Source organism: Chiroxiphia lanceolata, chromosome 3 (genome assembly GCF_009829145.1).
Source record: "Chiroxiphia lanceolata isolate bChiLan1 chromosome 3, bChiLan1.pri, whole genome shotgun sequence".
In the NCBI taxonomy this organism is placed as follows: Eukaryota; Metazoa; Chordata; class Aves; order Passeriformes; family Pipridae; genus Chiroxiphia; species Chiroxiphia lanceolata.
In genome coordinates, this window is record NC_045639.1 from 55,852,959 (window position 1) to 55,972,409 (window position 119,451).

The 119,451-nt window shown below is 37.8% G+C and overlaps 3 protein-coding genes across 6 annotated transcripts; 1 reads left to right on the forward strand and 2 right to left on the reverse strand.

The window, feature by feature from the left end:
* Positions 1-673: 673 nt before the first annotated feature.
* Positions 674-35,755, reverse strand: VTA1 (vesicle trafficking 1). Of its 4 annotated transcripts, none has more exons than XM_032682789.1 (8): positions 35,579-35,755; positions 24,736-24,830; positions 21,242-21,369; positions 20,506-20,581; positions 16,550-16,661; positions 9,865-10,038; positions 8,045-8,125; positions 674-1,977 (listed from the first exon to the last, which is right to left on the reverse strand). In XM_032682789.1, exons 1-8 carry the CDS (start codon positions 35,685-35,687, stop codon positions 1,832-1,834), a joined length of 921 nt encoding a protein of 306 aa, XP_032538680.1. In that variant the 5' UTR covers positions 35,688-35,755; the 3' UTR covers positions 674-1,831. The 4 variants fall into 4 exon arrangements, with proteins under 4 accessions (XP_032538680.1, XP_032538679.1, XP_032538682.1 ...); XM_032682788.1 differs by having other exon boundaries at positions 9,865-10,041; positions 35,579-35,749; XM_032682791.1 differs by lacking the exon at positions 35,579-35,755 and adding an exon at positions 35,111-35,296 and having other exon boundaries at positions 9,865-10,041.
* Positions 35,756-37,843: 2,088 nt separating this feature from the next.
* GJE1 (gap junction protein epsilon 1) lies at positions 37,844-41,492 on the reverse strand. Its single transcript, XM_032684428.1, has 3 exons — positions 41,373-41,492; positions 40,604-40,786; positions 37,844-40,194 (listed from the first exon to the last, which is right to left on the reverse strand). The coding sequence occupies exons 1-3, from the start codon at positions 41,409-41,411 to the stop codon at positions 39,799-39,801; spliced, it is 618 nt and encodes a 205-aa protein (XP_032540319.1). The 5' UTR covers positions 41,412-41,492; the 3' UTR covers positions 37,844-39,798.
* A 7,391-nt stretch (positions 41,493-48,883) lies between these two features.
* Positions 48,884-70,906, forward strand: NMBR (neuromedin B receptor). Its single transcript, XM_032684473.1, has 3 exons — positions 48,884-49,522; positions 63,907-64,255; positions 66,627-70,906. Exons 1-3 carry the CDS (start codon positions 49,107-49,109, stop codon positions 67,026-67,028), a joined length of 1,167 nt encoding a protein of 388 aa, XP_032540364.1. The 5' UTR covers positions 48,884-49,106; the 3' UTR covers positions 67,029-70,906.
* The last annotated feature ends 48,545 nt before the right edge of the window (positions 70,907-119,451 follow it).

The following is a 119,451-nucleotide window of genomic DNA, read 5'->3' on the forward strand; positions in this document are numbered from 1 at the left end:
GGGACTTTTGTATTATTTTATAAATAGAAACAGGAAAACTGAATTTCCCCCTACAAATGCTGGGGACTGATGCTGGTATTAGAAAATAGTAGTATGATCCTCAAGTGGAAGCAACTTCTGATTTTTTTTATAGCAATGCTGAATGGATTTCATAGCAATGCTACAGTGTAAAAGAATAATTATATACATAGAATAATTTGCAGTAATTCAGTTTACTACTGACATGAGGGATCTATCTTGCATGAAGCACTGTACAAAACACAGAGTTATTGCTCAGATCTGTAGAATTACTATCAAAAAAGTTTCAGATGGTTTTATTCTAAGTTTCCCAAAACAATTAAAATCTAACCCAATGCGCTGTTCAGATTAGCATGCTATACCAGATCAGAAAGCAGCACAAAAAATACCATGTTTTATCTGTTAAATCTCAGTCAACTGAAGTGCTTAAGCATACATTTACAAGTTTCATATTACCCCTTTCAAATCTGTTGACAAAGATTCTACACTCTTAAAAGGATACAACCAGCTAAACTTTAATGAGTACTTATGTTTGATTTTCTTTTCCTCATCTTTTTGCTTTGAATATAAGACTTATTTTAGTCACTGCAAAGCAGTACAGCTATAAAAATGTAAATTTGATCCAGTAGCTTGGAAAGAAAGAGATAAAATGTCATTTAAATTATAACATAAATCAGACATGCTTTATGTTGTACTCAATTATTATGTCATGCCAGTTAAAAGACTACTTATTCTTTCTTTTAAACAGCATGGAGGGATTTTTAACAATCAAGAGCTCTATAATTGCAAGGGCAGATTTCATAAAGACTCAAAATCCAGTTTCCAAGATATTTTAATTAAATCCCAAGTCCAAAAAATCTCCACAACAAAGCAGACAGGAAAAATATTAGTTGAAAATACGAAACTCTATGACACTAAGACCAGAGACAAACCTATACTGCTTTATTGGCTGAAGAACAAGCTTTTTTTTCAGCCTCTTAAAAAGATGGAACAGTTATGAAGTAAATCTCCCTAAAAGTTCATGTTTAGAATCTCTGCCTCCAGTTTCAGGATCATTGCTGATAAATATTAGTACTTTCCCTTAATTTCCCTTACATATACAAAATTGTAAAGTGTTCACACAGAAGGAGCAAGAACCAATAATGAAGAATACATGTTGCAATCCATGCAGCTATAGGGGATTAGGTTGGAACACCATCAAAATTACTCTTTCTGAAGTAACAAGAGATGTTTTTTCCAGTACATTTTAAAATGAGACGCAAAGGTCCTCAAGTCTCCCTCAGCCTTGACTTATGTCTCAGGTAATACAAATACCGAAATAATTCATATACAGAATAAAGTTCTTCCTACTGTGGATCTGTCAGCCTTCTCACATTCTCTCATTTTAGGAGGAAAGCACTAATCTTAGTTACCATTTTAAAGCTATTATACTTATTAAATAACTGTTTGGAATAATAAAATAAGAGTAAGAATTTTAACAGAACATCCTAATTCTCAAGTCTTTTACAGTCAGCATTTTCCCATTCTGATAATCTAAATACTGCAAGTATTCTAACTTTTGCACGGTGTTCGTAGTACTTTCTTCAGTATTTTGCTTACAACAAGCCACTGCATTCATGTTTCTAGCTCCACGGTCTGTAAGATGAAAACAGAGATTCCTACTGTACCATTAATTGCTAATCTGACAATGAAAAGGGGTTTCATTGTCCTGGGTGATGGAATTGAGAATTTCTGAGTAACTCCCCTACCCTAACAGGTACAGTAAAAAGATGTTAGTCTTTTAGGCAAAAGACGAATCTGTTGAATAAAGGCTTCATTCTCTGCCTGTAATTAGTAACTTGAGGGCCTTCTGTAGATTCTGCACAGCAGTGCTCACATCTTCATATTGCAAAGCACTGCCAGCATATTTGCAATACTTTTGAGCTCTGGCAAAGTCCTCTGGAGTCAAGCGGACTTCTCCTGCAAAAACATAAGTATTACAAAGTTACTATAAAGGAAATCTGACTTAGGCTTCCTTTCTTATGATTTTTATGTTAGACTTATACTTGTGGTAATATTATGAAAACCAGGCTAATATTTGTGGTAGTACTACAAAGCCCAAGCTATGGAATTTCTTCTGTTCTCTTCTCTTTCCATTTATACAATGCTGAACTTCTTTACTTCTGGCATTTGAAAAATATGAGCACCTTTCTAAGCACTGGTATTTGTATGACCTAGTGTCTTTCAAAAGTCAAGACCTTTGAGAAAGATGTGCTCTTCATCAAAGGCAGCAGCGGAGAGCTTTTAAACAACCTGTAAGAAACAAGGGCAGTGCTCTTTGTGTTTACAGTATAATTACTCTGCTCTCTTCTTCAGGAATAATACATTTGAGTTAGAAACTGTTCCTTCTTAACTGGATAACTTTTCAAAATGTAGAATTCCTCACCAGCATGTTTTCACACATTTTATATTTCTGTTTTTCCAAATAATTCTTATGTTTCTAATTTTATGTAAGATGACTGGAAACAAGATTGATGTCATTAAATGTGCCCATTTTTGTAATACTGGAGAACACTAGCAAAAAATATTCTCATAATATAGTATAAACCATCTGTTACTTATTAATCAGAATATATTCTTAACATAAGCTAAAATATTGGGAATTCTGCAACGCTCAAACACATGCGTTCAGTCTTCAAGAAAGCATAGTAGGGACTTATGCCCTAACTGGTAGAAGATTTTATATATGAATAGCATCACTGATGTGTGCATAAAATAAAGCACAGTTATGTTACTGTACCTCCTTCCACCCATAAATTCACTAGGAGTTTTAAGGCTAATCCCATGCCACTCCAATAACCAATGGACAAATTATAAAACCTTTACTAAGGTTCTTTCAGAACAATTGTAAATGATGGGGTTTTTTGGACACGGATAAATAATTATATGAAACACTAAAGATTATGTCTATATTTAATAATTTCGAACACAGCATTTCATTACCAGTGAACAGATTACACAGATTAAGAGAAAATGCATTTTTAAATGCACTATAGATTTTATATAAAAATTGATTAAACAAAGATTTAGCTCTCTGAGTACAACATTTTAAGTAATGACATGAATATAGTTAAACTCATTTTTATGGCACAGCTTCAGTTAACTGGATCCTTTCTTTCAAAAGAGAACTGCTGTTAGCAATACTGTGAGAACGTTTACTAAAGAATCTCAGTTCTTATCAAAAAGTGTCTATTGTATTTGCTTTTCCTTCCCCCAATCTTATTATTTAAGAACAGCTTTTGAACAAATAAAATGAAAAACCTGGGAATATTAAAAACTAGACTGGTCTGCTGGTTTTCAAAACAACCCTACTCCAATAAAAAGCAGAAAGGTAAGTGCTCTTAAGTTTAATTTATCAATTTTTAAAACATACTCTAAAACTCTACTTATCTTCCCTTCAATAAATAAATATAAGCATTGAGGGACATAAAAACTTGGTAGGCTCATTATAACTGCAACGTGTATTAGTTTACTGCTGAATAAATGAAGCCACATTACATCTCTTATTAAAATACCTATACATGTGAGTAAATACACGTGAGGGAGTGCATAAACACAGGCACACACTTCAGTTATTTTGTAGCATACATAAAGTTACAGAGTAGAAGCAGCTGGGGTCAATCTGTGACCACATTACTGAACATCTTTAAGGAATTATAAAAGACCAGTTCCCCTCAAAGTGGCTTTATGCTATGATGCCAAAAGAAACTACAAAATCATTCTTTAAAAACTGGCCAAGGCATCAGTCCAGTATTCAACTAATTTATTGGAAGCAAGCCTAAATTCACCCGTCTAATCTTATTTTTACAGTACGAGTTCTATTAATGTTTTGCTGGCATAAAGCCTTATTTATTATGAAATCTACTTCAGATGCTATTATGACATAACTTGAGGGAAAAAAGTTAACAGTTTTAAATTTATAAACCAAAGTTTACACAGTAAGAGTGTTGATCTTTTGATGTGCTTAGTAGCCTGAGCTGCTATTGAAATCAGCACCTCACAATGGACAAACAAAATAGACATAAACCAGTTCTGTGTTCTTAAGTTTTCAAAATAATGTGAAACTTAATTGTAACGACTGCCTTACATCAAAGGTATAAACACAGAAGTGAGTTACCAACTTCAATCTACATATTCTAAGGATTAAGCAGTTTCGCAGGAAAGGACCTGGGGGTCCTGGCGGACACCAATTTGTCCAAGAGTCAACAATCTGCCCTTGCAGTGAAGAGAGACAACAGCATCCTGCGCTGGATTATGAAGAGCGTTGCCAGCAGGTTGAGGGAGGTGATCCTGTCCCTTGCAGCCCTAGTGAGGCTGCATCTGGAGTGCTGTGTCCAGTTCTGGGCTCCTCAGTGCAAGAAAGAGTGACTGACATCCTGGTGATAAGCCCAGTGAAGGGCCACAAAGATGATTAAGGGAATGAAGCACCTCTCATATGGAAAGCGGCTGAGAGAGCTGGGACCATTCAGCCTAGAGAAGAGAGGGCTCAGGAGAATCTTACTGATGTATATAAATACCTGAAGGGGGAGCATACAGAGGACAGAACCAGGCTCTTTTCAGTGGTGCCTAGTGACAAGACCAGAGGTGATGGGCATAAACTGAAACACAGGAGGGTTGTGTCTGAACATCAGGAAACAGTTTTTCTTGTGAGGGTAACCAAGCTCTGGGACAGGTTGCCCAGAGGGGCCACAAAGTGTCTGTCCTTGGAGAAATTCAAAAGTTGCCTTTTGTATTAAGTGACATTTTTTCTCAAACTTCCTCCTTCAGTGCAGCAAATCGTACTACAGAGAGAGGGCAGGGGGAGACACAAAGGACATGGTCCTGAGTGACTAGTTTTACAGGACCCTTCCTTGAGCAGAGGGGTTGAACCACACCACCTCCTGAAGTCCCTTCCAACCTGAAGTATCCTATGATTCTGAGCTCTAAAACAACACCAAGATGGGAAAAGTTTACTGTATTTATCCTGAAACAAACTTGCTTCTGTGTCTGCAATTACTAGCACAGTAGTTATATTACTGAAACATGAAAGGCATATGGAAGCCAAAGCATGATTCTTATTTAAGAAGAACACAAAGTGAAAATGATTTGACTAAAACTGCTGAAAATCGTGTTGGGAAAAAAGCAGTTTTAGAATGAAAGCAGTGTGTATTTTACATGATATATCTGCTTCTCCCTAGTGTCCTTTGCTACCCATCAGATGTTTTTCCTTTTTATGATGCCCAAATATAAGGCACTTAATTTAAGAATACTTCAATCACACAAACTGGTGTATAAAAACAGTGATGGCAAAGGTAACAAATGGTTTTTGAAACAAGATGCTCTTTTTCTCCATTAAAGCACTTGAAATATTTGAAAGAATTTCTTTTTAAGATCATAAAAGCACACTCAATGTCAAATTATTATTTCTGCATTATTATACACACAACTAGAATGGACAAATGCTTTTTCTATACTATGCCACTTGTGGAAGGGAGCATATGGCAATGTAAGAAGATCTTATAAAAACTGTGTAGCACAACTATGAATGCATGTAGTGTTAGCAGAATCTAGGGGTAATAAATTTTTTAAGAAAACTACACCAGACAAGTGCACACACACACATGCACAAAGCTGCTGTGTAGCTCTACACTCTATAGTAAAATACATTAACCAGTAATTAAATGCAAAAGTTTTGACACTTCAGAAGTCATGTTAATCTCTGAAACCTGCTCCCACAGGACAGGACAACTATTCAAAGACTCATGCTGACTCAAAATCAAAGAATACTGTTCCTTTAACTTAATTTTCTTTTGATAAAATATTCAACTCCTCTCCACCAAAAATTTTTCTCCCATCATAGCATTAATCAAATTGCTTCTCCCATGTTATGAGAAGGAAAGAAAATACATCATCTATTCTAAAGTTATACATTTGATCTTAGTACCAGAAGGAGCCTTGCAGGAATATGTGGAATATCCTGTTTGGCTATGTCTATACTGGCACATTCAACAGTGCCAAAGAACGTGTCTCAGCACTCAAACCTGACTGTCTACAGTGTCAACCTGCTGGAACAGGCTCCAGTATGGTTTTGGCCCAAGCTAACTAGCACTTTCCCAAACAATTCCTGGACATGACTTGTGGTCAGAGCAGGCTACAGACCGTTCAATACGAGCAGTCTTCACAAGCTACCTTGTTTAGAAGGTTTAAAAATTTAACAGTATGGATGTGAGTGGTTCTGTGCCAGCAGTTCTCCATGCCAAATATTTATAGGCACGTATAATTTGTTAGTATAGACAGAGACACTGTGTCTAATCGTGAAGCAGGCATACTTTGCACTGTGCTAGCTCTATGGATCTATTGGAGGGCAACACTGACTTCTTCCCATGCAAAGGAAACTTCAGTTCCATGGGAATGGTACCTACCTCAATATGGAGCAAGGATCTAGCCCAAATACATATATTGCAACTAGGAGCTGGGGGGGGGGCTCCTGAGTCCCAGAGTTTAGTACATCCCTTGAGATACAGGCATTTCTCAATCTACTTATGGGTCAGAGAACAAGGCTACTGTGTAACAGAGTACTGTTGGCATCAAGGGGACTCCTCAGCAGCACGAGAAGAATGGTATCTGCTCTTACTCTTACATGTATAGCTGAGGGGAGGATGCTTTGGGTAATGACCAAGCACGCACAATAGGACAGAGATAGGCACAGACAAACGCTTTCCATTGATCTCAAGCTTTTTAATTCTACACATACAAACAAAACTGTCACTGCATCTCTGCTTACTGACACATGCTTATGCCCTCTTGAACTCCTACATAACTGAAAACGTATTTTCTAAACTTTTAGAACTGAGGATCTGTATGACCCGTATCACCTCTTCCAGTGCCCTTCTGCAAAACTCTCTCATAAGAATGTAACTTTGAGCTGTTCCAAGACCCAAACTTGTAGTGACACAACAGATGTGCACAGGAGGAATGCAGGCATACAAATACTCAGGTTAGGTCAAGTTAAAGATTTATCATGGTGCTTAGCAAGGGTCTTAATCTCTTAATTACACAATATTACTTACTACGCATTCTCACAAACACACTCAATTCCTTTTTATTTATGTATTTATAAAACCAGGTTATCACAGGTAAGTGGTTAGAGGTAGCAATGCACTGATACCATTCAGATATTGAATAATATAAATATCTATTTCACAGACAGAAAAATTCCCAGAAACCAGTTAATTTGTCCAAATGTACATGAGTGTTCAAATTAGAATTACAGGATGATTCCAGCTTTATTGTCAGTCACTACTCTTTCACTGGTTTCCCTAAGGTTAGCATTTATGTGCACACTTCAAAGCATGGTATATGCAAGCAGACATAAAAATACACATGATATTGGTTATTAGTGATTTTAACATCAAAGGCAGATGGCATCTTAGAAGATAAAAGCCTTGATTAAATGGTACATCAAAATGACATAATTAGCAATACCTTATAAATTATTTCATTTAACATGGGTACTACTTGTAGTCAACAAGCACACATAACAATTATGCTGCACCAAAACCACCACTGGAATGTTGCAATTATTTAATGAAGTGAACATATAACTTACATATTGACCCTGTAGAATAAATTTTAAGTAAAGGGAATGTGTATTAATGACCAAAAATATAATTTAGCAAGGCCATTGGGAATATAGGCTGTGCTAAGTATATCAGAACCTCATCTGAGAAGTAAAAACATAAATAATAAAAAGCCTTACACAGTGGTAGCTCATGGGTTCAAAACAGTCAGATAGACAGCACTAACCATACATTGCAACAAAGCTTTCAGAAACTATTAAACTCTTAGCAAAAAAATGCCTAGGTGATGTCAATTCTTTTTAAACTTTTGGAATTAGTAGCATTCAGATAGCAATCACAATATTTCTCAAACTTCTTCCTGCAATGCAGGGGAGACAAAAAGGACAAAGTATGCCCATGTACAAACAATACAAATGCCACCAGCTTACCTCCAGACTGAGCACTGTAAAGGGAAGGATCGACTAGAGGAATATTCTGAGGAGCAGGTTGAATGGTGTTACTTGTCACTCCTGCAAATCAATGCAAAAAAGATGGACTTGGGTTATTTTTACTCATAGGCTTTAAAGTAAACAAACAAAATGGAACAGGTACACTTAATGATTTTTAAATTCAGCAGCTGATAGCTTACTAATTCTGAAACTGTGTAACAAATAATTTTAAAGCCCTCACTTCATACTATGAAAGTTTTATAAAATTATACAGAAGAATATACAGGCTGTCATCCATTTTATCAGTACAGGATTTCACAGAAATTTAATTTCAAGCATCAAAAAGATAGGAAAACACTACTCCAAGACACTCCCTAGAGCATTGAGGAAAACCTGCTAAAGAAAAGTGTGAGTTAACTTTGATGTTTGAAACTTAAATTCTACATTTTAATATCAGATGACAGCCTCATGCCTGTCATCTAACACTTGCAAACTATCTCCTTCCTAATTACTTCAAAAACAATTGAGGAAAATAAAAAAGCTAGCTAGATTTAAAAGAGAAATGGTGATTCTAGAAGAAACAGCACTTCATGCTGTGAAACATTCTTGTATTTGTTCCCATTTTAGACACACTCATTTGCCTAGATCCAAAAGTGTGTTTTTGCAATATGTCCAGTTCACAGTAGACTAACATAAAGTTATTTCTACAACATCTGCTACGTAGGAAGATGGTATAATCAGTTTTCTAAATTATCTGTTACTGCATGGAATGATTGATGGGGTTAAAACTATGTAATGCAATGAAATTCATGTATTCCAACAAGGTACATACTCCATAATTTTCAGATATGGTAAAAACAATACACTCTCCCTCCCAGACCCAAAAAAACACCACCTATCTGAAGGATTTCCCTTTGATAAAACTGAAAAAAGAGCATCCTGAACTCCTCATAGGTTGAAGCATTTTTAAAATGGGAAAGTAAAAGGAGGGACTGTGTGACAAAAACATGTTTGATAATATAAAAATGTATCTAAACAATAAATGATCATCAGGATTGAAATCAAACTTTTAATCTTATTAATCAATCATTATATTTTATGGTTATTATAAAAAGGTCCCATGAGGTAAAAAAGTTGTATTCACCAATCCTTTAAGACAATTTATTTTAATACTGCAACTGGAAAGGAACGTTGGACTTTTACAAACTTGGTTTTGGTCCAAAAATGGCACATAATAATCAGGATGTAGGAGGCAATATGTTTAGCAGTAGGGATAAAATTCCCATTAATAATATTGTCTCAGGTCAATCACAGTAAAGTACTTGCACAGGAAAAGGAGCACAAACCAAAACGAAGAAAAGTATGAATGGTACATCAGGCAATTGTGTTGTAGCAATTTCAACATTATGTTGGATACGCTCCCGCATAAAGAACGACAACCCATCTGCACAGGGAAAGCCAAATATGAAATGAAATAACACAATTTCAGCTGTCAAGTGAAAGATACAAACCGCGCTTTATAGTACAGACGTTGCGATGCAACATCATTTTACTGGTTCTAGAGAAGACAAAAAATTCTGTCTGCAGGGATAGTAATTTTTTTAGTCCATATATCTCTTCTGGCAAAGTGCTCCAAAATATGAATTACACATTTTAAAAAACATAAAAAAGTATATCCTATGGCATTTTTACAATATTATCTTATGAAGATGCTTTTGCCACACAATACCTGTGTCAATCTACTTTATAGGTAATGGAAAGTGGCCTAGAGTTCATCTCTCAATAAAGGCATGGATTTTTTAGGTGTGATTTGGACATACCTGTGTTATGAGGTACTTCAGCTGGAGTGTTGGCTGGTGCATGGGCACCTGGTGGTATATGTATGCCAGTGTAATTACTAGTTGGTGTGTTGTTAGCTTCGTATGTAGATGATGATGCTGGTTGAGTTGTTCCAGTATGGACAGAAGACGACCCCGCTTCTTCCTTTTCAACATCTGCTAAGATGACACAAAACAGGAATTACTGTAGTTGTTCTGTACAAACACTTGAAAACTCTGGCTTTCTTTAAAACCTCCTTTTGAATTTTTATTAGTAAAAAAACTGCCACCACAGTGTGCCATAAAAAATCGACCCAAGCCACCTACAATTGATTTGACAAAATAAAAAAGTAACATACCATACAATAAAGATCTAGAAACTCACATACTTTCAAAGATATCTTCTGTTCAAATTGAAGGATCATTTCATTACTGATCTGAATATAAGAAATCTTTCTCATTAGAACAATCCCTTATACATTCATGTACTGCATCCACAGCAGTACAAACATGCAGATGTACAAACAAGATGTACAAACATGCAGCAATCTATATTTTAATATATACATGAATCAGAATATGGAAAACTGTATTTGCCCTACAAACTCTTTGTAAAAAACTAGATAATCTTTTTACCCCATATCAAACCACGGATAAATAGCAAAAAAGAGGAACTTCGGGAAAGTAATACCAAACAGGAAAACTAAATGCAGCTTAGCTAAGTCATAACTGTATCTAGAACAGTTACAGTACATAATGTTCTATAAAAACCATCTATCCCATAAAATGTACAAAGAACATACATATTATTTTTCAGTCTCGTCATGTTCTTAAGGTTCTGGTCTAGTTTATTCAATGTTGCTTTAAAGGCTAGTGATCAATTTATTATGCTAATGATCCAGTTAATTTAGAACATGGTTGATTTCTGCTCCTTCATTTGAATTCAGTTCAATTTAAAACAGCTAATTTTCTTTTGCTGTGTATGTATTCTCCTGTATCAATAATGTCAGATGGAACAAGTACAGTTTTGGGAATTGTTTATTTAACAGCCAGTTCTTGAAAGTGGAAAAAAAAAATATATAGGAGCACAAAACTTATATATGTGTAGAGCTAGAAAAAGATGTTCTTTATGAAATCCATACTGATCTTCAACTACACAAGATTATTATTATTATTATTATTATGTTATTCGAACACTTATACTGTTTAATAATTAAACCACCTACTGTTAAAAATGTTACTATTACAAATATAAGAATTTTTTCCCCTGTAAGACCCTCTTCCTCCCAGAAAAAACTTCAGGTGCTACCTTCACTAAACACCTTTTAAGTCACAACACTATTTACTAAAATAAAAGGCTATAAAGCAGAGTAAAATCAACAGTACTGTTGTTAGAACATTTTTACTAGACTTTAATAAATACACTGTAGTTTTATTAAACTGTTTCTGACATAGGCAAACAAACATTTGGCAGATCTCTGGAAGACAAAGGGTATCTTAAGGAGCCAGATTTCTCCTTTCCTGTATTTTTTGCTAGTAATTCATACTGCAATATATACGCATGGAAATAAAATTAATGCCTGACAACTGTCAAAAAAGGAGAAGAAAACTGTTTATTTTTGAGCTTCAAAAGTAAACAATGAATGTCTTTTAAATAATATTGCCATGATAAGAATAAGGTCAAATGCTGTATTTTTCAGTGGTTTTGGTGTTAACTTTAAAAAATCAGTTTCAGAAAAAAATAAATTTAACAAAAACACAGAGGCTTACTACACATAAGATGAATGAAATAGTTATGTACAACACTCATCATGCTGTCTGAAGGTAAGGCTGCCCAATATTGCTTGTAACACTGCTACCAATTATTTATAGCTTTGTCAAACTGTAGCTATAAAGTTGGCTTCTCCAAGCTGGGTGTCTGCATGAAGCTAGGATTTCGGGAAAGTTGTTATAAAAATTACTAAGCCACTTTTAAGAATGAGGCAGTAAGAGCAAACATGCTTCCACTGTACTCAGTATCTTAACTAGGAAAAATTACCTGTAAATTCATGCCCAGACTTAAACCATTAATGCATTTATTCCTTTATTCTGCCCCCTGAAGCTTCCTGTTGCCCTTATCTGCTTTGCCAGTCCCATTCTGATTTCTCTTTCTGTGCACTAGGACTTCATATCCCTGCAACCTCTTGCCCTATACTTTTGTCTCTCTTGCAGTAATTCCATCTTCTCTCCAAGACATTCTCAGTTTCAGCTTCAAGTTTCTCACTGCATAGCTCAGGGTCTCTTGTCACTCCTGTAACAGTGCAATACTGTAGGCAGCACTGGCCATGGAAAACATGAACTCAAAAAAGTCTGCCAATGTTAAAAACAACCAAAACAAGTGTTACCAGTGCTGACTATCCTTAATTACAGTGTCTGCAAAAGGTAAATTCAATAAAGGCAATCAATAAAGGTATATGTACCAAAAGATTAAGCTCAACTGTTTGATTTGCTCATTATGCAACTGGCCAGTGTTAAACTGTATTAAACGTAAAAGTAGTTTTGTTTAAATTAACTCTTCTTAGGTGTTTAAAGTGCCCAGATATCATCAAAGCATTGTAAGTATTCTTCCTGCAAAGCAAATATTTAAAAACTCTTTATCAAAGATTAAAGTATTAGAAACATTTTAAGATACGCACTTGCAGTATTTGTGAATAGTTTTAACAGTAGTGCCAAATGAAAGGATTTCACGCTGCTGAAAAAGAACATTTAAGTCAACAAACTGTTTTTAAATTCTGCAGTTAGAACATCCATAACGTTACTAAAAAAAAAAAAAATCTTTTCCAGGGAATGGGAATGAACACTAAAAAAAATTAGAAAATTATTTTCTCATAAAGCAGTCGTAACCTAGAACTCAAAGTTCCTTGCAATTTGCTTAAAGATGCTGAAATACTAGGCTGTGAAACAGTGACACAGTTGTTTTACATGTCATTTCAGCTCCAGCTGAGTTTCTTTTCTTGGAACCTCATCAACCTTTGTGCTTGAATCCCAGCATAATGAATCCATAAGCTCTTCATATTTTCAGCAAAGCTACAGTATACCCACACCATCTGTTTGCATTTTTAAAATTATTATTTATTTATCAAAGGTAAGACTTTGTGAAATAAGACTGATATCCCTGGCCCCATAACCAACTATCCAAAGATACTTTTGTACTAACAGAGGATTCTCAAGGCTTAATGGGACTTCCTTGTCTAGAGTAAGGAAGCACCAATTATGACTTAACTTCAGCAGCTTAGTGCACTAAATTTAAGACTAAAAAAATTTTTATTTTTAAGGAGTCTAGACTTCTCCAATTCTATGGACTCCTATTTTTAATGAATTCAGAGATTTAAAAGGTATCAATTTTAATTTTAAAACGTTTTCTTTTTCTCATTCTGCTGCATTGTTTCTCTTTTGTTTGAGATGTTGCCATAAGATTCATAAGGTAAGGTTCTATTGGAACACTGATTTTTTAAAAAAAATATATATACATCCAATTTTTTTCCACAACATTGGAAAATAAACTCCAAAGTGCATCAACTTGTCATATAATGTTCTTTCTACTAGCTGAAACTAATAACGTTTTCTCAAATTCTGTAATATAAATGTAGACTACATATTACATATTGCAGTGTAAGCAGTTACATTTAATTTATTTACTATGGCTATAGTATAACCATTTAGAACTTTTAAATATTTCCATTTTTTTTCCATTAGTATAAAATCTTGTGGGATGACCTAGGGCAAATGCTAAGTAACCTTTATATGTACTTCAGGACTCGTATTCCAACTGCATTAATAAATTAAGCATGTTATTTTAAGGTTTCCATGGTGGCATCCTGACAAAAGTATCCATGAATCCAACAGCAGAACTGCATAAAGCATGCCTATGTTGCTGTAAAAACATCTCCAAGAGTTACAGTATGGTTTTCAAAAATCACAAAAAAACCCCAACACTTTGGAAAAAAATGGTAATTCATCAAGCTTCAGAGACCTAGCTTCACTCTGTTTAAACAGACTTTTTCCACTTGCTAGGGAAGGAAGAAAATGAGCAAGCAGAAAGGAATGGGGAAGGTCCAGTCGTACATTCAAACAATGCTGCTTTTCTTCTTATGATGCACAAAGCAAGAACTGAAACTCTTTTTTACTGATTCTTCTCATAAAAATGAATTTGCATAAAGGTTTTGTCTTGGTTGTGTAAAACATTATGGACACCTACACTGCAGAGTTAACTGTCAAAATAAATGTCAGAAAAGGTATTTTTCATTTCATTTCTCAGAAAATAAAAGTGTGAGAAATTATCTTTCTACATGAAATACAATTCAACAACAATATAAAAAGATATTGCCAAATTACAGATCTTGCAGGTTCCCTAACAGTAAGGATGTTAAAATTTTGGCTCACTCAGCATTTGCGTCCCTTTTAAGTTGCATGTAGATATAACTTGGTAATGAGACCAAGAGTCTTCACCAATTCACCTGTACTGAACTGCAATGAGTACTAAGAATTTGAGTAAGGTCCTGAATTCTACTTTCACTTCTACAACAGTTTCTTTTGCGGCCTTGAGTAAGTCAGTTATCTTTGCATTCCACATTAATAAAATGAAGAGAGAACCCATTTGTTGCTGCTGAGGAATAATTAGCTTCTACACAAGTTGCACACACAGATTTTTAGCAAAAGCTTTGTAATATTTACTTAGAAATTCTATTTTTGCAGTTGTTTACAATTCACAATTTGTTTCAGATAATCAGGTGAGCTTTACCACACTATGAGCCAGACCCCTAAAGAGAACTCATTTAAAGCTAAAAATATTTAATTGAGCTATTCATTACATTCAATATACCAAAAGACTGTTCTCCCATATGTTCCATTTTTCATTAAATCATCAAATTGGTGTAATTTGACAAAGATGTGATGAAGTTTGCAGTGGGAGTTGCAACTTGCACTTTTAGAGGTGGCTACATAAGTTTTATGAACTTATGTACTAATATAGGTGATTGATATATTTATACTTGTGCGTGCATACGTACAAAATCTCATGTACTAGGTCAGAAGAAAACTTCAAATGTTTAATGTTCTTAGTTTTTTCATTAGGTAAGTGAAGAATGATACATAGAGGTTATTGTCATTGTGCAGAATTAGTCTATTTTAATCTGCATAGTGAAAATATCCATTCCAAAGACATCCTATTTCGTAAGAGATTAACCTCTAAAATTCATATTCAATGTGTTGACTGAGGAGGAAAACAAAGAGACCTCTTATTAATAAAACTGATCACTATCAAAAGCAATTGGTTAAATGCAAAAAGAACTAAACATCCATAAAACATTAAGCATAGAAAAACTGCAATAAAAGGAAAAGTAAATGGGTGGAAATATTTTCAAAGTTAGTTTAATAAATTACATACAATTTCTATTTTTATATATTCTAGAAATGAATAATTTTTGCATATCTTTTGCTTTTATCAATAACTGAAAAACATGATCAGTTTACACACATAATAGTAATACTTTTTTCTGGTTTAGCAGTTTAACCAAAAAAGTTTTGCATATGATTTCATCTGACTTCACAAAAACACGCACATATCTGTGAACTTTGCAGATCTCTACTTTAGAAGTAGGGTAACATCTATAAAGATTAGAAATAAAAATATGGCAACTCTGATTTGATTGTTTAGTTACTCTTAGTAAATATACACATAATAAAAAAAGAGGACAGAGCTGTCTTTCTCAGAAGAGATTAGGATGTGATCCTGTAAGAGAGGGTCTGCTTAGTATGTGTTCTGTTACTTTATAGAGAGGCTAGTTCATGTCTGCTCAAAGTGGTGTGTCTGTCTTTAAAAAGCTCTAAATGAGAAAGTTTTGAATGCCCCTAACATTTCATACTGAAGATCCAGGCCTTTTAAATTAGGAGCAATTTAGACAGGTCTGAGTGTATTCAATAGAAGACAGTAAAAGTTGTAACTTAGGAGGTTTAAAACAGTTGTTGTAATAAACATTCATTTTGGTTAAGTGGATGTGCTTGGAAATCCCCACTTTACCTAACAGCTACAGAGGATTCAAGGAATCCTGTACAGGAAGCTCAGGTAGCCAGAGGACCACAGAGAAAAACTGAAGACATGAGGAAAAGGTGGATGAGTGAGAAAGAGGCAGGAAATCCAACAGAAAAACAGCAGACCTGTTTTGAAACCCACAATACTGTACAGGGAGAAAGGGGTTGTCTCACAACCAGGTATTTGCTTTGAAGCTGAATTCACTTATGATCAGTTCATTTTCAAATCATATGTAACTTCTGAGAGACGATAAACTGGCAAAGGGATCATAACTTTACAGAACAGATTTAAAAGAAGGGGTGTGGGTATTAATAAAGAAATACACAGTTCTGGCCCAAAGCTGACAATGCCTTCTTAGAGAGTAGCTGTATTCAAAATAATAATCTCTACTACAAAGAAAAAAAATATTTTATTAAATAAGTCAATCAAACAGTAAAGTCCAATAAAATTAACAGTAGGAGAAGCAGAAAAGAAAAAGGAGAAGGTGGCCCACTGTGAATGGAACATTAAATGGGGAAGTTTTGCTTCCTGTGGGGTGCTCCCTGAAGAACTGTGCATACCATCCGTTTCGGTCTTGGCACAGCCCTCTGCTCTTTTGAAAATAAAAGAAACACATACCGAAACTCTCTCCTTCCATTCCAATGGGGCCAGGTTGAGGAGTCTCTCCATTCTTTAAGCAGTTATGAATGTATGCTGCCTTCCACCTGGCGTACTTCCTGTGCTGGGCGTTCTGGGGAAGGGAAAAGGCCAGACACTTTACCCACTCACTTCTGTGAATTTATGCATTCAAAACAGAAATATAAACATGTTTTCCACCTTGAGAGAAGATTAGAAAACTTGACTGCTTTCTCTTCTGTCATTTGACACCCCTTTAAAGACAGACAACATGTGTGAAATTAACAGGTGAATTAAAAAAAAAATAACAGCTCTAACAGGATCTCAGTACGAAAGGAAAATGTGGAGATCTTCGATTAATGCAGCATGTCAGAAAAAGGAAATTAATATACCAAGACCATCTGAAATGCAGAGCACTGTGTAGCAATTACCGATGTGACATGATGATGAAAGTTTCCTATCTCCATAAACTTAAAATGACTATTCACTTTAGATTTAAATACCTGAAACTTAAAATGCGACTGATGCTGATCAGTAATATAAAATCTTTTCTAATTATATTATTTTAAAATTTAAAAATTTATTTAAAAGCATGAATACAGAAAGGCTGATGTAGATGCAGATTAATGTGATTTGTTTGCGATATTCTAGGACATATAATATTTTGATTTCATATCTTCACAACATAGCTAAAATTCAGATGAAGGACCTTTTTTGCAAATTTAAACAAACTGCTAATGACAACTTTAACAGTACAGTTAATAGAAAAAATAACGTATCTTTAAAAATAATTATTATATTGACAGTCAATATATTTTTTTGCCAACTCTCCTTTTCTGAAATGGTGTCAGTATGAAGCAATAGCAGTGAGAAGCAAAGTGGCTGCCTGCCTTTCTGATTCCATTTCCATGGTAACAGTTTGAAACTGAAAAAAACCAACATGATTTTTCATTATTTTCAGTTTCTGGAAAAAAGAAATTGAGGAAAAGCATTTCACCTGGGTTTTCATAAATTCTTCTTTTCAGAAAACATGAGTGATTGAAATAAATGCCAGAATCTTAAAAATTTTAAGATTTTCCATTTAATTTTTTAAAATATACTTTACTGTTCCTGGGTACAACCTTCAACACGTCAAAACATGAAGTGAAGATTAGCCACTTTGTATTTCCTGGGACTGTTTCAACAGTTTCAACAGTTTATTTAATCCAGGAATTCTCAATTGTTGCAATAAATCTTAAACTGATTATGTAAATTAACTACTTTGTCATAAGTCATATGAGGAATTACCAGTTCTGACAGTTTTGATGTAATATATATCAAGGAACAAGGCTGAATATAAACAGAGATGAGAAATTTAGAAGGATGAGTGGAATAAATTGGCCAAATCAACAATACAGATTGTGATAGCATGCTTCACATCAACATCACCACCTGCAAGGTACTGGTGAACTCAAATTTCCACACTAACAATCACAGGTAAAGTGGTTTGGAAACTGAGGTAGACTGATGTCTTTTTAGAAGTCCTGGTTGAAATTAAATCCAAAGTTTTTGAGAATTAATAAACTGACATTCAATACTGTACTTCACAAAGCCTATTGCACTGTCATCTAGAACAGGGTAGAGAGACACAATACAAAAGGTATCTCCAGCAAGTTCCCTTGCTCATATTTAATACACTGTATCCACCAGGACCCTTATGAAGCCCAAGAGAAAGATACAGTCTTCATTTTTGCAAGTAAGATTTTCTTCAGAAAAAAAGCCTAGCCTTAAGACAGGTTTATTAAAACACATTCACTATACCTCAGAAGCAAAAAGTGCAATTGGAAAATCTGACTTTCCGCTAAATACTTTCTTTTAATAATCATTTCTGGTCAGTCAGTGTTACAGATTAAATTCCTTTATTATTAACAAACACACTAGGAGCCACAAAATGCATAAATACTCATCCAGAGTACAGTACTTTTAGAAAATATTATTATGCGATATTTAACAGTCTGTACATCTCCTCTCTGCTCCAATACAGCAATTATTTATTGATAAAATGTGAAGATGCTGTTGTATCAGGTGTCCGTGCCCAGGTGCTGGCAGCATGGGATGGCAGCAGTGGTGTCTGTGAGGAGAAGCCAGGGCTGCCCCACGTTGGATAGAACTAGCTCCAGCAGACCCATTGTGGGACACAGCTGAGACCTTCAGCCAGGCTGGTGGTGCCCCAAGGAGTGCATATTTAAGAATGGGCCAAGCACCCCCCACGCCCAAAATGCTGGATGGAGGAAGGAGAAGGGAACAAAGTGTCATGTCTGTCATGCATCTCAACTGCAAAAGTTATCATTCCAGAACTGAGAAGCAAAATTCTGTTGTGTTCAGTTTGTTTAATATGCACTGCTGTCCCTTTCTGGAAGACTACCCTACTGAATGAATGCTACTACTAAGGTTAATGAAAAGAACACTACTACCACACAGCTTCCTACTGACCTGATGAAAGCTGTGTCTTGTAAAACACATCTTCCAGAAAATCCTTTTGCCTACTTCTAATATCGAGATATAGAACATTCACTCTTAATTTTTGACACAATCCATTCATACTACCCAATAATCAACAACTGCCATTTAAAAACATACATATTAAGTACAATACCCATTTTCTGATTCTAGGTGTCAAATATCTGCTTTCTATGCCTTCTGTTGTTGATTTAAAAGCCTTTTAGTAGCAGATAATACATACATATGAAGGCAATTACATGTTGAAAAAACAGATGATCTGAATATAGGTGTCATACTATAAAACCAGGTGTCAGGTTGAGCTTACTTCTGGCTAGCAAAAGCTTCTGCAAAAGTCTAAGATGGTCACATCATATTTGTCCCATCATTCCTTCATGTGAAACCGGATGAAGACACTGTTGAAATGTTATGATGCTATACAGAAGTTTCCTGTATTTCTGGTACACTCTCTTTTATTGTCTTCACTGATTAAATAAAATGAGAGAATTCTGCTTCTTTCCAATTTCAAAGCATATCTGTCCTTTCAGCATCAGCAAAAAAACCCCCTGACACAGAGTAGTAAACATACCACTACTAGCACTCCACATCAACATTAATAAAGATTTCTTCCATCTACAAAGGAGGATTGCTTCAGGACCTCTGAGGAGTCACCAAATCAGTGCACTGACCTGTGCACTGGATTCCTACAGCCTAAGATGATTGTATTTTCAATCCAACTCAATATGCATTCACTCTCTGGCTCTAGAAAATGTTATTTGATACAGTAAAGGATGTCAGGGTGCAGAGCAGCCAGTTTTAAGAGAACACATGAAAGAGCAAACTTACTTGTGCCTCTTGATAAATGAAAATTTTAGATTGGTATAGTCTCAGGCAATAGATGATGCAGAATCTTAAAAGAACTCTTGGTCAAACATTTCTCTTGGGTAAGACCTATCTTTAATATTTACACTTACATCCCATGGTATACAAGAAGTGCACCACTATTAAGATCATTTTTTTACCCTCCTTCCAATATTTACAAATGAAAGTAGCCACAACAACTGCATTTTAAACTGAGCAAGTACAACTTGCACATTAGGCACACTTATCAGATTGAGTCTGTGAATTCCAAACTGGGCACGGAAAAAAGTGAAGGTGGAAAAAGCCACAAACCTTTCATCATTTTTCCCTATAAGCATTCCCATTCGGTCAATGTAATGCTATGTGTCCCACAGTAATAATCAAACTTTGAATTTCTAACTGATACTTCCCATAAAGCATCCTCCAACAGGTAACAGTTGTCTAGTATTTCACATATGATTTATTTGAAATACTTAGTACAATTCTTTTTGACTTACTAACAAGCATAAGACTATACAATCAGAACATATGTTCTTTGAAATTCATATTCACACATTATAAAGGCAACATCTGTGCTAACAAAAGCAATCACATAATACACTTGTATGCCTAACACTTACCTCTTCAGAGAGCTCCCCAAATACTGTTAGAACATCTATCAGGAGACTTGCAGTATAAAAGGATTTTATCATGTTTCTGTAAAAGAGAAAATATTTCGCTTGGTAATGTCAGTCTTCAGAATCATACTATTACAAGTTGTCATTTTTAGATCATACTGGCTTATTTCAAGCCAAATATCACTATTTTTTTTCTTTTAATCTGATGTTACAGAACCTGCTTCACAACATTTAAATCTAGCAACTTATTGATTAATATCCTGACTACAGTGAAGAAAATGTTCAGTATGTTTTAAAACTGCTCATGTGTTCTGTACTTAGATTCTAGTTTGGAATGTTCCATGTAGGACATAGGAAATCCTATATTAGTTTCAAAAAAATACATCAACATGCCACAGTAATTGCTGTAAACCAAACCACATAATGGATCATCACCACTATTTTACTATCCGTCAGTAGAAACTATAACATGCCTGATGTAAATAAAGTGCAGTATTAGCCTGTGGTTTTAGAAGGCTTGCCAGCAGGTTAACAGCCTCTTAAGGAACGTAAGAAGGAGGATACCAGAAAATGTGTGAAGTTAGAGACGTACAAGTAGCAACAAATCAAGTTTTCTAAAAGAGAAAAGAATGCATTAAAACCCAATTCTTGTTTCCATTCAAATTAAAGGGAGTTTGGATATTCACATTCCCTGACCAGTAGCTTAATTCAGATAAGAAAACCAAAGATTTTCACCTACTTATGAAATTGTCCAGCTCTGTCTTCATTGTCTGCGTATAAAAACATTTTCAAAGCATAATTCTCCACATGAGCAGAACCAACAATTTCCTGAGTAATTGCTTCATTATCACCAAATTGCTTTTTCATCTGAAAAGTGTTGGAAAAATACATCAATTACTTTATTAGACCCTAGCAATTCTGCAAACACAAAATGAACCTGCTGACTTAAACAAGGACAATACAACTCAAAAAGAAACAACATACACTTTGTTTTACAAATTTCCAGCTTCTAACATAACAAAATGCTAAAAGCAGTGTGTGAAAGAGAAGGCACATTCTTTTGGAGAGAGAAACATTATGAAAAAGTAGCTCTGAATCTTCAATCACAAAATATTTATAAAAAACACAGAAAATCTCTGTAAAAGTTAAAAATAAACACAACTACAGTATTGTGAAGGAATAGCTACAGATGTTTTTCCCTTTAGTATCCAAAAGACCAGGCACTCCGAAGCCTGTGTCAGGATTCAACACAGTTCAATCAGTAAAGTAATCCATGCTTTATAAAGGTGCTGTAGATCAGAGTGATCATGTATAAAAAAAGCTCTTATAAAGCTTATTTAACTGCAGTTTATTATATCTTTCAAAGTGTGTGAGCCCTACCTTGACTGGTCTAGTGACCTATGGATTTACTGGAATTTTCAGTGTAAGCAGTGTATTTCAATTCAAGACCTCTTTTCAAAGATGTTAGAGTACAAGAATCTTCAGGTTTCCTAATAAAAATCAGTAAAGCAAACAACCCTCTAACAGTTACAACAGGTGGATTTACAGCTTCTGAATAGGCTTACTGTTTGCACATGAGGAAATCTCAGGTTATCCTCAGAGAACAAAAACAGGAACACTGCATGATACTAACCTGCAGCCTTTATTTTGCCAAAAGATTTAAAAACAATCTCTGAATGGTAGTTATTTTTCATTGTGCGTGTGAAGAAAATGTAATCATGCAGGCTGCATTTCCATATTTTTTAGACTGCTGCCAACTTTTTAAGACATAGAATGTTGCCAGAAGAGTTACTTGATTTCAATAGTGAAGTATAAGCTTTCCAAATAGAATTTTAAATTTAAAGACTTTCGTCAACAAGTACTCTAAGTAGTTTTCAAAAAGTATTTGTTCTACAAAGTGTAATTTTCTTGTGAGAATACCATAATTTGTAAATTGAAAGATATGTAACTGAGATGAAACACAGAAGCTAACTCAGGAGAGAAGTTGTTTGCATACACATATATTTCCCAGTCTGTCTATATACCTCACACTCAGAAAATAACTATACTTGAATAACTATACTTGATCTGAGGTTCAATGGAGATTATTTTAAACACACAAGTGACACTGTTACATACACTTCTAAAAATATTAAAGTTAAGTTATTTACTTTTGAAATTACCCATCACACAGTCTGTGATTCAATAAAGCAGTACTGGTGTTATAAATGTTGATTCAAAATTTGAACCTAAAACCCAAGCCACTTCAGTTTAACTTTACAAAAAAAAAACAACCCTGAAACATTTAAATGAAACAGTCATGTACTGGGAAAGCAAAACAACACAATGTTATGTAAAAATACTTCTGACGGAAACATGCATTTTGGATACAAAATCACTGTGTTTAATTCACGTTTTTGGAATATTATGACATTTCTTGCAAAGAACAGATCTGGTAATTTCCAGCTATATCTACGCTGTTTTATTCTTTGCTATTGTAAAGATCAGGATTGTTTGCAAGCTTCTGTCTTAACCTCTAAAACACCCAACTGCAGTGCCAGTGAAAGCAGAGACCTGCTGCGCTTCTCTGTGCCCCCTGGTGGTTAAGGGCACACTGAAAATGGCTGCTGTTACATTACTGCAGAGGTCCAACTTTTCCATAAACCCAAGCTTCCCAGCCCACAAAACTGCTGTAGTAGATTTTCTTAGAGGTGCTCTCTCCATCCTTCCACCACTTAGATACGTGGAAGAACCTTCAATGCCTGTGCATCAGTTGTCTCACAGACAATCTTACCAGCAAATGAAAGATGAAAGCATGGACATTTGCTGCTCTTCTAGTCTTTCCACCTCTGAAACAGAAGGGGTAACTGAATGCTGCAGACAGATTAACTGCTGCAGTACCACATGGGATCCAACAAATTTCAACAATCCTTAGGAAATGAAGAGCAAACTCTTCTGGAGTTTTAGTCTCACCTCTCCTGCCACCTCTCTCCCTTTTTGAACATGAAACCAGACCCACTGAAGGTGGCAAAATCTGATGAAATAACACACCAAGAAGTCGCTGTACGCTGAATTTTCCATTACTAAAGATCAGTGATAAAACATAGCAAGAAGCACAAGGTGTGAGAAAAAAACCCAAATAGTTCATGTTTCCTTTTTTTCCTGAAGAATCTTACAATCATAAAATGGTTTGAGTTGGAAGGGACATAAAGGATCATCTAGTTCCAACCGTCCCTGCCATGGGTAGGGATGCCATTCACTAAATGAGGTTGCTCAGGCAGGACCCATACAACCTGGCCTTGAATACTTTCACAGATGAGGCATCCACCTTTCACAACTGAAGGCTGTTGTACTAGTTTTGCACAAACTCTTCACGCACTGCTGTGGCTAGATTTCGGACAGAATTACTAATAGTAAACATACGAAGAACAGCTGCTTCATTTTTCAACATTATTTTCTGCTTCCAAATGAGCACTTAAACCTTAAAACCCACACACTTCTTCCTTTGAGAATACTGAAAACTACAAGGTAGTAGTACAATATTGTTCTACAAGGTAGAACATAAACAGCTCCTAGAACTTAAACTGACCATTTGTACAATAACTTTACCTTTCTTAAATCTGTTCTATTTAAGGCTTTTTAATAGGATCAGATCCATTCAAAGAGCATGGCACGGCCATCTCTGACACAGATTAGACTGCGCTTACAAAAATTCATAGTATGAAATCTCCAATCTCTAACAGAGGATACGATCAGAAGTATCTTTACCTTTTACAGTTTAAAAAACTCCCTGGGTACAATGTTTTAAGTCAAAACTTTCAAAAGCATCCAAGGACTAGGCTAGTGAGTCCTACAGTGAAAATAATGTTCACACACTTCAAGGAATCAAAGGCAAATACATTAAAAAGGTCATCTAGAACACCTGTATTTATTTCATAATGAATTATGATTTGTCATGAGAATATATTTGAATAAAGTATTGTAATTCGTGTTGTCTGCACAAAACCTTATGGCAAAATTTCAGTTATGTTTGTGCATGCATACATACACACATACAGTTTTACCTCTTCCTTTACCTTTTCAAATCCTTCTGCCAATTTATTACATACAACTTAAATTCATACAATGTGCCTGCATACAGAACAGTTGCATCAATGACTGATGTTGGAGAAGAGATCTTATTTGCAGAAGCTTAAATAAAAATTAAAGTAATATCATGAATCATTTTAAAGGAGAGTGATAAATTCTACTTACCGCTTCCAACTGATCCATAAGCTTGGATAAAAATTTACGGCATTCTGGGGTTTTACTATCAATCTTCATCCCTGTTTGCATTGCATACAAACGGCCTTGAAACGACACAAAACACAAAAACAACAAAAGTGATTATCTAAGGCAAAACCCATTAGTAAACAAAGCAATGCCTCCCATGCATCTGAAAGACAAACTCATGGTTTAACAGTGTAATGACATCAGTACTAGTGAGCAATGACAGTGAAATCCAGATATGCTTGGTCTTGCAGAGATACTAGGAGATATTTTTGTGAGACTTATGCTTTATTTCCCCCCAATGACTACTCCCACTGATTTCAAATTATCACTATTATGCAATATTAAGTGATTTTGTAAATTATCGCTTCCCTTGCTTGCAATGCTCTCAAATAGGAACTTCGGGTCGATTTGAGAGTGTGTGTATATATCTCAAAAATGGAACTTCATGTAGTAGGAACCAGTTAGCTTTAAAACACCACTTTATTAAACAGAATTAAGCATCTATTATCTCCATGTACATAGCATCAAAAAACTCAAGACAAAAACCTGATCTTTAAAGCAGACAAGACAGGTTTTATTACACTTTATCTGCAAGTAGATTTGTCAGTTTTTAATATGATCTTGAAAATGAACGAAGATGAACACCTTCTGATTAAAAATTATCTTTTTACTACCAAACTCTGTGAATTCTAGATTTGCACATGGTAGAACTTTATAGGCTTCATGAAACTGTGGGCAAACCCAAACAACTGTTATTTATTAGGATTAACATGCACAGAGAAGGGAAAATGGACAGAAACATTCAGTAACCAAATGCAGAACATCTTCCACAAAAAAGGCATTCCACTAACTCTCACTCTTGACCTCTAAGGCAGTCTTACAGGACACTTTCTATGCTATGTAGACTTCATCAAGTGACAATACTAAGCTAATGACTGACAGGTACTCTTAAGCCCACCTTATTTATCTTCAAGATGCTGACGTTAATATTAAACATTATGAAACCAGTACACACAAAGTTGAAATTAGATTTCAAACAAATTCAAACACAGAAAGAGACAGAGATTTGTATCTAAGGCACTGAAATAAATAAAGTCTACCATCAATTAAAATACCATCATCACATGACAAGGAATTAATACTCAGTCTTCAATTAAATTGATTTTTAAGTAAATTCTTGACTGTAAGTTCCCCTGAACACATTTCATGGTATAATTTAATAATATAAAACTTAAGAATTAATATAAGGGTTGCTAAACCTATAAGCCATCGAGATCAGTAGTTTCTTTTTGATGGATGGAAGTTTCAGATGTTTTCAGAAGCAAATAAATTAAGTTGAGACCAATATGCATTAGGGCGACAAATTCAGAATACCCTTGGTCATTACTGGATATAGATTTATCTTACTTACTGAAGTATGCATCTTCAGATCTCTTCCATAACTCATTTACATAAAAAGAACTCTGATCCCATATAAATGGATCTTGCAAATGTCTTTAGTCTTGAGGATGTTTAATAATTAAAAGATGTCCTAATTTTTAACTGTTACTCTTGTGTTACCATATGTGGCTTTTTTCACACTCTTTGCAAATACTTCCATTTAAATAGTGAAAGCAAGGTAATTTTTTTCCTCACTAATACCCAAAGGGGTGTATTTACAGGAATGTGCCATCTGTAGGCTTCGTAGACAGCCATGAAAAGCCAGCCCTTTCCCCTCTTAGGATTTCAGAGGCTCAGAAAACCTTTAAGACTCCTTCAGGCACTCCAGTGAACAAATGCAGAAGAGCAAGTCTTGAACATACAGAAAACACAGGTCAGAGAACAATAGTTACAGTTAATAAACATGTTTTTCTTGTCCATATATAACTTTACACTGTGGCTGATATCAAGCAATGTTCCATACCAACGCCACTTTCCTGCCAACAGAAGATTCTGGGACCAAAGTGCCCAAGAGTCCTTAGGTCATTCACGATTGAAGGTCTATCATCCAAAGCACAGACTGTCAAGAAAACACGAAGGTGCTCTAGCAGCAGCAGTTCTACAGACACTAAGAACAGAGACATCCTACAGGCAATTAATGTCACCTGAAATAAATGTGTTCCATCCGTCACAGTAATTACATCTCTGTACCACACAATCGACCATATGAGACAGTAACCACATTTAGCCACCAATTCCCAATTTGGATCAGTGCCCGTATAAATTGTATAGGAGATTTCCTGAGAGATATTATTAACTGGTAAAAGGTCAAAGCACACTTAAGTTACTGTAATAAGAGAGTCTACTGTGATCTTCAGGAACTTTTGAAGTCCAGACTTTTTGCATACTCACTTCTTTGCATAGATTTGAAAGGAGGACTACTGCATAACAAACCTGTCTAGACAGGTGTCTGATGAGGCAGTCACTGAGATAAAGGCAAAAGCTATTCCTTCTTTCTCAAGTAAGTGGTGATCAAGAAAGAGCGGGATGTCCGAGAAAACTCCGATTGACAGAGTATCACTACCTAGTAACATTCCATACTAAAAGGTAGTCTTGACTCAGATATCACTGATAAAAGAACCTGATTGTAATGAAGGATAAGGCAACTTGCAGGTCAGAAAATGCAAACCATACCCTTCCAGTCAAAATCTCCACAATCATCAGTTTCAGTTGATGAACTGAAGATACAGAAGAAAAAGTACACTCTCCACAGTCTGAATCTCACCATTGCCAAACAAAATGTTGTTAAGTATGTTTAGGCACACTTACTGCTTTACTCAGCGCTGTTCTAGTCAAAAGTAGGGCTTTGGGATAGAAAACTTCTATCAACAATCACTAAACTTATCAAGCAAACAGCACTTAAAACAGCTGAAAAACTGAAAGAACTAGAGATTTCTAGAGACAGAAACAAAATGGGAAGACAAGGAAATAATTTGGTATTTACCTTTAAAGACACCACTGAAATAAAAATAATATTTTTAATGTTTCAAAATTTTGCTTTTGAAATTATCTGTATGAAGAGCAATATGTGAGTGAATCTGAAAGCAACAAGCAGTAAGCAATTTCTTGTCAAATCCCTTGCCTTATTACCGACAACAGGAAAAAGTGTCTATTAGTTCTACTCTTTCCATTTCTGAATACATTGTATTCCTAAGGCAAACAATTAAATTCCAAATGCAAGTTTTTCCATGTCTGCATCTTTTGCCATTCTCTCTGCTCTCTCTAATTTTGAAATGTCCCAAGTGTAGGTTATCTGTAAGACTGTGTTGGTTCTGATACTACTACCTTTGCCAATTAAGGTGTTAGAAGTCTCTAGCATATCTTTTACTTTTGTGTGTACTTCATCACACAAGTATTACTTATAGTAAAGATACATAATAGTAACTGAAAAAACATGTTTTCATCTAGTGAAGGAAATCTATTAATGCCCTTTTCCTGTCTAACTTGCAGCAAATCAGCAAACTGACTAAATTTTCAGCAGCAATGAGCAAAATGTAACTTTCCAGTGTTAATATCGTCAGTCAAATTTTAAACTGGCAATTAATGGTTAAAGAACTGTCTGCCATGTGTATGTTGACAGGTAATCTCAGTAGCAAATAACTCATAAGCAAGAGGCTAAAAGTTTTCTGCCTCCAACATCTCCGCTGAGAAAGTCGTCAGTGACATGAGTTCAGTTGCCCCCTCCCCTCCATATCTAAAAGAAAAGAGAGTAATTATTTACATTCCTTTAAATACAGCTGTTTTGGTTCCTGTAATATTGCAAAAGTAGTGGCATGTATTATTACTGTGCTTGCTAAGTCACAAAACTTCTGCTTTAATGGAAGTGGTTCAACTTCTAACAAGTGGAAGTTAATCTCCTGAACAGTATGGACACCACAGAAAGAAATCCTCTTAGTGTTCTGTATTACGAATGCATTATTTTACCTTATAAAATACCATACTTGAGATGCCATTTTACATCAAAATTATTTCATAGAAAAAAAAAGTCCAAAGTGCATGCCCCTGATGACCGCAGTAATATACTGTAAAACTAAACAGCTAGACTTAAAGGGGCCATTTGCTTAGTAACGTTTGATAAAAAAAAAATTCCTTTGTGAAAAGCTAAGCTTCTGGAAATGGTGGCGTAAAAAGACAACTACAACCATACATGGTAGCTGGAAAAGTTTTCAAGTTTTTAAGCCTAAATGGAGTATATGAAGAAAGCAGACAATCTGGGAATTAAGGGACCTGTAATTCTCATCTCTCTTCACTATTTGTGGTGAAGTTCTGGAATTCTTGTAAACAAACAGACGAATGAAATTATTCCTTCTTTTTGTTTTATGCACTCACCATAATAACAGACACAACTATTTTTTGCCCCCTTTATCGAAATCAGATAGCAAAAAAGACATTAATGCAGCCAACAACAGTAGCATATGCATAAAGTAAAGCACTAACAAGGTAAAGGAGTCTACATAGAGCTAATGTCTAAATATTAATGAATATTATAAGTAGAGCTAAAGTCACTTGTAATTTTATACACAAAGAACTGTTTTGCCAATTATTAACTAAAAGAGAGCTTGCTCTCAGTTTGCAGACAGGACATTTATCTTCAAATTCATAAAGACTTGGCAAGTTATCATTCTCACAAAAATGTTTTGCCAAGACAGCTACAAAATATACATCTTGACTTGCTGCCCTTAATCTTTGTTCACTAAATACTAAGTGTGGGTGTGCTGGATGGAATTATACAGTGAGCTTTACAGAAACTTCTTTGCCTTCATTTATGTCACGTTATTTTTCCTTTGCTAACACCCAGCACAATTTCAGAGAAAGTACTTTGCCTTTAGTATGTGCCAGGCATTCATTCTCATACACATTAAGTTACTCCAGATTTATGTTTGGATAACAACTGAAACTCCCCTCACTCCCACTTTAAACTAACTCTGTGCCAAGTAAAAAATACTGGAGAACAAAAGTTCCAGCCAGTAAGCATGCACAAAACGCTGATTCTATGTTCTAAATTCTGTCCTCCTACCCATCTTTCTTTTTCCTGGCCTAACAGGATCAAAAGATTAAACTTTTTTTCCCTGTACATATTTAATTCTCTGGCATTCAAAAAGAAAAATTATTAGCAACTGGAATATTTTCGACATTTGAGAGTAACAAATTGCGATAAAATAGTAACAAATAACATTGCAGTAAACTTTAACTATAACTATATTTTTATTCTGATTAAGGAATGAAAGCTTTTTCAGGCCATAATTTATTATTCATTCATATTCTTCACCTTCCTCTTCCCTTTGTCAAACCACTGACAGAAAAACATTTGTTAACTGCTTGGTACAGGAAGCCAACAGCTGGAATACAAATGTAGGAAGTAAGAGATACTACTGGAAACATTTTCATATAAAAATGAATTATGCTTGCTTTCATGAACATTAATGTGCCATATTTCAGTCATGCAATTTCTGCATGCAAATCATAAATACACGGTATTTCTACATGGCTAAGTGCAAGTTGTCTGAATCCAAAGACTTTTAAAAACAGATTTAACAGTTCTGACAAAGTAACTTTGAAGGGCCTTATACTGCCTTTTCATTATAAGATGCTGAAGAAAACTTAGCAAAAGACAAGATATTAGACTGGCAGCATCAACTGAAAAACCTAAAACATTCCAGAGAAAGCAAATATCATGACCCCTTTGTCCCCTCGGGTTCTTTCACAGTATTTTAAGTTTTAGCGAGGAAAATGGACTCACAGCAGTATAATTCAGGGTAATGTAACATGCTAGACAAATTCTGTCAAGTTAACATGACCTCAAATAAAATGTCTCTTATTTAAAATTCCTGACAGTTACAGTAAGTTACATTACAATTCCATTTTATTTGAATAATAGCAACTTGTAAACAAGATAAATAGGTGAGACAAAATTTCCAGTGACAAACAAGTGGTAACTACTAAGGTTAGCTGACAAATAATCTAGTAATATCTATCACAAATCCTAGGAAATTACTCTGTATTTTATACTACCATATTTCAGTCTGGTTTAAGGACTAATTTTGATCTTGTAAAATCTGAATAAGAGTGGAATTCATAAGCTTCTAAGCTTTTGCACAATACTTAAATTACCAGTATTTTTAGAAGCTTGTCTCTACAGTCTAATAAAGAAAAGGAAATATTTCTAGTTAAATCAGAAAAACTACATTAAATGTAGGATTTATAGCAATTGAGATCTCTAGAATACAACAGGAGGGCAAGGCAGCTACTCTGGATTAGTTACCGCCAAGTCACAAGGATAAAACAGCTTGTAGTGATTAGAGCACAAATCTTCTGTGGAACACCCTCCAGTTTGGTTTAAACTGGAAGAAGAAGCCTATTTTGTGCCCTGGAAATCTTTTGGTTCAAGACGTTGTCAACTAGTTCTGGGAAGAAAAATTGTCTCTTTTGCTTTTTCTCTCCTGCTTGATCTCACAAAACCAGAAATATTAATACAATACTAAGATCCTTCAGAAGCATTTCTCTGGTGCTTTTGCATGTCAAGAATTTAAAAAGTGAAGAATTTTTCACACCTTTTTTAAGATCAAATTTACTGATCTCACATGAATGTTTTTTGATGTTCAGTACACTGTAAAGCAAAAGTCATCACAGCTCTGCTTTTCGGAAGTTACTAGAATCATAATTTCTCATGTTGCATCCATCAGACATCCAAACACTGTTGTGTGTTAGGGTGTTATATATTATGAAACATCAGTCCCTTTCTGGCAACTCATTTGCATTCTCTCAATACTTTTGAATCAGAACATCAATGCCCAGTAAGTACAGAAGTCCAAAATAAACTACCAATCATCTTTGCAAAGAGCTTAACAACACTACTGAAAGGCTGAAACAACAGCCATTAAGGAAAATCTTGCTTTAAACTCTAAACTAGAAATTTTTGGAAGACACAGCTACTCTCAAGACTTACAGTTATTAAAAAAATTACTTTGAGTCAAACTGTCTATGCCAGAGATATAATTTATTCAGTTATTACAGGCCAGAGATTTTTTTATCAGAGCCTGCCTCCTTGTGTCTGTAGAATAACATCTCAAAGTAGTCAAACAGACTCATTTCAGTTTTCAACATAAAAATTTATTTTATTGACTACCAATTAATTATTTGCCTTTTGCTAGACAACCAGTGTAGCGTAGATTTCTGGTATTCCCTTATACCTGCTGAATCAGTTGACCTTTACTGAACCTGAAACAGCTACATACATTAACCACTAAGGGTCTAATCTCTTTTTAAAGAGAATTATTTTGTGAGATCATGTCCTGCACAACTTAAAAAAGTTTTTTTATTTCTTTACAGTCTGTGTTCTAAGTAGAACACATTTAACAACCAAGTTGCTTCCAGACAGTATCATATTTTTATTGCTTCATTACACACAACATATAAAAGTACTGATCATATCCTGCTTGGAATTTGAATACCTAAAAAGGAGGTTAAGGACAAAGGTTTTGTAAGGAATACACAGGACTACCACCAATAAACCCATTTTTTAATTTTTGCAGTGTTTCTAGGAAGTACCACAACAAAAAGTATCTGTGATGTGTTACAGCATGCAAGAACATCAATATTTTTCTACATTTTATTTCTTTTGTGGAAAATTATGTGGCAGTTGAAAACTACAAATAATCCCTGTTGTAGCTATTCATACTGTGCAAAACAGATTAATGTTCATTAAATTATTTTTTCTTTAAATTAATATATGCCAGCAATATCAAAGGAGTGGGAGTCCTGTCTTCACCCCACGTCACAGTGTCCTGTTCCTTGTCCTTGTCTGTGTGGGAGTACAGCTGTTTAAGAAGCAGTGAATTGGCCTGGATGAAAAATAGCTTACTATTGGCTTTCATCATACTAGGGCTGGGAATGAGAGGCCAGAGAAGGACTACGGTATCTTCTTTAGGTGGCACCACTGATTTATGCTAGCTTAATGCTTAAAATGCACTATACCCCAAAAAACATAAGAGACAAAAACGTAAAACAGTGTATGCAACTAAAATGTGTAACTGCCATTTAAATTCTCAGCTTTAAGAGTGCACTATCCACCACCTCTCATGGATGCTGATGAGAGACAAAAATATTAACATGGCAGTAAGTAGTTACTCCTGACAATTTTATTGCTAAGCTATAGAAAGCAATATTTTAGGTTGCAAACATATCTTGTCACATTTTTGCTTCTGATGTTCAAATTAATTCGTGTCACAGCTCTTATTATCAGAAATATACAAGTGGAATTTAACTAAAATGAACATAAATCAAAACCTAGCAAACATATGTTCATGCTGACGACTACTGTGCTATGGAAACATTAATAATACTAGGACCAAAGCTTTGTTATAGGTATGAGCCACTTACAGCAATATTCCAAAGCTATAAACACGTCACTCTTCAGACTGATAGTTACACCCAGCAGATGACCAAAAGTCAGATGGTTCTGCCTCACAGAGCTGCTGTGGGTGATAGAACGTGCAGCACTGACTCAGCACATGACCTGTCACTGCAGGGCCCCCTCTGGCTGCTGGGTCACACCAGCCTCCCGCTCCCAGGACACACAGTGCCAGGGATGCATCTGCAGATGAGGCTGGTGGAGAAGCACCAGCACAGAGAACACCACATGTTCCAGCACACACCGAGATTTCCTCACACTATTCCCTCCACACAATACATTATAGAAAATGTATAGAGCTCCTCTGAAACACATTTCAAAGGCTAAACAAAGAGATGTTCACTTTTTTCAGTGAAGCATCTAATGAGAAACACTGCTTTAACTCTACATAAATCTGCATTGCTTTCAAAACGTTATCTGAAAAGTATCCTGAAACTTTTTTGTATACCCAGACCTACATTTTTAAAAACCTATCTCTTCAGTAAAGCTTTTATTATTCATTGAATGCTAGCAGTATATCCAGTACATTTTTTGGACAGTAGCAATATTAATAATTAATACTTTGGGATTTCACATAATTGTTCTAAACCCACGATGTTAAAAATTAATGGCTCATAAATCTTGCTTCAAAGCCAGAACTAAATGAAGAAAAAAAAATCCTACGAAACGGGAGTTCTGCATTTTAGTCAATCCAGACAATACTCATCCACCATGGGAGGAAATAAGTGTCACCAGTGGAACACTGGTGAAAATTAATTCTTCTCCTTTGTGTATTTAAAAGAACAAAGGATCTGAGCAAGACCTAACTTGAAAATGAGGTGTCACTGTTTTTCACTTTATGTAATACTTTAATTAGAATATAGCCTTCACTGTACTCAGTAATTAATCAGATGTGTTGAAGTATTCAAATGAAAAAATAAAATTTTCAGACTGCTTAGGACAGACAAGGCAAACAACTTTACAGAAAATGGTAATTATCCAACACAGGCTTTTCTTCCCTCTACAATAAGACTTACATAAAGTTTCAGAATTGAAAAGACAAAGAAAAATAGAGTCCAGACACTTAACCATTTCTGTTTTAAAATAAAAACAGACTTGTATCTTGTCATCTATACTAAGAGCTAGTGTTTTTCTTGTCTAGCCAGATAGGGTATTACATCTGATAGAAAAACCCAAAGAAACACACACACAAAAAAAAAAATCAAACCAAAAAATCAGTGTAACTTGACCTAACTGCTACACAAAGTGTGCCTTGTCTCATGTTTTGCCATTAAATAAAGAGCAAGTACTATTGAGAACAACCAATGTTCTAATATGTGGCTATCTCCCTTCTCCGGTTGCAGTTTTCCACATTAGCACAGTATTCCTGCGTAACACATAAAAGTTTATATTATTCTTCTGTCATTGAACTGTCAGATTTTTCAGAGCTTTCTGAAGATCCAATTTCATGAATTCATCCTTACAAATTAAACTATATCTATTTTTTAGCTCTTTTTGAAGACAAGCCAAATAAACCCCTCAGATGATTTCGCATCTCAATAAAAAGAAAAAACCAAACAACACTGTGACTAGATAGATACCCTCCTTCCCCTTAAGGGTAGTGGTCGTCACAGACATAAACAGACATTCCTGGTGATCTCAGGCATTTTCCCAGTGTGGTTTAACTGTAACAGGAATTTACGAATAACAGCAGGCTCGCATTTCTTAGTTCGCTATGAAAAGTCTTCTAGAAAGGCTCACAGTCCACCCTGACGACCATTAGCTTAGAAGCCATGTCAGCTTAAAAAATTTGCCTATTAATTCGGAAGTTTTAAAGTAAGATTTTGCTGTGTTCATTTCAGTGAAACACAGAGAAAAAGAGCCACCCACTCGCCCCTTTTGAGAACCCTGAGAAGGTGACAAAGCCCTACAGAAAATAAAATGAACACTACTGGCAGGACCAAAGACTCTCAAACCCTAAACGCTTACTCAGATACACAGGACAGAAAGGAGGTCTTTTCAGGAGGAGAAAAACTTCGAAAAGGTTCTCGAGTATTATTTTATACCATAATTATTACGGCTATCCCAACACTGACGGAACACTGGAGTTCACACACGTGTGTCCGAGCAGGCACTCGGGCTGCTGGCATACGCCCCCGCCTGCGAAGAGCCTTTAACTCCGCAAAAGGACAGAGCCCACAGGAGGCGGGTCGGGGCAGGACCGCGACCGCCCGGCACCGCCCAGAGGTGGGGCCTTCCCGCCCCACGAACCCTCGCGAACCCGCGCATCCCACGGGCCCCCCAGGCGGGCAAGGCAAGGCAGGGGAGGGGAGGGCAAGGGAAGGGAGGGGCGCTCGGCCCGGCGCGGCGACTGGCGGCCGGGGCAGGGGGCGGTGGCCGAGCCAGGGACCGGCGGGGCGGGGCGGCGCCGCGGCCGCCTCCTCCTCACTCACGTACAGTAGTACGCCACCACGGGCTCGCGCTTGTCCAGCTCCTGCGCGGTCCGCAGATGGTGCTGAATGCTCTTGAGCGCCGGCGGCAGCGGGGGCAGGGCCGGGGTCGCCATGGCGCGCGCAGGCGGCGGAGCACAGCTCTCGCTCCCGGGGCTGGCGCGCGCCGCTTCCGCTTCCGGCTCCGGGCGCCGTGGGCGGGGGCCGGAGGGGGAGGGGGGGAGGCGGAACTGCGCCCCCTGCTGGCCGGGCGGGAGGCACCGCGCCGTGCGGCGCGTCTGTCCGTCTGTCCGCCAGTGCGGACCCACACCCTCAAGCGCCGCCTGCGTGGCCCCTTAGTGCTTGAAACGCGTCCCACAGCAGCTGTGAGGAAGGGCCTGGAGATCTCGGGGCGGCCGCGGCTTCCCCTGGCCCTGCCCGGCCCCGGCTATGCCCTCGCCCTTCCCATCCCTCGTCTCCCTTCCCAAAGAGCTGTGCAGACCCTCCCTTGGAGGTACACCGGCAAGTAAAGCCTCAGATTGAAAAACCTCCCCCTTGGGCTGCGCCAAGGCCACCAGGCGTCCGGGGAGCCTTGTGGGCTGAACTGCACCTTCTCTCCTGGACCTCTGCCCTTCATCACGCAGGAGAAGCCGTATTGTACCGTGGTCTGGCTAATAGGGCTGGGCTGCTTCCCGGCAGCTGTCAGCAGGTCCACCAGCCCTGGAACATACATCTTGTAGGATCACTACTTCCCAGATAACTTCTTATTGGAAGGACCCCCAGAGATTTCTGATTTTGCTGAGAGCAGATAAGAACAGCAAAAGTCGTGAACTGTTGAAGCAAAATGGTTTCAAATGGATCTCACAAATTATTGCAATATGAATTATTTCAGTGTCTATCAGCTTCTCATTATGACAGCATAATTAAAATTATTTTTAAATTTCTTCTAGATAGCCCTGTTGCCAAACCTCTTCTTGGTTCTCAAAATGACTGTCTCCAAGGCAAGAGAATGTCAATGCACCAGGGCATAAATAAAGATGTGTGTTGGAGGGAGGTATGGGGTAGAAGAGATGGCATTGTCTCATTGCTGGCATGGGAGAGTGCTGAAAAGAGAACAGAAGGGAAATGATGTCTGAACAGAAGAAAGAATACCAAGAAGGGAACAGAAAAAGAAGTGGTTACCGGACTGGGATGGTATACTAGTGGTGGTATACTAGAAGCTGGCTGGCCCAGAACAGCTCTATCTTTGATGTAAACGCAATCACATCACAATTACAGCTCTTTGTTAAGTGAGAACTAAAATGGTCATGATCGCTGACTAGAGACAAAACTGACGACAAACACATGAGCTGGGGATTGCTTTGAGTGCTGTCTGTGAAAATGAGGTGGCTCAAGTATGGTGGAGAACAATGAAAAAATTAAAGAAGCACTTACAGCGTGAACCTGACGTAAGCAACAAAAATGCTTCCTCAGTGTTCTGGGAGACAGGACTTCATGTTCTCTGTGTAAAGAAGTAGAATTGAATCAAAGAATCCCGAAGTGGATTATATAATTCCTTTCATAAAGGCAATAAAACCCCAAACCTTCAGATCATCTCAAATATATGCTAAGCATTTGAGTTAAAATCAGCGTAACACAGAGAAACACATGAAGGCATATCAATCTCAGAGGGAGTAAGGGTTGAAGGAAGCTGATAGAAAACAATGTAAATGATGATTCAAGTGGTGGGAGTTTGGGAGACCAGGTGAAAGAAAAGTTTAGAGACCCTTGAGAGTACAATGAATGCCAGGCAAACAAATGGCAAATATAGGAAAAAGAAGTGTTGACAACCATGGGGAAATGGTTTCTTTACATGAAGATAATATCTCCATCACCTTGTTCCAGAAACTAATGACAGAATCAGTCACAGAAAAACATTTGCACTAAAAGGCAATAACGTACATTTTGTTTCTAAATGAAAAACAGAGGAATTTGACTATTTTAATTTCACAGGAAATGCAGGGAAAAAATTGGTGTTGTATCTCATTTCCAAGAAGGAAACTTTTTAATATGTTCCAGATTTTGACCACTAAGGGAAAGGGCATAGTGCTGGGTAATCCAGCTCCTAAAGCTCCCCTGGGGGTCCTCAGGCAGTCCCCTGCTAGTTCTTGTTCTTCAAGGCTCTTGGTGGTTAACAAGGACATCCCCTGAGGGCTTGGGGGTTTTGGCACTCCTCTGGCCTTTCTGAAGTGTTTGGAAATCTACACTACAGAAGAAGAACAGAAAGCAATGGAAATATTAAGCACCAGGGAAAATACTGACAAGGTTGTGATTAAGTTATTTTATTACTATACAAATATCTGATTAAATGTGATTTGCATACCATTGATCACAACTGTACCTAGCACATGAAAGTAAATTCTTCTTTTTAGTAGTTCTATCTATTGTATTCTTTTACAAATAAAAAAAGGGTTTTTTACCTGAGATTACAAGTTTCAGTTGCAAAGAATAAGTCCAGATGGATACTGACATATACAGTGAAAAATCAAACATGTATCAACCAAAGCACATGGCACATTATGCAAACAAGAAATTAGCACAGTGATTTTTATTCCACTTGTAATGCTTGCAAATATCAAATAACTTACAAGTAAGTTTAATGTTGAACAAATCTGATGGTGTTGACTGAACATTTGTTTAAGACAACATATATCTTATTATCGTAGAGAAAAAAATAACATTAATGCTTTAATAAAGTGAATGCACTGAAATTTATCATCTTGTTCTTGATCAGCATATTAAAAAAATCACACATCTAATTGTCACCCACTTTGTTTTAAATGGCCCAGATTCAATCAAATCCAAGACACCTAAATCATGCAATTCCATTTATGTAACAAGGACTACTATTGTGAGTGAGGATTACAACCTTGTTTGGGACTGCATAAGTAGCAGTTGGTGCTAAAACATTTGGTAATAATTTTTCCAGAATTTTCCAAATATTCCTGAAAGGACCCAAATGTCACTGGGACCTCAAGTTTTTATGGTTGAAAAACAAACAGAAAATAGCTAATTGTTATGATTGCTATTCTTATGTATTTTATACAGGAAACTACCTCCTCCTTTCTTTCCCGTTTTAAAATCTGTTTTATTTCCATTATCTCACTTCAGCAGAAGGAAATCACTTGTAAATTTGATATGTTTATTAGTCCCTAAGAAGAAACTGTTGCACACAAAAATATCTGATACCTATATAAAGTTTGAAACCTAATGTAACCACATACGCTTATTGCAGAGAATAATTTTAGTATGCAGACTTCTTTTTTAGCTGTTATTCTAGCAACTTTAGTCAGAGCAGGAAGTTAGGTGTGACACATACAGGAAAAAATTCTGTGGGCCCAATTCTGCAGTCATACACAAGCAAAACTCTCACTGAAATCAAGTCATTATTGGGTCTAGAGAAGGCTTATCTTTGATATTTTATTTTGACACTTTTAAGCCTCTTATGCAAAATTAAGTCTTTACTCCTTCAAAATGGGATCATACTAAAATATTAAAAATCTTCTACATCTTAAGCCAAAACATAAGGAGGGTAAGGCATTCCAGTCAGCACAAAGAATACCATGTGACTCTCTCACTTATAAAAGGAGATTCCCAGCCAGCACGTGAAACTAGCTGGACCACTACAAAGCAAGCTGGTATTGATGGATATGTTGTCCCCACAGTTCTAACCGAGAGTGTCTGCCCTAGGGAGCTGAGATGCAGGTTGTAACAGTGGCACTGATTGGGAAGATGCTCAAATGCTTTCTGGTACTCAGAGATTATCCACCATTACCGCTTAATTCTCAAGCCATAAGAACATGTAAGAAATTTGGAATAGTTTTTCTTGGAAGGTCAATAACCTTATTAGCCCCCATCGCATGCATTCAGAAAACCTGTGAATAACAGTACATTTATAAATTACCTCCTCCTCACATACAGACATTCCTCTGGAGGCAAAACTATTGTTTGTGGCAGGTCATGAAAATATGTTACTCTTTTAAATCTTATTGTCTTTAGTCTTGACATGGAAACCAAGATTATTCACATAATGTGGTAGTTTTTAGATAAGGAGTAAATGTCAGATGACTATTCTGCAGCACTAATCGTGAGTGTGGTTCTCTTCTGCAACACTACATAGAGGACAGGAGATGTTTTTTATTGTGGCTTGAAATAATTTTGATAAAACTACAGGTGGACGCGGTGGTAAATGAGTAGGAGTGGTTGACCTCACTGAGTTTTTAAGAAACCTAGCCTTCTACATGAGATCTCAAAAATTTCAGCAACACACAAGATCATTGTAATCACAGTAAATGTATACATTGCAATAAGAAAAATTGTCTTTTCAAAGTGCTCTGGCACCATGCACCGGGTAACGTTAAACTTTTTTTCAAGTGCTCCCACATCACACATGTAGATTGCATTCACTTTGAAACCAAAGAGCTGAATCTGAAGCCAAAAAGCAACAACTTCAAGGACAATCCTTAAGAAAACAGAGAAGATATAAAACCCCGTGTATGATGACTTTTGGAGAATATCTTCCTGTTTGATGCTCTTACATGCAGCGTAAAGGTGAAAAAAGGCTCCAGGTACGAGTACAATCACCAGCTGTAATGCCCAGAATACCTAAAATGTAGCAGAAAGACAGCTGTCAGATCATTCACAACTGCATAGGGACAGTTAAAATGCGCACATATTGGAACATTTTGCAAGTCTTTTTTTAACATATATTAAATGTTTAAACACTTAGATGACAATAAAGGTAAAAATCACTGTTATGTTTTGATTTGAAATTTCAGTTGGTTTCTGAAACATTAGGATTGTTGTTATGAAGGACAGAAAGCACAAATCCATATTTAGTCACAGATAAAGGGTTATTTAAAGGATATTCTAATGAAAAAAAGATAGGGATAATTAGCCCAGTCAGTTACTACTTCTTATATGGAACACTCATGTTTAAATTTTGCAGTTTATTTTCTTAATCTTAGATTTTTGCAATTAAAAAAACAAACAAACAAACAAAAAAGATAATTACCTGAGGAGTTATAGGCCTGAACTGGTTGTAACAGAAAAGATTAACCTCTCTCTTGTCTGGGTCACAGCTGAAATGCAAGGCCTCATTTCCATAAACAGCAAAGCCCAAAACGCCAAGGAAAAACATTCGAATTGAGCCAAAAAAAAGAGTGTGGAATTGGCCAATTACCGTTGGTGGCCTGAGCTGCAAATCACAGGGTTATTCACCATAAAAACAAAAATGAACACTGTTATTGTTGGAGGTCTACTTGCTCTTTTTCATTATCCAAAATATTTATTTTATTCTACTTGTTTTAAAAGGAGTTTGCCTATGAAGGCTGCAGTAGCTTTCTAACAAAATAACGGCTTACAACACTTTTATTGTTCCCACTAATTTTATATAAACGTTCATTTGTCTAGCAATTGTCAGTTCATTTGTTTCACTGCCTTTATCTGTATTCCGCTGCTGCAGAACGCGCCAGACGGAGCTGAGCGCTTCGACCCAAAGTCTATTCGTTTTGCTGTTGACATGATGTCAGGTGATGGCAAAGCACGGACCGCCGTTCCACCATCAAACCCGACCATGCTTATAACCATACTTATTCCTGCACATTAAAGTTCAGGTCCCCACAGGGCCATTTACAGCCCCCCTCAAGCCGCCTTCAGCATCCCTCCCGGGCAGCACCGCTGCCCTGTGCTCGGGGGCGGCGGGCGCGGCGCGGCCCCCGCGCGGTTTGGGGCCAGACCCCGGCTCCAGGCAGTGCCGTGGGGAGCCGCCCCCGGGTACTCACACATCCCTCCGAGAAGCTCCGGATGTAGTTGGGGGACATGTCTGGGGAAGGTACTCTCCGTGGGGCGGCGGCGACCGGAGCCGGAGCCCTCCCTGGCCCCGGCCCTGGCCCCGACCCCGGCTCGCTCCGCCCTTTGTCCCCCGGCGGGCCCCCGCGGTCGGGCCGGCAGGGGCGCAGCAAAAGCGGGGTCGGTTGGCGCCGGACGATAATCCCGGGCCAGCACCGTCAGCAGCGCTGGCCGCCACCGCCGCCCCCCTGCCGGGTGCGCACCTGCCCCTGCCCCGCTGCCTTACGCCGGCCTTTCACCGCCGCGGTACCGACCATCACCCCGGCCCGGCCCCGGTCCCAGTTAAGAACCCGGTGCATCGCTATCGGGGCTGCCGCCGGCTGGAGGACCCGGCACCCAGCGAGTCGGAACATCCAGAGTTTAATAGCTGCTTTTTAACTAAGTCCAATAAAAAAGAAAGGACGCAACAAGACTTGGAATCCGTTGGTCCACGATTCTGAATTCAAAGAACTAGCAATTGAATTAAGTATTATTAAACACTCTAAAATTGCTATTAATAACTTAATGGCTATAATTGCAATTGATAATTTGCCAGCTTAGTCAGTATGTGCAGTTGAAAGATCTCTAGAAGAGCTAGGCACTCCTGCTGGTAAATAGCCTCAAGGATGTACCTCAACTCAGTGGTCTGAACCGAGTGGGAGTTTTACAAGAAGATGGAGAGAGGAAGAAGAAGACAGGAAACCAGTAAGGGGCAAATGCTGACTTGTCAGTCACTGGAGTGCAATAGTTTATTTGGTATTCTGGGCGCACAAGAAAGTGAAATCCAGACAACAAATCCAAAGAGGGGCATTTATTCTTTTCCCTCTATCATGAGAGAACCTCTCTTGTAACTGGTTGCAGTGTGACTTCAGGCTGATGTAACAAAAGGCATTGCTCCCTCTGTGATGAATGCTCAGAGGCATGGAAGTCTAGGCAGAAGGAGGGAAGAGATGGGAATCATGGTTCATTTTATGTATGGATTTAGCTGTTGTGTGTGTACAAGGTACCTCGATATGACTGTATTAATGACATCATTAAAATAACTGTAGTAAGACATCAGAACATCCTTTGTAAAAGGAATCTGCCCTGTGTCTGCTGAAGTAGCTCAATTGCAAAGAAGCTGAAAAATGCTTCAATAAGTACATGTTATTTACTACAATTTCTAGTTCAGGCAGTTAATGAAATGTCTGTTTATCTCATGGAGTACTGTAAAAGGTGCTGTATCAGTAACACCGAGACTGGGTTTCCAAACTTTTAATAATGCAATCTGCTGCTCTGCTCTGCTGCATAGAGTGAATGCTGAGGTTTGCGTATGTGGAATGAACTAAAAGCAATAATGCCTCATAGTGGTATGTAATCTACAATAAAGTACTGTGGTTCTCAGACTGTGTGACTAACCTTCACCAAAATGCAGTAATTGTGATAACAGTGAATTGTTTTTCAATACATAATATATCTGGAGCTTAATTATCATCCAAAAGTAATTTGAATGTTCCCACAATAGTATGCAATGACTAAATTAGCTCAGCACACTGCGCAGATGTTTATTGTCAGTAATATTTCAATAATTTCATTATTTAAAATGTGAATTGCTATTGAAAACCTGCTGCTGAATATACTTCAAAAATACTTGTTTTAGTATTTATTATGATCTCTTTAAGCAGAAATGTTTATAAACGCAATAACAGGAAAACTGAAAATTTCCTAGTTTCTAAATGGAGATGGATCTTTCAATGCTTTTCATTATGCTTGGTATAGTAGTAATTATTTGCACGTTAATTGATGCACATGAACGCACAATAGTCATGAAGTTTGGTCAGCATTTGATTCCACTATAGACAGAAACAATATTTAAGAACACATTTTAGGTAAAAAAGCTGCACTATACAAATGCTACTTTGTATCTTGTTATTTTCAGGTGAGGATCATGTAATTACTTACCTGTCTAGATCATCTAATCTAAGACAATCAAATCATTCTCTGTAGAACTTCAGAAACAGCACTATGGAAACTTGAATTTCTGTCCTGTGATAAAGATGCTAAAAGAAGAGTTATCTGGCAATGCCCTGATTTAGTTCTGGGAACACATAAGGAATACAGCTTCACTGAACTAAAAAAAAAAAAATAAATTCTGGAGAGGTCGTCAAATAAACCCAGTACAAACCCCAGGAGCATCTGCACTGAAACCCCACTGAGTGTGATAAATGCACCCACAATAAAATTGTCACTTTCTTTGAAGTGGCTCAATACCTGCCATGTGAGATCAAGCACAGGAATCCCATTATCTTCACACTAGGAGAAACTAATAGCAATGTTTTTCTTTTGGCATGTGTGTTCAATAATGTGCTTTGCAACACCACATTAGGAGGATAACTTGAGATGGAAGTAGAGTAAGTTGGTATTCTGCAGTCCTTTTGAATGCAGTCTGCTGACAAAACTCAAGCCATTCCGGGAACTCTGTTGACAGAAAATCAGTATTTGTTTTGAATCTATAGAAGCAGCTGTCTGTTAATTGTCTATCACAAACAAATGGGATGGAAGATGTTGATATCGCACTTGTTTCCAAGTCAGTCCTAAGCCTGTCTTTCGACTCAAGTTGGCAACTCAGCTATTTGCTCTTTAACCTTTTAATGTGTTGGAGTCCTACTGAATAATCACAGTAAAACAAATGGAATCTAAATGCATGCATAAAGCTGCAGTTGTGCTTGGAGGGATGAGCTGTGTGTTTAACATTAAGCACCCAATTCATTGCTTTAATAGAATGGTTAAATGTAGTGGCCCCTATTACCCTTGTGCCATGAAAGAAACAGCATCGTGAAAATGGCACAAACAATTGAATTGGTATTAATAAAATAAGTTTTTTTCTACAAAAAGAGAGGTAGCATGCTAAATGTTGGAGAACAGCTGCTTCTGACAGCTTTCCAGCTTTGTCTAATGTTGGAAGCACCTGAATTTCCATTTTGCTTTTCAGAGTTCCCTGTGTTGAAGCTTAGGTCCAGTGGAAGCCTCTATCAGTTGCAGACTGGTGCCTGCACTTCAATTTGGACCTGAGATGGAGGTTGCTTCACCTTCTGCTAGGCCAGGAGTCTTAGGAGTCAGGTGACTTCCTCAGATCCTCCTCACTGCTGATTTATGTGTGGCACAAAAAATAGGAGGCAGGATGTAAAGTCTGAGAGCTGAGAGGGGTGGACTAGTGTCTAGGTTTATTGGACAGGGATATGGCTCAGCCATGCCACGCAATATGGGAAGATGTGTCATAAATACAGCTTCTTCCCTACTTTTTTTAAAAATTAATTCAAAGTCAATTTAATCTAAAAAAATTAAGAAATACACATGATGAATCACTAGTATTCTATTAAGAAATACACATGATGAATCACTAGTATTCTTTTCTACACACGGTTTGACTAGCCATACAGACTTAACAGGAAGAATTTCTATATTGGTGTTTGTTGGAGCTTTCCAGGCTTGGGAGGCCACAAACTTCTGCTTGTAGCCCAGTGCTCCAGGGATATAGTACTGGTGTTAGACAGAGCCCAGCATTAACCACAGAATGTAGGTATTTCTTCTGTTCCCTGGAGTCTTGAAGAGGAAAGGACTACATGGCACATATCAGACATATTTTATGTTAGTTAGCTTATCCCTGAGCAGCCATAGTTGAACTTAGTGTTTCTCTTTTAAACATATTTAGTTTTCTAGCTTATGCTATTTGTGACATTCTCCTCACAAATCCACAATAATTCTTATCTTTAGAATAATTCTTCTCATATCAGCTTCTCCCAGGGAGTGCACTGGCAATGCCTATGAGATGTTTAACTTCAAGTGCTATTTTACTAGTAAAAGAATTGTAGAGGCTTGACGTTTGAATGTCTAACCTTAGAGTTTGAGGTCTGGCCTTAGAGATGTGATCTTAGAAACTGAACAGTTGTCCTTCTTGACTCCAAACATGGAGTATTTCATACTGAGCTAGAGAGACCTTGTCTCCTTCCCTGCCTTTCTTCGACTCTGCCTACTCTTCCCAGCTGCTTCTTGGACCCACTTCTAGCTACCCACATAGGAACAGTTGCAAACCCTGTTATGTATTCTGAAACCTGGGGAAATGATCTATTTCGGTAGCCTCTTGTCCTTTAAATAGAGCCCCTAACTCAAGAAGCTGAAATGAAGATTTCTGCCATCAAAATAAGAATCAAAATCTCTCCATCAAAATAAGAAAGCCTCTACTGAGAAGTAACAAGAAAGAAAACAGGAGTTACTTAAGGTTATTGTACATTTGACTGTCTGGAAGAAGTGTGATACTACAAAATTTATTGAAAGGCTTGGTTCCCGATGCTCAGTGTTTAAAATCAAATACTATTTCTTCCTTGGTTGTTGCCATGTTTCTTTTTAATGTGTGACTGATGATCAGGCTTTCAAACATGATCACTTCCAGGGCTGCATTTGAACCCAGTTTTCATTTAATGTACAAGCACACATACTGAATAAAGTCTTCTTACTGCAGGTAGTTTTGGTGGCAGATATGCTTGAATTTTCATGGGACTACACAAAGCTTGTTGTGATGTGCAAATCTGGAATTAGCCCTGGAATTATCAAGTGCCTTGAGCTGCACAAACGTGGGAAAGAAGTGTTTTTCTCTGTCAGAACAACTTCTCGGTAGAGGGCGTTTGTGAGATGTGCGGAGTTCCTCATTCCTACATGAACTGATTATGAGTCCCTAGGTTTGGGAATTACTGATGAAGAGTATTTACCTCTCACGTTTGTGGTTCCTGCCCTATGGTGTTGCATTCCCAGATACACTCCATCTGTGCTGGCTGATTGTGCCTGTGCAGTTTCTTTCACACTAAGGACACTCACCTGTGGCACTCTCTCCCTTGCTCTTGTGCCAAGTACTGTGTCACAGCTGCATGATGAGATTGTCTCAGGGCTGTACTCTGAAATAAGATCCAAAGATGCGGGTGTACTAATTTTGTTTGAAAAGAGAATGAAGAGCAGTTTATGTGGAGATCTGAATTCTGACTGGTTTATGTCAGGGTCTGTGGATCTTCCCCCCAATACCTTTTTGCCTCTGTGGGAAATTATATTCATACTGTTTGAGTGTATTCCCTTGTCTTTACACAGACATCTGTTGAACAACACTAGAAATATAATCTAAATTTTTGTTTTCTCTGAGCTGGAGTCACTCACTCTCTCCAAAGCTTATTTCCTTGCTGTTCAGAGTTGTGAAAAACATAGAGTAGATAAAATCAAGTACCGATAAAACTCAAGAACATAAATTCACACTGAAAATGTTTCTAATTCCTTAACCTTAGGAATTACTGTGGACTAAAGGACAGATAAAATTTATTAGGATAGAAGAAATTCTCCTGGAAGGCAGCACTAGGAGTGGTAATATTGTGCAACAAAAAGCAAGGAGTCTCACTTCACTCAAACTGCAATAAGCTTCTGCCAATAGAAGCTTTTAAAGTGTTCTGACGATATTCATGTGAAAAGACTCAACTTCCTCTTGTCCCAAATAAATTAATATTAAATATATGTTGAATTTAAACTGTTCTCCCAATGGGAAGCATATTGATTGTTCATCTATAAACCCATTTTCAAATAAATTAGCAAAAAGATCATACTCTCAGTGTTAAAATTTAGCTCACAGTGTTAAAGACATATATTAGATCCCGCAATGGGAACCAAAAAGACTGATTCAGAATGTTAGCAGAGACCTGAATATTGATGATCTTAGAAAATTTCATGTATGCTCAGCAAAGTAGAGGGTCACAGCAATTTAGATAAATATCTAAGCCATCAGTAAGGCTGCCTCGGAGGAAGTGTAGATGCATTTAACAGTGTGTGGAGGAAACTTGATCAGTAGCAAGAATCACTTCCAGAGGAGCTCTGTGACAATTCCAATGAGCTGCCTAGTGGTAAAGGTGAAGTCTCTAGCCTGATCTTTTCTGAGGCGAAGCACTGGCTGGGTCTCTAACAAATTATTCAGCATTATATGAATCAGTAATTTACACAACTTTAACACATTTATATCTTCAGGGATGTGAGAAGAATCACAACGATCAATCAATTGATACAGAGAGGTGTAACTTTTAAGAAACATTAATGCTTTTTGTTTGATAATCTTAGTAAAAATTTATTTAAGAGAAATCTCTGATTTAATTCCTACACTAGACAGCATGCCATGGACAGACTATGTATCACTGCACATGGGACATGCTTTGCTTCTGATATTTGAGTGGACAGACTCTCCATACACCTGTCATAAACTCACAGAGCTTCAAGAGAACTCTTTTAATAACATGAATAAGCAAGTTTGCTACAAGCTCATACATCCTCCCTTTTGAGAAAAAGAAATAAAGGAATAAATAAGTCTGCAGAGCATGTTAATGGCTAATGCTGTTATTCCTCTGTGTTAGTACTTTGTCTTGAAAACTTCAGTTCAGTAGGTCTGCCCGTCTTCCAGCATATGTACACGGCTATGTACATTCATGACTTCTGCTGGAAACAGATGCAACTGTTTGGAAAGCCTACACACGTGCAGACACTAGGAAGTACAAGACATTACCTCACTGAAAAGCGAGAAACACTAGGGACAAATGCTACTCTTCAAAGAGGCAAACAACATTCATTCTCCACTGTGTTATACCATTTGCATAGTAAGTCACGGATAAAAGACAACACCTGTCTCCCTTTCCGTGTCGAGACCACTATGAAATGCAACTTTGCGAATCAAACCCTAAAACTTTAAACACAGCTGATGCCTTTGAGTAAAATCTATGCAGAACCCACAGCTGGATGTCAGGAATAAAATCTCTTTATTTCCAAAAGTCCCTCGCTCCCCGTCACCCTGCGTTTCAATGCGCCGTGGTTTCAACTGGGTAAAATGCTGGAAGACTGGTTTCCGGAGGCGATCCCGCGTTCTGCCCGACGTGGCGGACAGCCCTCCGGTTTGCCGGAGAGCGCCTCTCGGGGACTGCTTGCGGAGGGCAGCGGCGGGGGGTGAGGCTCCCCTCGCCCCTCCCGCTCCTCCCGTCGTCTCCATCGCGCTCAGGGGCTGGGACCCCGCGGGACGGCGTCGGCTCCGGGATCCGCCTCTCCCTTTCGCGCAAGATCCACCTCGGCGGCTCGGGGCTGGGGGCGAGGGCACTGGCGCCTGCAGGAGGAGAGGCGGGGCGGCCCCTCCCGGTACCAGGTATAAACCGGGGCTGCGGAGTAAGGAGGGAGCTTGCTCTGCGCCTCACCCCCGCCTCCGGCGCCGCCGCCCGCAGCTGCGGGCCGAGCAGCGCCGGCGCCGCTGGACAGCGCTGGCGGCCCCGGGGCCGCTGCGAGCGCGGGGAGGTGGCCGGAGCGAGCATCCGAGGGCTCTCCCGGGGACGAGGGCAGGCAGCCGCTGTCCTGACGGCGTTCGTTGCCCGCAAGGCTCAGGATCTCTTGCCCACCTGCCCACCGGGACAGGCTTGTGCGAAAAGCTGAGGGGCAGAGCATGGGAATTTTTATTTTCCTCCCCCACCACTGCACCGTTGGACATTCTTCTGCATTTCTGAAGGGAAAAAACTCGTCAAAGAAGGGGAAGGAAGAAAGGCAGTAGGGAAGGGGGGAGAAAGTTGGTTGACTTGCAGAAAAGTAAAGCTTTCCAGTGGCTCCCACTGCACTTTGCACCTAGAGACCCTCAGACCACCCGAAGCTGGAGGATGGAGCCAGAGCTCTCGCCCGAGCTCACAACAATACCCCTTGGGGAGAATGGGAGTGCCCACCTGGTGCCCGACACAGCCCTGCTGCCCCCAGAGAAGGGCACGGCCATGTTCATCATCCGTTGTGTGATCCCATCGCTTTACCTCCTCATAATCACTGTCGGCTTGCTGGGCAACATCACGCTTATGAAGATCTTCATTTCCAACAGTGCCATGAGAAGTGTGCCCAACATCTTCATCTCCAGCCTTGCAGCTGGTGATCTGCTGCTGCTAGTGACCTGTGTCCCTGTGGACGCCTCCCGGTATTTCTCTGAGGAGTGGCTCTTTGGGGAGCTGGGCTGCAAGCTCATCCCTGTCATCCAGCTCACCTCCGTTGGTGTCTCCGTCTTCACTCTCACTGCCCTCAGTGCTGACAGGTAGGAAAGCTGGGCTGCCAGTTCTCAGCTCTCTGCAGGTTGGGCAAAGGCTGGCCGGAGCTAGCATGAAAGGTGAAGTGCCCCTCTGGATAAGGTGTCCCTGGTTTGCAGTCCCCTCATTCCAGCTTGTGAGGTGCCTGTGCTCCTTCTTTCCTCACTGACGATGGCAAGTCTGGTATGAACCGGAGTTAAAAGGTATCTGGAAATGGGTGTGCCTGGGCCTTCAGCTTCCGGGGTGTCAGCTGCAAAAACTGGGTTTAGCCCTGTCTTCTGCACCTCTGCGATGGGCCTGTAACAGGCCATATACTGAAATCTTATTCATTTGAGGAAGGTTTTAGATGCCAGATATGACCCTTGCCAAGTCACAGTGTTATGCTAACAGGCAGTGAGCAACTTAAACCAAGTCAAGCACAGAGGTACTTTTAATCAATTTGTTTCTTTCTGCTGAGAAAGTGTATGTATGTGTGTGTGTGCATGTGTATCTGTGCCTTAGTAGAAGAGCAGGTTACCAGAGGTGACTGCCAGAACTAGCTTGGCTTCTGGGAATTCAGAGGCACCAAACTGTTCTGTTGTAATTGTCAGTCTTAAACTTTTGTTCAAACTATTCTTTTTGTCTTCTGAACTTTTAGAAAAGTGGAAAAAAAAATACCCCAAAATAAATAGAAAGTAACACTTTCATCTTCAGTACTTGTCAAATTAGGAAGAACCAAAGAGCTGGATCCCCAATTTTTCCTTCCAATTACTGTGAAGGGGTACTTAAGGAATTCATAACAACTGACTACCTTTTGGACTGTGCTTCAGGCTCTGAAAGACATAATCTTGCAGTGTAATTGCAACCTTGAATTAAATGAAATTATCTTTCTTCTGTTATCTAAGCAGGGTTTTTTTAAGTCAGAAATGAAAATATTTAATTCTTTCTCCATAGAAATTATCCCATTTTATTTTGTTGGGTTTTAAACTGAGCCACTGCATTATACTGGTGCATAATGTGAAGTCTTGAGTTAAGTGATATATCTTCACAATTATAGTAATGTTTCTTTAAAACTTTTAATCCTTTTTTTAATAGGGTCTTGTAATTTTTTTTTTAATTCAGTAAATTGTTTGATTACACCTGAGGATAGTCTTCAGCAGACATAAATTTCAGCTGTATTTGAAACAGGACTGAACGCACTTGTTTATAAAGACTTCATAACTTATGAAAATTGGTTATATTTTCTTAATGATAGCTTGCAAAACATACTAAAGTGAACACCTGTAACACTCTGATTAAATCAGTTAAAGATATGTCAAAATCTGTCCTTAAAGAGCCAAGGAAACTCTGCAGTGCTCTTTCTGCTCTATTTCCACTGCTTAAAATTATTATTGTGGTATCTTATTTGAAAAGGGAAGAAGTTACTTGAAGTGGAGATCGTCTCCCAGTGAAATGTAATGTGAGAGAATGCCAGTGATTTAAGGATTCATTCATTTGCTTTTTATATGGATTTGGAGCACTCATTGTTTGATCTTTCCATATAATTTTATATCCTTCCTTTAATATCAGTAAAGATTCAAGAAGTAATAATGCTGAATCTGTTTACACTGAAAGCATTTAGAATTGCACATACCAGAAAACAACTTCAGTTTGTGTGCTGAGATCATATAAGCTCATAATAAATACATTCCTCTAGCATTTTGGAGTCTGCAGTATATACCAATGTCAGAAATGGTTTTTACTAGGAATTAAACAACTCTGTTTCTTTGAACTCTGCAATTTTATTTTTGGTTACTGAGAAAAAAAGCATTTATTTTCCAGTCAGAAGATCAGCCACTGACTTCGGAGACCAGTCTCCTAGGGGCCCAAGATATCGCTGAGTGAAGCTGGCTAAACTGTCAGTGGAGTTTGAGTTGGAATCACATCTACTTTTTTTTGTACGACACTTGTGTTGAACTAGAGGGTCCACTGGTGTGGAGGGGTTTGTGTCACACTGATCCTAACATGTGTCGTCTTGACTAGATCAGTTATGGTTAATTATGCAGGCAGATCGGGGGGGTGGCAGCATCCTGCACCCAAGAGGTGCTGAGGAGGTGAGGCCTGGCTGGGTGCAGTGTTTTCTCCAGATAAGTGAATCTAGCATAGTATGTTTGTATGCAGTGATGTCACTACACGTGCTCCATTATAATCCAGTACATGTTTGGTCTGATACACAATGTCTTCTCTGTCTCTTTCACAGATAATGCTCAAAGTACATTTTAATGTATGGTAATTAAAGCCTTTCCTGCTTTTTATTCCCTGTTGCCATGGGACTGTATGGAATGCCAGACTTTGATTCCACTAAGGAACAGATTGAGGAATATTAGAATTCTTTGCAACATGCCTGCGTGAATTAGGATAAGGAAGGTTGTCTTGGTTTCCACAGTGTAATTAGCACTTATAGCTTATGTGGAAATTCTACATGATGGTTTACATGTATGTTGATACATTTAACAAAAGCAGCTACAGAAGCTATAAACTCTGAATGACTGTTACCAACAAACTGAAGATTTAAGGAAGAAAAAATAGTACTAATTGCATATATATATATATATTTTCTAAAGTTGCTTTATTTCGTATGGATTTTTGTCACAGAAGCCCCTTTCAGCATCAGTAATGCTTTCTGTCTGACAAACATGCACCTTTTAACTGCAAGCTTCATTATCTTGTACTGAGATGGTTTGAGTTTTGTTTTGGGTTTGGGTTTTTTTTGTGTATGTGTACAAACATGATATGTAATTTTTAACAATTCTTCCCAGACTTCCCTAGAGCACACTTGGAAACTGAAATTAGGAGCACACAGCATAGGTTGCTGCCCACCCTCATCACAGGAATAGAAGCTGGTTCTTCCCATCCCTGAACTCCTGATGGCCTGACTGACCAGGGAGTGGTGCCCAGATGCAGCCCCACATGTGTTGGGGCAGAGAGTGATGGGAGGTCAGCAGTAGTGGTGGGGATGGTGGTGCACTGGTGGTGCAGGGTGTTAGTGTGAGAGCAGGTTGCAATCTCCCTCTGCTATGGTGTGGGGAAGGCAGCATAGGAGCTGTGCTGCTGAGCCAGACATCCCTTTTCACTGCCATGCAGGAGATGCGTAGGGACAGCACCTGCGCCTCTCATGGCCACTCTTCTCTATTGTGGAGAAACTAGATCACGTCTGGAAATGTTAATATTTCTCTGGTTTATAAAACCAAGGAAAAAAGAGAAGGTGGATTACAGAAGGAGAAAACCTAGTAATTACAGTGGATGACAAATGAAAAAAAAGAAGGGGGCTGAAGGACAAAAATATACAAAACAATAAAATAAAAGGAACTCAGGGCACCATAGGGCAGAACGCCCCCAATAGCACTCAACACACCCTGAAAGTGCCCACAGGGCTGATGTATGAAGGCCAGGGATGCACTTCCTAAAGATGTGATGGGACAAGGAATTAAAAGTGGGGTCTCTGATGAGCTTGTTTCTCCAGGGTTCATGGACTGCAGTTTTGACCAGATCTAAAGGATGTTACTGAGAAAGTCCCAGGACTTGGTGTGGTCTTTGATAAGGAGGATAAAAATAAAGAGGTGAGAAGTGTTACCAGAGGGACTGCAGCATGACGCACATGAAGAAAATGTGTGCCAATATCTCCTCATTGCAAGAAAGGGCAGAAGCCACAGATGAATCTGACTTGGACCATTCCATGAACTTGTTCACTACTCCAGGGAGTGCCTTTCCAATTTATGTCCGTGGTGGACCATGCAGTTAGCTCAGAATGCAAACTGGGCCTGTGAGGTTCCTCACTTTCTTCTCAGAGTAAGAGGTCTTGCTGCTTTGTTCCTGGGAAGGAGTCTAGGTAGGGCAAGGACCTGCTCCTGGTAAGGAATCCAGGTAAGGTAAAGACATAGATGGCAAGAACAGAAAGGTGTTTCCAAGGTGCTTTTCAGAGCTAGAGGTCTGAATGCCACATTGGTGTGGAGAGGTGGCTGTAGAAGCTCAGGAGTCAGTGAATTAAGAGTGAGTAACTGTACCCTTTGGCCATTACTGCATTATTGTGTGGTACCCACAAAATACCAAGACACTGGAGTAAACTTTGAAGGAATATATGTCAATGTCTTCAAACAGCTCTAGATTTGTCCCACATAGCCTTTCCTTTTCTCCTTGGCTGTGGTTTATGCCTCATTTTTAATGTAATCTGTGACAATAGGATTAAATTTAATTCTGCTACTTTTCCTACATTGAATTTTCTTTCTAATGAAGGATTTAAATGTGTTAGCTCAAATGCAGTCCTGCTACACTCTAATGGAGGCAGCAAAGCTGAACTCACCCTGCTGCAGTTAAAATAGCATCTTCTTTGCTTTCTTTCTAAAAAGTGTGACATAAGGACACCTTTGATGAGACAAATACTTGATTAACCAGGTAAGAGTTTGAAAATTTAAATTCATACTTAAATAACTAAATACAGTGCCTGAGATGTTTAAAATATATTCTATAGATTTGCATAGCTAAACTATTTGATCCTTCTTTTGTTGGTTTGTTTTATTTCTTTGTTTATTTGCTTTAAATGTGTAAGATTGCAATCTGTATTTTTAAAACTGTAAAAAGGCTAAAAAATGGGTTTTGCAAGTTTACTATTTATGTGATGACTTCTGATGACAGTTGATAAAATCCATTTTGGCTCAGTTTGCATGTCTATTGTCTCCCTTTTTTGGGGGAACTAAGGAAGTGTTTTGAAGACACTCAGAAGTGTAAAAAGCTGCACTGATAACTCCTTTAGGTTTTTCATTAGTAATAGCACCTTAATAAAAATTTCTTTTTACTCATTTCAGAACTTACTTACAGTTTCCTCTTTTGTTGTGGAAGATGCTGATTCAGGCTGAAATACTATGGTTGGAGAAATGTGGAATCCTCATTTCTTATTATATGTGGTGGAGCAGGTGAAGCAGGAAAGTGGACATGATTTCCTTTTGAGCTCTAATAGCTGATATTCAGGGATTAAAGAACCTTTACAAGGAAAGTAGTATTAAATGACATCTTGAAAATTAACTGAGGAATAAAGAAAAAAATCAAAGGTAAAATGAAAGATTATCTGTATAAGAGAAAAACTGTATATAGTAGATGGGGAAAAAAAATTATATGGACCAAGTCGAAATATGAATCTTCTTAGAAACACATACACTTGAGGTAAATGTATTGAATGAATGAATCACTGAAGAACATTAAAATGAATCATAGTCCAGATGTTTCCTTCACTGTAGGCTGTAGCAATATGGTTATAATTACACAATAACAGGCAAAGCAAAAGAAAAATAAGAATCATTTGGCAAGCTTTGTCTGTCACATTTTTTCAACTTGTATTTTAGTTTATGTGTGCCAACTTGATTTACAAAATAAACCTTGCTAAAACAGCTTTGTCAAGTTAAACAGTGAAGCCTGTTCTCACCTATCTCCACTCTAAAATGTTCTTATTGATTTATATTCATTTTATACAGATCAAAAGAATATGATGGCAAATATTTCAGAAGAAACAAAAGAAAACTCCCACAGAACACTGCAGAAAGAATTTTATGTCTGGAGTAGGTTAAGGAGTCAACTATTCTAGGGTAATATTGTCCAAGCCAGGCAAGTCAAATCAGCTGTTGGAGAAATTCCACTTGTGTCCATCTTTACACAGCTGAAAATGATTTTTCAGTAAATAACATTTTCCTCCCAAGCTAGACAACTGTTTCTCAAAATTCATGCAGACACATACATCTGTTAAACTCCTGCCTTTGTGCCTGTGTCCCGTGTGTGCTCTTCAACTCATACAGAAGCAGCTTAGATAGAGGATGGCAAAGTGAGAAATGGCTGTGATGTTTATCCTGGTCAGTGATCAATGCAGTGGCTGTGTTGTGCTGGCAACAGCCAGCTTTGCTTTGACTAATGCAAATGCCAGTGTCCAGTAGCCTTTCACGGGCTGCAACCTAAAACCCTGAGAGATAGCTTCAAAAGCATCCCTCCTGTTTCCTGCTTCTTTGATCAATTCAGTAAAAGCCTGTGCCGGGGACAGACAAAATAGCTGCTTAACAGCAAATCCAGCCCAATTCTTACCAAGCATGTAAATCTCCATTCATTTATTTTATCTGTTTGGCTCTTACCATGACATGGTACACAACTACCTTGTGTATTACATTACAATGGGTTAATACGAATCAAACTGTTGGAATCCTCAAGTCTGCATTTGTCATGTCCTTAGAAATTATGTCAAAAATGAAGTGTGCTTTCTTTAGGGAAAAGCTTTTACATGTTTGCTGTGATGATAAATTTGTTAGAGAATAAATAATAGATCTCTTTTATATGTGTGCGGAGTGATGGGACTCTCAAATATTCTCCTGAAAAGGGATAGTTTAATTGAGTCCTCATTTTGAATAGTTTAATTATAGAAGAACTTCTGTATTTATCATATGAATTTTGCTGCAGAACCATTCTTCCAGACTATATATTCCTGGTGCTAAATTATTTTTATGTGTTTTTATATGTACTAATGAAACAATGTATATGCAATTGCAATCCCTAGGTCTAGACATGTATGTCCACTACAAAATTCTAAATCTATGCTGAGATTCAGCCAAGTTTGACAGTGTAATTACAAATGGCAAGTAAGTTATTACTAGTTCATGGAGTTTGTGGAATGTATGAGGAAACCTCCTTTGGTATCCATTACAGAGAAGTGTGTTTTGGCATTAACTTCACACAACTTGTCAGATATCAGAGAAAATAACCAGAGGCAAACAACCCACATGGAGCTTGGTGTAATTACATCTGCTGCATACAGGTTTGTATATTTCCAGCTTTGTGTGAGCATATATGCAAACAAAATTGTGGTGTGTGTACAAACATGAAAGAAATGGATTATTCAATATGTTGTCATTGTATCTCATATGATTTTGTTTTTTCCCTCACATGACTATCCCAAATATGGTTTCATTTTTTTCCAACTGATTTTCACAGTATTTTTTTTAAAATAGTGACATGTTTGTGTTTTAGCTCCAAGTTTGTCTGTTTGTATTTTAAGGATTGCTATTTTAACTTTTTCCTCTGATTTTTTTAATCTTCCCTTTTTTACCATAGTATTTACTTGTTTTTTCCATCTACACTGATTTCAGGGTAGACTAAGAATAGAAGTTGCAAATGAAACTGAACTGGAAACTTTTTTAAAAGTGGCAGGGTGGAGCCTTCTAGATGATAATACTGGAGCAAATAAATGAAGTTGCTGCTTTTTGAATTTAGAAATTAGAGCTTTGGGGTCTAAATTCTCAAATAGTAAAATCTAAGTCTGTTCTAGATATATTAATAGAGATTTGGTTATTTAATTCTTCCTGGCTTGTAACGTTTCTAGAAATCATCTGACTATGTGATGTTCTCTGCAATAGTATGCTATCTACCATGGCATGGACTATAACTGAGTTCCTCAAGGAAACGGGAGGAAATGTTTTGTAACAGCAGAACTTTTATAAAGGTAAACTGTGGCAGTAAATCTGCGGTATGGTTTAAACATGGTTTAAACTGTGGTTTAAACATGTTTCAAAATGGCTTTTTGTAGTCTCTTTGCTAACTCATGCTTTCTTCTTCCCAAGACCCCCCACGACAAGTGTTATCCCATGCAGGAATGTCCTGGGAAGATGTCCTAAGGTGTTCTCATTGGACCTTGTTAACCCCCTCCTAAGTGGCACTGAACATAGTTTACACTCAGGATTTCTGCTTCCAGGCACTTTAGTGTCTGTGACTGATATTTTTATTGACCTTCTGCTCCATCAGTGATGATTTTGTGAGATCTTCTTCATTGAAATATGTATAAATATTGTTGCTGGGACACATGTAGTAAGCATACTGTGAATATGCAGATAAGCATGCATCTCTGTCTCATCAGTTGAAAGGTAGGGATATCAGTGGAATTTGGATCAAGCCCATTTGGAGATACGGGTTTCTCTTTTCTCAAAGTCCTTTTTTTCTTTTTAAATGGAGAGCAGAGAACGAGTGAACAAAGCCAATAGTAGGTAAGGTGTCCTAGCTCCACATTGCAATGCCTGGTGTCTAGCCTAGGTGCTGACTTTCCCCTCCGCCTCTCCACCCCTCCAGAGCAGAATCCAAAATCCAGAATCCCAGATTAGTGTTGGAATGAGGTAAATGCTCCAGAAAGGCAATAAAAGCCAAGAGAATACACATGCTAAACTGCCTTGTACTTTAAGAATAGAGTTCTCTCCTCACAAGTGAAATGTTAATTTTGAGCCACTGTCTAGCAGGCCTGATCAATGGCTGAACAAATGACTCTGTTTTGTTCTTGGAGAGGCAGGTACCAGAGCTGCCTTTGCCATGGCAGTTTTGTGAAGGTTAATGATTTTGGTGTGCTCCAGTCTTTATTTAAACACAACTTTGAGATCAGGCTCCTCAGCTTTTCTGTGCTTAGCTACAGGATCCTAATGAAGCTTAGATGCAAACTAAGTAGGTACAATCCTGGCATGCACAGCAGGGGAAATACAACTGCTTGCTTAGTTTTAGAAGTCAAGAAAGAATGTGCACAGTAGGTTGGAATGGGCCAACCATTGTGTGAGGCTTCTGGATAATGTTTTTGGGACCAGGCACCTGAAAGTCTGTGGGGTTTTTGCCATGCACATAAATATGTTTGCACATATTTATGTGTTATATATATATATATATATATATATATATATATATATATATATATTTATATAATCACAAACCCATATTCAACAGTACCAAAGCATAGGCCTGAGCACTGGAAGTCAGCTATTTGTCAAACAGTTGTTAGAGCAGTTCATGGTGTGGTTTTCAACTGGGTCAATCAATATTCTCCTAAACAATTTCTAGGCATGATCTAATATTAAACACAAGCTCAGAAGCCATTACCAATAGAAGTGTAAAATGCCTAGTTTTGTTGGAAGTGATGGTCTCATATTGGGATATTAAAGCATTGAACTATTCATGGATGTCCAGCCAATGCCACTTGTCCACCAGGCCTAAGAACAGACTCTAGCACTATTTAGTTTGCTCATATAAATGTAGCATAAGTCTTTATTAGATTACATTCATGTTTACTTGCCTTATCTTGTCTTGTCTCTCTCTTTTCTCTAAGTAGAAACTTAGAGAAACTGCAACTCTAATGAACACCTATTTGTCTGTCTTAAGATATGCAAACATATGTTGATGAGTGACTTGGAATTATCAAACTTAAATATAAATTTACTGGGAATACTGAAATATATGAACTTTTCTGAATAATAGCCACTGAAACAATTTACTAATTTTTCTTTCAGGAGGAGAATTGAAGAAATTACTGATGGTACTTTTAACTATTGCAGTTATAAATAAATGGCTTTAGAGAAGTAGAACTAAAAATCCAGATTGTGGGCAATGAGTTAGCATTGCAAGATTTGTACGAGCTTGTAAGAAGCATAGTTAGCTAATTTGAGGTGAATAGCAAGAGGAAGAAGTAGCAAGACAAGAAAAAATGAAAAGGAAAACCGAAATTTCTTCTCTGATACACTGAGTGGACAGGACAGGTAATATATTTCATGCAGAAACACCCATCATCCTGGGAAACTTCTGTTTTGATTGCTTTCAGGGTGGAGAAATCATCAACTAAAAGTTTAAATCAGACTTTTTTGTTGAAGCATTATTGATAGCTTTTTGGCTCAACAAAGCATATTTCTGTAGTAGAAAACTTTTTTGCCTTGGAAAAATCTTGGGATTTTCCCCTTATGAAATACAGAACACATGTCATTGACATTCGCTTTAAGTGTGTGTACACATGGTCTGCTGGTCTTCATTTCAAATACTGTTCATTATATTGAGAGGTGCTCATTCCTGAGTGAATGCAATTCTTTGCCTTTAAGAGATAAGCACAGAATAAAAATATTGGGACTATCTGTGGAAAAAAAAAAGATTAAGATATCTTTTTTGCATTGCAAGAATTTGTAAGAATAAAATAGAATAAATGCAAATTTCAGACAGTTTGTTGTGAAAGAAGTTCCCACAACACAAATGTGGGACATCAAATGATCCCATATTGTTCTTGGCTAGGTAAATTGTTCTCCTCTTAATTATTCAACTGGAGTTGAGTCAAATGAACTACCATACAAGGAAAAGGACTTTGGTCCCATCCAAAATTTCATGCTACTGTAGTGGAATGGACACGGTATTTGTATTTTTAACAAATACTGACCATACAGCTGTGTTTTCTATTCAGATATGTTTTATGTTGTTAGGTTTTTTGTGTTTGAAATCACCATGCAGTGACACAATAAAAGATTATCACATGAATGCTTTTGTTAAATGACTCTAGTTTTCAGGAAATGCAGTACTATGGCACAGCAACATCACTTAAAAAAACTTATTTATGATAAGGCAAATTATACCAACCCCTCCAGCTTCAGGATTGAAATGCAAATTAAAGCAAAATAATATGGATTTGCCCTGCCTGAATTGTGTCTCTCCTTGCTTTATGACACTTCATTATTATATTTATTTTCATTGTGATGGCATGTAGAAAACTAAGTTATAAATTAGTGTCCTATTTGTGATAGGTGCTATATAAACAGGAACAAGAAGAAAGTCCTTGGTCTGTAGGGTTTTTAAGAAATGACAACAGACAATCCAGAATCAAAATGGCAAGGAGATATTGTGGCAATTCTGGTTGGAAATGTTGGCTGTTATCTTAGTCCAGTTGCTGCCTAAGTGTTGTCTAGATGCTTCATGTTGTTTTTTTTGTTGTTGTTGTTGTTGTTTGTTTTTGTTTTGTTTTTGTTTTGTTTTTGTTTTGTTTTTGTTTTGTTTTTGTTTTGTTTTTGTTTTGTTTTTGTTTGGTTTTTGTTTGGTTTTTGTTTGGTTTTTGTTTGGTTTTTGTTTGGTTTTTGTTTGGTTTTTTGTTTTTGTTTTTAAGGCTATCACAACTAAGTACTCTAGGAAAGGAAGCAGCAATGTAATGGAAAGACAGCTTAGCTCTAAGCATGGAGCAGCTTCTTTTAAAGTCAAGTGTGTGGGAGGGGAATAGCATTGTGGAAGCAGCAGAGACAGGAATGGAGCTTTCCATTCTAGTTTGAAGCTGATAAATACCTTTACGAGTAGCTTTGAAAACAAAGTTTAGGAGAATAAGATAGATTAGTGTTTATAAGGTAGCAACATGTTATAATGCTGGAGGAAGAGGATATTCTTTTCATCAATTTTTTGGGGTTGTGTAGAAGGGAGGAGATTGCTTTCTATTGAAAAAACACTATACAAACAAAACCAATCTGCAGAATGGGCAAGTTTGTGCTTGTGTCTGTTGGCAGAAACCACAGCTCCAAAGAAAGGAAGTGTTTCCTGAGTTGGGGTCTCTTTGTCAGCAGTCATAATGATAAAGGATATAGGAAGACAGAATTTACGTGAAGGTTTCTAATTAAAACCAAATGCGTATTTATGAATATTTCCTGAACTTCACATAAATCTATAATTTGCTTTTTTTCCATCAGTGAAGTAAAGGAAAAGATGGATTTATTGACTAATTTGCACCTTTGCTCAATTTACTGGTGTTTTTTTAATAGACGGAAAATATGCTTTTTTTAATTTGAATGGTTGGTGGTATGCCTTAGCCTTACATTGGTTTTATACAAAGGAAGAATTTGTGTATTCACTTTGGGAACACTTCTCATTTCATTCAGTTTACATTTGATTTTATCTGTAACCTGTCTCTTTCTACTCTATATCTTCGCAAAGATATGAACAAGATGACAGATTTTGTACAGCACTTAGTGTCTTTTTCTTCTCGTTGACACTGAGTACTGCGAAGAGCCGAGTTCTAGGAAGAAGAAGGACACTTGTAGTCAGTAAAGTAGCAAGTAGAATAAAAGAAATTTTTTTGTACTAAACTCAGCTGTTTTGTGAAAAGGGGCACTTTGCTCCCATGCCTTCCAACTGGAGTCAGTCATAGCTCAAGGAAAAGCATGATATTTTACTGAAACAGCCAAAGTAGAAATATATGCCACGTCTTTTTCTAATGTGAAGTCTTCTGAAAAGGTCTTCCATTTAGAGATTAACTAGACCAAATGCTAAAACAATTATTTGTGATACGGTCATTGTCTTGGGTCATAGGGCTGTGGTCAAAATAGTTTGAAGCAATGCAATGGGAAAGAAAAGCTAAAAATAATCTGTAGTACAATATATTATTTTTGTCCAATGCCCTCCCCATGTCCCAAAGACTCCAAACCAGCTCTTCCCAAAGAATGTAAAGTTTTTTAAAAATAAGCAGATGTAAGGACTTGACGTCACCTCAGTTGAATGAAATGAAATAGAGGGTCTGTCTCTATGTAATGAAATCAAGGCAGACAGCAATAGGAAACAATTATTGAATAATAAGGTCACAGTTTTTGTTGGGTAGTATTCATGCTTTGTGAAGAAGCTTCTATCCTTCTTATGGCAGTATAAAGGATTTCTTTACACCTTGGTGTCCAGGGAGTTTCTCACTGTGCGTTAGCAGAAATGGTAAACATAAATTAACAAAGACAGTTTGCTGAGTTTCATTTTCTACTGCATGATATGGGTGAAGATACAATAAAAATCTTTCTGAATTCAGAGAAGATATGCACATAAATAGCCATTATTTTCAATTATTTGGTGATAAAAAAAATTATCACAATTCTGAGACAGAGGACTCCAAGGCACATTTTGACTCAAATATTCTCAGAAGAAAAGGTACCAAGACAGTGCTCTGCTCCAGACATTTTCATGACACAGCCAGCTGCAGTGCTGATTGCCAGCAAACTCAAAGTTGTTGTGTGGTGGTACAGCTTTAATCCAAAATTCATCAAATATCTGCTCATGGTGTTGAGAGGCTAAGAACCACCTGTCAGGACCTGCAAATTAGCCATAAAGGATATCTGGGATCACAACTCCATTTCCCAGCAGTCCCTTCAGCAACTATGTTATATTTGGGTATAAACTAACCCTTGGTATGTATTTAGACCCCTGCTCATAGCCATACATATTTAAATGTCTATATGCATGTATATGTATCTAGATGCTTGGATATGGAGTCTTATCACAAAGTGATAGGCATCTAAGTTAGAGTTCTCAGTCTAATCTCACTGTATAGCTAACAGAGAAAAATAAACACCTCAGAGTGTGATTTAATGCACCTGAAATCTGAATCACTCTTTGAAAGTATATCTCCACTGACTAGAAAGACCGGAAGATGAATGAAGTTATGTACCTGAAGTAAGAATCTCTCCTGACTCCTTTCTTATCAAATTTTCCTTTAGATATTAAAGAAGAATATTTTTTCCAATTCTCAAAACTTTTGCTGTTTCAGAAAAAAACCCCAGCCATTTCAAATCACATCGAAAATAAAAACAAAAGAATTGAGAAAGCTAAAAAAACTTATGAGACAAAGCAACCTTCCAAATTACCACCCCTTAGACAAACTGAAATGTTCTATTTAAGGTTTAGTTTTTAATAAAAACATTAAAGCATAACTTACATAAAAAAAAAAAATAAAAATCTAAGGGAAACATTAAGATATCCCCCATAAATTTTTCTCAAAGTATACTTGCCCTTTTAGCATGTACATTTTCTTGTGGAAAATTTCAATTTTTCTCTCTTCCTGCAATGATGTTGTTTAATAAAATAATTCCTGACCAGAGTCTACCTCTGTTTGTTTACTTTACTTTGTCGTAGAGTGATATTTCCATTCTCTGCAATTCTTCCTGTTTTCATTGTAAGGGCTATGAAATTATCAATTCCACAAAGGTTTATATGTAATCATATATTATGAGACAGTTTTCCAAAATGCAGTGTAGAGCAGCAGCTTCCAACTATGGATGTGGAAATGTTTAAGTAAGAGTTTAGTAGTTGCAGGCTGTTGGGAGTAATTTCTGCCTGACTTTATGGAGATGTATATATTCCTCTGAGGAGGACTGGGGTTATCCTAGAGTAGGAAAGCTATGGTGGCAGACAGGAAGGAGCCCTGGGCTTCAGGAGCTGAGGAGGGAAGGAAATGCTAAGTGTGCGTGTGCTGGTACAAGAGGGAGGTGGAAATACAGAGGTAGGATGCACATTTGAAGATTTGCTGGGCGGTATTGGGAGAAAGAAAGTGCGGAGTCATGGCTGATACTGGGCTTTCACCACACTGGCTTGGAACGGGCACCTACAGCCACAGGTTATGGTGCCTCCCTCTGCCACCTCTGATGAATATGTATACAAATAAAGGTAGAGATTTAGAGAATGCAAATTTAAGAAAGATTACAAGCCCCTTGACATTTCAAATAAGAGCAAAACACATTATTTTAATCAAAAGCATGAAGTGATCTTGTGCATCACATGTTGAATTTGAATACCTTTTAATTTTCATCTGCATTTTGATCAATTTCAGGTACAAAGCAATTGTAAATCCCATGGACATCCAGACCTCCAGTGCAGTGCTATGGACCTGTCTTAAAGCCACTGCCATCTGGGTAATCTCCATGCTCCTAGCAGTTCCTGAAGCAGTGTTCTCCGAACTGGCTCACATCAATGACACAGATAATGCCACTTTCACAGCGTGCATACCATACCCCATGACAGATGACATGCACCCAAAGATCCATTCTGTGCTGCTTTTCCTTGTATATTTCCTTGTGCCTCTTGTGATTATTAGTATCTACTACTATCATATTGCAAAGAGTTTAATAAAAAGTGCTCACAACATCCCTGGAGAATACAGTGAGCATTCCAAAAGACAGGTAAGCAATTTGCTTTTTACATCCTGTTGGAAGATTTGTGGTTTTTATACACTTATTAATGAAAGTAAAGGAATTATAACACATAAATAGTTTGGATTTTACAGAAGATGAGTTCAGTTTTCACATGAACTAAGACAAGGATTATCTGAAAAATCTCCTAGTTTTCACAATTACTCAGTATTAAGCCCAGTATGTAAATTAATATGAGCAAGGAAAAATATAAATTCAATGCCATCAATCCACATTCTTAACAGTAAATGACATTGGTACATGTGCTTTTATATGCTGCTAATTTAACCATTACTTATGTTCACACTAAAGAATGATGGTTTTTGTAGTTAATGTAGACAGGCTTCACCTGTCTCTATAGGCAGCCATTTTGGGAAAGAAATCTTTGAGAATTGTCCCTCTTTTATTTGTACTTGGAAATGAGAAAACTGACATAAGCAGGGAAAATTTATGTAGAAGTCTAAGGTCTTCTCAGACCAAGGAGTGCTGAAAAGATGAACACAGAGCATTAACTGATTATTTTTTGACTTTCTTAGTAGATCTTCCTTGGATATAATCCTGAACTCTCACTTTTCTAATATCCTTTCTGTTATACATGCTATAACACTCTTGGTATAGATTCTGTATACCTTTGAGACAAAGCTTTTTAAAATGCTGGACAAAGCCATCTTCCCTGTAAGGCACAGGAAGCAGTAAAATAGCAACATTAGCAGGAACATTTATATGTACGAATATCAGTTTTGCAGTGAAAGTACCTTGACCACTTTGCAAAAGCATTAGTAGTGATAGAGAAAAATACTTATGCCTATTAAAACAACTTTGAATGATTTTCTCTTCCAGAATTTTATAAAACTACTTCCATACTAACTGAAATCTCCTTGCATATATAGTATGTACATATTCATTTAAAGGAAAGACTACATTCCCTCATGTCCTTTTTGATCAGCATTTCATTTCTACTCTGGTCTGTTTCTTGTCAAAAGTGCGTACATATTAGCACTTCAGGTATTATTTTATTTTCTTGTGAAATATAGAGAGCCTTTTGGCTGAACTCTCTAGATGGAAAAAAAATGTTTAATTTATATCACATTTCTGAACTCACATGTATTTTCAAAGTAAGAACATATTTTTTCATTCTACTTGTTTTTTTTTTCTTTTTTTAATCTATGAGGCTCAGAAGAATAGAAAATTCTGGTATACTTACATGTCTTCCAGCAAGAGGAAATAAATTCAGACTATTGCTATCAAGTCATGTTTCTTTAAGCCAAGCGTAAAATTCACTCTCTGCCTCTGCACCTTTTAGTTTGCTCTTGCAATATGAGTGCAAATGCTACCAAATTGAAACGTTAGAGTTTTCCCATCTTTTGGGAATTCCCCACTATTTTTTGTTTAGATAGAGACAAGAAAACTACTTAAAGATTAATTTCACAAATTTTGAAACCGTTAGAATAAATTTGCTTCATTTTTTTTTCCAGAAAATTGAGCAGAGCTAGAGAACTTTCCTGCATTTGCAAAATATTCATACCTCATATACATAATAAATCTTTTAGGAAGAATATGAAGAAACTTTCTGCCTCTCTTTGGTGCCTTCTATCTGTCCAGTCTCTCTCTCACTTTGGATTCACTGTGTAGGCTCATATCTGGCCAAATTTTCAGCCATTCTCAGTAGCATCACTGTAATCCATTATAACTTAGTGCTGAAATTAAGGTACATTTCATGTCATTATTGAAGATTTAATGGAACCTTTCACTTTACCCTGGAATTAAGATGTTTTATACTGCGTAATGCAGTTTTGGTGGTTTCTCTAGGAGAGAGGGGCAAGCTGAGGCACTTCAGGAAAAACAATGGGATATAAATATATCTATATATATCTATGTATATATATATATAGAATGGCTAACACCCTAGTAATGTCTCTACATTTCATTCACAGTGTCTCTAGATTTTAAAGCCAACAGTTTCTAAATAGCTTTCTAACTAAAACTTAAGTTTCAAGCCAAGCATTGAGATCTCATCAGAAAGGATTATGGTTCATGACATCCTTTGGTGCTTACTTTCAGGCTAAAAGCCAATGTTTCCTTGGGTCATGAATCAGTCTTGCTGTGTATATCGTATAGAAAGAGCAACCTTGTGTAACTGTGAACAGCTAGGATCTGTCAGTGAAAGTAAGCTGAAAGTGGGAAAGGAAAGTAAATGAGACGGAACAAGTAATTCAACCCCTGAAGGAAGCATTTTTACTGGCCTTACGTATGATAGTTGTTGAAGCTAATATAAAGCAAAATACGACATGTTTTAATTAAGTCTGTTATGTGGAGTAGTTCTATTCGTTGTTGTTCATTTGGGTTCTCTTCATCTTTTTAGATGGAAACTCGGAAACGTCTGGCAAAAATTGTTCTAGTTTTTGTTGGCTTCTTTGCTATCTGCTGGTTTCCTAACCATGTGCTATACATGTACCGATCTTTTCATTACAATAAGATTGATCCATCAACAGGACATATGGTTGTTACCTTAGTGGCCCGAGTGCTAAGCTTCTGCAATTCTTGTGTCAACCCATTTGCATTGTATTTTCTCAGTGAGAGTTTCAGAAGGCATTTCAACAACCAGCTTTGCTGCAGGAAGAAAGCTCAGCAAGAGAGATCTGCCAGCTACTTGCGCAACTCTTCTGCCATTCAAATGACTTCCCTGAAAAGCAATACCAGGAACACAGCAACTACCATGACACAACTGAATGGGCACAACTTGAAACAAGAAATGTCATTATGATTTAACATGTGTAAATTTTGACTGTGAAACAAATTTGAACATTTTATTTGCAGTTTGTAACTCGCTTTTGGCTCTCGTGATTAGACTGTCTAAATACTCAAAATAGAGGTTCTCTCAAAGTCTGGCCAGTATCAGATTATCTCACACCTAGTCTGACTCTTAGATAGAAATGAGCAGTACATTTTATTGAGAAACCAAAACTGGCTGGTGTTACACTGTACTTTAAAGGACATGCTAGTATGTGTTTAACATGAAGGAAAGCAGAGTATCTGATATAATATTGCTTTAAAAAGTTTAGATTTTGTGATTTGAAAAAATATGTATTTTCAACTGAATATTGATCCAGGCTTATGTTTTACTCTAATAGATTTTGCATTATTTTAACTGTGTGGTATCTACAAACATTGCTCGTTAAGACTGTTAGGCATTTTGGACTCAATGAAAGGGCCATTGCAAAACATAAATTCTAGTTTCAGATAAAAAAATATTCAAGTATCGAGTGCCAGATCTTTACCTCATTGAAATCCACCTTGTTTGTTCACTTTGGTAGACATACATGTTGAGATTTTACTCTTTGAAGTTTCTGTTTGCTGCTGAGGTCAGAAGTTTATCTGCTAAAATTTCATTCTTTTCATGGTTAACATATCAAAAGAAAAATGTGTGCAAAATGCAGGTTTTCTAGAACTCAGTGTCTGAAAGCTCATTTCTCTGACTGTTAAGACTGTAGCACCATTGGTTTAGAGTTTCTACATGCTATATATTTGCTGCTAACTGATGTTGATATCAGTACACAGCTAAGAAGGATGCTAAGTGTACTGGGAGGGTTGAACATTCGAGAAGGTAAAATTCTGAGTGCCTACTTCATGGGGGTTCTGTGGCAAGTCTTCATATAGCTCAGCAAGATCTCAGAGTGCAGAATCCAGATTAAGACCAGACAAAACCAAACTGAAGGATGCCATGCAGGAGCGCACTCAACACACTCTGATGGCTAAGGATCATCCAGACCATGGGCCAGACAAGTCCTAGTCTGAAACAACCCCCAACTAATGAAACATGGGTGGCTGGCATGAGTAGCTGGCATTGGTTGCTCAGTACCAGCTGTTTGCTTTCTGTGTTTCAAGCACATGTGTTATGAGGAGTTGGTGAATGAGCGGGGGTTATGTAGTCTGGAGAAAAGGAGGCTCAGGGGGACCTTATCAGTCTCTACAACTCTGCGAAAGGAGGTTGAAGCCTGGTGGGGGTGAGTCTCTTCTTCCAAGTAATAAGTGACAGACCGAGAGGAAATAGCTTCAAGCTGTATCAGGGAATGTTTAGATTAGATATTAGGAAAAATTTTTTCACTGAAAGGGTGATCAGGCATATTAGAATAGGCTACCTAGGTAAGTGCTGGAATCACCATCCCTGGAAGTGTTCAAAAAGAGTGTGTATATATCAGTTGGGGATATGGTTTAGTGGTGAACATGGTGGTGCTAGGCTAATGGTTGCGTGCGATGATCTTAGAGGTCCTTTCCAATTTTAACTTATAAAGATTCCAATAGAATCTTATGATTCTATTCTATCTTCTAGATCTATTCGTCATGCACACACTGTTTACCAGTCTCAACAAAGCTCCAGTACTGTTGAAAATTTGACACTTTTTCTTTTCCTGAAGGCCCATGTGCATAAATAGTCAATGCACTTCTGAAAATCCTGTCTGAGCTGCCTAAAAAAATGATTTTCAAATGTTTTTGTTAGTCATTCCAGTGCCATGGGCAGCATACATCTTTGTCATTATTCCTAGGAGGACATTTTCAAGGTACATGGTCAGTGCAGACCTGGGATTAAAACAACTGGGAATGCTGTGTGAGGCTCTAATACCAATTACCATCATGTCCAGAACAAATTTGCTAGGAGGATCTATTCCTCTTTTTTTTCAGTTACAGATCTCTGCTAGGGATACTCCATACAAAGCTTGCAAAACTGCTCTTCAAATCTCAAGAAAGCAAGAAGTTCAGCCCTAAAATAGTATATTTTTTAAAAATTTTTTTTAATCAGTTCACATGCCAACACAGGTAGTCAACTAGGCACAAAGACGGAAACATATTTCTGCTGCTCGGGCAAGGCTGTTTATATAAAAGTTTCTGGGGGGAGTCAGAGCTGATTCCCCCTTACACAGCTGCATGGTGTCAGATGAATAATTATTCCCAAGCCAGGTGAGAGGCTAGCTGGGGCAGGGTTTGTTTTGTGTCTGAGTTTCAGAGAGAAAATGCTCAGAGTATCCTTCTTAGGAGAAGGGGCAGTAATGGCAGATAAAGGCACCTTGTGAAATTATTTTGTTATGGCCAGTTCATGAGCCAAATGTAATTTTAAATAGCTTTTTCTTTGAAATTGAATGGAACTGCGCCAGCACAGCTCTCTCTGTCACAACATTGTATCCTCAACTTCTGCAGTGACTTGTCTAAGGTGAATACTAGGAAGTACACCAGAAATTTAGATTGGATTTCAGAATTAGTTTCCAGCCTTATAATTTCAAAAGCTGAAGTGCTAATGCAGTGTAGCAACTCACTACTCCTTTTGTCCTTATTTATGCACTTGCACTTATTTAGTTCTGTTTGTAACTGTGGAACCATCGGAAGTTCAAAATTTCTTTCTCAATTCCCCTGTCTTCAAGACTAGTCATACCCCTACCCCAATTTTTAAAGCAGCAAGAAGTTAAACTGATGTAATCTGTACATGATTTAGCTAATTATCTGAGAAAAAAAATCCCCAGTTTTTACCACTCAACAGGGAAAGTAACAGATTGAAGTTCTTAATGCCAACCAGCATGGTCCAGTTGGAGGACCTATAGGGTGATGTAATCTAGTTAAAGTTGTGTGCAGCATTCAAATGAGAAAACTTATGAAGTTCAGTGTAGTTCAGCTCCATATTACCTGCCCTAGCTGATTGCAGTTGCCCTGTGGCTCCTTGGAAGGCTTTACACAAAGGAGCCAATTGATTTGAACTTGTAAATCTATGTGTAATGGTTTAGGAAATTGTCACCTGTCGTGGTTTAGGAATGGTATTCCACAATCTAGTGTTCTAAAGTTTTGGATTCCGCACTTCTGAGCAGTCTCAAATCCTTTTTACTCACAAATATTTCACACCTGCAAAACACAAAAGCTTAATCTTCCTTTGTCAATTCTTAGTGCTGATCGTTGGCTGCAGTCAAGTTCCCCCTTCATTTGTGCTGGTTTTTTTCTGGTTCCCAGCTCCTGATTTTGTTTAGCAACTTTCTACACTGCATAGCATTTCACAGGACTTCTAAATCCATTGTGTTCTTTATTTCCTAAATGCATTTGTCTGATGGGGACATTACCAGATGATACAGGTGCCCTACCGGAAAAATAATAATCTAATTTGTAGTAGATTTGATGCTTGTGTTTGATTCATACTCTCACTCAGAATCTTAAGTGCTGTGGTGTTATGGACAGCATGAGCCAGCTTTCTGGCGGAACTGCAAGCTACATTTCTTTTTGTTGCGAGGGGAAGGTGTTCTAGACTATAACTCCTTCTTGTCAGAAAATCAGCACAATTTTAGTTCATTATTTCCCAGGCCTAATACTTCAAGTCTGTTTTGAGTAAGTAACCTAAACTGTATATAGCTCCTCTCAAATTCTTGTAGCATGGCGTGCCGGAATTAGTTAATCTTTCTGGAGCATTACTGGGTGTACTGCTAGCCCAATATGCGCATTTTTGAAGTGTCTGTTACTGTGTTTCTGTACATATTGTATACAAGTACAGCTGTATGTATAAAGCTATTTTCAGAGAACACTGCTTGCTAACAATTAAATGATTGTAGAACACATTTTATGAAGTATTTTCTTCTAACTGTAGTCAAAGAAACAAAGGAAATCCATAAATGAGATAACCTTTTCACATACTACATTTAGATCTATGCTAAAACAGTTGTTAAAATACCACCTGATTATTTCTTTCTGTTATGAAAACTTTCTCATTTCAGAAACATCAATTCTTTCCTGTCAGTATGGTTAAATTCTTAACTGACCTGAGACACCACATTTAGTATTACACTGTGACATGATAATTATCTTCAACAAAACCACTTCAGTTACAATATGGAACAAATCTTTGCAACACACCTGCCCCATAAATATTTTTCTTAGCTCAGTCAAATAGGTTTACAGAAATTATGTGCCAGGAGTTAGTCAGGCTGTGAAGTCTAGGCTCGAAGGGGGAAGCTCATAAGACCAGTGTCGTAGTTTGAGACCCTTAAAATCCAATTCTTGAGTCCAAACCCCCCTGCCACATCTCACCCCAGTGTGAGATGGGTTTTCCAGATACTACACAAGACTCAATATGGGGGGGAAAGGGAGTTATGTTACAATTACTGTACAAATAAATATTACAATACATCTTAACTATCTCTCCTATGATAAATCAGTATTTACAATGGATCAATCTCTTCTCCCTCCAATAAAAGTTCAGAAGGGAAGAAGGAAGAGATCCTTTCCACTCTCAGAACAGTAGTGTCTCTCCTCTTCCATGCAGCAGCTGTAGCTGGACTGTTGTAGCTGGATCTCCTTCCATTACACACAAGGGGGGGTCTCCTCTCACCCCCTCTCTCTCCTGTGGACTGCGATATCAGGGACAAGCTCGCGTCACCACGTCATATCACGAAGTGCAAGGGGTCTTCGTGACGGTCCCTTTCCTCAGGGAATTCACCCCTGAGTCAGAACGTCTTGGGCAGCTTTCAGCTGAAAGCCTTTGCCTCAGCCATTCTATCAGAGCTCCTGTGCTCTGTCTCAGCTGCTGCCAGCTTAGCAGCAGCAGTGGAGGGTGTGGGGGGGGGCAAGGTCACCCCCTCTGCATTCTGTCTGACCATCCTGGTCCAGCTCCGGGATGTCTTGAGCTTCTTAGCTCCTCTCTCCGGTGCATGCTGCACTCCAAGACTCCTCTCAAATAGGAGTCCATCTCCTCCTCCTCCTCTCTAGGAGGTCTCAGAGGGGTTTGGGGGGTTTGTTTCAGTTCTTACCCCAAACTCTCTCTCTCTGTAGAGCTTAGTCCTGCTCTCTCTCTCTCTGTGAGAGATCTCTGTGTCTTCCTGCTTGGCTGCAGGCTGTCTCTGCTGCATCTTATCTCTTTCTGGTTCTCTACCACGGTTCTCCATCCACTGATGCTCTGCTGCTGCTCTTAGTATCTCCTGCTGCCCACTCACAGTGGAGAAAGACTCTCAGCTTCTCAGTCACAGACTCCGGTCCAGTTTAATACTGTTTCCGAGTTTCTATGACTCCAGCCGGGGGCTGGGGGGCCGTGGCCCCCAAAAGGGGCTCTTGCCCCTTCTCCTCTTGGCTTTACAACATGACCACTTCCCAACAACTACAACATCCTTCTTTTCTGGTCTGTTTGTGATATGTTTATATTTTGCAGGAGCACTGATTGGTTCAACCCCAAGGGACACCACCCCCTCGGGGGTTACCATTTTTTTAACTCCTGGGGGAAAACTTTTTTTCCCCCACCACAACCAGGCTCACTAAAGATGAGCCTAGGGGTGGCATACCTGGGATGGAGGCAAAACCATTAGCCCATTTGAAGTGCATCTACACCAATGCACTCAGTATGGCCAGCAAGCAGGAGGAGCTGGAAGCCACTGTACAGCAGGAAAGTTATGATGTAGTCACTATCACAGAAACATAGTGGGATGATTCTCACAACTAGAGTGCTACAATGGATAACTATAAGCTCTTTAGACATTGTACAAGTGGCTGGCAAAAGTCTCATGCTTTCTGACCCTTGTACTCATGGGTGACTTCAACTCGCCAGTTGTCTGCTGGAAATACAGTGCAGCAGAGAGGAAGCAGTCTAGGAGGTTTCTGGAGTGTGTGGAAGACAAATTCTTAAAAAAAACTGGTAAATAAACTTTCCAGAGGAGGTGCTCTAGTAGACCTGTTTTTTCTGAACAATGGAAGACTGGTGGGTGATGTGGTCGGTGGCTGTCTTGGGCATAGTGACCAGGAAATGGTAGAGTTTTCAATCCCGGGTGAAGTAAGGAAGAGCACCAGCAGAATTTCCACCTTGAACCTCCAGCAAGTAGACTTTGGCCTACTTAGGACATTGATTGACAAAGTCCCTTGAGAGTCAGGGGACTTTCCTGAAGGGCAAAGGACTCCAGGAGTGCTGGCTGTGCTTTAAAAAGGAATTGTTAAATATTTAGGAGTAAGCTGTCTCCACGTGTGTAGAAAGACAAGTCATCAGGAAAAAAGACTGGCCTGATTAAACAGAGAACTTGTGCTGGAATTTAGGGAAAAAAGGAGAATCTATCATCTCTGGAAGGAGGGTCAGGTAACTTACGAGGACTACAACGATGATGCAACGTCATGTAGGGAGAAGATGAGAAGGGCCAAAGCCCAACTAGAACTTGATTTTGCTGCTACAGTTAAAAACAACAAAAAAAGTTTCTATAAATACATTGGCAGCAAAAGTAGGGTCAAGGAGTGTCTCCATCATTTGTTAAATGCAGAGAGTAGTGCAGTGCCAGGGAATGAGGAAAAGGTAGAGGTACTTAGTGCCTTCTTTGCCTCAATCTTCAATATCAAGACCAGTTTCCTCAGGATATCCAGCTCCTAGAGCTAGAAGCTGGTGATGGGGAGATGAGTGAAGCCCCCACAACCCAGGAAACTGGTCTTGATATTGAAGATTGAGGCAAAGAAGGCACAAAGAAGGCACATGGTTACTGACATGCTATGCTAATTAGACACTCACAAGTCTAAGGGCCCTTATGGTATCCACCCCTGAGTAATGAAAGAACTGGTGAAAGAACTTGCCAAACCAATATTTGACTGGAAATTAGCAAAGGTAATGCCCATCTACAAGAAAGGTCAGAAGGATGATCTGGGGAACTATAGGCCTGTTAGCCTAACCTTGGTTCTGGTAAAGGTTACAGAAGAGTTCATCCTGAGTGCCATTACACAGCACATGCAGGACAACCAGGGGATCAAGCCCAGCCAACACGGATTTATGAAAGGCAAGTCCTGTTTGACCAACTTTGTCCTTCTATGACAAAGTGACCCTCTTAGTAGATGAGGAAAAGACTGTGGATGTCATCTATCTAGACTTCAGTAAAGTGTTTGACACTGTCTCCAACAGTATCCTCCTAGAAAAACTGGCTGCTCATGGCTTGGATGGGTGGACTCTCCAATGGCTAAAAAACTGAGCCCAGAGAGTTATGGTGAATGGAGCTAAATCTAGTTGGCAGCCAGTTGCTAGCAGTGTTCCCCAAGGCTCAATTTTGGGGCTGGTCCTGTTTAACATCTTTATTGATGACGTAGACATGGGAATTGAGTGCACCCTAAGTAAATTTGCAGATGACACTAAGTTGGGTGGGAGTGTTGATCTGCTTGATTGTTGGAAGGCTCTGCAGAAAGACTTGGACAGACTCTATTAAGGGCTTAGCACAACTGCATGAGGTGTAATAAGGCGAAGTGCTGCTGGGTCCTGTAGTTGGGTCGCAGCAATCCCATGCAGCACTACAGGTGCTACAGTCACTGTAGGAGTGACTTGAGAACTGTTCAGGAGAAAGGGATCTGGGAGTGCTGGTTGACAGCCAACTGAACATGAGCCAGCAGTGTGTACAGGTGACCAAAATGGCCAATGGCATCTTAGCCAATATCAAGAATAGTGTAGCCAGCAGGACTAGGGAAGCGATCATCCCAACCTGCATTTGGCATTGATGAGGCCACACCTCGAATGCTGCATTCAGTTTTGGGTCCCTCCCTTTAAAAAGGACATTGAAGTGCTGGGGTGTGTCTAGAGAAGGGCAATGTGGTGGGTTGACCTTGACTTGACACTAGGTGCCCACCCAGCCACTCTATCACTCCCCTTCCCAGCTGGATAGGGGAGATAGTAAGATGGAAACCACCTGTGGGTTGGGATAAGGCAATTTGTTAAAGCCAAAGCAAAACAAAAGCTTGCGCGGGCAAAAACAAAGCAAAAGATAATAAGATTTATTCTCTACTTCCCATGAGCAGCAGTGGTCGGCCACTCCCAAGAAGCAGGGCTTTGGTATGCATAACAGTTCCTCAGCAGGCAACCATTGCAGACAATGAATGCCTGCCTTCCTGCTCCTTGCCTTAGCTCTTATATCTGAGCTGATGTCATATGGTCTGGAATATGCCTTTGGTCAGTTTGGGTCAGTTGGCCTACTTGTGTCCCCTCCCAGGATCTTGCCCTCATTTGAGGAAGGAATGTTACAGTGCTGATGCTGTGCTCAGCAGTAGCCAAAACACCAGTGTGTTATCAACACCCTTCTAGCTACCAATGCAAAGCACAGCACTCTGAGGGCTACTGTGGTGAAATGAACTCCAGCTCAGCTAGACCCAATAAAGGCAACAAGGTTCATGAAAGGTCTAGAAAATATATCTTACGAAGAATGGTTGAGGGAGCTGGGTTTGTTTAGTCTTAAGAAGAGGAAGCTCAGAGGGAACCTCATCACTCTCTACAACTACTTGAAAGGAGATTCTAGTGAGATAGGGACCAGCCTCTTCTACTGCACCTGCAGTAAGAGGACTAGATGAAATGACCTTAAACTGAGACAGGGGAGATTCAGATTAGATATTAGAAAAAACCTTTTTCACTGTTAAGGTGGTCAGGCATTGGAATAGGTCGCCCAGGGTGAGTCATAATCTCTGGAGGTATTTAAGAAGCTTCTGGATCTGGCACTGAGTGATATGTTGTTAGTATTTTAGGTTACATTGGTAGTGCTGGGTGGACGGTTGGATCCAATGATCTTAAAGTCTCATTCAACCTTGATGTTTCTATGATTCTAAATACAAGCAAAGAGAGAGTAAATTTAGAAGTAGAAGAGAAAAATGATTTCTCATAATTTAAATGGCCTCATGTTAAGTTGAAAATTTCCAGTACATTTCTTTCTTCATTTATTTCTAAAATAAGAGCCTGTTGTACAATAGTCATTCTTTCAATGACATCACAGTTTGAACTCACAGAATCACTGGATGCTTTTGAAAATCTACCTGCATATTTGTGGTACTTGTAATACAGGATGCTCAGTGTTACCTGCTACAGGCTTCTTCCCTCTTTGAGACTTCTCATTCCTCTGCCTGCTACTGGGGTCCCATCTGCTGTGCTGGAAATAGGAGAAAGAAGAATGAGCAAACAGGTTATAGGAGAAAGAAGAATGAGCAAAAGGATAGACTAAAAAGATATGTCTTCAAATGGTCTCTACTGACTCAGATTTCCAGCATGACTGCATTTCAGCAAACACAGTCTGAAAGCATAAAACTTCTAGTAGGCTAGAGGTCTCTTGGGATCTACAAGACATCTGAAATGTCTTGTGCATGCTATGGCTCAAGAGGTGTAGCTTTCCGAGGAGATGAAATGTTTTATATTTCAAGTTATGGAAATATAAAACAAACATAGAACTAAGTACAGTTCACAAGTGCATTCAGGCACTTCTGGGATTGGTCCTGGTCAGTGCAGTGAAGGGACAAGTTTGACTGAAGAATTTGACTGCATGCTTTACATTGAAGCACATTCTGCAGCTACTTAACTGGCAGGTTGGCATGAAAAGTATATTGCTCAGACAGATCTGCTTTTGATTTCTGATTTGATTTAGACAAGTCTAATACACTTTTGACATCTTGCTTTTATTTCTAGTTGTTTCTGACTTATTTCTGACTCCCTATTCTACTCTGTCTTGGTGGCTATCAAGAATGCAAAAAAATTCATTTTGCTTTCAATGAATAAATGACTTTAATGGCCTAAGTCAGTAGGCAATGGCAATATACTGGAGCCAAAAATAATGTTGTTGCCTTTGTTTGTTTGTTTATTTCTTTATTTCTTGATACTATACCCTTTTAGGAGGTATAGTTGAGGATGTTAGGTGTATGACGTAAATTAAACATGGATTTTGTATTACAACATGATGTACACAGAAAATTTCTATAGCATTGATTTTGAACAGAAAAGGTATAATATATGGCCATTCTTAAGTAATCTGGTGAACTGTTTTTAATCTGTCAAGAGGTGGATTTTGTTACTTCATTCTTTAAATAAATGGAGTCATTTGTGAGTAAGAAGCCTTGCATCATTAGTGGCTCAGTCCTCTATTGATTCACCTTGTAGTGGATGTTTGACTCAGAAAAAATACTTCTCTTGAGTGAACAAAAGGAGATATTAATGCTGTCTTTCTCGAGGGGAGGATGGTACCACAGCTTAGCTGGTTTTAACTCTTCATGGTTCTCAGTGCTTCATGAACCATTCTGTATTACTGCTGCCCTGTGCCTTTGGACTGCATTTCTTATGCATCTTCAACAGTCTACCTCCAGCTGACCCACTGTGTAGAGTGTGAATGCAGCTTGCTACCTTAGCTTCCATAAAGCTGGAGGGTCCCATCTACATGGCATCTGAGACAAGATGTCCCTGCTGACATTAGCAATTTTGCAAGACCTTGCTCTATAGCAGACAGCCCCTCCTGCATTTGTACCATGTACTGCTTACCTGCCTGTCAAATAAGATCCTTCTAATTTCAGTCCTCTCAAATTCTTCTCATTGCATGGTCAAGGCATGTAGCAGACTCACAGTAGCTGGGAACTGAAAAAGCAGAGCAGGAATAGGATGAAAATATGTTTCAGCTATATCCTATTCCTTCTTGTCCTGTCCCTATATGCATAATGGAAAAACAGCTCCATCACAGGTGAATACCTTTGGAAAGCTATCTGTGCTTGATCTGTGCTCCATCTGAACTATTAACAAAAAAGTCATATATATTTTAGGCATACAAGACAAGGGTAGAGCCCCTTGTGTCTTCTCTTCATGCATTGTGACTGTCACTCTTCTCACTACAAACCCCAGATGAAAACTCTAAACACAACCCAAGATTTGTCTCCTTTTGCTGAAAGTCTTTGCAGCACCTGGCCTAGACAACTCACTGTTGCCTGTGTGCCATGACTTTTGTGGTCGGAGTACCACTATTCCCAGCAGCATGTACTGTCTCTTGGCCTTTTTACAATGCTCTGCAGAGCAGTGCACAGCCCTTTGCCCATGCTGAGCTGAGATTTGAATTCCACTCTTAAGTTATACATAGTTTTGAACTGTACGCATTTTAAGAACTGTGAAAGTCTGGAGTTATACTTAGAACTTACGGTTCTAAGACAGTGAAATAGAATCAATATTATCTAAAACCACTGCTGGTTCTAAAATTGCAAAGTACCCTTACTTTTAAGCATCCCAGTGTCTGAAACTAAATGTTGCCAAGCCCTCACCAGCTTTGCTTGTTTGAGAGCAGAGTAACTTAATATCTGTAACAGCGCACAGAATCAGAAAAGCATAGTGTAACTTTTGGTAGGCTTGTGAATCTACAGCAGTGTTTCCAATCTGATTCTGTGGCTGCAGAGAATGAAGCTGTCAGCAGCAGGGGAAGTATCTATCTGGAGGGGAGAATGCCAGAACAGACAATATTACAGCTTTTACTGCACACAAGCCTCATTTAAGTGCTTCTCCCATGCCTAGACACTGTTTACTTTCATTTCCTCTGCAGGCAAAAGCAGATATATTCAAGATGTTTCATTATTACCATTTTTCTATAGATTCATTGAAGAAAACCCAGGACCTGTAGTATATTTCCACTCAGTGAAGGAATGGTAGTGTTCCAAACCACCTTTGTACCCCCAGGAGCTGTATGGGCTCCCGTGCCTCAGTTTAACATTATAACTTCTTGAGCCAGGTCATAGGCAGCCTTACCAGAGGGGTTGCATTACTGTGTCTGTTGGTCACCAATGCAAGTAAGCTAACTGGGAACATCAAGTTTGGAGGCAAGCTGGGCTGCAGTGATCATGCATTGCAGTCCTGAGGTGTATGGGTGAAGTAAGGTGTAAGGTTAGATCCCTGAAACTTAGGAAAGCAGACTTTCAGCTCTTCAGGAAGATAGTTGGTGGAATCTCCTGGGATACTGCCTTCAGGGACAAAGGGGTGGAACGGACCTGGCAGGACCCCAGGAGCAAGAAATCAGGCAAGGAAGGCAAGAGATCAGCATGGCTGATCTAGGGAATTGCTAGTCAAACTAAAGGGAAAGCAGCAAATACACAGACAGTGGAAAAAAGGACAGGTAACCCAGGAAGAGTATAGAGATGAAGTTAGCTTGTGAGGAAGCGAAGCTGGAACTTTACCTGGAAAGGGACACAAAGAGCAACAGGAAAGGCTTCTACAAGTATGGTCAAAGAAGGTGTACCCCTGCTGATGAACAACACTGAAAAAACTGGTAACAATGGAAAAAACTGAAGCACTCAATAACTTTTTTTCTCAGTCTTCAATGACAACCTCCTTGCCCACACATCTCAAGTGGATGGACAGCAGGATGGGGACTGGGGGAGCCAAGTATCTCCCATTTTAAGTAAAGATCAGGTTCAAGACCACTTGAGGAACCTTAATGTACCTAAGTTTATCAGACCCAATGAAATGCATCCCAGAGTTCAGAGGGAATTGTCTAATGTAGTTGCCAAGCCACTTTCCATGATATTTGAAAAGTCCTGTCAGTCAGGTGAAGTCCCAGGTGACTGGAAAAAGAGGGCCTACAAGAAAGATGGAGAGAAAGTATCTACAAGAGTATGTAGTGACTGGATGAGGGGGAATGGCTTCAAACTGAAAGCAAGTAGGTTTAGGTTGGATATTAGAACTTCTTTACTGTGAGGGTGGTGAGGCACTGGAACAGGTTGCCCGGATATGTTGTGAATGTCCCATCCCTGTAATTGTTCAAGACCAGAATGGATGGATCTCTGAGAAACCTGGTCTAGTGAAAGGTGTCCCTCCCTGTGGCAGGGTGATTGGAATGAGACAATCTTTAATGTCCCTTCCATGACTCTATGATCTATAGCCAGATTTTTCTAGTAACCTGGCTCAGCTGCTGGACCAGAGTGCTGACAAAGCGGAAAAACCTAAAATCACTGGTGCAGCTCTCTTGTCTTTTGAGTGAGACATTATTGGTATCATGACTTCTAGGACCACGAACCACTCCCATAGGACTTCTCTTTATACATGGCACAGGGAAGGAGCTAAAGATAGCAAGGATCACTGTAAATACAGTATTTTGTAATTTTGGAGATCTTTCCTGTGTCACTTAAATAATGACCTTTTACTGTGGTTTTCTTGAATGCTCTGTGTGGTGTTTACAGAGAAAAGTGGTTTTGTGGGTTTAGCCTTTATTGAAATGAAGTGTTTGTACCACACTGGGAGCTTGTATCACAAGAAGTCAGGCTGCATTTCCCAGCACACTGACCAATACTAACAACAGCTCGAGAATACATTTCAATTAAACATCAAAGCTTCAAATCAGCTTATACCTGGACAGGATTTAGCAGTGCCTGACCAGAAAAGCAGCTAATAAAGATGTATTTCTGAATAATATTATTAAAAGCTGAGCAGATGCAAATTCCCAGTTTGGCTCTTTTGCCCACAAGTGCAATACAGGACAGAAACTACGTGCAGAGAGGAGGAAATGGTCTTTTACACAGTATGTACAGGAGGGCCAGTGTGCCTGTGAGATTCCCAAATGGGCAAGTACGTGCTAGGAAGATAACCATCTTCTCAGCTCCTTTTCAAAGATGAAAAGATGTTTTATGATTATTTTATAATGACAGTAGCAGCCTAGTTTGGGTTAAAAAAGGAGCACATTGCTAAGGAGTTTTCTACCTTTCAGCAGTGTGTAATCGAGTATTGAATAGAAGAAAGACAATGAGGTGCTGGTGTGTGTCCAGAGAATGGCAATGGGGCTGTTGAAGAGTCTGGAGCACAAATCTTATGAGAGGTGGCTGAGGGAGCTGTGTCTGTTTCCCTCAGAGGGAAACTTATCACTCTCTATAGCTACCTGAAAAGAGGTTGTAGCCAGGTGGGGGTCAGTCTCTTCTCTCTGGTAAAAAGTGACAGGATGAGAGGAAATGACCTCAAGTTGTGACAGGGAGAGTTTACACTGAATATTAGGGGAGAAAAAAAATCAGAGAAGGGGTTATAAAGCATTGAAACAGACTGCCCAGGAAAGTGGTGGAGTCGTTGTACCTGGAAGTGTTCAAAAAACGTGGCTGCCACACTTGAGGACATGGTTTAATGGTGATCATGGTAGTGGTGATACAGTGATCGTTGGACTTGATGATCTTAGATGTCTTTTCTATCCTTAAAAATTCTATGATTCCATGATTGTATCCTGCAGATCAATGATTGTTTACATGGGAGATCATAGAGTCCTTCCTCCTCTTTGGGAATGCTCATCAGCTTTCTGTGGCAGTGCTTGGATTGTAGATGTAAGTGCGATCTGAGAAGTTAGTGGTGATGTACAGTATCAGCATTCAGTGACATTCAGATGCCAACAAGCGGAGCTGTTGACAATTCCCATGACATTGTCAGGTCTGCAATCAGACTCTGTAACTGGAGAAAATAGACACAATATTTTTAAGGCTCTTGTATATAAGAGAATGAGAAGAAGCAAGAGGAGCTTTCCATTACAAAAAAAGAAAAGTTTTTCTAGGTCTTAACAAAACACTTAGTATTTGGCATCTTACTGCCATTTAGCTAACCTGCCAAAGCTGATCATCATATTGACCATTCAGAAAATTGTTTTTAAAATATAGGTTTCTCTCTTACAGAAACCATTTTGAAAACCCAAAATGATTTTTTTTAAAAAATAGCTTGAGCTTTAGAAGTTAACCTAAGTCCACATCAAATTACCTTGTAGGAAATGCTAATCAGGTAAGCAACTAATTACCACCTAATCATTAACATTTGCCATTAAACATTAAAAGATAAGGAATCACAGCTATTTTTCACTTGAAATTTGACCAAAACTTAGTAAAGCATGAGTCAAGAAGCACCAATTCTTCAGGCCAACTGCTTTTCACCCTTCTGCCCTGCACTGTCTTGTACCATATGTTGTGCCTTACATAGTGAGAGCATGAAAATACTTTCTGCTTTAAGTTTTGGTCCTGTAACTAGCAAGTAATCTCATATACAAGCCCTTAAAAGTGTCAGGAATTCTCTAAAAGAAAAGTGATGGAGGTAAGACAGTAGTCTGGATCTCTGGTTTTGGTCTTTTTTAAAAATTTTTTATGCTAATGGATTGACATATAGCTTAGAGATGTTTGTTAAGACCTCATTTTAAGTCTGGAATAACTAGAAATCATGAGTTCAGAAACATTATTTTGGGCTTACATTGGTGTGAGTACAAAACAGGAAACCTTACTCTGTATTTTCTAAGAAGGTTTTTCCGTACTAAGGAATTAGGTGATACTGATATTTCAGATTCTCTTACTTTATCTTTCCAATAGAAACTCTCAAGCCCTGAAATTTAACATGAATTTATGCATGTTTATTCTTGGTGTAAAGCCATAGTAAATATATAGTAAAATATTCTTATACGACTTTAAATTTTTCTCAGATACATGCAAATCAGTCATACAGTTCTTATTTATATCCATAGGAAATGCATATAAATATGGAGAGGACAATAGTTCCTCAAAGTGCTTGTGGGTTATAAATCAGACCATGTGGGACCGAATATCCATTGCACTACCTCAGCAGTTGCCTCAGTTGTAGAATAATTGGATTCTAATTAAATTTTACTTTTGGAGAAAAGCTGCTAAAAATTAAATCTTAAGAGCTTTGTGTTTCAAGCTGAGAACATGTTGGCAAATGTTCCTTGTAATAAGCCTGTTAAAAATCCATTTATTCATCTCATTTAGCCTCTGTAATTCCCACAGAAGCACAAAACCAATAAAGAACAACTGAAGACTCAGGTGTCCCATGTGATGGCTTCCATTAGGATTGTTAGAAAAATTGAAATTCTTCCCAAGAAAAGAAATTATACAAAAAAATTTCAAGAAGTTCCTCTTGAAAATGTCACATTTTAGGTAAAAAAAAATAAATATTTAAATCTCTTAAGAAAAATTACAGTACTACTTGAATCTAAGCAAAAATCAAATCATATTTTTTACTTAATGCCAGACATTTTCTGGTTTTGTGGAGAGGAACACAAACTGCCCAGTTCAAACTCTGGCGTAAGTCTTAAATCTAGGGAACTGTTTGACAGTCCCCATGAAGAAGTGATATGCGCAAAAGGTCAAGTTTTAAAGGATCTGTCCTGTATACTGAGAATTTTTACCAGGGAATCACTTTTATATTAACTACATTACATTTGGCTTTTATTTAATTGGAAAGATATCATTATGATCAAGCGCAACACAGTAATTTGATGGAAAGACAGAAAGTAAAAGTGGTTATTCCATCAGTCTGTCCACTGAAAATAAAGATGTTTTCTGACACAGTTTAATATCAGACACTGCACAAGTGAAGCCATGGCACATCAGAACACTTCAGTGTTTTCCCAGAGCTTGCACAATGGCAGAACCAAGAGAAAGTTTTAGTGCAAAAGCATTTTCTCTTTTTACTGCATACCCTGCAGGCAGAGCCCTTGGGTACAGCCTTCAGTCATGTCAAATAGATTAAAACTTTCCTTTTTTGTAGCTGTCTTTCACAAAATCCTGTTGGATCAATGGTTGTGTGCAGTACTCATAAAGAATAAGAGAAAATGTCAAGTCTATGACTTTTTAGTTCTCCTGTGTTTTCTAAAATGTGGCAAATAAAGCCACATAACGTACGACAAGTGAGCAGAAAATACTATAGGTCGTGTAATCAACTGAAGAATGCTGATTTTGCAGTGCATCTGTTTTGCACTTTCATTGCTAAATGGCAAATAAGTTTCAAAGGATACAAAACCCTCACAAACCATACATACATAGCAGGGAACCAGAATAAATCACATACCTGCTACTGCTAAGTAGACACTCCCACAGGCCTGCTGAGGGCTTCCATACCCTTCAGAGAGTGTGTTGCCTTATGGCTTTTGTCTAAAGTGGGGATGGCTAACAGCACAGCACTCATTAAGAAAATGGACTTGATAAAACCCCACAAAACCAGACCACTATTAGTCTGTTGATAAATCAACTATGATATTATATTAATTTCATGTTAATGAAGCTAAAGTAAAAGTTAACATTGTGCTTCATCGCGCTGTAATCATTCATTCAAATATAGACTAGACATCTAACACAGATGCGTAATTTACCTTCTACAGAGTGTGCTGCAGTGTATATGTCTATGCTCTCATCCAGAGTAATGCGCAGCCTGAATGCCTGGATGTTTCTACAGTCTTGCAACTAGAAGGAAGCTTTTTGCTATCCAGTCATAAACGAACCCACTCTGTTTTTCTGTACACAATCCTTCCTCATTGTAATCATCAGAACTATTGCAAAGAAGGTGGTAGAAATCCTTCCTGCTTTTCAGGACTCATTAACAGAAGAACACCATTATCTGCAAAAATGGTGTTTGCCAGAAGAGAAAGGCATAACCTTTGTAAGACCAGTGCTGAAAGCAGAAGTGGTTGAGTATCTCAGAGAACACTGTACCACTACCATAGTGCATGCTTCACTGACTGCCCTAAAAAAACCTCTCCCTTCCATGTCTGGAAAAGACAGCTTGATCAGTCCTGCAGACTTTCTTGTGCAACTGAATAGCTGCTCAGCATGCCCAACAAGTTGGACATTATACATGTTCTTATGAGAGCACTATGGTGGCTTGCTCGTCCAGGAGGAGGAATTCCTCTGGCATCGGATGAGGAAATAATGAAAGAAGACAATAAGAAGGTAGCAGAGAAGAAGCTCCTAAGGTCTCCCAAAACAGGAGACATTACTCTGAAAACCTGACTTGGTTTCACCCTGGGACTTATAGTCCAGGGGAAAACATACTTCAGAGACTTCACTGTATTTTCTTAGAGTGTGGGTGACTAGAACAAGTCAATGCCATAGATGTATCTGCACATCTTCCTCCTAGGGGAGCCCTTTCTAAAGGAAGATGCATGGGTAAAGTGTCACATAAACAGAAAGGAAGAATCGGGTAATACGTCCCTCATCAGGGATTTTGAACAGAGTTGGAGCTTCTTTTGCTTCCTTTCAGCAGGCGTTTCTAATTGTGTATTGCAAGTTAATGTACACACAAGGATTTTCCATTCTGTCAGACATTCTGATTGTTCCCACCATGAGAAACATCTGGACAATTTCATATGCTGCAGTTTGTGCTGTAGCAGTTAAGAGAGCTATTTTTTCTCTTCTTATTTAAATTTGGTGAGTTTTTCAACTCCACAAGGGAAAGAAAAAACCTCAAAGCTGGAAATGAATCTTTTATACAGTAATATCATGATAGAAATGTCTTAAAAAAAGAGGAAGAATATTATATTCTCAGTCTGTTTTTACACCCCCAGGCTATGGTGATAAATAACACTTTGCTTTTCCTCTCCTTCCCCATTCCTGTGGCTCTTTCTGGAAAAACTCCACGGTGTAAATAATAAGACAAACCCACTTTTGCTATGGTGGGAGTTGAAGGCAGAACACTAACTTGAAAAATCAATGGTCCTCATAAGATTATAGTTTTATGGATGGGGAAACAAGACATCTGAGACCAGCCTTTAAGTCTTAGGAGGTAATATATGAGACTTCACAAACTATACAGAACTAACTTAACCTACAAGAAGTTTATGGTACTTAGGAAGGAAAATTACTTAAGCTGTTTACAGATTACAGTCTGTGATGTGCTGGAGGATGTAGCAAGTGCCAAAGTCATGTGCTGATATGAAGCTGGGATAGAGGTAGGACAGGAAAATGCCTAAAAATGCAGGCATGTTCTTGCAGCACCAGTATGCCTTTCAGGAAGAAATAACACAATAATGTTAAGACTGGTCTCTAAAACTTACCACATATATGGAGTTCTAGTAAAAAGGAAACTTCTCTTTTTAGTGATTATCTTAAAAAAGAATGGTAGGTCTTTGTGGTAGGACCCTTACTGTGATTTGGAGGAGTACTTTAATAGAGGTATGACAGAAAGAGTGGGAAGAAGCTGAAAAAGTAAGTAAAAGGACCATAAACCACCATTATTTATTTTTAAAAGTAAATCCCGACATCCTGTATTGACAAAAGAGGCCTTACATCTGTTTTAAAAGCCTTACTGAAATAGGACATTGTTACTTTACTCTGAGCAGATATTGGAAATTTCAAGGGCAGATCATGTCTGGAAAAATTCTCAAACTATTGTGTAAAGCAAAAGCTATCTCAATACCTTCTTTCCAGTTTTTACATTCAAACACTGCCTTGTACTGAGAAGCAGCAGACTTATAGTGCATGAATGTGCCTTTTGTGCTGACTGAGCCAGCTTGATCTTACTTAAAAAAACAACCTTAGGAGCATTAGGAACCACAGTACATTCCCATCACGAACACCAGCTGAGCAGTCCAACCATGAGGACAATTTGTACTCAGGGTACTCAGGCATGCAAGATAAGAAGGCTGCAACGTACTGGTGCTTTGGTCCCTCCTGGGATTGTGTGGGCAGGCAGAGTAGACCCTACACTCCCCACAAACCTCGTCTATAACTTCTCTTATGCACAGACTAGGACTACTGATGGATATGCTACACCTCCACTAAATCCCTTATACATACACCTGATAGTCACAGGCTGTAACTCTGCATGAGTTGCATTGCAGGAAAACAGTCATAGCCCATGACAAGAGTCCAAATACTCCCTCAACACACTGACACACACAAGTACTGATAAGAATTAATACTCAGTGGATTGTCCTGGTGAAAATGATGATGAGCTGCAAATCTAATCAGAACTGTTAATTTAAATATTTATGTGTTGGGTCTGTGTGCTTGTATAACTGCACTCTCTAGTCATATATACAGTCTCAGGCAGGTTTAGGTGTGTTATAGTGCACGTTGCTGCTGAGATGTTCCACTGGTCCAGCATGACGAACATGGACACGATAATTACAAAGCATTGTAGAATGGTTTGGGTTGGAAGGAACCTTAAACAGTTCCAATCCCTGCCAGGGGCAGGGACCCTCTCACTAGATCAGGTTTCTCAAAACCCTGTCCAACCTGTTCTTGAACACCTCCAGGTATGGAGAGTACACAGCCTCTCTGGGTAACCTGTTCTAGTGCCTTACCACTGACACAGTAAATAATTTCTCCCTAATATCTAATATAAACCTACCCTCCTTCAGTTTAAAGCCATTCCACCCTTAACCTATTGCTACATGCCCTTGTAGCAAGTCCCTCTCCAGCTCTCTTGTTGGTCCCCTTTAAGTATTGGAAAGCTGCTATAAGGTGTCTCCAGAGCCTTCTCTTCTCCAGGCTGAAGAAATCCAACTCTCTCAACCTCCCTTCATAGGAGAAGTACTCCAGCCCTCTGGTCATCTTTGTGGCCCTCCTCTGGACTTGTTCCAGCAGGTCCACATCCTTAAGCTGGGGGACCCAGAGCTGGATGCAGTACTCCTGGTGGGATCCCACAAGAGCAGAATAGAGGAACAGAATTACCTTCCTCAACCTGCTGTCCATGTTTTTTTGATGCAGCCCAGGATGCTTTCTGTGCTGCCAGTGCACATTGCTGGCTCATGTCCAGCATCTCCTCCATCAGCCATCCCAAGCCCTTCTTGGCTGGGCTGCTCTTGATCAGTTCATCTCTATTAATACTGGGATTGCCATGACCCAGGTGCAGGACCTTGCACTTGGCCTTGTTGAACTTCATGAGGTTTGCAGACGCCCACCTCCCAGGGTCCCTCTGGATTGCATCCTTTTCCTCCAGCGTGTTGAGTACATGATGCAGCCGGGTGTTGTTGGCACATTTGCTGCGGGTGCACTCAAGCCCACTGTCCCTGTTTTATACAAGGATGTTAAACAGCGCTGGAGTGGTCTTTTCCTGGTCATGATGTGTTTTAAGATGTCTTTCGTTTATTTTCTTTTCTTTCTCTGACTTATCTATTTGTCTAGTAAATATGTGTGAACGCAGTACCTTTGAAGGTTCCTACTCTTTCTTACTGTTTTAAGCATTAGCAGAATGGAACCAATGCTAAAAAAAATAATGTCATATTACCTATTTATGAAGTCTGAGTGTAAAGTTAGGAAAATATTTTCATTACATCCTACTCAAAGTATCTGCTTCATAACTCTTATTCTTTGTAAATGCTAAAACATAAATCACTTGCTTTTTGTATACTCTATGACCCTCAGTGATTTACCACTCAGGAAATAACAGTGTGAGGATTGAGAGCCTGAATTTTACTCATCTTACAATTTATTTCTATAAGAACATTTTGTAAACTTAAACTTACTCTCTCCTATATTGAGCTAACAAGTAGATGTATCATTAAATTATATAAACATTTTTTAATGAAATATTTTAATTTTTTTTCCTTTTCTTGGCATGATAAATGCAATCTTACTCAGAACAAAAAAATGCTCTTCTGAACTATGCATCTTCAATTGAAAGTATCTTTGATAAACTGAAAAAAAGTGTGTTCCTTGATTCTTCATTCCCTATCTATAAAACTACTTCATAGTAAAACTGTGTCATAGCTGTTAAGAAGGGTAAGAATGATATGCAGAAAGGTGGTTATTATGTAAAAAAAAAAAAGATGAAAAATCAAAAGCCTAATCCCAAGTTTGCATATACTAGCCTTAGTCCTCTCCCCTAATGACAATATTCATTACCCAGAACATGTAATACATAATATTTTCTCAGGTGGATCTTGTATTTCCAAAAACTCTCAGCAGTTCCCTTGTTCCCAGACTTCATGCTCATTCAGCTTTCGGCATATCTGTAATGACTGAAGAGGGTTGATTAGTACGTACTGTGGTACCTTTTCTAATTAAGGCTTTCTCTCCAAGGGTGTGAATTTCACATTTTGGTAGTAAGCCACAAAGGATTAAACTCTTTGTTGACACAGCTGAATGAGATTTGAGGTTACTTAATCCCCTAATGACTGGCCCTGCACATTTTTTGCCAGTTCACTTCTCCAGAATAATATTTCATAATATTCAACCTCAAATCTCTTTTTTTTTTTTTAATTTTTCAACATAGTGCTTTTAAACAGAGTTTTTACTTTTTACTAGTTCTTGGCAGATATTCTGGCTCTGCAGAAAATGTAATCTGTTTTGATGCAGGATTTCCAAAATATTCCTGTACTCAGAACTGACCAAATATACATATTTCTCTCAAGTGATTAATCCTCTAGCTGTTTTCTTAAAGCCAATTCTTTTGTTATGCTTATGGTTTTTCATCAATATAAGCACAGAGAAGATTTTTCTTGGGAGGAAAATGAAGCTGAAGAATCAACCCCGCAGAAAGAGAAATATTCTCTTAATTGGGCAGAGGAGTGCTCTTTTGGTGTGTCTACAACAATGTAATGGACCATAAGTAGCGGTGGCTCAGTCCATCACTTGTAAAGTGAAGTGGCTGCAACTCTCTAAGACATACAGAAGACTTTTATTTGAGAGGAATATTCCCCAAATGCCATACTTGGGGTTTTAAAAGTCAGAAAATCATCACAGTGGGCACTAATGAGGTTAGTAGACAAGGAGTTGAAATGTATGCAGTGAGTTTCAACATCTAAATGTTATTCACTAATATACCCTACCAATCTACCACATTCTCTGAGGATCCACAATGAGTTTAAGTCTCCTAATTCTCCAGTTAGCCTTGGGATTAACATGCTTCCATCCTACCTTCCACCATTTGGTTTACCTTTTCTAAAGCATGTGTTCTACTAAACCTGTCAGGGAAGCCAATAATCCTAACGGAGCAGTTTTCAGGCACTGTAGTGAATGGTGGATCCACTGTACTGAATGCTGGAAAAAGAGGGCAATCTGCTTGTGGCCATCTTGGCTTTTGAGTAAATGACAAGAGTGAATAGGATAGGAAGGAGTGAAGTGATTCCTTTGCTTGCCAGCATTACCTAGAATTAAGTAGGTGTTAGAAGATAAACCATCTGTGAAGAATAGGGAGGTGCCAAGAAGCTCTCATAGAGTAACAGGGATGTGAGAGGACACACAGGAAAGGCTGGGGTAGGCAGATGAAATCAAGCAGTGACTTGGTTAGCCTGAAGATAAAGCAGCAGGGGGAACAGGCAGAAGTGACCTTGGAAGTAGGACACTGGTTTAGGGGAAGTTGAATCTACTCAATACATGTGTCAGTAAGATGCTGTATGCCTTTTGGCCATGCAGAAGCTCTCATAGCCTCCAGGAAGGAAGCTGCACTAAGAGATAGTGGCTCTGTGATAAAACCGTAGTACCTGTGGGAGTTCTGGCAGCTGCTGTTAACAGCTTGATGTATTTTCAATTTACTGTATATTGTTTTCTGTGAAAAAGTCTATATGGGAAGCAAGGAGTAAGGTTGCTTGTTTCTAGGTGATATTGCTTGACTCTCACAGCACTCTCTGGAGGCTTTCTCTCCTGAAAGCAACTGGAAAGGGAGAAAACCTGCAGAGTGTGCCCAAATCACCTGATACCTTAATTACAAAAAAGTAATTGTGTTGATTGTGGGGTGGGGGTGGTGGATATTGTGGGGATTGGATGAATACCAGACAGTCCAAATCCTCCAGGATCCATGTTCTAGGGAACAGCCAGGTATTTTCTGCAACAGCTTCCATGACATAGAGAGAAAGTATGCCTAATTATTGATAATTATTTGCAGAACAAATTGGTTGTCCTTCTACATATGTCTGCCTACAAACACCTGACAGACAACTAGCTAATTGCTAGCCAATGATCTTTGGACAGTGCGTTTCATGTTCTCGTCTACATTTCAGCTCATTTTTTTGAGGCAGTACAAATTAACAAAAGCTGCTTCAAGTGAAAAACTAGTTTAAAGCTGCTCTAGGTAATGTGCCTGTCACTGCCAGCTGCAGTGAAAGGAAGATCTGGCTCAAAAAGGCAGTATAGCTGTGTTCTCCCAATTCTTCTCTCGTACAGCCTTCATACTGACTCAGATCAGCGCACACCGTCAGGAAGCCAAAAATGATACTTTACAGTGTGTAGATATCCTTCTCTGAATAAACATTTTTTGTGTGCAAGAGGAAAAATTTGTGTTAAACATAAGCGCAAGAAAGGATTATTACTAAAAAAAATAACATCTACTAGCAATTACACAGCAACAGTTGTTTCCTGTTGCTTAAGCTAAGAGTATGATAAAGATAGACCTATTTTTAAGGTTCAGCAAAATTCAGTTGACTAACTAAATAACAGGTTATACAAATGATGATATAATACTGTGATAATGAATTTTTCTGGCTACCAAGTTTCTAAGTGTCAACAGAAGACTGGTTTTTGTGCATCCAGTTTGTTGCAATTATTCATTCTAAAGCCGGTGGTATCATCTGTGACCATGACAACCTCATAAAATCAATACATTGCTACAAAATTATCTAAAAACTTACCTTAATTGTCAATGTATTGATGCTGATAACTCATACTTCATTATTTCAGTTCTGAAATTTTCATACTTTAGACAAATGTTCAAATTAAAAATAAAAACATAGTATCAAATGTTATAGAAGCAATCTGAAGAGGGGTAGCTGCTTGACATAATTCAGGCCACTAATTTACTTACCTGCAAGGTGTACTAATGATTTTGCAAGGAAAACTTTCTGCTTTCATGGGAGATGGACTTCATTTCTATTAACAGAAAAAAATCACATTTTGTTGCTCTATTTCACTCTAGATATTTTATTTATTTATTTATGTACCGTGGTGGACACTTAGTTGTGACCTAAGACAAAACCTCCTGTTGCTAATGATGGCCACTGAAAAGTACAGAATAACATAGACGTAACATGAGTAATTCTTACCAGGATATCAGCCCAGCGCATGTGCTTGGTTTCCTACCATTCTTTACCTCAGTCTGCTAACTCACATGACAGATACAAGAATGTTCTTCTGTTACTAGGATTACTTGATGTTTTTTAGGTACCGCACCATGGAAATGCCTTTTTCAATGCCCAAGGAACCAGAAACACAAGGAAGAGAGTTTAGATGTTCTTTCCTAACCAAACTGCTTTCAAATGATGACAGGAAGATGAGCTAAGTAATTTTCAGTAATGAGATAAGAAAATAAATTAATGGATATGCAGTTATAGAAAAGAGAGGATGCTTATAAATGAAACACTTTTCATTTAGGTCTGAATACATAGATCCACTTTGATCAGTTAACAAAATGTATTGCCTTTTCAGCACAGCATTAGTTCTTAATAATATTAAAGGTATTTGATTTCTTTGACTGGGAAGAAAACCAGTCCTAGTCACAGCCATTGTAAATACTAATCCCTTTGTCTGTTTTATGTTCCACATGTAACACAACAATATTTCTATTAATTTCTATGCATTGCTAACATAGGACAGGACAGTCTTCTAGAAGGTAATTATTTTATGCTCAAAGAAGGTTGCTGTAATTCCTTTCTTAATCACCTTATTCATCACATGGACACTGTGGTTTTGGATAGTGTGAGTTACAACTGTTGAATTATCATAGCAAAGAGTGAACAGAAAAAAAAGAAAGAAAGAGGAGAAATAGCAGCAAAATGAAATAGAGAACCATCCTAGTGAAAGGAAAATAAAATCAGTTTTAAAATTCTGTTTTATCTATTCATCATGGGTCCTTCACAGATAATAGACTTGTATAATTTTACAGGAATTCAGGTATAATGTTAAATCACAAGGAAGAATGATTTGCTTAAACACATTTAATAAGCTTCTTTAACTTTCAGAATGATTTGTATTGTCAGGAAATCTCCAATGAAGACTTCTCTGAGGCTGAAATAATACTGTATATCTCTTGGGGTGAAAGAAGAGATATACAGGTGAAACCTGAAATAACATGAATTCAGAAGAACTTTAAAGGCTCTCTATAACAAGTTTAACAACTGATGTTTTGTCTCTGATAAAGAGATATGCGTTCTAGCTTGAAATAAATGGATAATTCCTGTCATTGTGATATCATAATCAGCCTTACCAATGATTACCACTGACCTGGCCTATTTCTTCTGTATATTAGGAGGACAGTAACTTATTTTGTTCTCTGAATTAACCAGAATAGCTGGTTCCTGTCCTAAAACACTGACTTATACAATCTTTTCCAGAATTGTCTTCCATTCATTTTTTCTCCCTAATAAAGCATCAAGTCAGAGAAATGTCATTAAAACCCCCTCTGAACCCTTTTTTGCTCCTTAGAAAATTACTGTCAACCTTATACTCATTACAGTGTTGGCTTAGACTCCTATCTTCTTGAATTTAACTGAAAAAAAAAGAAAATTAAAAAACATAATCATATCATGATACACTTTGATTTTTATACTGGAAGATCCCAAAGTGGTTTTCACTTTGATTTTCTATAAGTCACTCTTAAGAGTACCTCCTAGGACCATTATCTAAGCCACTAAACATTTTTACATGCCATGGAAAACGTGCCATCCCGTGCCACTGCCTCAGGCAGGTCTCCCAGAGGAGATATACCTTAGCAAGTTAAAAAGGCTTTAAGCTGAAAACACCTTACTAAAAAGGAGTGTCCTGTTAAATTCCTCAGGGCTTCTTTCACTGTAATAGCAGATAGATCCTGTAAAACCTTATGTCCCCTTGTACAAACCTGCTATTGGCTATTTGCACAATTAATAATACAGCATGAAATGGGATTCTAAGGAGCTACATGTTCAGGAGAAAAGAATACTAAGGCACAGGAAGTTTTCTGAATTAACCATTATTTTCTATCTCTTGGACAGTAAAGGGAAGTCATCCTGCATTTAACAGTCATTGTCATCTCACATTAAATATAAACAATATCTGTGAGGATGCAAACAGTAACTGCACAGGGAAACACTGCATCCAGTGGTGTTCATGACCAAGGCCAGCCAGTTTTCAGTTGACTCTCTGATACCACACATATAACACCCCCCAAACGAGGTGGAAAATTAAGGTCTTTATATTTGTACTGAAATTATATTAAAATAAATTAAAAATTATAATAAAATAAATTATAAATATTCCTGCCTGCTTGCCATAGGAAAGAAGGCAAATGATTTACCACACTTTTAAGGGATATGGCTTATCTTCTCTTGTTCTCAAGTTTTATTATCTTCTAAAAAGCAAACTTTGCTCCTATGACCATGTTAAATATGAAGAAAGAACAAATCATCTGGATGCTTTGCATCATTTCTACTCTGCTCTCAAAGACTATAACTTTCTGAGACACTTTAGCTAGAATATGACAGGGACACCAGAAAAAATAGAATTACACATAACTTTCCTTACTTCAATAGATTCAGCATTTGTGTCTCTATGAAAACAACTGGGTATTTTTATCTCACTCAGAGTCAGTACCTCCAGCAGCAAAACACCTTCTAATATTTTTTAGAGAAGATGTTTGCATGGAGTTTGAGAAACTGAATAAGTGGAGCTTCCTACAAAATAAAACTAAATAATATCTAATACTGACTCAGACTGAAAGTCTGAACGCTGGATTACCCTTAATTACATTAATCAATGTGTTCAATTACCATCTCCATTAATGACAAAATCTTGACTTATCTGCTTGAATAATTGCTAGCTGTGATCAGTCATCTGACCAAGCTTTTGAAGAAGAATGTCGTTTTACATGAAGCTAAAGTGCAAATTCTCTCTTATTTATACTTGGGTTAAGTTCAACTCATGAACATGTGCTCTCTGATTTCTTTCTGAGAATTGGTCTTGGGCATAAACACTTCAGCAATATTTTCTAATACTGTAGGACTTGCAGGTGTTATGAGTCTAAGTCTAGCAGTGGAAAATAATTCCAATACCTCTCATGGTTGATTTAGTCATCAGTTTTTCTCATTTTGAGTTGAAGTTGTCACTATCTTCTGATGCCTAAGCCTGGAATAATAAGCAGCTTCACAAGCTACTTGGCAGATCCTATAAAGAAAGATTTTAAACATTTTGAACATTTTGGAATGCACTATTAGATCTCAAATTATGTTTAGATTTGGTTCATTTCTCCCTATTATTAAAATGTACCATATAGTAAAACAGCCTTTCCTGAGAGGACAGGATCCTTGCAGCATCCTGTCTGCTTTCTTCTGCATCATGGCCTCTAAGAAATAACTTTTCTCTTCCCTTCTGACAAAACTTGCAGCTATAAATGCTAGCATTATTACCTGCTAATACCAGGAAGAGTGCTAACGTTTTACCTTGGGAATACCTGGTCCTTATTTCACTAGCCCTAGGGAAGGAAGGAGGAGGGAAAAGGAGTACCATGGAAGTGGTCTCCTGTCACTCCGAAGGCCATGTTTCATTAAGGTGGGGAATTTAAACTCTTCCTTTCTGCTTTGAAGAGCAAATAAATTGCCTTAAGTTACACTAGCAACAACACTCCAATATGTTTGGCTACATGAAGAGAAAATACAGAGTGTTCTGTGGCATCCAGTTCCAGATTTTGTCATGTCTCTGCCTGCTGAGAAGATGAGCAAGTCATATATCCTCAAGATAAATAGATGTCTTTGCATATTCACAAGGATCCTGGCAGTGAACATCATTTAGACTCTCATGGTGCAGCCTTTTCATTCTAGACTGATGTAGAGCTCTGTAGCAAAATTATATCCCTGTATTTCCAATAGCATGAAAAACCACCACATTTTTGCAATTACAGTATCTGTAGTGTTGGGGTTTTTTTCTATAAACACAATCAGTTCAGGAGATGTAGACATTTTGCAAGTGTTATTCCCTAATCCATGATTTAAGCACTTTAGTTAGATTATATCAATATTAGGTACATCAGACAGTAACACAAAATGTTAGCTCATAGAAGCATATAGCCTATTTCTATTTTTTGCTCAATTTTAGGGTGAAAATCTAAAACATTAGAAGGTTTTCTTTGATATATGACTCATCTTCTTCTAGTATTGAAATATGAAAATAAAAGCTATTTAAAATTTTCTTTATTTCTTGCACATATTCAAATACCTTAATTCTTTTCTTCTGGTTTCTATCTTTAAAGAAAAAAAAGAAGAAAACAAAGTCTGAGGTGTTCTTTTTGTTGCACCATTACATTAAATTATTGTTAAATACGGTTCTGTTTGATTCTTCTTGTTTTGTTAACTTGATGAAATAACCTTTGTTACATTTCAACACAGCATCTTGATAAAGAATAGTATTTGTTATAAGAATAACCACATGTGTTTTTTGTTATTGTCACCTCACATAAAGCCATGATTCTCCGCAATTTTAAGAAAATGTTCTCAGCAAGAGACTGAAATATCACAAAGAATGATCTCCTGGTGAGAAGAAGCAAAAAACCAGATTTCTCTCAGCAAAATACAAATTCATTTCATGGGGTTTTGCTCAGCACAGCATAGGCAACCATAGCAACATCAGCAAGCATATACATTCAAAAGCTGTTATTAACTGATACGGCTGAGACAAAAATTAAAGAGCAAAATCAATAGTGTTCAAAGTTTGCAAGCAAAGATGTGATGATCCTTCAAATTTTGCATTTGGATTTGGTGTTCATACAAAATCATGTATAAAGGTCACAGATACGTAAATTTTAAATCTCTCGGTTGCATTTCTACTGATATAACAAACCTTAGTAACTGCAAGGGTGCCTTGTGAATTGCAAAGCTTTGTGCAGCATGTAGGGTGTTTAGTGCTAACTTCCCCAGTTCCTAGAGGTTCAACGAATTAGAAAGATAATCTACCGTGCTGGCTGCTAATGCATATATTACACTGATTAACAGTCTTGATCTTTTCCTCCAGACAGCCTGTCATGACACCAGCATCAAATGCTGGTTTACTTCTCCGGCAGACCAGGCATTATTTTGCTTGGAGAATCACAGTCTACTTAGGAATAATAACAGAAAAAATCAGACTGCATTCAATCCATAAAGAAGTGATGGGAGAGAATATTATTAATGGCAGCACTGTAGCAAAAAAACCCAGAAACCAAAAAAATCCCCCAGAGTATATCTGTTTTACAATATATAACATAAATTTGAATTGAGATAATGAGTTTGGTTGATAAAGACTCTGTAAAACACAAAGCCTTTGAGTAAGCAGTTTGATTTGTACTTTATGACCTTCAGATTTAAATCTGGCATTTATGCACAAGATAATTAGATAAGAGATGACCCAAAGCTCTCAAACCTTGTCATTGATAAGAAATAACAGGTGAATGGAGTATCTAGAACAGGAATTTCCATTGAAGATTTTCAAGGAGCAGTTTTCAGTGCAGCATGACTTGATATACTCATCAGTAATCAAAAATCAGATTAAAAAAAATAATAATACCTATGTACACATTAGACAAAGACAACACTGAGTCACAAGTGATGAAGGCTAGATAGTCACACTTACAAGTTTCATTAAATAATTAAAAAAAAGAAGATGTATGAATGTTACCAGATCCAAGTACAGAAGTTGCTGCCACACCCCTCTTGGCAAGAAGCATTTTCCAAAGTTAACTAAGAATTGAATCACAATGTTATGTTGTAGCAAAAAGGTCTGGTGTTATCCTTACTTATAGAGGAAACGAATTAGCAAATACATGGCTTTACCTCTGTAAATGGCTTTTTTTCCTACAGAAGGAACACACTGAACCCCATGGCTATCCACATTTTTAGAAGGATGGTGGAAAATTGCACATAGGGAGGTGCGAAGACTGGAAGTGATGAAAGGTCTGTAATACATGGCTTTTTTAAAAGAATAGAAGGGTTCACTTTGTTTAGTATATTGAAGGGAAGTGTGAGAGGCAAAGTGATTCTCTTGTAAAAGTATCTTCAGGAAGACAAAATACTAGGTTTAATAAAATTTTTCCAGCTCACTAAAAAAAATTAAAATGTGGTGAAGCTAAATGTTCTGGACTTAAAGCTGAATAATTTTGATGAGAAATTAAGTGCACTTTTGCAAAAGCCATAATTATTCCATTATTGAAATTACCAAGATAAGCAGTAAATCTTAACAAAACCAATATTTTTACTATCACACTTATTATTAGGATCTTCAAATGAAGTTTGAATTATTTCTGGGAATACATGTTGGCCAAATTCAAATTACTGAGGTTAATATGAGAGTAAATGTGAGAAAATCAAGATAGGCTAGAAGTCAAAGAAATTGCTAGTTGTTCCTAGCTTTCAGGATTTTCATCAGCATTTCCAGATGTAGCTTTTTAAACCAGGATTTTGTGTATATAGTAGCAATATATGGAACAGACCTAAGGGATGTGTGTGTAAATTAGAAGTGGAAAGAGGAAATATGTTTCTGCACATCTCCTGCAATACCTTCCTCTCTCCTTTCCTCTCCTCCTCCGAAACCGTCACAGTCATTTCCTAACGGTAAGCTTACATAGAGAAGTGTTTATCTTAGAAGGCTAAGAAAGCTTGATGGAGGTAGTGCTTGGCAAAATGCTTTTATGTCTGAACTGCCAATAGCAGTAGTTCAACTGCTATTCAGTGCAGTTCAACCAAGAAATCCATAAAGCATATTGAAGGAGATGGGGCAAGGCTCTTTCACATATCCAATCACAAACAGCTGTCATATCTAATATAATCTGGAGAGTGGTAATACACCCCACTGTTCTTAATTTCTGCTCCAAAATGCAGTAAAATGTGATTTCTACTGCCAAAACCTGAGCAGATGGATAGTCAGAACAGCACTGTGGCTGACATCAGGACTTTGCTTATAGCACTGGTATTCTGTGACTGTGGCTTGCTAAGCAAAATATTTGCAATGCAGAGTTAGCCTTTATGCTCTCATGCTTTTAGATCAGCCTTTGTAAGTCTTTAAAAAAAAACCAAAAAAGCCAAACAAACCAAACCAAAGTAAAATTGCAGTATTCTAAGCTTCTGATATTCAAAATAACAACCTAAGACTAGAAAACAGTCCTAATCAAGCAAATACTTCTTCATGCAGAAGGTTATCTAATTCCTTCAATTACTGAATGTTTTGTACAAGGACAAAGGCAGTCATTTTGCAATGAGCAAATCTCAGGAGACTGGGAGTAGCCAAGAATACCTGGAATGTTTGTGTGGTTGTGATGAAACCTCCTTATTAATTTAATATATTCAGAAGCAGCAGATACTATGGAATATTAATGCTCAGGATGCCTGAGGGCATGCTTGCAGTACAAATGGAGAGCAAAGCAGAGAGTCCCTAATTTATCATTGGACACAAGCTCACACAGTGTGACAGAAGCCCCTGACAGGTGTGGGAGGTCAGACCCACAGCAAAAGGTACTTTCTTGAGGCAAGGCATGGTAGTTCAGAGGCTGTCTTGGGTGAACACAGCTTCCAGGGTCAGCTTTGGTGGATTGAGTTAATGGTAGCAATAGTCTGAGAGGTCTCTTGGCATGAAACTCTTCTGGGAAATTCTGCCTCAGCAGTGTACTACATATTGAAGCATTAGCTTCAGCAATATACCATTCGCAATCTTGATAATTATGCTGAAATTTCCCTCCTAAATGCCTATGCATGTAAAATGGATTGTGATCCAGCTTTTACATGAGAATGCCTTGTTATCACATGCTATGTAATACGTGCTTTCTTTTTAGATCAGTACCAACAGTACTTTTTTGCAAGCTACTTCTCCTTGCTCACCTTATTTTTCTTCCTGGTTTACCCATAACAGAGCTATTCCCAAGCTGTTTGAAGTCAGCAGAAGCACTACTACAGACTTCAAAGGAACCTGAATGTGTTTTCAAGAACAGATCAGAATGTACCTTCTGTGCTGAAGGATCAATTAACCCAGTGGATGTGAAGTGCAAGTGGAGACAGCACTAGGCTCTGCCTACCCCAGAGGAAAGCATAGTTCTTCCAAGCAGAGAATATCATTGGTGCAGATTACCTACCATGTTTGGAGATGTGTGCTTAGGATGATACTGAGTGGTCTAAAAAGACAGAAACCATTTTAATTTGTGACTGGTGATTACGAAGGAAGAGTTTACAAAATTGGAAATGCTATATGTCTTGTTCTTAACACATCTTTGCACTGAAAATGTACCCTGAATTAAATCTGATTTGGTCTGATTTCAGTCAATCTGCTAGTGTTAGTGTTCCGGTTCCAGAGTCCCACACTTCCCCCCATACAGCCTGATTGATTTTAAAGCAGACATAATGCATTTCTCTTTCTCACTCTCCCTGACCCATTTTGTAAGCCAACTTGACTTAGTCGTGATGTCTCAAACAACACAAAATTTTTACTAAGCAGAAGTTCTGATTGCTGCATCTGAATGGCAGGAATCATTGCCAAACCAGTTTTCTTTTTTCTTTTTTTTTTTTTTTAATTACTATGCAAAGAATGATGGCCACTTATATCTATGTGTTTTATGATTTGCTGGAGTATCCAGATATATCAACTGTTTTTTTCTTGTGCGAGGGAAAATGCTCCATTAGTCTCTTTTGCAAAAGACATCCAGATTAATTGTCCCTGCAAGGCTAAAATTCATAAACTAGTGACTTTTGAAAATTGTCAACAAAATCAACTACAAGTATTCACATTTTTCTGTGCTTATTGTCTTATCAATTATAAGTGATATAGTTGGCTTTGCGCTTTTTGCATTCCAACTGCCTTATCACTTGCCATTTATCCCGCCTTAAGCAGTAGAATACATTTGCTGCTTAGATTTACAAATGTCTTATGAAGCAAGACCCCATTAAATCTGTGTACCTAGTGGTTTCCACTTTCATTCTTATAATGCCTTCATTTCATGATGAAAAAGCACAGACAGTGCTGATGGAATGACTGTTCAAATTACAGGTACCAGAAGATAAATAAAATCTTTTTCTTTATCCACAAGGGAGAAAATTCCCCCTTTAAGCACACATAAGAACTTCTTCTGAAAGGATGACTTAGGCCAAGTTAGTGATTATTTATGCTGTGAACAGAATTATGATCTAAATAATACATACAGAAGCCCAACAATTTACTTGGGCAATTAGCCTGAGGCTAATGTGCTTCCTTGACTGGTGATGTGACTCTGTGAGCTCTGTGTTTTAAATAATATTATCCATATAATTAATATAGATTGAGGAGATGTTCAGAATTATAATGAATATGGTAACTCTTCAGCTAAACAGATAATTATATCAGGAGGAAAGAATTAGCCAAATTGTGTTGGGTTTTGGCAGACACTAACATTGGATAACTATATTCAGCTTCATTTGTCCCCAGCTGATACAGGCAATCCAGTCTCCAGAGAAAACAGATGTACATGATTCAGTCTGTCACCTGGTTCACCATCTTCTCATGTGTTGTGTTCTTTTAATAGCAACAAGCTGCTACTGGTAGAAATTTGGCACAGAGACTCATGAGCAAAGCATATATGCATTTATCTGAACATACAACAAAGATTTGGAATTATTGCAATATTTTTAAAAGTTCCTTTTTTCCCCCCTTATGTTATGTGCATTTTAATAAACCAAAGCTCTCTGAAGCCAAAGCATTAAGTTTCAGTGGAAACTCGTTATTCTGGATTCAGCTACTAGAGTTTTAGCCTCTTGGAAACAGATAAAATTACTATAAGTGTTCTTAATTTTGAAACATTTTGATGCCTATAGTCTGCCTGATGTCTCTCACTTTGGTCTTGGCAGTTTCAAAGTTCACTGCACAGTGATTTAGTCCTTGCTTGTGTGCCAAGTTACTAAATACCAGTGATAATGTTAATAAAAATTATTATCTAAAACTATGCCAAAAATATTCCTCATTTGGCAAAGAGAATGTGCATACAGGTTATGAAAATATAAAGGTCTCTGTGCCTTTATATTTTTTTCCCCAGAAACAGGAATTTTATAGGTGCAAGTGCATATGTGTGTATAAACACATGCATGTTTGTATGTCATATGGGGAGTCTTTAGATATAGAATATAATATATAAATACATTAATATACCCATATACAATATTATGAACAAAACATGAGGCCCTCAATATTGACTGCTTCCTTCTTATTTCTATTGTTTCCTTACTTTATTCAGAATCTTCTATGAAGATACTTTTTCCACAGAACCTTATCAAATCTATTATATTCTCTTACTGCCACTACATGACCTCTTCAGATTCTCATGTGTATCAAAAAAGATGTTTATTGTGGGGTGTAAATATAGACTTGGAAAAAATATTTGTGTACCATTTACCTAAGTCTTCCCCTGTTTCTACTTTCACATCTTGTTTGGTAAATTAAAGCTTTTTTTCCTGTAAGCACTTTCCTGTAAGCCCTTGTAATGACTCTCATCTATCCTCATAGAGTGAGATGAAGTGTCTTACAAGTTCCTAACTCCAGGGACTTGCTTTTTTTGGTGGATTCCTTGCACTCATTTCAGTAGTTCCTAACCAAAAAGTATAGAGACACTATGACTGAAAATAAAAAAAAAATCAAAATAATTTTGTATTTGGTGTGTGCAAAGAATCATTCACCCTTGGCAGCTGTTAATAACAACTGTATAATATAGACCGTAAGCATGAGCCCCTTTTATGGCATCCTTTGTTTATCAGTTTTTTATCCGAGTGATGTATATTTACTTTTTGAAGGATAAACAGTGTGAAATCTATTTTTTCTTGAAGAGTCTTCGTCTTAATAAAATTATGCATATTGAAAAAAGAGTTTTAAATTTTTTCATACTCAAGGAATATTAGGAAGGAATATAATTCAGAATGATAAATAGATTTCTATTAAACTTTTTTACAATAAAAATCAAGTTATCCAAACTTTCTGTATTTATTGCACAATCATAGAAACATTAATGTTGGAAAAGACCTCTGAGAAGATTGAGTCCAACCTTTGACCAAACACCACCATGGCAAATGGATCTCACCACTAAGTGCCATGTCCGTTTGCTTCTTGTACATTTCTAGGGATGGTGACTCACAATCTCCTTGGGCAGCCTGTTCCAATGCTTAACCATCCTTTCAGCAAAACAATTCTTCCTTATATCCAACTTGAACTTTTCTGGCACAACTTGAGTCTATGTCATCTTTTCCTGTTGCTAGTTGCCTGGGAGAAGAGACTGATCCACACCTTGCTACAGCCTCCTTTGAGGTAGTTGTAGAGAGTGATAAGGTCTCCCCTGAGCCTCCTTTTCTCCAGACCAAACAACCCCAGCTCCCTCAGATGCTTCTCACAGGACTTACTTTCCAGACCCTTCACAAGCTCTGTTCCCTTCTCTGGACACACTCCAGCACCTCAATGTCTTTCTTGTAGTCAAGGTCCCAGAACTGAACACAATACTCAAGGTGTGACCTCACCAGCATTGAGTACAGAGGGAAAATCGCTTCCTTGGTCCTGCTGACCACACCATTTTTGATACAGGTCAGGTTGCCATTGGCCTCCTTTGCTACCTGGGCACACTGCTGGCTTGTGTTCAGCTGCTGTCAACCAGCACCCCCAGGTCCTTTTCCACTTTACCCCCAGCCTGTAGCGCTTCATAAGGTTGTTGTGACCCCTGGGCAGGGGCCAGATCTCTGCCTTGTTGAACTTCATACCTTTGGCCTTGGCATATTGTTCCAGTCTGTACAGATTCCTCTGCAGAGCCTTTCTACCCTGCAGCAGATCAACACTCCTGCCCAAGTTGGTGCTGCCTGCAAACTGACTGAGGCTGCACTTGATCTCCACATCCAAATTGGTGATAAAGATATTAAACAGGACTCGCCACAGTAATAAGCCTACTGACCACCCGTCAGCTGGATGTAACTCTATCCACCACCACTCTCTGGGCCCAGCCATCCGGATAGTTTATTGGCTCTGTCAGAGATCAGAAGATTTGTAACACTTAAGTTTCTCTTAGTGGGTTTTATGTCCCTAAACCTGAACATATTTGGACCAAAGACTAGTTCTAGCCTCTTTGAGCAGCTGATGGCATGGTGGGGTTCACAACAATAACTGCCCTTTGACTTCTTCCCTGTATGGCACTAACTCTCCCATTGAACAGAGGAGCTGAGGACTTCAAACAACTGAACATATTTGGTAGTTTGGTATCCAAATCCATTTAACCTTCATACTGTCAGTTGTCTGGAGTTTTTTACTGTTTTTTACTGACATTACTATTGTAATGTCTTAAACCATGAGATCCATGAAAAATTTCTACTGATTTTAGTGACCTTTGAATCAAACACTGAGAGTTCTACTGGCTTTTAATTTTATTGATTACCATTGTTTCAGAACATTTTCAGCAAACAAAACCCAACCCACAAACACACAGGAAAGTCCCAGTAAAGTTCTCCAATAGGACATGAAATTTATGTATAGTCTACCAGTTTAACTACTCCATGACTCAAGGAATGACATGCATGGTGAGTTTATAAAATTAAACTTGTCACAAAGAGGCCAAATGGGAGGTTTAATTAGTAAGCCAAATAATTGTAATCCCTGCACATTTCTCTATTTGTGCAAAGTATTTGTGTCATCTTTCCATTACATAATTATATTAAAGGGAATTATTAGCTTAATGAACCCCTGAATTATCTCATTGACTTCCAAAGGCTTCCACCACTGATGTTATCCAAACACCCTCAGAGCTGGATGTTAAATAAATAACGCAAAAAGCTAGAAAATTTTTGCTGTTGCATCAGTAAAAACCTTTAGTGACTAAGGTATTCTACAGAAAAACACTAAGGCTTGTTAATGAAGTAAACTCAGACAGCTGCTGGGACTGACCTGCAGTCTAGCTCAAAATCCACAATATTCTTTTGGACTCGTTGTATGCCCTTCATACATGTTAAGAGTGAAGTACCCCGGACAGGATGAGTTTAGGGCCAACACAACCTTTGAAGATGAAGGCTCAGTGTAATTACAGTGTAATCAGTATAAGGGATAGATAATATCTCTTAAGCAGAGAGAAAATTGTCTATATATATTCTTTATTTATATGTTTTTTTATTCCTTTTTATTCTTTTTAAACTGAAATTATTTTCAATTTGTTTTAAAAAAGTTAATCTACAATAGACAAAAATTCAGTATTGTGTCAGCCTATGATTTGTAATTAAGTAGAAAAATTTCAGTGCCTCCCCTTCTTTTCTTGCACATATATTGCAATCACATCACATCCTTCTCTCATTTTCATGTCAAAATAGTAGGGTAAATGAAGCAAAAGAAACTCATCATGTCTTGCTTGTCAAGCATGACTAGTAGGACGTTCTATAGTCTATATGAATTATCTGTCATTTTACTCTGGCCAGGAAATTAATTTGCAACTGTTTTTAAAATCTTTAGTGATCATCAAAGTAAGTTAACGTTCAGAACTATTGAAGTGCAACGCATAGAAAAAACAACCCTACGCTTCTTATTCTCTTATGCACTAGTTGCAGTCTTATCTCTGGTAGTCCTAGTAAGAAGGAAAAATAATGAGTTTAGCTCATACTGACTGCTTAGGTTTTGAATAAAAAACTTGGAACATCTTTTGTCAGTCTTTCAGTAGCACTAGAGAATCAAAATCTGAAACCTGAAAGAATTGTCTGCCTTGAGTCTCTGTCCCACTGACCTGAGTCTCTGCCCATTACACTGTGCTAATATCAGACTCATTAGCCTGTGCTTGGTTCAGCTGCTCCCAAAGCTGAGAATTTGTACTACTTGGCAACCTTTAGATGCCAAAGTTGCATTGCTGTTCATGTGACTTGGCCCTGGAGTGGGAACTGTTCTGGAGTTGCTCACAAACTGCAGGAGATAAGGGCCACAGACAGTTGTCTTACACCACATCACTCACTGTCCCTAAGTCATATCTACATCTACTTTACTTGGTGACTGTTAATGGGAAAAGTGAGTGTTTCATCTCAAACCCTCAATTGATGTAAATCAGTGCCACCAATGTGAGAAGAGTGATAGCATTGTAGGCTGCCCATGCTGTGTTCTGCTCCTTGGAGTGTATTTTTCTCTACATTAAATGTTAGAGAAATGCACCAAAAGTATTACTATACTCTACATTACCCAAAGTATGTTTTATTCATGTGTTAATGATGCCCCAGATAATTTAATTTAATGTATCCTTAACTTGCTATTTAATACAAATAACTATCATAAAGAAGCATACAAAATTTTATGCAAAGAGCATTCTAGCTGTCTATTCCTAGTATCCACATGAAAAGCTGTTACTATGATATATCTTCTTGGCTAAATATCATTATACGTTTAAGACACACTTGATTGTATTAAAAAAAAACAAACAAGGAAATATATTTGCTAAATTTAGCCTAATCACAAAGCATTTTCACAAAATGGTTGCTTTCCGAATATACAGAGAATTTGGGCTGGTTAGCATTTCAAGAAGAAAGAATAATCTCTAGAAATTTTTTCTTCCTTTGTTGTTTTCATTTGTAAGCCTATTGTTTATCTTGAAAACATTGTTCTGGTTGTACAGGAAATCATTAATTTCCTCTGTCTGTTTCCACTTCTCATATGCTTGTTCTGTGATTTTCAGGCTCTGTTGCTTCCTTTTAGTTGCTCTACCATTTGCAGGGGAGAGGGGAAAAATGCTGCCCCTTTTTATTGTATTCTCCTCTTCCATTCTCCTTTCTGTGTTACATTTGTGCAACTCCTGTCTCACCTTTCATGATATTTCCTCTCAGAATTTCATTGATATGAATTTTAAGAATATTTTCAATATTTTTTCTTAAAACAGACTTATTACAATTTTATAATTCCACTACTGAAGAAACAGACTTAACAAACAGGATCTGATCTTCAAACATATTTTCTAATGAAAGGATTAGACTGAGGGCAACATTATCTGAGGAAGGCCTGTAACATTATCCTGCACTTGCATATTACTACCAATACTATCGCAAAAGAAAGGGAAAGGAAGAGATAGTTTAATATATTTCCACTTCTAAATTCCCAGTTTCTGCTATAGAGATGTTAAGGAGCTGATCTTCAGAAAAGTGATGGGAATGGGGGATAAATTATGTCAGGAATCCTAAATGAAGGTACCAATGTGCAGAGCACTCGGTGAAACTGAGCAGACGTGGAAAGGCCTCTGATTGGATTTTAAGTGACTACACATGAGAAAATGTGTCAAGACATCAAGGATGATGTCAGAGTATTATCTGTTTTCAGTTCAATCGTGTCAACAGTCTTTCATAATGTGCCTCTGAGTAGTTTGTGTATTGCTCTATACTGCAGTTATCTGAACTACAACTCTTTATTTATCATGAAACCTTTTCGAGAAGCAGAAAGAAATTACCTTTCACTTTGTATCTGTTGGCAGAGAGAAAGCAATAAGTACACATGGGAAGTTTTGCTTTTCTGGATATTGCAAGGCAGGAGACATATTAGGGATATGGGCTCAAAGAAGCCAACCCTGAAAGACCCATATTCCAAGGAAAAGCAAGAATCTGTTTCAGAGAAATTCAAAAGGACATGTCAATATAGATAATTAGGGCAAATGTGTTAACACCAATCTCATAAAAAGGAGTAAAGAGGGAATAAATATGTGACATTTCCAAACGTTAGTCTAAAACTTGAGGAAATTAAAAAAATTCCCTCAACACCTGTTCCAACTCTACTTTCAAAGTTCAGAAATCACAAATGAAATGTAATTTCTGTAAGTTTTCTAAATGCCGTTGAGATCAGTCTTGGGCGTGGGCAATGTCAGAAGTGTTGCTCTTAATTTGGGTACATGGAGGTGCCCCTCACAAAGAGCTTTATACCCCTTGGTCACCTTTCTAAATGTTTCCCTCCTGGTCCTGCTATGCCTCAGCCTCACTATATACTGAAAGATGTTCCAACTCTGAGATTTTTTCTTGTCATGCTTGGACTCTCTGGCAAATGATATTAATGTTCACCAAAGGCATCATAAAACATAGTGGGAATTATGAAACTTTGGTAGCTACGAGAAATAGTAATGTATCATAAACCATCATAACATAGTATAAAATGTCCAAGCTAACCAAAAATTGTCCTTCAACAAAAGGTGGTATTTAATTTATGTAATACTTATGAAATATTTATTAGTTTGTCTGTATGTCTGTTTGTTTTTAATATTTCTACTGCTCTACCATCCCTTTTTTTTTTTTTTTTTTTTTTTTTTTTTAATGAACCTGAGGGAAAGTCTACATGTTACACCTTTGCCTTTTTTTTTTTTTCCTGCAGGACATGCTGTTCTGTTATGATGAGATACAAACCTTCTCATCTGTAGTGATATCAGCTTATCTTGTAAGGACGTAGGCTCACATTCAAGGCTGGTTTGTAACAAAATATAGTTAAATTGTTGTGGTCACCCAAAGCACCCCTGCTGTGTCTGTTTCCCTTAAAACAATCTCTTGGGGTAAAACAACTATGAGTTTGAGCAGAGGTTTGATGGCAAAGTGAAAAAATAAAGCAAACCCAAAACCAAAACCCAGAAAATTTGTTTACAACTCATAGAAACCCCCCCAACTTTAATGCCCAATCTTAAGAAGGGCAGAGCTATTTCTGAATGGTCTGCTTACCAGACCATTGCCAGTGACAAACAGTGCTGCTCCACATCAACGTAACAGTCGTAATGCAGCACTTTGCCACAACAGCTATCAGTACTCCAATACATGGAAATATTGAGTCATCTTGCTATTTTCCTAATGCATTTCTAGAACTGTCATCAGGTTGGTCAAACCTGATGAGTATGATTGCTTTCTTCCAGTGGGTCCCCTGTCAGGTCTTATGACACCTATGCTTCCATGGTGGCAGAGAATAGCGAGTATCAGGAGCAAGATATTTCCATCTTCTTGTACCAAGGCTGACATTTTCTTATCCTGTCCTGTATGTGTGGGGCTGGAAGAATGCAGAAACTTATAGATCTCCTTGTCTTCCAGTCAAAATGCTTTTTAAAGCCATTTGTAACTCACACATTTACCTTGGCTTCCTTGTAACTGCTGTGAAATGGAGTTTCAGATTATTATTTACCTTCTGTGTTGCAATTAGCATATTTCTAATAGCTTCGAAATGGGAAACTAAAGCTGAACAACTGAGCCTAAGTAACAGTTCATGTCTCACGTTACAGGAACTGATACTTGTTGCTTTTGGAAGAGTTAAGAGCCAATAGAATAACATTCATAATGGTCATATTAGTGTGCCAAACTTGTAAGTGTAATTAGTAAAAAATCATTGTAATTTGACTTCTGGAGATACTGCTGTCTAAGGAAGAGGGGAATGTTACTTTATATTTGGGAGACTCATGCAAAGGAGAGAGAATAAACTTGTATTCTTCATGGTACAAATTCAAACCCAGTAGAAGCCTAATTCATTTTCATCAGCATCATTAAGTATAAAGATCACAGAGAAGATATATCAAGGGAGCGCGAGAAATCCATAAATTTGATTTCTACAGTGATAATCTCTCATACTTTCTCATCACTTGCATAGGGAATGATGGTATGGATGTCTCCTGCACAGAGTACTTTGAGAATGGCAAGTGGCTTCCAGTTAGCATTGTCAGTCAGGCATGAAAATCCTGATTTTTACTTCTCTCAGCACTTCTTTGAAGGGTTAATCAAACAGTATCACTGAAGATCATCTGAGTCTCTGTCTGGGAATTGTTAGCCTTGCTCTAATTAAATAGGAGCCTTGAAAGAGCATTACTCTTGAAATTTATTACAAAGAGTACTTTTCAGAAATAGGTGTTTTTGCTTCTGACTGAAATACTTCCTTCCTAGACTTCCTCTGATGAAAGGCCTATGGTTCCCCACATAAATCTGCCCGTTTGTGATGTCGATATTAACCTTCAGTCCTGCTCTTTCTGTTATTCCTCCTGTATGCATTTTTCAAAATGTTTTATTTCATACTTGCCATATGATATCCATAAATACTGGTCTCTGTCTGCTTCACTGACCTTTTTTTTTTAAGGGGGGTGGGGCAGGAGGCTAACTGGCATTTCTTTTTTACCTTTCTACTGTTTCTTTCCCCTAACATTCTTACAAGAAATGTTTTAAGTTCCTAATTGATTAGATACAGGCTGACTGTTCTCAGGCAGAGATTTAGGTGAGATTCAGTGACATTTTCTTGTTACTAAACAAACAGAGAAAGTGCTAATGAATTGATCAGATGGTCTAAGTATCAGGAATATGAAAGAGATTTTGGTATTTATAGCAGAAGTGTGTTCACAATAGGAACCACCCTAGGGAGACAGACGCTGTGTGAGATCTTTAGATCTGACATGATTATAGAGGAGTTCTATTAAGGCAAGAAGTTGGGAACCTATGTTGATACCTGAAAAGAGGAAAATCAGGTATGCAAGAAATGAAATCCATGAAAGAATAACAAACAGTAGGAAAACAAATCAGAAAAATTGCAAATATTCATGAGAATAATAGAAAACTGGATAATAGAGGTAACTACAAGGCTTATTCCAGGGGCACTACAAAACGGATAATGATCAATAAAATACAGCTGCAATACTTCTAAACCTATTTTACAAAAGAAGACACTAAATTAGAATATTCTAAAATAATGCTGCAAAATGCAGTAAAAGGATATTGTGAGACTTGCAAACCCACCAATCTATATGTCACTGAAAACAACAGATGATTTGTGTGTATTAGTCAATAAGTTTATGTTGTAAAACCGCAGAAGGTATCTAACTGCCTAAGAAGTGCACTTTCATTTTGGATAGAGGAGTAAAATCCTTGAATATTTTAAGATGGAACTCATTCCACTTACCAGAAGGATTATTACCATAGCTTATTGCAAGAACTGTGTGGGACTTGTTCTATTTTTGTTATTGTTGTTTCCCACAAATGCACACCAAGTCCACACTCATTAAAACTAACAGTTGAAATTCCACCAGATTTTTCAGTTATGTGTCCAGGAAACTCCAGGTTTATCACTTAGCACATATTTGATCTTGGTCTCGGGTCTAGACTCTCCGTCATTCACACATTTACACATAATCTGGAACAAACTTCAGTACAGATTTTTTTCTGCAGATATAAGTCAGTTTGGCTTGCCACAGACCAGTTCTCTGACACTTACTTCTTCATGAACACTTCAATCCTGACCTACAGACAGGTCATTAGCATGAAAAACAGGGTGCTTGAGGAAGGACCTGACACCTTTAGACAGCCTCATTCCCTCCAGAGTTTTTTTGACCTTCAGCTGCTGTTCCAGACTATCTATCTCATCTTATACACTGGCCCCTCTGTTCACCCTATCTATCCTTCCACTTTAGCAGCTTGGCAAATCCATAAAGCCGCATGACTAATCTCTGAGATACCATGCAGATTTACTGCACTGACCTGCCAGTTCATCTTGCGTATTATTGTAAGGAGCATTAACTGCTACATCTCCCGAGTCAAAAGCACAGTTCTCATGTGTTTATTGGGTTGAACTCATTAGATTCAACTGATTCTTGTATCTCAGTCATTAGCGGCTTTCATTATAATATATTTGCAGAAGCTTGCTTTCTCCTACTTTTTCTTCAAGAAGCCAGTACTAGCTGATTTCTACAAAAACCAAACCAAACCAAAACCCAAAAGAAATCCCAACCCCCCTGAAAATAGACTAAACATTCATTGTTACTTAATGTGTAAACTTACTTAGACTGGCAAAATGGATTAAAAGAGCACATTTTAATTTGAATATCTCCTAGAAAAAAGTGGAGCTACTCCAAGCCTCTTGGTTTTCCTGGCACACATGGCACTTCTGCCTGACACCTTCCACCAACTTCTTTTTAATTCTCCCACAACTGTTATAACAAACTGTGAAGACAGAATTTCTTCTTCTGGGTTACACTTGTAAAATTTTTTAGCAGAACTGCTTTGTCAAAAAATAGAGGTTTCTTGTCTAAGGCAACTTGTCTCTATAATCGAGAGGTTTTTCCCTCAGCTGAAACAACTGTGGTACCATGATTGTTGAGTTCATGGTAGTCATTTTGCAAAATGGCTACTAACTGCTTACATGAAACAAAGGAAATGTCAGTTGCTTTAATGTGGATGCCCTTGAACACGTCTGTTTTGGTACTGGACATGAAATACACAGAGACAATGGAGCATATGAAGAGAATGCCTTGTAGTTCAGTTATAATTGGCACAGAAATGGGATTTTGATCTAGTCATTGCAGAGATGTACCAAGTAGTTGACCCCTGGAGGGCTGCACCACCTGCAGGTGGCTCTCCAAGTGGGAGACCCACATTTAGACTGCAGAGACACTGCTCTGGTTTTCTTTCCCTGCAAAAAATCAGATTGGCACAGTAAGGTGGCTGCTACCTACTTCTCTGGGTGAAAGAAAGGCAGCATTGTAACAGTGAGCCTGGGCTAGAGCAAGAGCCTCCCAGTGCTGTGTTAAGGTGAGGCAGATTTCTCGCCTCACCTTTCCAGAGTTAAAACTCACTTGCACTGCTCGTGAGAGAAAAGGACAGAGGAGACATTCTGTTTTTATGAAATAATAAAAAAGCCTCTATTTTTCACCAATTCTTTATCATTACATTACTGAATCTTCCCTCTGAGTTCTTTCTCTAGGTAACCATTTTCAGTTCCAGAGGCCTTTTATAGCAAATGTTGTGCCTACTCTTCAGATACAGGAATATACCGCTTACCTCTTCTCCCCTTAGGATTTAAAAGCAGCTTAGACATCACTGTAGAAGTCATAATTCTTTGCCTTTCAGTATACAAATAAAATTATAACTGTATCCTTTCCCACAATGGAATTGACTGAGGAGATCTCTTTTACAAGAGGACTGGTTATGGTGGCAAATCTATCTGTATCCTGTCACTTTTCTAGGGATAGGAAGTATCACTTTTCTGATCATATTTCAAAGTTTTTTTGGCAATTCAGTATGCCTGAGTTAGTTCCATAACTTACAAAAATACATATTGTGTCTTTATGGGTAGAACTGTCTTTTAGAAAAATTAGTCCTTGTACAATGAACAGCAGATATGTGAACTTTACCAAGATCCATGTATATGGATGTAAGATATTTCCATCTTAAATGGAAGTAAGACAGAAATTTTACTTCCATTAAAAGTAAATGGAAGTAAGATTTACTTACTTCTGTTAGAAGTAAGTTTAAAGTAGTAAGATATTTCTGCTTGGTCTGACCTTGCCTCTGGAAAGAAACCAGATTCTGTTTTGTCATTCCTAATTCTGAATGACAATAATGCCTACAGTATAAGTCCATCTTCTGACTGAATTAATACAATTTTAAGAATTATTATTGTAGATGGCAAAGATCATACACAAAATATTGTCTGCTGTCATAATTCATTTTCAGCTTTTATCATGCTGCCAAAGTTTTATTGAGCCAAGAGTCCCAAGGAAAAAAAATGAAATGAGAAGATATAATTGAAAACTGTGCCCCAATACATACAAGGAAAAAAACCCTAAGATTGCATGGGTCATCTTGAAGTTTTGTAAGATATTGTTAAGTAAGATTAAATTTCTGTGTTAATTCTAGCAAGTTAGTTTGAAAACCCTCCTTGGAATGTTACTTCAGAGAGAGCTGAAGTTGTCTGACATCACTAGAAATCCAGCCATTCAGTCTCTACATACAGATAATTGCATTATTTGGATTCATGTACCTGTCTAAGAACGAGGATTCTTGATTCCTGGTTCACTGCTGAGAATAACTGCAATTTAAGTAGCTTTATGCCTCCTGCCTCTCTCTTGCTTCCTTTACAATGTGCTTTTAGGACAGAAGTATATGGTGCACCCCTATGTCATAAAGCACTTCCACACCTCATGCTGAAGCAAGAAATGAGATGCATAATGTACAAGGCTGCACGGACCAACTCAAGTTTCTGGAAAAACAAAGAGGTCTCTCTGGGAGAGAGAACAGTAATTATGAACATGATGGTGGCATGAAATGCATTATGATGAAGATAGATTTGTATTGGGTAGAAATCACCTAAGAAAATAAATTTGCCTGTCTTCATTTGCCTGTCTTCCCTTCTTTTGTAGGAACAGCACTATGCAAATTTATGTGCTTTGGGCTATAGGTTATGTACTTGCAGATTCAAAAGTACAGTATAAAGGAAAGGTACCGCACAAATATATTTATACTATATCCAAACCACAGATAGTTAAGATGTTACCAAAGTGGATATCTATGTCAGCATCCCCATTTATTGCTGGTTGTTTATGTCTGTGTGCTTCCAAGCAAAGCCAATTTTTTCGCTGTTTTTCTTTATCAGTTATTGAAATCTCTGAAGGAATCACAGTATAATAATCCATAAACACTACAAACCTCTTCATTTTTCATTCAGTTGGCTTCCACAAAGTGGACTTGTCTAGATTTTGGGCAGATAGAGTGTCTCATCACAATTACACAATCTTTCTCTAATATTTTAATTAACACAGATACAATTTCTGATAGTGCATTTATTTTCATTTTATTGGAAATGATGCACAAGATTTCCAGAGTGACTAGGACAATTTAATGAAACAGCTAACTTTTCTGATTTTAAATTGACTGGATTTTTCTGCAGCTAGCTAGCTCAGTTTATTTTTAATAGACTTTTAGTAAATTTTACTTTCATATAACAATTTACTTCAAGTAACAACTGCAAATAAATATATGTTCCAATATCTCATTCCCAACAGACTTTCTATTTGGTCAATATCTGATTAAGAAGTTCTGCATAAAAATTTTTAATTACTTCTGATGGCCATCTGATTGGGAATATACTGGAAATATAATCCTTGGCCCTAGTACAGAAAGTAAAATCTACTTAAGTTTTGACTAACAAAAACATACCCAGGATTTTTGTTGATGTCAAGGAAGGGACTTTGGATTTGACTTTGAATGAAAAGGCACAAAAAAGTGTAAAGTCAGTTTCCTGATATGGATCAGCTAGTACAGTAGACCTGTCTATCTTTTGTCATTTAAAATATAATTCAATCAAATTATTTCAATATCAAACAGAAGAAATTAAAACCAAACTGAAATAAAAATATCTATTATACCTTCATAAAAGAATCAGACAATTTTTAAGTGATTCATATATGTGTGAAGAGCAAAAACTCTGAGATAAAAGCATCCAAGTATATCATTTTAGTAGAATCAAAGAGGATTTGTATGATGAAAAAGAATACTAAATAAATATCCATTGCTATTTGAGCTGAGTAATAAAATTTTAAAAGGCCATTTTGTGTGATTCTGATTTTTTGTCCTCTGAGTGTCTGAAAAGCCCCCTATATTTCCATACTTTCCCCCTTCACATTTCCCCCTTCACCTTGGTTCATCAGATAGACAAGGAACATAAATGAAAATAAAGATATCTGACAACTCAATGTAAAACTGTGCCTTTTTGAATATGAATACAATGCAACAGCCAGATTACTCTACTATGTTTTATACTATAACCATTTAATGACAATTTTGTAGTGAGGTGGTGAAATCAAAAATGGTTTACAAAATTCCAGCAGAAACATGGAATCTACATATGTGGTATTACAAAATGTACACACTGAAATATTAATATTTTTATTAACAGTGTATAGTGGATTGCCAGGATTACTGAAGGTGTTATTACTCTATTGCTCAGTACATCGAGATCCAGAGATCCTTAAACACCAGCTTCACTACCCTATCAGTAGTTGTTCAGCCATAGCACTGAGCTGAAACTAGTGAGCTCCTCCTCTTCAGCACTGAAAGTTTTTAAGGTACAGGGTAAGATCAATGCAGCTTTATGGTTTTCTTTATGGATTCATGCTTATGTGTCCAAGCTTCTGTGGTCCTCTCCTAATTGCACTGGGTTGGTTGTGCCATGCAAGCACACCTGCAGAATGCATGACATTTCTGTCATTGTGGAATAGATGTTTCACGGTTGTCATAACCACATGGAAATCACAGAATTGGAGAATCTCCTGAATTGGAAGGGACCCACAAGGATAATTGAAGCCCTACTCCTGACCCTGCACAGGGCAGCCCCAAGACTCACACCACGTGCTTGAGAGCATTGTCCAAACCTTCTTGGTCTCTGTCAGGCTTGGTGCTGTGATGACTTCCTGGGAATCCTGTTCCAGTGACCAACCACCCTTTGGGTGAAAAACCTTTTCCTAGTATCTAACCTAAACCTCCCGACACAGCTTTGTGCCACTCCCTTGGGTCCTGTCACTGATCTCCAGAGATCAGTGGCTGCTCCTCCACATCCCCTCACAAGGAAAATGCTTTCAAATGGAAATGATCTCATCTGGGAACATTTAGAAAACTAAAATAAAATAAACACCATATTTCTATTGCTATAATAATACAGCAATATTATTGAGAGACTTGAAAGACTATTTGCTCTTTGCAGATCTTTTGATGACCATGAGAAATTATTTCACTTACACCTATGTGCAAGAAAGAAAGAAATCTATTTAAGGCAAAACCCTCCAACATTGCAGGGTAACGGTGAAATTTAGGGTGTGAATGGTTTCTTTCACCTCCTTCAATCTTTGGTTTTAGAAGAAAGCAGTTACAACATCACTATCTTTTGAAGGAGAGATCTCCAAGACCTACAAACAGCACACAGAATGAACAGTGGCAGGATAACAGAAACTATTAAATCCACTAGAACAGATAAAAATGAACAACTAGTGCTAGAGCTTATAACTATGGGTTGTTACTATAATAATGGTCAGGCTAAATAAGTTGAGTGATAAGAAAAGGAGAAATGCATGTATAAGTTTTGTCAAGTGCTCGCTGAGTTTTAACACACAGCAACAAAAGATAACCAGATTGTCCTAGGAAGGACAAATGTCTCAGTCAGGCATTTTCAAGTACCAGTTCTTCTTTCAATAGTAAACTAAATGTATTGGTTGGTGGAGGCTTCAGCATCAGACCAGGCATTAAAAACTAAATCAAACACTATTGAAGTGAAGGCTGCACTGTATGCCATGTGTACTGGACAGGAGCAAAGATGAAATCTATCATAAAGGAAGGGTAAAATTCCACACTGAAAGGCAAAAAGAAGCAATGTTGTGCAGAATGAGCTTAATTAAGATCTTAAGATGCCCATAATTTATTGTGGAAGGTACAACAGATATCTGAACTGTTGCTTTTTGGATGAAACTGACTTGTTTAAACAGTTACCCACATGCTGAGCTCACCCCACTCTGTTTAGCTAGAACTTTTTTTCTGAAAGGACAGGCTGTTTTGTCTAAGCATAATGAGAGTCAGGAACAGCAGGGTAGCCCCTGGTAATTGAATTTCATGGTTTAATCACTGTCACAGAAAATTATGCTTAATTTTTTATTTCGAAATAGTTGTTTTTTTCAATCATTGGTTTTAGTCTGCCTTTCTCCACAATAATAAAAAGCTGTTTAATGATGGGTAGTTTCTGTCATTAAAGAAAAATATGCTTTGTAAGCAGATAATTTCCTTTTTAATTTTAGAGATGTAAATGCTTTCTCAAATTCTTCATTAATTTTTCTATGCTGTTCTCGGTATTGCCTCATTTCTACTACCCTTCTAAACTTATAAGAACCAGAAGTAGATGTATTACTCTACTGTTATCTCATTAGAGTTCTGATTTTGCAGAAGTAATACTGTATTCTAACAGTATGCTGCTTTGTAGCACAAAGAATATTGTTACTGCCATAGAACTATTTGCATTTGCTATTCTGAAACATTGTGCTTAAGCAAGTTTCATTTGCCAGCCAATTCAGAGCAGTCTCTCTGATCACTCTCTCCTTATCAGTATTTACCCCTTTGTCAGCTCTGTGTCATCTGGAAGCATTGGATTGCTTTTATGTGCTTTTCATGACTGATGTACTGAGAGCTTTCAGTCTGTTATCAGTTCTGTAAATGCTAGAAATACATCTGTTTTATGATGATTCCCCCTTGGGAATGGCATTTTGTCATCAGTTAATTGTATATATTTGAATCCATTAAATTTATGCTTCATGAATGCCATGTCTACCAATTTTTTGATCACTGTTGTGCAGCACTCAGATGAACGTCTTGATTCTGCCTGTATTGTGCCTTTATTATGTCTTTATGCACTGTAAGTAAAATCCTCTTCAGTGACAACATGTGCTTGACAAGACCTTGTTTCCATAAGACTGTGGTGACTGATATTAATTTTTTACTTTCTCTTTAATTCTCTGTGAGATAACCTTGATTCTTTATAGTTTTACGCTCTTAATGGCTGAATCAACAGACCTGTAGACTGACCGCCAGATGCATGAGTATATCTGAGAAATATTGGCTGTTCCAGCTTCAGCTACCATAAGGACTGGGTCTGGGTTTTCTCAGTAGAGAGTTCCAGAGCAGCAACTGTAACCTCCCAGACCAACCAAACCACTTTTGGATGGCAGCAGCACATCTTCTCACTGTTGTAGTTTGGCAAAAATTTGTCTGCGGAGTGTTGACTGCTTGGGAGCCAGCTGCATGCACAGAGGCCTGACAAGCTCTTGGGAGTCTGATGGATGCTTAGGAGCCTGAGATCTCTTTCCTTTCCTGAGAAAAAATACTGTCCCAGATGGAAGCATTTCATATGTCAGCCTGGTTCAGAACTGCTGAATAAGCTGGTAGTTTTGTTCAGGAGCTCGAACAATTTTCCAGACTTTACTAAAAATAAGCATCAGAAAACTAGCTGTCTCCTCAACCAATGCTTTTGTTACTCTGGTTAAACTGTCTACTTTACATTATTCTTCCACCATTCACAGTGGCTCTTAAAGACTTAGTTAAATATTAATATAATGAAAAGCACTTTGACATTCATATGCAGTACAATATTTCCTTACTCCTGTTCAAGTAAAAACCAGAAACATTAATTTAACACTTCACACCTTTAAATGTAATGACATTCATTCCCTATTCATGTATTCTGTCTTTTTTCTCCTTTGCAGTGTACTGTAGGTTTATAAAAATGCAGTACTTACCTCTGTATTCATGGTATTAGTCTGAAACAGCTTATAATATTTTTGTTTTGTGGTGTACATGAAAGGAATCTTCTACTCTGGAGGGTTGTCCTGTTGTTATGTTTGTCTCATTTTAATTGCTGCTTTATTTTCCAAGTCTGTAATAACAATATAACAGATAATAACTACCATTTTAATTCTCCCTGGATGTGGAGTAAACATTTTAATCCTGAAACATTAGGGATATTAATTTTTAGAGATTTTCTTCCTCAAAACACAAATCTGATTCTCATTCGCTTCACATTGCAAGAAAAAGAAGAATCAGGTCTGTTATCCCTCTGTAATGTCTTTCCTTCGCAGCACATATCCAGACGTGGTAAACTGCAGTCAACTGTAAGTTTTATACTTTTCTGTTTCAGGTGGAAGGGTAAAAGTTGCATTCACTGTGCTAGAGCAGAGTTCCTTTGTGTATCTCAGTAGCTAGAGTGATGTTGTTTCTGCATAATGTGTTAATCTTGACTAAGAGTAAAGGATGTGATTTTATCTTTTTTTTTTCATTCCTTTATATACAAATGTCAGTAACAAATGAGGAAAGTCTCCTCAGCAGGGAGGAGAGAATGGAGCTTCTCAAGTTGGATCAATTGGGTTTGTTCATAAGGAGTTTGTTCACAAATAATTTAATTTTTATGATTTTTGCAGCACCGAGACCACTGGCATTGTAAAAGAATATTACATTTTATTTGTTTATTTTACATGTATTGCTGTTGGAGAAGTTGACTGAAGTTTTTTAGAGTATTGAAACTGTGACTTT

Excerpts from the sequence above, each read along its gene's own strand:
- NMBR (XM_032684473.1), top strand. The coding sequence starts at position 49,107 with ATGGAGCCAGAGCTCTCGCCCGAGCTCACAACAATACCCCTTGGGGAG. Across the intron at positions 49,523-63,906 it reads ACTGCCCTCAGTGCTGACAG|GTACAAAGCAATTGTAAATC; the intron begins GTAGGAAAGCTG and ends GATCAATTTCAG. Across the intron at positions 64,256-66,626 it reads GTGAGCATTCCAAAAGACAG|ATGGAAACTCGGAAACGTCT; the intron begins GTAAGCAATTTG and ends TCATCTTTTTAG.
- VTA1 (XM_032682788.1), bottom strand. The coding sequence starts at position 35,687 with ATGGCGACCCCGGCCCTGCCCCCGCTGCCGCCGGCGCTCAAGAGCATT. Across the intron at positions 21,370-24,735 it reads TTATGGATCAGTTGGAAGCG|ATGAAAAAGCAATTTGGTGA; the intron begins GTAAGTAGAATT and ends AACACTTTTCAG. Across the intron at positions 10,042-16,549 it reads AATGGAAGGAGAGAGTTTCG|CAGATGTTGAAAAGGAAGAA; the intron begins GTATGTGTTTCT and ends GTGTCATCTTAG.
- GJE1 (XM_032684428.1), bottom strand. The coding sequence starts at position 41,411 with ATGTCCCCCAACTACATCCGGAGCTTCTCGGAGGGATGT. Across the intron at positions 40,787-41,372 it reads GGAGCTTCTCGGAGGGATGT|CTCAGGCCACCAACGGTAAT; the intron begins GTGAGTACCCGG and ends TGTGATTTGCAG. Across the intron at positions 40,195-40,603 it reads TCAGGCCTATAACTCCTCAG|GTATTCTGGGCATTACAGCT; the intron begins GTAATTATCTTT and ends GCTACATTTTAG.